The sequence below is a fragment of the Columba livia genome, chromosome Z (genome assembly GCF_036013475.1).
Source record: "Columba livia isolate bColLiv1 breed racing homer chromosome Z, bColLiv1.pat.W.v2, whole genome shotgun sequence".
Classification (NCBI taxonomy): Eukaryota; Metazoa; Chordata; class Aves; order Columbiformes; family Columbidae; genus Columba; species Columba livia.
Window position 1 is genome coordinate 78,361,143 of NC_088642.1, and position 144,179 is coordinate 78,505,321.

The 144,179-nt window shown below is 40.7% G+C and overlaps 1 protein-coding gene across 7 annotated transcripts; it reads left to right on the forward strand.

Annotated features, from left to right (window-relative positions):
- The first annotated feature begins 570 nt into the window (after window positions 1-570).
- On the forward strand, window positions 571-115,697 carry VCAN (versican). Of its 7 annotated transcripts, XM_065046468.1 has the most exons (16): window positions 571-993; window positions 8,405-8,480; window positions 18,958-19,329; window positions 31,253-31,427; window positions 31,542-31,669; window positions 43,370-43,663; window positions 55,556-58,708; window positions 77,896-83,409; window positions 85,550-85,663; window positions 88,042-88,155; window positions 94,913-95,071; window positions 95,834-95,916; window positions 110,502-110,646; window positions 111,784-111,966; window positions 112,440-112,580; window positions 115,557-115,697. In XM_065046468.1, exons 2-15 carry the CDS (start codon window positions 8,411-8,413, stop codon window positions 112,568-112,570), a joined length of 10,635 nt encoding a protein of 3,544 aa, XP_064902540.1. In that variant the 5' UTR covers window positions 571-993; window positions 8,405-8,410; the 3' UTR covers window positions 112,571-112,580; window positions 115,557-115,697. The 7 variants fall into 7 exon arrangements, with proteins under 7 accessions (XP_064902540.1, XP_064902543.1, XP_021135988.2 ...); XM_065046471.1 differs by lacking the exon at window positions 77,896-83,409; XM_021280313.2 differs by lacking the exon at window positions 115,557-115,697 and having other exon boundaries at window positions 112,440-114,132.
- The last annotated feature ends 28,482 nt before the right edge of the window (window positions 115,698-144,179 follow it).

A 144,179-nucleotide genomic window follows, 5' to 3' on the forward strand; every position in this document is an offset into this window, starting at 1 on the left:
AAAGGGTAGTTTAGAGTGCTGCTTATGACTTCCTCTCTGAGAGGTTTGCACAGCAAATGCACAGTCTAATCTTAAAAAAAAAGAGAGGGAGAAAAAGAAAAGTGGCTGGAGATGTGTAAAACTAGGGTGGAGGAGCTTGGCTTGGGAGGCTGCTGATGCGAAGCTGCCTGTGAATTGGCACCAGCAGGGGAAGTTTGGAACAAGCACCGATATGTTCTTTCATTGCAGCCTCCGCTGAGACTGGGGAGGCAGAAGGGAAAAAGGGATTTCGGTCCCAGTCACTTTCCCCGTTTCAACCGACTTCGGGAGCCAGAGTGGAGGAGGTCTCTTCATTCTCTTCCCGGTTAATTGTTTAATTGGGAAACAATGCGCCGTTAGCACCCGCGTGCCCCTCTCCGGAGGGCCGATGCCGGGCGAGCGGAGAGACCCGTCCCGCCGCCCGGACTGGGGCTCCCTGGTACTTCCAGAGCCGCTGCTGGGCTGGGGTCTGGGGGCCCCCAGGCTTCCCTGAGGGCTCTTCGAGGGGGCGGGCGGGTGGCCGGGGCGGTGGGAGGGGGACCCGGGGCGCGCCCCTCCGCAGAGGCAGGCGCTGGGGGCTCTCCTGCGCCCTAGCAGCTGCGGGAGCTTTGCAAATTGCAAAGGAGGCTCTTGCAGAGCTTTGTGAACCCTCCTCTCCCCGAGCCAGCGCCCCTCCTCTGCAGCGCTGACGGTACAACGATATAATAATGATGGGTGGTTGAGCCTCGCATTTGAACTTGCAGGCGAGCTCCCTTTGCCCACAACTCGGTTCAGGCTCCGCAGCTCGGAGTCAGGTGCTCGCCGGTGGGGTGGGAGGGGAGACCGAGCTCTTGGAGAAGGGGAGACCCCGGAACCACCGTCTCCTTCCAGCATTAACGAGGGATTTACTCTTTCATGCGGCCGCTGGTATCTCTGGACTAGCTTAGCCACCACGTTGAGATTTTTTGCAATCTCTGCAACACGCTACTTTTTAAGGTAACTATAACTCTTTTAATGCGGGTTGGTTTTTTGTGTGGCTTTTTTGTTTTTTCCCTAAATTTACATATGATTGCCAGAAAACACCCAGTGCAATATTTAAAACTATTGTTTCACTGCTGGTACCTGTAAGGACAAAGAGTTGAACTGCAAACCTTAAAGCGGGAGAGAATAGCGGTGATTGGTGAATTTAAACAACCTGGGGTAAGTTCAACGACACGCAGGGAGCGAGGAGAAGGGATGCTCGGGTACTCGCAAAAATCTCCTGGTGAAAAGAGGAGAACAAAGAAAACTTGGAAATAAACGGCCTCGGGGTGGGAGCTCTGACAGAAGTCTTCGGTACTGGTTGCTTGAATGGCCGGGAAGGTACAGATGCACCTTGGCGTGCGATGGGGCTCAGAAGGGAGAAAGGAGGAAGCTATTTCCTACGGGTGTTAAATACACAAAGCGCCCGTGTGGCAGGCGTGACAAGAATGGACCTTTCCTCCGGCCACCAGGTTTTCTTGCTCTGAGGAAACCGTGTGTGCTCCGTCTCCTCCGCTCTTGTGTGTTCCCCTCTCCCCTCCATCGCCTTCTTTTTTTTTCTTCCCCCTTCCCTTGATGTTCCTGGAAAGCTGCTCACAGGGCAGAGAGGGGCTGAGGTGCTCAGACAGCATCTCTCCCAGAGGAGACGGAGAGTAAGGCGTCTTCTGAGCCACATTTTCCTTGCTTAAAGGGGGGCGCTGGGTGAGGACGAGGATCACAAGGTCAGTGGAGCAAAACGCCCCCTTTTACACCCAGGGCCAGCTTCTCGGGCACGGGCACTGCCTTCCCCCGCCGTTCCTCGGGATTTCTCCTTTGTTTTACAAAGCAAAGCGAGAGCATCGTGGAAGGATAAGGGAGTTTCGACGGCGGGAAAAAGCCGATGTGTGTGTTGGGGGGGTGGCATCGCCAGAGGGTCGGGATCTCAGCGGCAGGGATGGGGGCCCGCGGGCAGCGCCCGTCCTGTCCCCGCCCGGGCGGCCCCCACGCACCGTCCCCACACAAAGGGGCGGCGGAGAGCGGGCGAGGGCCGGGACCAGCACTCATTGTCCCCCTTGTCACGTCCTCCTCGGCCACCCCCTCTCCCTCTCGGTACACGCTTTCGGGATTAAGCCCCGATCGATTTTCCTTTCTTTTATTTTTTTTTCTTTAAAAAATAATGGGTGTTGAAAAGTGTTGCAGAAGCCTATCCCAAGACGGAAGAGTGTAAATGTTGGGTGGGTTTAGGGTTTTTTTTTGTGGCTTTTTTTTTTCCCTTTCGCTTAAGAAAGCCGAGCGAAAGGGGAAGTTTCCTTCCCAAAAGGAGTGAGTAAGACTTGGCGGAGCGAGAGGGGCGCAGCGCCGGCCGGGGAGCCCTGGCTGAGGCGACGATGCGCTGTGGCAGGGCGGACCCGGACACCCCCGGGACGCGCAGCCGGGCGGGGGCGGGAGGCTCTGCCGGGGCTCGGCTGCGGGAGCCGCCGGCGGCCGCTGCTCGAACGCGTCCTGTGTCCGTCGGGGAGGTCCCGGGGGGGGCCGGGCTGGCGGGGAGCGGGGCCGGGGCGGGGGGTCCCGCCGCTCTCGAGGAACGGGACGGGCCCGCGCTCGTTGGCGGCGGCACCGCCGCTCCCCCTGGCGGCGAGCGCTGGGCTCGTCGTTTCCGTAGCCGGTGGTTTCCCGCCAGAGGGCTCGTGTTCCCCCCCCACTTCCCCCTCAGCTTGCAAGTGGAGGGAAAACTTCGTCATAATAATAATTAAATGTAAATATATATTTATATGTAAAAAAAAAATTGTCACCGAGGCGTTTCAGGCTGTACCGTCTCGGAGCCGACATCGCCGATGTTTGACAGTGGGGCGGGACCGGCAGGTTTCCCGCTGCGGGGCCCGGCTGAGGGAGCACACGCAGCCCCATGGGTGCCCAGTGTGGATACTGGACGAGCCTCTAAGGCTCTCAGAAGAAACCCTCGCCCAGACAGCGCTTTGGTCCTCATGCTGAGCCTCGCAAAGGTCGCCCCCGTGGGTGCTGTAGGCTGCATCTTTGTATCTTTTTCCCATTGCTGCTCTTCACGTGTGCCCCTTGCTCCCTTTGCCGTGCCGGTGGTGTGGGTGCTGGCGAGGCTGGAAAGGTCCGCAGGTGTCCTGGAGGCGGGCAGGCAAGGGGGCAGAGCTGGTGTTTGGGGTGCAAGTAGAAGGAGAATGAGGATGCACATGGATCTTCAGGCACGGGAGCTGTGGGACCTCGCTCTGCCCCCCATAATTTCCACTGTGTCTCTGTGGGGCCGTCTGAGAGCTCAGAGCCGCTTCTGGTATAAATTAGCGCAGGCCTGGGAGGGATGTCCTCAGGCAGCAGCTTCTCCGCAGCTGCCAGGGCGAGGAGCGCCAGAACACGCTGTGCTCTGGTCACTTTTCCCCTCTGCCTGCACTCGGAGATGGAGACGGAGCCTCCCTCTTGTTGGGGCTCCTGCATGGGAATGGTTCCTCCTGCAGCTCCTGGTGCTGGAGGTGGTGAGGAAGGGACGATGCAAGTGCCCCTGGGACCTTCTTGGAGGCCTTAGGAGGACCTTTGCAAGTGATAATGGGCTAAGAAGCGCCTGCTGGTGAATCAGATGCTGGCCGAGTCTGCCATGTGGCAGCACAGTGGACTAATTAATCACATGACATGGTGAAACTGGCAAAGTTAATTAGGCAGCACTTAGGGTGAGGTTGGTACTTGTCAGCAATTAACACTCAGATGGCATAAAAGGATCAAAGGACTGCAAAAGCAGAAGAAAGTGCAGACTGCGTGCATTGGAAAAAGGATGGCAGCTGTGCAGGTTTCAGGCTGAGCTTGGAAGGTAGCAAGAGGTGTCCTAAATCTGGGATTGGTCATTTCCAGCTTGCTGGAGTTTCACTGGAAACGTGTGTAATTTACTGTTTTATCCATTAGTAGGAGCAGCAACCTCAATTCACTTCTCTAGTGCCAGGTCCTGTTAGGGTTTTTCCTTCCTTTTTGATTTTTTTTTTTTTTTTTTTATTTTATGTGAACGTGCATTTCACTATAGAAAAAAGGACAGTCAATGGGCAGAAGCTGCTTTTTACGTGTTTAAGGAACGTGGCCGGCTTTCATTATACAGCTGTGGAGCACGTACTGAATCAATATCAGTGTGACCCGAGAAGTTGCAGCCTTCAAGGACAGCGTCACCTCTATGAAAATAGCTAATTTTTCATTGTCTTAACCTTAGAGAAATTGAGAGTAGTTTTTGGATGGTAGATTTTAGTCTGTTCCACACCAGGACAGTTCACTGTCTTTCTTAACCTGGGGTTTAAAACAGAAAGAGGGACATGATGTTCTCCCATCTGGTTAAATTAAAATAGCATTGGTGTGAGATCAAGGTTACATTGCAAACTAAACATGAGCTGGAATTTGATCAGAACTTATTGCTCCTATGAGTTTCTGCTGTGGTAAGGGAAGGTAGCACTGCCTGCAAAAATAGGAGCCCTGCCTTCTCCCCACAAAAAGAACCTCTGCTGCTAGTTTTTAAAGATGGGAAGTTTGCCAAGGACTTGGAATCTTTTGGTTAAAAGACAGTATGTTCAGGGTTGCACCCTGTTTAAAAATGTAGTGTAAATTACTACTATAGGTCAGTCTGTCTGTAGTAGCTCCTAATGAGTGGATCAGTCCAGTTGGAAACTAGTCAGTAGGCAACTCCAGTTTGGTCGCATTAAGTGAGATGCTTTTAACAGAAGGTGGAAATTAAACACTTACTCAAGTCTTGCAGTCTTGAGTTGGCAGGATGTTCTTACTGTGTTCATAGTATTATGGCTTTCTCTTACTCTAAGGGTAGTGACACCAAGGGGGGAAAAAAAAAGTAAGCTTGCGGAAAAAGGTATGGTTAGAATGATTTTGGCTAGTTACAGTGGGCTTAGGGGGTCAGTATGGCAGCCAGCCAACAGAGGCCTTTGTGGACTGTAGGGTGTGGGAATGGGACATATAAACCAGTTGTAGAGCAAGGGTTTTGCTGGGGAGGTGTGCTGTTCCTGCCGCCTCCTGCAGTCTGCGCCAATGAAAGGGGAGGAGGCAAGAACAGTTGCACCTGAAGATGAGACCCTTTCCCCAACATTTTTCATTGCTCGAGTAAGCACCTCAGGGTAGAGGAGATTTAGAAAAATAAAAGGTTGAGAGATGATTTTCTGAGAGCTGGATGTGTGGATTATTGATGGGTGTCTCATATTAAGCTCCATACTCAAGCAGTGCAATTTTGTTGAGCTCTTAGTGCAGCAGGTGTAATTCCTGCACTACTCAGTAAAAGGCTAAGTAGCCATCACAGCTGTGAATGCTTTTTCCTGTGCCCATGGTTGGGTTCAGCAATATCTTCAAAATTATCCTTCCACAGTTATCTGTCTGTTTCCATATCTCATTGGGGCTGTATGTATTGTGTTTAGTGACTAGAAGGTCACTTGGTCACTTGTGGGTTTTTTAAATAAGATTCCTCAAATTGCGTTGGTAACGCAGTCGCCAACATGATGTCTGAGAATCAGTGCTCTGTGCTTGTGTGCAAACTGGAGAAGTATGGCAAGAGGAGGTCCCGCCTGTACTCTGGACTCTGAGCCTAGGGCAGAACCTCAGGAGCAGAGGTCTCAGCTTGCTCTGAGCATGGCAGCAGGATTCGTCCTCTTGCCCAATGTGGAAGTCGTTACACCACCTCTTTTCATGGCAGTGTTGGCAACGAGCTTCTGAGGGCAATGGGCCTCCCATTGGTATGTGCCACGTGGTCAGTTACTCTTGGTCAGGGCTGGTGCCGTGGAGCAGGTGGTGGTTGCAACATGCAACCAGCCTTGTTTAGGTGTTGCACTCACATCTTTCAGGAAAAAGAAAATCCTTTGTTCTTTTTCTCCACTAATTTCTTTGAGTCCCTTGTTTCTGGGCCCAAAAGCCAAGGTTTGCCTTCTGCAGAGGGAGGGAGACTAAAGCGTATGGGTAAACATGGAAAGTTAAACCTGTAAACAGTTTGTTCTAGACTTTTGTTTAGCTGTTGGTGTAGCCAGTGTGTGACGCATGGGAAACACATGTGGACAGAACATCTCCAAAGAAGGTCTGGAGCTACTCCGCTTTCACAGGGGCCAGAGCTTTCAACATCGTCTTGCAGGCGGGTCCAGTGTTCACCACCTTTGAAGGTGGCGAAGTGTGTTGTTCTTGTTATTCTCTCTTCAGAGTGCTTGTGCTACTGGGGGAACGAGTCTGCAGTGCGTTTGGTGCTTGACGCTTCCAGGAGTTTCAGCATACAAGGGTTGCTTGAAGGGCCTTCTAGTCTGTGCACATCTGTAGGCTCAGTGTGACCTCTCCTTTTTTTAAAAATGTTGTGTAATAATGAGGATTATTTAAGTGTTTATCTAAGCAAGCACGTGACTGTCTGTATTTCAGGGCTGGTCCGTTGCATTAAAAGGACTTAAATATCTGCAGCTCTTGTGCAACCTCCTCACTTGTAACAGCCTTCTGCAGGGAATTACTAGGGTGTCCATAGTATACCAAGGCAAAGTATAGATTTTTAAAGTCAGTTGTTAAATAGCCACTTTTCTCCATGTACAGCTTGGCTTGTGTAAGCACAGGGAGAGAGAAAGCAGGCTGGATGGTGTTGAGGGTATCTATTAGTCTTCAGAAAAAACGCTTTATGGCAGGTAGGGCTCAAACTGAATGGAGTCAAAGAAGCCTCTGTTCTTGTTTGGGACTCAATCATAGAAACTGCAAATTCCATGGAGTTAATATTGCAAAATAAGTGATATCACGTTGTACACTCAGCTGTATTGAATGAGTGAAGCAGAGATGGGGCGTCTTTGGCAGCGTGCACTCTGTTCTACGGAAAGCAGCTGTATTCTTTCCCCCACGCCCTGGGAATAGGTTGCAGCATACATTTTTCACTGCGACTGGCCGGCTCTGGCCTTCCACGTGTAGGGAATGAAAAGCTCTCAGGTTTTCAGCCTTTTTGAGGGTGAATTCTTTAACATGATGTTGTTATGCTAGAGATTGCCTCATTGGGAAGGCTTGGTTTGAGATGTTTTGCATCTTTCCTGAACTGTTCAGCCGTTACAGGATAGGTGCCAATTCACACAGGTTCATATGAAGTTTGGGCTGCAGCTGTAAGATGTGGAGAGAACTTTCCTGAGACTGAACACATCACTGGTAGTTTTGTGAAGATGTTTCTCTGTGTGTCTTGCTGTCATGTTCAGTGTAGCCTGTGGAGGTTTTTAAATGCATTAGTTAATGTTTTAGCCCTAAACCATTACATGTAAGTATTAAAGAACTAAAATACTAATGTATACTAATGTATAAAATGTTAAAATATATGTGTGCAATACAAGTTCCATAGTTGCAACACAGATGTACATCTATTCAATCTCTGTTTCAGTGTTCCTTAAAACAGTTCAACTGTAATATCTCTTGGGCAGGAAAAAACTATCGCTTCAAGTTACTTGTCTAAGTAAAGAACCCCAAGTAGCATATTTTGACAGCAATATCATGAAACTCAGGATTTTGTGATAAACATTTCTCAACAGCAGTGTTTGACAAACCACTGCTGAAAAGATTTTCTTTTGCTGGCTAGATACTACATATGTGTAACTATATGGAAGTGGAACTATTTATCAACTCTTTCTGGTAGTTGATGTTTATGGGGCTTGTAATGCTTTTGTTAGTGTACTTTTGAAATTTTTGGGATATTTACAGGTTCAATGTGTATAACTAAGAACTGGTATAAAATGAAGATACACTATTATGAACAGGCAATGTATTTTTATGTACATGCGATATAAGTGGAGATCTTTACCGCTGTTAGAAGGTGGAGACTGTAAAGGAAGTGGCAAACAAAAGCAAAGGGAACTGACATGTCTTGGTATCACTCTGCACTCAGTAACCTGAAACTCATTAGGAATCTGTATTCAACAGGGACACGTTGTCATAATAAGAAATTTCCCCCATAAATATTATATGGAGAAATCTTGAAAGCAAGAAGCCATCTGGCAACCAACTTGCAGATGGAAAGGATCATAGTGTGGATATTGACTCACCATCAAAGTTCATGAGAAGCTTGTCATGGGAGACCCTTCTGACATGAACTGGGTTGTCAATTGTTGCTAAATGACAGGGTAGTTTGTGCTATGGACACAAAACTACTCAGAGGTTGAATTTGGACTGGCAACACCACACCAGGAAAAAGTAATCAGATTGTACTTGTATACTGCCACCACTGTACGGGAATAAATTTAAACCAGTAAATAGAAGATCAATATATTGAGAATTATTCACTGTGCTGCTGAACACCTTTTTAAGTAGATGACTGCTTCTAATATCCATAACAAATATTGATGTTCTGAGTTACAACACTTGATAAGGACAGAATTCAATACTAACCACTTATTCCTTTGTTCTTTATTTGTAGGTCAAGATGTTGTTAAGTATAAAGAGTATCTTATGGATGTGCTCTACATTAGTTATAACATGTATGCTACCTAAAGGTAAGTGTTATACACAGAAGAATCATTTATTAAAATTCACTTCAGTTTTCCGTTTGGTAGGGTACTTCCAAAGACTCAGGAAACAACCCAGACTTGGGAGATTCAGTTTCTGGTCTTGCCTCTGCCACTCTTTTTACTGCAGTATGTAATTAACTTTGTTTCCTTCTTCTCATTGCTTTACTGATTTATAAAGAAAACACTTGGTAGGTGTGCATATTTTTGACAAGGTTTCTACATGCGTGTCTGCTGAGGTTTATAAGTGCCATTACTACAATTCAAGTAACAATAAAGGAAGTGTCATAGGATTGCATTGTGTAAAGCAAAATAAATTGCCTTCTCCAAATGTTCAAGAATGCATTTTAATTCTCTAACCCGGGCCTCTGAAATGCTGGACCTCTGACCCAGGTATGTCTTGCACATTAATTTTCCGTGATCTGCTATGGACCTCCTTGCAGAAGATGAGGTGAGGATTGATGAGGGTGCTAATTTTCATGAGGGGCAGACCTCTTCCATGAGAACTTCATGGAGGGAGCAGAGCAGTGCCAAAAGCATCAGAGCAGGTTCTGGGGAAGGACTCAGCCAGGCTGCAGAAGTGGTAGATGAAATGGAAGAATTTTTGGGCTACAGGAGCAGTGGTTTGGCAAACCCCACAGTTAGACCCCAATGCACATGCTCATGTATGCCATGCCACAGCAGCCTTTTGGGTCCACAGGTCACAGCTCACACTCTCTCTGTATCTGGGGTGAAAAGTGCCACGTGCAAGTGGGGTAAAAGGGAAACCAGCAGTCCCAGTTTCTGCATCTGGAGTGGACAGTCTGTCTGTCAGCCCCTGTTGTGGAGGACCGCACGAGCTAACCTGGTAGCAGGTCCCTAGGCTGCTGGCTTCTGGAGCAGTGACCCGTCAGGACAGCTGCCGGTCTTTGGTTTGGGTGGAAAGGAGACGCCTTTATGACTTCTCTTAGTGATTACATACTAATGCTGAAGTATGTGTTCCTGTGTGGTTGCCATGGTTATTTGAAAGTTTGAGTCAAGCCTTTTGTGAAGAAAGGCCCCTACAGCTGCTGCAGACTCACAAAATCGGTATAACAGCTTTCACAAACCTCAAAGCAAGATTTTTTTGTTGTTGTTGTTGTTCTTGTGTTTGTTTAATAATTTTTTTTAATTTTTATTTTTAAAATTTTCTTTCCAGGAACAACTCAAACTGATTTTAGCCTTTGGGAAGATCAAATGTACCCTTTTTTTTTTCCCAGCTTGCACACCGTTGCTATCAAAGTCTTTAGGTAGTGCTGTAAGATAAAGGAAAAGACTACTATGCTTAGTGTAGCCAATTAAAAGTTTATTTTTTTTTCCTCAAGCAGGTTGGGAGCACCATCCTTTACTATTTCCTACCATCAATTCTCCCTTAAAGCTGGCTTTGTTTTTCCATTCTTTATTAGACATACAACAGGCCAGAATGATTAGACTTTTCAGGGACAACAGATTCGAAGCTTCAGGCAGGGGGCAAGCCACTAAAACTGAACTTCCATTTTCTTATTCATGGAAAGCTTAGACTGATTTGGTTATTAAATGTCAAGCTTTTTTTCTGCCTCCAGTTTTTGTTTTTTTTTTGTTAATTAGTAAAATGTCTGTAAGCTGACATTTAATAATTTGTTCATATGAAACCCTTGGAGAGGCAAAGCAAGCAATCATCAGAAGAGGTCATGGACTGCAAAGTCAGTCTACATGGTGAACTTGTGAGTTTTTATTTGATAATCTACTTATGCTTAAAGGGGGCTTATAAGAAAAATTGCAAGAGGTTTTTACCAGAGCAGGTCAAGGGACAACAGTTTTAAACTGAAATAGAGTAGATTTTGATCAAACATACAGAAGAAATTTTTCACGGTAAGGGTAGTGAGACACTTCTCCCAGAGAAGATGTGGATGCTCCCTCATTGGAAGTGTCCATAGTCAGATCGGATGAGGCTTTCAGCAATCTGATAGGGTGGAAGATTTCCCAGCCCATGGCAGGGGGTTTGGACTAGATAATTTTTTGAAAGGCCCTTCCAAACCAAACCATTCTATGATTTTAAGTTAAAGCTTTCTTTAAGGCAGAAATGTCTGTTTTAAGATAGAGGAAGAGCTGCTACTGTTATTTAGTTAGCTTCAAAGTGGGGTAAACAATAATTCATCACTCACACAAGGAGAGGTCTAAAGATAAAATTTTAGTTGAAAATCAGCCTTGGGATGGAGAACATGTAAGGTGACAGAATAAGAAAGGCAAAAGAATCTGTCAAGAAGTTCAAACCTAATATTTCAGTTGTGATCTGTTGAAAGTCTATTCATGTTTGCTTGGGGCATAGTTCATGATCAGTCTAATCACACATACATTTTAGCACTAGCTGGAACTGTTCTGCACCTTTTCTGTCCTCTGATGCTAGTTCTTGTGCTTTTCTTTGTGCTGACACATTCAAAACCCGCCTGGACACCTTCCTGTGTAACCTCATCTAAGTGTTCCTGCTCCAGCAGGGGGATTGGACTGGATGATCTTTTGAGGTCCCTTCCAATCCCTGACATTTTGTGATTCTATGATTTATGTGGGTATGAGGCCAGCTGAATCAAGTAAATTGTTTGAAAGAGCATATGGCATTTCTTGTAGGTTATTTTTCCACTGGATTAGACCATTGATCTGACTTGCTGCCTTCTGCAAATGCTGGTGCTGGCAGAACTGGGAGACTGGGATTGCATCACTGGAAGTGGGGAGGGGTGGGATGGGTCCTTGAAGTGGTAAAACATGGGATAGCACCTTTAGATGTCCTCTGACTTACTCCACCTTTTATCAATGGTTTGTTTTTTCTCCAGAGTAGTATTTTTAGTACTTAAGCAAGTTTTGTGTGGGTGTTCTAGTAAGGGCTTCTCAGGAATATAGACCAGGTTCTGACTGGTCCTTCTTTGCCTAAATCTTTCGGAAGGAATTAAAAAAAAAACCCTTATGTCTTTAGAATGCACTGTGAAATTTGGGGGTTTTATTTTTGAAGTTGTGGGCCCTTCTTTTCCCATAGAGGCTCTTAAACATGTTCAAAGTATGGCCACGGTGAAGAAGACAAAGATGCAAAATTTTTCTGTTTCATGAACTGATCCAATAGAGTCTATGAGATCAACTCATATCTTTCTGTTTTGTAGAAATGCCAGTCAGTTGGTATAACAACACATTTGAGGATTATTATTACAAGACAGTGTCTACAAGTAGAGCTGTTTCTTTTGTTTAAAAAATACTCTTCAAAATGCAGAGATACATTTCATTTTTAGAGTTAGGAATCTTAAGTTTTCACTTCTTCTTTTTAAATACTGAATTTGAATATGAAATTGAAGCCTTGAAATCTTTCATGAAACACTAATTCCTGTCCTTCCATTCCCACAATGGATTGGATCACTCCACGTGACTTAATTAAATTTAGGTAAATATCCACTTCAATATGATGCATTGCAATATTTCCTTTAAAAAGCTTTCAGGCAAAATTTTACAAGTTTACATTTTTTCTTTCAAGAGTTAGATGGGAAATTTGTGAAAATCAGCAGTTATTTTTAAAGTGTAAATCCTGGAATCTGTGAGTCTTAAGTCATAACAAAACTGAAGCTTAATACAGAACACAGCAAGTTATAAGCATCCAGAGTTTTATGCATTCACCACTAATGATTATTCCCGTCTTTGTTTTCTCTTCTGTTCTCATCTTTGTGAATGGTCACATTCATAAATACCTAGCGTGTTTGCCTGGCACTCTCATTAGATTTCATTTAGCAACAAAAGTATTTTTCCTTTGAGGGCAAATTGAGAATCGTCTTGCATGGGTTCTTTAAGACTTTACATTCTCGGAAGATGTGTGTCAGCAGGAAAGGCAGCAGGAAATATGGTGTGAGGTTCTGGGGTCACGAGAGTGCCCCTCTGCGAGACCTTTGCTGTTTGCTCTGGTTCTTGTGAAGGATTAATGACAGAAGTTCACGAGCAAGGTTTACGCCTACTGCTAGTGTGGCATTTACTCACTTTGAGCTAGCTGGTGTTGGAATATTTTAGTTTATAAGCTGGATTCTGATTATGAGCAATGTTGGAGTTTATATTATCTGTTTTAAGCTTCTATTTGTCATGCCATGAGTGTCTATGATTTCTTGAAAGCCCTGTAATCCAGAAGACAGTAGAAAAACTGTAGGTTACCATATGTGATATGTTCTTTCGAAGGTATACAAGTAATACGCCAGTTTAAAACATAGAATCACAGAATTTCTTGAGTTGGAAAGGGCCCACAAGGATCACTGGGTCCAGCTCCTGACCTTTCACAGGACACCCCACAGTTCACTCTGTGTGTCTGAGGGTGTTCTCCAGTCTCTTCTTGAACACTGTCAGGCTTGGGGCTGTGACACCTCTCTGGGGAGCCTGTTCCAGTGTCCGGCACCCTCTGGGTGAAGAACCTTTTCCGAATGTCCAGCCTGAACCTTCCCTGGCACATTTTCCTGCCATTCCCTTGTGTTTATGTTCTGTCAAGGTTTAATGTAAGGTGACAATAAACCATGGCAGATGCTCTCTGTTAATCTCTCCTCCACCTTCTCCTGATTGGGAAGGAGGATAAGGAGGAAAGGAGGATAAGGAGGAAAAAGGAAGAGAGACTTCAAGTTAGAAAGGTTTTAAAGGCTTTACTAATGCTACTAATGAATACAGAAAATATACAAAATATACAGAACCAATCTTGGTTGTCCCGGGTAGCAACTTTGTCCCTCCTGGCATGCCTCCAGCAGCTGCAGGGCAGGCACCCAGAAGTCCTGGGCAGGACTTCACAGCAAACCAGAAACTGGATTCAGGGATGCAGGGCCTCAGGTCACAGGCAGACAGACAGGCAGGGTCCTCCCTAGATACTGGCCATGGTTGAAGAGAGCAAGACCCTCATGGTCTCCCACTTTTATATGAAGTATCACGTGGATGGGATGGAATACTCAGCTGGTCAGTTTTAGTCACCTGTCCTGTCCACCCCTCCTTGAAAATGGGTGTCATTATCAGTTAACCTTGGTTATCATAGTAATAAATTTAAACATGAGCTGCTTCTGCATTCCACCAGTCATCCGCTTTCATACCACAGTGTCTGAAAAATACGCAGGCAAAAATTCAGAAAAGTGCAGTTACTTGGAAGGCACTTAGAAGAATTTAGCTGAAAGGAAAATTTACTAAAAGAGAATTAGTCTTGTTTTTAACAAAACCAGGACCATTACATGTGCTATACCATAGATTTGTGCATGCCTGTGAAGTCTTCATATGTTATGTTGAGTTCTGCAGATGAGATTTACATTTGTCTGGCTTCCTGTGAGTTTCTTCCACAATATGAAAGTAGTTGGTTCTTCTTCATTCTGTGCCTTCTTCTCTGTTTCACTTGCTTAGACCATAAATCACTGGATAAAGAGCTCAGTGAGGGGTTTTGTTGAGTCTCAGTGTGTTACCTCTGCCGTCAAACTTTCAGACAAGTTTGTGTAAGCGGTGCATTCATTTTAGTTTATAATTATCTTCATTAAAGGATTTATGGTTAATGAGAAGACTACTCTTAAACTTGGTGTTAGTAGTCACATCAATAGAATACATAATTTCATTGATCCTTTCTATTGTTGCTGGTAGACAGGGCAGTATACCATGTATCTAGGCAGATGGCTGGTGAATTAAACAATAACATTCTTTTTTTTTTTTTTTTAATCTCATAAATTTGGCTTAAAATAAATAGAATCTTTTACTCTTTAAGCATGCGGTTTTTGTCTACATACTCAGTAGCAACATTCTGTTCAGTTAAGCTTAATTACATAGCAAAATTACGCCTCTAAGCAGTGTCACTTAATATAGGGAATTCTTAGCTTCAGACTTCTTGTCCATTACAGACCTATGGGTCTGGCTAATGTAATACAAAAAGTCAGAATTCCATGTGGTTTTTTAAAATTTTCTCTCTAGATTTCTATTTTAAGAGCTTTGTAATATTTGCAACACAAAAAAATGTAAAAATTATAGGGAAAGAGACATTCTTCTCAAGCAAGAAGTTCTTCTGAAGTTTGTTTCCCACTTTGAAAGGAAGATACCAGGCTATGTGTTGTTGGCAGGATAAGCTGACTTTGCTGCTGAAATGGCAGACTGGGGGGACCCAAGGGAGTTTTGCTGGTGGAGAAAAGCACAGAAAGGGAAGGTGGATTTTTTTTTTTCTTTTTTTTTTTTTTAAGAAAGAGTGCTACATGCCATCATTCCCATGATAAACTGACACAAATGCATAGACATAGCTTTAGTTCTGAAGAAAATTAGGCAATTATAAAATGTGGCAAAATCCTATCCAGTAAGTTAAACCTGACAGGGTTGTCTCCTGCCTGGACATCACATGGCAGAAGTTTTCATTTTGCATTCTCTTCCTGCTGCTTACTGTGATGATGGATATATTTAGTATTTAAACAGAGGAAGACAACAAAAATACCCAGCTGCTAAGGCACACTGCCTACTGAGTCTGCCCATAGTCTGACTGCATTGTGCTGTTCTTGGCCTTTCTCTGGTTTATCTTCTCATACAAATCTTCCATTGACATTACTGGGAGTTTTGTCAAGATACAAGTTTGTGGCTAGGTGATTTGGACTTAGCTGTGTACTTTATTTATTTATTTTCGATGCATTTTTCCAATAGATAGTTTATGGTTGAGTGATCATAGAATCATAGAATAGTTTGGGTTGGAAGGGACCTTCAAGGGTCATCTAGTCAAACCCGAAATACGTATTAGTTAGCGACAGAAAAAAATACTTATGTTAGTCAACAACTAGCTTAGTAATTTCAAAACTGTCTTGTTTAAGACTACACCATGCTACAAGTATTCTAGGTCCTAAATGGTGAGGTTGAGATACAGAATAAAGCAATGTTGGGAAATACTTGCTTTTCTTAGCTTGTTCCAGTTTACAAACAGTTACAAAATGTTTTGTTCATATTTTTGCCCGTCATGTCCCTTCTCAGCAACAGGGACATGGATTAAAGGTGGACTTGACAGTGTTAGGTTGATGGTTGGACTCGATGACCTTAAAGGTCTGTTTCAACCAAAATAATTCTATGATTCTTTCTCATACCATTGACAGTGTCTGAAAAGGAGACACAATGTGCAGTATAAGCTTCGAAATATGGCTAAAGGAACAAAAAGGCTGTATGGATTAATAGGAGATATTGATGCTTTGACCAGTAAATTATGCTGCAAGAAATCAAACTTTTTGGAACAGTGTAGGAACTTGACTTCATATTATGTTTCAGTGCTAAATATATATATAATTGTTTTTCAGTAGGGAAAAGCTTCTCCCCTCTTTTTCTTCTCCCCTCTTCTCATGATAACAAAGAGTGCTTTTATATAGTATTTTTTAATGCTTTCTACAGTTACACAGGTGTGTTTGTAACTACATGGTCTAGTATTTTGGGATGTAGCCCAATTTAGGATAGATCTAGTTTGTATATCATGATAATATGTGTTGTTTCCCAAGGGTTTCAGTCTGCTAATGTGAAGACACAAATTTTAAGGAGAGGAAATTTCCTCAGGGTTCAGTGCTGATATTCCAGATCACTCATAACCAGAAACAAAGTTCTCAGAAGTTTATTAAAATTCTGTCAGTCAGGATAATTATGACTAGGTAATTTTTCTTTTAAGAAGTTCCTGTAATCTATAGAGATGACAAGAGATCATAATAAACACTAAATATTTTGAGACTGATTTTAATCTCCCACCTGTGCAATTTGGCAATAATTCCATCAGAGCTGATAGGACTGAGCATTCTGTTTCTTCATCCTTGGCCCACTGTAGCTCAGTCAATTTTCAAGAAACTAAAGGTGATATAAAAGGCAGTGATGTTTCTATACTTTACATTTTCAGGATAAAATCAGTCCTTTCTAGTTTTCAGCAATCAAATTGATTCTAGGTGAGGTGAATTTTTATTTCCTTATGGAAGTAAAGAAATAAAATATCCTCAATGGATTTTTTTTCCCCCCCCTAAAGAAATGTGTGTGCAATCAAAGCTTTTGAGCTAGTCTTTAGTCTTCAGTAACTTGTACAGGCTTCTCTTCAAGCCTTGCGAATTCTTTAGTCTTTAGACCTGTTTTGAAAGGCTGAGGGAGCTGGGCCTCTTTAGCTTGGAGAAGAGGATTTGAGGGGTGACCTTATAAATGTTTATAAATATATCAAGGGTGAGTGTCAGGAGGATGGAGCCAGGCTCTTCTTGGTGACAGCCAATGGTAGGACAAGGGGTAATGGGCTCAAACTGGAACACAAGAGGTTCCACTGAAATTTGAGAAGAAACTTCTCAGTGAGGGTGGAAGAGCCTGGCCCAGGCTGCCCAGGGAGGTTGTGGAGTCTCCTTCTCTGCAGACATTCCAACCCGCCTGGACACCTTCCTGTGTAACCTCATCTGGGTGTTCCTGCTCCATGGGGGGATTGCACTGGATGAGCTTTTGAGGTCCCTTCCAACCCCTGACATTCTATGATTCTGTGATTTTTGTTTTTCCCTGTTTCACAAATAGATTCTTACTAGGTTTGGACCCAAAGTTTGTGAAGCGATTATTTTATTTGACTGTTAAACGTGAATTGTGTCATCACCAGTCTCTGTTAATGGAAGAATGAAAATCTCACCACATGCCTGAAACGCATAGTGAGCATCTTACTGGTAAATGTGTTCAGACAGTGCCATTCCATGTTAATTTTTCAGCTGAGCTTGGGTGCAACACACCAGCAACAGCTGGTCTAATCAGGTTTGATACAGTCCTACTGGGGGTACCTGCATTGTGTTTCCAAGAATTACTAGTTAGGTAGGCATGGATGGAAAGGACCAGAAGATTGCTTTTCAAACTTCTGGGTCTTCCTTGGTCAGTCCTTTGTTTTGTTTTGTTATTTTTTCTTGTTAGTCCTTTATTATTAAAATATTCACAATGAGGGTGGTGAGGCCCTGGCACGGGCTGCCCAGAGCAGCTGTGGATGCCCCATCCCTGGCAGTGATCAAGCCCAGGCTGGATGGGGCTCTGAGCAACCTGGTCTAGTGGAAGGTGTCCCGGCCCATGGCAGGGGGTTGGAACTAGGTGGTCTTTAAGGTTCCTCCCAACCCAAACTTTTCAACAATTCTGTGAAAATGCTTGGCTACCAAGCTGAAGATTCTTGTGTTGTACCTGTTTAGATAATACTATTAATACTTTATGCCGTATAAAGCCATCTATCTCTGTTAAAAATAATCAACTTAATGAGCAATTTCCCCCCCCCCCTTTTTTTTCTTTTCCCCCAAATCTTCTCCTCCTTACGGAGACATGATATTTTTGATGATAGATAAATAGCTAAATAATTTTCATGTGCTGGTGTTTCATATTTCATGTATAATTCTTTTGCTGGCTACTGTTTGAAGTTTTTATATTTCCAAACTTGATGAATCCTAGCTCATTTCAAATTAATGATCAGCATGTTCCACATTTCAAAAATGTTAGAGTGCGGGACAGTGAAAGAGGTAAGATAGATACTGTTGTGCATTCAGCTTTTAATCTTCATTAATCCATTATTTATGGTGAAATAACATCACATGAAAAATAAATCTAACAGAAATCCTCTCTTCAGACAGTTGCTGTGTGTAGGTTGAATGAACAGTAGTCAACTTTCCCCTCAGGATATTGTCAGATGGAAGCATTGCACTGTAAAGTGTTTGCAGCTGGAGATGTCATAAAAAATGATAAAGGCCCTATCATGTCAAGTCTGAGCCAAGTAGGGACTTTCTGCGTGCTTTACTTCCTTCTCTGCTTTAACATCCTGCAATACTTTATTTCTGCAATGTGTTAAAGTCCCTGAGGCAGCAAGGAAATAATTTTAAAAGAAGGACTCTTTAGGGGAGTCTCACCAGAAAGGCTTTTGTTTCAGCAGGTATGCAATAAAAACAGTTAACCCTTGAAAGAATAATGAAGTAAGGGATGTCATGTATGCAAAGTCACGCACTATGTTTTGCTCTTAGGACAGGAGCAATGAACAAGCTACTGTGAGGTATGGCTAGGTGTAAACATTGGTAGCTCACCTGTGTGCATGCTTTTGGCCACATCAGTAGGTATGAGGTGACTTGCCATCTTTTGCTTACAGTGATCTTCCTCCTCTGAAGTGAAAAAAAAACATAGCTCTTACAGTTCATCTATCATTTAAAATTTCATAACAGTTTCTGAAGAAGGTCAAGGAATTGGTGACTATAACAAACAGAGAAAACAAGTCAGGGAGCAGTGAATTAAAGCTGCCCAAATGGAAAGGGGCTCCATCAGCAGTCGAGCATACTGGTGCCAACTTTTTAAAGCTTATGCTAATCAGTCCTGTTACAAATCAGTTAAGGTTCATGGATTTCAGGTCTTGCATGTCTGTGAATCATTAAATAACAATGAAGTGTATCTGTTTTCAATTTTGCTGTTCCACTAATGTGATTTCTCCTTTCTCTCCCCATCTCTCCCCTTTTTCTAGTTAAAGCAGAAAAAAAAACCCTGGTAAAGGGTTCCCTCTCTGGAACTTCAGTCCTGCCATGCTTCTTTTCAACCACACCCACTATAGCCTCCAGCTATGCAGCTGAGTATCTTCGAATCAAATGGTCAAAGGTTGAACTGGACAAAAGTGGAAAAGATGCGAAAGAAACCACAGTGCTGGTGGCCCAAAACGGCAACATCAAAATAGGTCAAAGCTACAAAGACAGAGTGTCTGTTCCGACCCATTCAGAGGAGACTGGAGACGCTTCGCTGACGTTCTCCAAGCTGCGTGCCAGTGACGCTGGGGTGTATCGCTGCGATGTCATGTACGGAGTTGAGGACACACAAGGCATTGTATCGCTGGCTGTTCAGGGTAAGGATTTATCCATTTCATTTGTGGTCAACAGTGATTCCGGTTAAAACAGTTAAATTTAGTAACGAACATATAACTAAAGATAATTTAAAGATAACTAAAGATAATTTAGCATTTTACCCTTCCTTAACTGTTCACTCTTTCCAGCCTCTTTGTTTTATTTATTCTCATGAACCTTTTCCAACCTGTAGCCCTCTGACATCTCACACCGTTGGGGAGGATATTTTTGATTCCTGGAACAAATGCTGTTTGCTTATTCCCAAACTAGTCTGATACTTCAGTTTAGTTCATGTGTTTTTCAAGACATGCTCTTTCTTTTATTATTTTTTTTTTAAGTTTTCTCAAACCAGGCCTTTTGAAACATGATACATATTGTATTAATACATCTGTCTGAAAATGTCAATGTCCTTACAAGAAGGCAGACTTGGCAGGCAGAAGAAGTCTCTTTTTAATTGTTTGTGTAGGAGGAGAGGAAACAACTGCCTTGCTACTGGAGCTGTGGTTGGCCTGTCTTGCCATTTGATGCACAAAAACCCTAGTGCCAACAAAACTGGGAGCCATACTTTCTGTGATCAAGTGCAGTGGAGGCGTTTCTTTGTCCCAATAATAGAGGTTGGGTAGGTAGGAGGAAACCCACATGGCATAAGCTGCAGGGAAACAAGTAGGGAAATGGCTGCTTAATGTTCTTCCATGTGGAGGATCCAGGGTGAAGAGTTTGCTTGCCATCACTATAAGGAAATTATCTCCAAAACTTCCAGGAGGGAGAAGTGTACATGTAAAGAGATGGAAGAGACAGGACTTTCAAAAGCATATATGTGGTAAACGAAGCATCTGATTTATAGGTGTTATTCTCCTGCTTATACAGCATGGTGAGGACAGCATAGAGACGGCTCCAGAGCCTGGTGTTGTGTAGCCCCGTCAGTTTGGCACGGAGCCTGAGCTAACAAGCTGTGCTGAAAGGCAGGAGGCACCAGCCCAGGCTCTGTGCCACGTGAATGCAAATTCTGGACCCAAAGTACTCTGCATGCTTAGAACAACACTGTGCTGTGGGGATGTACTGGCTTGCACAAGCCTTAGTTTGGACTCTGCCTTACACTCCTTTGCACTTAGGTGGTTTTTGAAAGTTCAGTATTTACTCAGATGACTGAATCCCAAAACAAACATTAATATCTGCTGCTGGAAATTATGGATTTGGCTAAGATTTAATTTTTTTTTTTTTTTTTTGTGAGCTTAATACTTCATTGTTCTTCCAATATGTTTAACCCAACTTGAACAGTCTTTTGGCATTGATTCAGTAAAAGGTTTTGAAGATGTGGTCCTCATTTGGAAATACAATAAATCAGTGTAACCATTAATGTCTGTATAACTTCATGAACTGCTCAGTCCTAATGGCAAAAGCAAAAGAAATCTTGGTTTGAACATTACTTTTCAGTAACTAGTGTACCTGACATTCTTTATTTCTTTTCAAGTGCTCCCTTGACTACATATCTATATCTAGGAGCAGCAGATGTTTACGACAATAAAATATCTAATGATTTATGGCAATGTTTCAGCTTCTGTAGTTAGTGCTCCTGCAAAACTCTACAATGAGATGAACTGATTGGGTTATTTTTTTAAGTTGAATTAAAGTCTCACACACTCCATTTTATTTCTGCAACTGTTCTTTTCCATGATTGCTTTAGTGTCAAAATTTCAGGAGTGGAAAAAGCCAGGTCTTGACCCAAATGGAAAACAGCATTTTTAGATTGTCCTTTGTGCACTCCATTCTCTACATTAAGTAAACAAATAACATTTATCAGACTCATAAGGCTCTCATGCAAATGTCGCCGCTGAAATCTGCCATCATTTCAGTAATGCACTTTTGTTATTTCAGCTTTATTTAAAAAAAAAATTATTAGTCCCAAATGTAATTTATTGCTTTATGTTGTCTTTTTGAATCTGTACCCCAAAGCGATAACAATTGGAGAGACATAATCTTCTATATACCCTCTTTGTGCGTTCTTCTCCGCCTGTCGTTAGCGTGGTGTGGGGGCATCTTTCCTCGTTAATTGCTGTGATTCCAGAGCTGAGGGCTGTGGTGGTTCAGCACTGTGCCCCGGTCAGCTCTCCCAGCCGGGAGCAGGGCTCTTGCAGGGCATCCTGTGAAGTCCTGGTAAAATTTTCACAAGTTTGGCTATTCTGTACATTTTATGCTCATCACAAACGAAACCTAACGTGGATTTGTGTAGCACTTTTTTTGCGAGGCCTGAGCAGGCATGTGTTGCTTTAGCATTTCAGTGGATTAAAAGCATGCATGAAAAGCAATAACTCTGTCTTGGGTAGTATTTGATTGATCATATACCTTAACTCTAGATTGAAACAGGATAACTTTATTAAAGACAGGAAACTTCTGCAGAATTCCCTGTGTGTGGCACTTTAGGTATGGGAAGAAATGTTACTAATGCTTCAGAAAGCAACACTCATGTGTTTCTTGAAGTGCCAACACTGTTATGTGCCTTAAGTCCAATTTAATGAATGCCTCAGAAGTGACCAAATGAAGTGGGCCAAAGCTTATCTGCATCATTCTGCTGAAGTAGGTGACATTGCTTTTTTGTTATGATGTTACCTTTATGAGGTTTGTTTGTGTATTTTTAAACCGATAGAGGGCTTGAGTTCTAGCTGTTTCCAGGATTTCCACTTGAAAATGAGGGACACTCCCCATTTTGAAACTTTAAAACAAAAAGCACATTACAGCACCAAAGAAGCCAAGTAGATAAGCTTAGACAGCTGTGCTATTTGTTTTTCAAATGAGCCATTACAAGTAAGATAATAGATAACTGGGGGAGCTAACTAGAATAAGGAAAAAATGGCTATAATTGCTATTCCTCTTGTTTCATTTAGGTATGTTAAGAATACAAAATCTGCTGTTGAACCCGTTGTGCATCGAATGGATGTATTTTACCAGTGATAGAATGTATTGTGAATGGAAAACTGGATTTCTAAGAAAGAATAATTTTCTCTGTAGCATGTAATTTTTCCCAGATTAAACTGTACAAGCTGAACAGTTGATATTAGTCACCAAAATAAACAGTAAAACTTGTAATGCCATTTTTTTTTGTCTGCGTCATAGGACCAAGGCTGTCTACAGAATTGTACATCTATTTTTTTTTTGTGTGTGTGGCTATCACAACAGACAAATTCAATAATTTGTATGTAAATATGCAGTTCATTTGCTATTTTTAGTTGCCAAATGAACTTACGAAGTTCAGAAAAGTCAGATTTATATGCTATTAACAGTACAAATATTACCTTTACCAAGAAGATCGGAAGTAAATACAAAACTGCCTTCTTGACCGCGACAAACCTGTATTTCAATGCTTTGGCTCGAAATACTTCAGCATCAAATCCTACCTTGCCATAGGGTTATTTATATAGTGTCTGAGTAGATTTTGTTTTTAATATAATCAACTGTTGTGTAATTTAAATTCCTCGCAAATTAAGCCAAACAAGTTCTGTACCATTTCAGACAGAAGTCTGTGTGCCCCAGTGCCCCGTTCCAATGAAAGCAGCAATAGCTGATACCAAAGGGCAAACGTAACTGTTTTCCCTGTGTTCTCTGTGGCTGTCAGACACTTGTCACCCATGGATTTCTTGAGGCAGATGCGATAGCTTTATGTTAGGCAATCCTGCACAACTGTTGTTTTTTTTTTTTTTTAAATGTATGTAAATTTTTAATATCCACAGCTGGAATCCCAGTTCAGCCACCAGTTAACCACAGCTGGTTAAGTTAGTCATTAGTCACAAGGGAGATATGCATGTTTGATCACCCATGTTGACTTTTTCTCTACTGCATCCTATTTTGGCAGGTAAAAATCTTTCCAAAGAACGGCAGGGCCTTGGAGACTGCCATGATTCTGTGCTTTTCCTTTGCTTTGGTTATAGGCACAACCTATGCCCAATACTTGGGTATCAATAGCTGCTTATGTTCTGTTTGTGGGAAGCTCAGAGGCATCACCAAGACACTGTGACTTAACATGGTACTTTGTATCTGCTGAGCAGTTCTTAACTGTGTGTGCATCATTAGCTTGTGATAGAGGTGAAATAATTTGATCCATACTCTGTTTTAACTGCTCAGATTAAAGCTAAGTCTGACCTGCCTTATTTTTACCAGGGGTATAAGGGTGGTCGTATTCATGTTTCTAAATGGTGTGACTATGTGTGCAGTCCTGGGGATCTGATGTGGGAAAGTCATAGCACTGTAAGGACTAGAAGGACACACCGGGTCACTTGGTCTATTTCCTTTGGTATTGCAATTAACCACATTACGTGCTGTGCTACATGCCCTTATTAATCCCAAAATCAATTGGGAGCACCCATTCACATAGGTTATCATATATGTCATCTCTAAGATCAGAGAGGTTAGGTTGAACTGTATGGTATATGTTACTATTTTAATTTTACTGCTGGTGAAAGTGTAAAAAGAGAGGACTGAAACACTTAATTTTAGCCCACACAGGAAGTTTTGGGGCAGCCAGATGCCTGTTCAGCTCGTTAATCACAACCACAGAGCTGTCCTTGGGGTGGAGGACAGCACCAGCACCGGCAGGTCTGCAGGCTGGTGCGCAGTTCTGTCACACTAGATACCTTCTTTCCTGTTACTAATTGTGGGAAATGCTTTCCTTACACACTGGCTGCTGCTCTAATTACATCGACCTCTCAGACAGTGATATTTTGTGTTCAAAATTGATCTAACACTATTACAGTGTTACATGCTTCAATTTCTTTTACAAGAGAAATACATAGAGCACATCACTAATATTCATTACTCTTCCTTTTCTGGCTCTTGTAATTTCATCTTACCACAGTGTTTTGAGCTTTTCTTCTGACCCTTGTGATGTTATTAAACCCGTAAGTCAAACCGTCTCATGTTAGGAGTCCTTGGCCTCACAGTTTTTGAATGCTTAATGTTATTTTGTCTTCATTTTCAGTTGTTCCCTTGCCACTGTTGTTTGAAAATGTCAGGTCTCAGGAGCTTTCAAATACTTAGAGATATTTTTCCTTTCTCAGCAGCTAACACTGAGCTGCCACTTCCTTCCCACTTTAAGTTGATTTGAGATGCCGGTGGGTTTTTGCTGTATCCCAGTAGAGACATTTGGGAACAAGGTGGAGGTTGATGACCAGCAGGTAACGCCTTCTGAAGATCATCCCCAAGTGTTCTCTCGCCTGCTAATAGTTCACTGAATGAAATTTCACAACCTTGGCTTGGATGCCAGGTCTGAAATCAGGAAGCCTGGAGTCATGGTGAGATTTATTTCACCATTGATGATTTAAGCTTGTGTTCTTAGTCTAAGCTAAACAGGCAGGCTTGTGCTATCTTCAGGTCCTCTCTGATGAGACGTTTGGGCAAGGTGAGGTCTCTGGCAGTCCATATCGCTGATCAGCAAATACAGAGATTTAGATGACTGGTTTAGAGTAGACTTCTAACCTTTAGGCAAAGCAAACTTTGACTTGAATTGCAGAAAGGATTATACAAAAGTATTGCTGTACCTCTCTATGTCCATATTTATGTTTTCTCTATAGTTATAACAAAGTCCATTGTATGAAAGAGCTTTGAGAAAGCTGACCATAGAATGCAATGTAACAGTACTCTTCACTCTGGAACAAAACTGAATAACAAAATTCTTATTTTGTGTGGTGCTATCATATTGGGCCGTAAAAAATAACATGTATGACCATGTGCAATCAAGAAGAAAAAATCTGAACCAACCACTAATTTGAACTTTTTTTTTTAATCCTCCTTCTTAAAAGGATCAAAGTGGCAAATGGGATGCTTCTAGTATTGTTGCTCTTTTTAAATATCTTGTTGGAGAATGTTTTTTACCAACAGTGACAGCACTTTATCCTTGTCTTACTGATGTTTTGGGAGACCACTGTTTTCATGGGTCTCATTTTGGTAGCTTTGGTTTAAATCTGCTGCAAGTCTTGGAGACTTTTTTAGTCTTTTTAGTTTTACTTTGTTTTGTTTTTAAAAAGCCAGCGAAGAAAATCCTGGGCTTAAAGAAGTAGCAATTAGAGAGGCAGAGAGGATGGTAATTCACATTTTCATTTTTATGCAAAATCTTTCTTGCAGGCATTATAATGATAACAAATGGGAGTCGTTTCCAATGTGGGAATGCTGCCACTCAATTGTGCTGTTAGCCCTGGGAGATTGTGTGTTGACAACGTAATTGATTTATTCTCTCTACAGCCAGAACTCCCCTTCATTATCTCTTAAGGATAGCATTTGATGAGATGCTTTTATTTAATCTTTTAGACTTATCTGTCTCAAAACCCTACCGCCTCTTGATGTTGAACTTCCGTGCTTCCTTTCTAACTAAATTAACATGGGCTGCTGCATTTTTAAGCTTGTATTTTACTCTCCCGCATCATGGATCCCAAGGAATCTCTGACTTCTGTAGCTGGGAACGCAAGAGCACAATGGGTAGCAGCCATCAAAGGATGAGAGGGAAATCTTTTCCTCGGTGAGAAGGACCCAGGGTCTACACGCAATGCATGACAGGAACAGGGGAGCAAATGTTCTGATCAAGCTGCCATGTCCATTACGTAGGGACTACAAACATGGCCCCTGATGGGCAGGATGATGGGGTTCCTGTATCAGGCTGGTTGTAGGACATTCGGTGGGAGAGCTTTGATCCCAGACACACCTTCACATGCTGGAGGGTGGACTTCACAGTGTTAGGCTGATGGTTGGACTCAATTATCTTAAAGGTCTTTTCTAACCAAAATGATTCTATGGAAAAGCAGAGGCCAGTACTAATGGCTAGACTGGTGTTAGGATGTTGGTCACTCCCCAGTATGAGGACATTTCTGAGAGGCTGTGTTGTTTTTTTGTTTTTTATTTATTTTAATTTAAATAGCAGTGCCTTGACCTCCACGAACTCTTGTGCGACCTAGTAAGTGCAGAATAAATGGAGTGGGGCAATTGATACCTCTGTGTACTCAGAAATTAATAGAGACGTAAAGAAATCCTGCCCCTGTGGAAAATACAGGTAAAGCTCAGCATCAATCACTTTCCTTATCTGAACCAATTTGGTCAGAGGAGCTTGTGTACACCTGCACACAACTGCGTTGCTTTGTGGAGACAGATGCAAAGATTTTGCAGGGAGAAGCAACGTGTGAGTTAGTGAAGAAGTCCCTGTCCGGCTAGAGCAGGAGGCAGCGGGGCTGATAGAGCAGAGGGGCTGAAATGCACTTTCTCTCCCCATGGTGAGAAGTTGCCTGAGCAAAGGAGGTCCTGCTCATACAAGGTGAGCCTGTTCTTCCCATGTTACCAAAGCCTAACTTGGAATCGGGAGATGGGTGCAAAACCTCGAATGGGGAACGCAAATGGATTATTCATGCAGGAAACTGAAAATGCTGCCCTATTCCTTCCTTTCATACAGTGCTCGGTCCTGTAACCTCTGTTTTGTCGTGTGTTTGTGATGTAAACGGTCTTCTGCACTAAAAGCTAGGAGGATCACCAAACTGTTTGGTAGCTTTGACAGTGGATTGCGGGTTATTTCAGGAGTCTACACCACAGTGGCTAAGGTTTGAACATAAAAATTAACAGAATAACCACCACCACCATCATAGTCTTTTCTCTTTAGATATTCTTTGCTGTGCAAGACAACTTCTGAAACTTGGGCTTCCAAAACTGCATGTTGCAGCAGTGTGAGCTCACTAGTGAAAGTGAACTGCTATTTATTATCTGTATTAGGAGCCCTTCCCTTGCAGTTCCACAAGGTTTTGCTGCACTATACCTGGCAAATAATAAGGCAAAGTTGCAACCCAAAAGTGTGAAACAGCAGAACCAGGCTCTCACCTGTGCAAATCTTAGTTTGTTAAACGTGAAATGCCTAATGTTTTTGTTTTCTGGTCTAAGACAGAGATAAATGATTAGAAGACATTCTTTCTTGCTCAGACAGAAGTGAATTTTGGATGCTACAAATTACTTTCCTGTGAGTGCTCTTTCTTGCAGACACCGCTGCTCCTTCCTGTAATTACACTGACTTTGTTTGCCAGATGTTCAGTGACAACATTATACTGCTGTAGTCTGTTTTCTAGTTGCTTTTTTTGTTCCTAGGACAACTCCTTTCTTGCTTTTTCTTTTAGAGAGGAAATAGACAAAGGGGAAAAAAAAATCCTTTACAAATGTTTTAAAGTGCAAAAACTCGGACAATGGGCTTTGCCCCTCTCTCTCTGTCTAACTGAAACAATGAAAGTCCTGCACTTTAATCTTCTTAGCCCCAGGGGGTCTTCTAATTATTGCAGCTGTTGCACAGGCTTATACATACCGATGTCCTGCTCCCCATTCATCTTGGAGGCTCTTTTATGTCCATTAGCTCCTCACTGGAAATGGAAGAGCCTTCAACTCTAAGAATAGGTGAAGTTTACCTTTTGGATCAGGGTGAGAAGAACAAAGCATTCTCCAAGTTCCTTTCCAGGATTTACAAATGACCAAAGGCTCTTCTCAGCAAAAGCTACTTTAAATTGGTGTTAATATTAACTCTTTAGTCCTGCCTTATTCAGGTATCACAGGGATCCTGAACATGTGCCAGCTGGGAAGGGCAGTGATTGCTTCCAACATAGAAGGGATGAGAAGCAAGATAGCTGATTGGGGAAGATGCACTCATGTATTTAAGCAGTAGGAAGCTTTAAAAAAATACAAGTTCAGAGAAATATGTTGCCGTGTCCTGCTAAGTTAATGAATCTTTTTGTGGTTGTACTGAGAAGCAGTGCGTTTGTGCCCAGATGAAGTGATATAGCATCAGTTAAGCAATCTTTGCAGGGGGTGGGGAAGAGACAATTACCCTAATTCCACAGAAAATAGCTTTTAATTAAGACTAAAACAACAAATCAAATGAACAAACTGTTTTGCACACTTGGGCATTTCTGATTTGACCCTGAGTTATGGAGTCATTGTCAAATATTGTATAGTACAGAAACACCAAAGCTACCAAAAAAAAAGGTTTAAAATGTTTGTATACGTTCAACAATAGCATGCAGTAAAGTCAGATGCCTAGCTTGTGCATAGTTCATACTTATGACTCAGGGTAAATGTTTTATCTGCTTCTGTTATGAGTTCTGTAAAACTTGTCAGTTTCTTATTTTTAAACCCAGAATACAGGCAGGTCACTTGAACTCACATTTTTACTTACTACAGTACCACTGAATATAATGAGGTTTATTTTTACTTAGCTAGGTATATTTATACCTAGGTAACTAGCTCACAGTATCAACCAACATTACTAAATTCTGAATATATTAAATATTTTGATGCATTCCTCAGCTACATAAAAAGATCTTAAATCATATTTTTATTATTTTAAGCTTTTAAATTCCAGGTGTGATTAGTCGCTGTTGCCTAGCTCCTTTATGTTGTGAGATAGTGCTCTGTGTTCGACATGTGGTAAAGGACTGTGGTGGTTAGGGTACACAAAGCCAAAATATGCACGCACACACACACACACATATTTATACATGTTGATATAGATATATTATATATACATATACAACTTTTTGCACATTGTGAGACAGTATAAATGCTATGTAAATTTGCCCAAACCAGGCAATGGAAGGTGCCCTATAACAGAGAAAGTGGAGGGATACAGGAGTTTGTCAAGCTATTTCTCTGACATTCCCTGTCAATCTCTGCTGGTGCAGATAGTCCACATTAATAAAAAAGCATTCTTAAGGCTGTGCTTTAGCACTGGAGTGGTCTGGAGTAATGTGGCCCCCATCTGTGCTGTTATGTCCTCTGGTCCCCAGCACAGGATGAAGGTGCCCATTGGAAGTTGTCTCTGGTCTCTGCTTGCTCCTGAAGTCTGCCCAGAAATTGTTTGGAAGGATGTTATGGTGCCTGGTCTAAACAATGCAGAGAACTAATCTAAGAATTTAACAGTCTTGAATTGCAGGCACCTGGAGTATTTGATTTAGCAATAGAAACATAATTATAATTTTTCAGGGTGTATTCTTCACTTGTCACTGTTGCCAAACAGTTGGGTCAATTTGAAGCTGAAATTACTTTTTTGCTTGGAAGAAGCACTGTTCGTGATGGGTTCCATCAGCAGTTCTGAAATGGCATTTACAGACCACTCTAGTGGTCCATAAGCTTCCAGTTAGTGGCTGCAGCTGGTGTGACTTCACATTAAGTGATGAACCACGGGGATTCCCAGCATTGCCTCTTCTGTTTCCTGTTTCTCTGACAGTAGCTTTGATTAAAGTTGGTGTCTGATAATTGAGGTTTAACCTACATGTGAGTAGTTTTCAGATAATCTATTCTATTTTAATTTTAGAAATCCTAGTAAATCACAACAAGAAGAAAAATTCCTATTTTCTATTTTTTTGCCATATCCAGACTTTTGATAAGTGGCAAAATTTTACGGAATTTGTCTGCATGAACAAAAGTATTTCTAAATATGTTGGAACCTCTTGAATCAATGTTTTATTAAGTTACTCATATTTCTATTTACTTGTAAATTAGCGGACTTCATCCATCTTTCAGCAATGCTCTAATAACAAACACTTGTTGTTAAATTCATTATTGCTGCAATGCCACTGTTTTCTCAAACTGTGTGTTATTTCCTCATCATGAAGTACTCCAATAAAATCATCAGAAAAAAGGAACATTTTATGGTTTATTTTTCTTCCTTTGTAGCTATTCTGTGTAGCGGATGTTTTATGGTGTTGCAATGCTTCTGAAGATTTTAGAGTGCAATAAGTGAGGTTGAATGTTATTTTTCAGAGATCATCAGGAGACGTCCTTTTGATGCTAAGCTGTAAAAGACACTGGCAACAAGGGGGAAGTGATTTTGCAAGTTTGAATACCTGTTTTCTGCCACTTTGGAGTTGATGCTCTTTATGGTTTGTTTTAGGTGTGCATGTGCAGCTGTTACCAAATTCAGTGGGGACTATGTGTATATAGAAAACAGAATGTGGCTTCTAGACAGATCCTGTCCTAACTAAAACCATCTTAACTCTAGGCCTCCCTCTGCAAACATCTGATGTGCTGAAGTAACCTTTGAAATTGTCAAGATTCTTTCCAGAACCAGAAAGGCTCCAAACAAAAGCAGGCTTTGTTTTGTCTGTGTCATTTGTAGTGTGTGCAAGAAAACATGGTTATAAAAACCTGACCAACAGACATATATTTATGAATTTTATATTTGTAGTGAGCTTTGGCACATAGGAACAGACATCAGAACCATCGTCAATTAACAAATTTGCATCAAAAGCATAATTTTTTTGGTGTCCCCATTGGTCATGTGTCTCACTGCACCTAGCAGGCCTCAAGCACTCAGGGGATCCCCCATTCACTGTTGACACTTCTGTGTGGGGTAACTGCAGCTGTCTGCTTCAAAAAGCTTATTTTTAAGCTCACTTTTTCTGAAGACTAGATGTGCTTAGCATTGTCTGGTCATGCAGTTTGACTCACAGTTGGACGCATCATGTAGGCCAAGGAGACAACATGTTCGTTAGCACCGCTGGCATCAGCAACCTAGCCTGGTGTGGCATTAGTTGACCAGTACTTGGAACTGGACTAGTCTGGGTAACTATGTGGTATCATTGATGTATTTTAGCATTCTTTTTTTTCCTTTAAATCATGATTTTCTGTAATACAACAGTAAAAATGCATATATGCTTAATTAATATTTCCTGTGTATACAGTGAATTTAATTTTACCAACTATTGATAACATAATGTGTTATAATTACTCGTAGCAGCCACTAGAGGGGGGGACATCATTTATATAATAGCACATCTATTAGCCTTTTACAGTTTTTATTGTACCCCTCTGTTCTCAGCATTGTAACAATACCTAGGTAAAGTCAGAGCGTGATGATGGCTGCAGAAACGATGCAAAATGTGTCACTAATGTGAGGGTTTTTTTTTGTTTGTTTTTTTTCAGGTGTTGTATTTCACTATCGTGCAGCAACCAGCAGGTACACTCTGAATTTTACACAAGCTCAGCAGACTTGTCTGGACAATGGTGCTGTCATAGCAAGCCCAGAACAACTGAAAGCAGCTTATGAAGATGGATTTGAGCAATGTGATGCTGGCTGGTTGTCTGACCAGACTGTTAGGTGAGACATTTAAAAGGCCCCTTGACACAGCTTCACAAAATTTATATGCTTAGCTTGTACAGACTTAAAATGCTAACTTGCTGTAATAATAAATATGAGCATGCTGCATTTCAGGTATCCAATTAGGCATCCAAGAGTTGGCTGTTTTGGAGATAAAATGGGAAAGAAAGGAGTCAGAACATACGGGCGCCGTTTTCCTAATGAAACTTATGATGTGTATTGCTATGTGGAACACATGGAAGGTAAGATAGGTCCATATTTATTCTGCACTGCAAGATTTAAAAACTGACTGGAGACTCTAATGTGGAAAGTCAAAGAAATAAGAAATTCTGTGTAAAATAAGTCTTGACTCTTTTGAACCTGAAGAGAATTGCTGAATGAAGTGAACCTATAGTTTGTGGTCTAGCAGACCTTAATTAAAGGCAAATGTAGAGTCTACAAAGAGATAGTCAGATTTAAAGCTTCTATAGTTAGTGCAGTAGATCTGACAAAAGCTGCTGCTGAAGCATCATATTTTTGAATGTTATAAAAGGATTTTTGAAGAAACGCTTAATGTTTGAGGAGCTAAATATTATATATATATATATATATATATATATATATATAAAGATAGATATAATACATGTGCTAACTGTATTATAGTTCATAAAGTACACAATTAAGGTTTTTTTTACATGGCCATGGCATAAAATTAGACAGATATTTAATTGCAATCTATGTTTAGTAATACCTTTTTTTAAAAAAGGGCTTCTCAGCAATAAAAAGAAACAAACAAGAAAAATCTTTCCAGTAAGGAATCGGCATCATCTTTAGTAAAATCCTTTGTAATTCTGTAGTACAAGTATAATTTTTGCAAAAGCTGCCAATTAAATGGCTGTAATACAGCAGAGTTATTATAATTCTGCCACATAGTGACTTTAAAAAGTGGATCATATTGTGAACCCCATGGTACCTTGTGATCCATGGCCAGGCTCTATGACCAGTCTTAATTCAACAAAGAGTTTGATGGCAAAAAGAAAAATATGGTAATTTTTTTCTGTGATTGGGCAGTTCTAACATGCACAAATCTCCATATTACTCACGTGATGTTGTAATAATTTCTTATATTCACTTCCAGAAAAGAAATTATAAGTATATCCTTTCAGTGGTCCTATAGATATATTCCAGACACCAGATATTCTTATGCTTGCATGTTACTGTGACTAGTTAAATAAGTATGCTTAAAATATAAATGCAGAAATGTATTTTCCTGTTGCCTATTTTTTTTTTTTGGCTTTGTGCTGGTTATACACATGGGAACTTCATTCTGATACAGAAATACATTGCAACCAGGACCAAAGTACATTTTCCATTTACTGCAGTGGTCTGAGTGTGTCACACTTCTTCTGTGTTGACAGATTTTTATTCCATGCCAGTTTTGCTGTTACTTTCTAAAAATATGCTAATAGTTTCTAATTAAATATCTTTTGTGCTGAAGCCTGACTAATATGCATTGAGTTTAGTGCTCATGAAGTTAGCAGAGCAATAAATCAGCCATGGCTCTGAGCAAGCCTGGCTTTGTGTATGTACATATATTTGTAACAAGCAATTGCAAAATTAAGGTGCCCAGTGTTTGTGTTCTCTGTCAGAGCAAAAAACATATCAGACCATGCAGAGTTTTCTACTGCTGATGACTTAGGGAGGCTTTAGTCATTGAAAGCAGAAAGCACTTTTTTCTTGCCTTTAGTAGCTGAGGATCTGCCACAGGTTGTTGTCATCTTGGAGATTTATATAATACAAGTGATACAAGTCTTGCAAAGACTAAGAAAAACATATCAACTTTGAAACTTTGAAAATTAAGTGACTGAATTTTGTTAGTGCTCAGCATTGTGTTGATTTTACCTGTGTTCCTCCTGTATCTGTCAGTGACCAGCACAACTGAACACCTGGAGTTCATGACTGGTGCTCCATCAGTACTTGATGGGATTGAATTCTGAATCATCTCTGAACCAAGGCTTACAAATTCAATTTGGGTCTTTCCTAGTTTACAAAAAGAAATTTCAACTAGTCTGTATCATTCCTGGATGAAGAGCAATACCTTGTTCTTTTCCCTGTTAAGAACAGAAAAGTGTAAATAATATGGAGAAGCTTATCCTGGATGCATGTGAGCCAGCAATTTCTCAGGGTCAAATATTCTCACTGAGCTTTTAAAAAAAATTTTTAAAAAGTCAAGACTGAAGCGTATTTCACTAAGGCTATTATTCTGTAGCTAGAATGACCTGGAACCAGGCCATGAGGTTCAAAGATGTTGCAGCAACTGTGCAGTCTTCTTTGGTGCAGATGCACATGTACAGGCTTTCGGTTTCTCATAAACACTAGCTGATTCTTCTTTGTTCCAAAATTTAATTGACCAAGATTTATGAGCTGTGTGTCCTCTCTGGATAACTATACGTTTATGTCCACTTATTGTGAGTGATGATCTGTTTAAAATATGCATGTCCTTGTGGCCTATCAGCTGGACTTCTGTAATGTGATCTGCTTGGGTATGAAACCTTCAACGTTTAAGAAATACAAGCTAGCACTGAGTATTGGGGACATTTGGTCTATCAACCCAGGTAGCAATAAGCATAATCATTTTACCTTCTTCCTTGCACAGTAGTCTCCTGTGGGAATGTACAGTTTCAGCCTTTATCTTAGAAAGCTCTATAGCACGAGACAAACATTAAAGACCTTACGAGGGCTTGTAGGTCTCACTTGAAGACTGTGACCGACCACTTCTCCTCTGGGATTCATTGAAGCTCTCCAAGATCATTACAAAGCCTGTTGTGTGATAACAGCATGTTCATAGAGATGGGTACAGGTTCAGAATGAAACTCTGCAGGAGACAAGGATGCCTGCCAGTTCCATCACTGTCTTTCCCAAATGCGAAGTGCATTTGACCTGGACTTTATCTAAATTATTATCAAAATATGCATTTATAAAAATGTTCTAGCATCTTTCCTTATAAATTAGGGAAAGATTACTTCCTCTTAGATTGGTACATATTGTACAGGTTTTTTTTTGCACTGAAATAGACAAAACAGTATGATGAATGAGAGCTGCATGTTTTGTTATGTTAATAGATAACGTCATTGGTACTAGAAACACTATACTGTGGTAGTAAGCTGAATTTGAGAAGAGAGGAGAATTTCCTCCTCAGTTTTGACCTTGACTTCAAGAAAGCAGAGTCAACACTGAGCACACAGGAAAACTGATCCTGAAGCTGTTTATGTAGCAGGAGAATCCTGTATGTGCTGTGTGGAGGTGGCTGCGGTGGAAGTGAGGATTGCCAATTAGCTGTACAACTTCAACTTGCTACATAAGAATCTTTTTTTTTTTCTGATTACATTGATCAATTTTAGTGGCAGATTATTATAATAGATAACCACAGATACTTCCCCCCCCACTCTTTATGTATGTATTTAGTTATTTTCCCTATTTTTTTCAGAAATTTTCAAAAGAACTAGAGTCAGAAAATAACTTCCAGTAGTCAGAAAGAGTGATGGTTTTATGGATATAAGGTACAGGCATGTTATACTAACGTGCAGAGGAGTTCATTTGTTCTGCTTGTATAAAGACAAACAGATGCATTCTGGAAAGACACAGTAGCACATCATGGTATAGTGCAGGATAAATTATTCTTTGGTGCCTTCACAGACACCTGAGCCTCTGAGCCAGACTTCCTTTTTAAGATGGGGCTAAGGAGCCAAGTTGGCTCTTCCTATATAACACAAGCAGTTTCTGTAAGAACAAAGGTTTGTGTCAAATGTACATCTTGTTTCAAGTTACACCAATGAGATTACACTTTGGAATCACTCATCCACAGAAGACAATTAGATAAAATGTCAACCGAAGTAAGCGGAAAGTGAACATCGCAGTAAACTAGATCCTGTGTTTTGTTTGCTGTGTTTTAACACATTGATAGAAGATGTACAGTTCAGGATTTAAGGTTATGACAAATTTCTGATTGCTCTATTCACCCAAGGTGGATTCTGCAAGGTGCAACCTTTGTCTTGTAATGAGTGCTCTCAATACTTCATTGATAATGAAGGGCATTCGTGGTCTTAGTATATTGTAGAACTCTGCTTAAACAAGATTTTTTGTGAATTTGAAAGTTCATATCTGCATAGCCTATTCTGATTCAATGCCAAATCTGTTAGACTTACGTGCCCTAAATAGGTCCTTATTTGGAGAGCCTGTGTCAGTGGGATGACTATTCATGGAATGAGATGATGCTTGATTAATTATATCAAAATCTGGCCATAATGAGAATGTAATCATGGAAATAATTGAACAGTTATTAGTCTGTTTGCCGCTATTAATGTGTTATCCACCCCAGAAGGCCATAAATGGTGATGGGAATTCTTGCAGTACATTTTCACATAAATGTGTATTGAATTTACAGTACTAATTTGGGTACTTGTACTGAGAATTTGTGGGAGCAACACCATTTCAATTTTCTTCCTTTCTGGCCATATGAAATAACAAAGTTAACCAGAGACATGAATTTCTTCTTGAAACACAAACTATAATCTTAAATTAAAACCAGTTGTCTAGGCTAACTCTTACGATTTCCTTGTTCTGTGGAAAGCCAAAGAGATTACAGACTGCACAAATATAAGTTAAATATTTTGAGTTTTGCTAAAAAGCACAGAAGAATAACCATGGGAAGTATTTAAAATTTCTGAGGCTCTTAGTGATGAAAATAAGAATCTGGAGTCAAAATATTATTAAATATGTACTGAGCATAGTCTGTTATTACAAACTCATTTGCATTCCTCATATTTCATCATGTATTTCAGTGTACTAAGCACTAACAAAAACATTTAGAAGACCTTGAACTGCAGCAGATGATTTACTAATAAAGAGTTTAATCTAAAGTGATTGAGCTGCAAAGGTTTGAATGTAACTCTGAGGTTCCTCAACACCTTCAACTGAAGTGCTATCTGCACCAGTGCCTTCTGTGGAGTAATTCCTTGAATAGACATAGGTGGTGGGGAGGGATATGTCTTGAGAGAAGTGTGTATGTGATTGATTTGACAGTGCTGTGCTGTCAGAAATGGAGACAAAGAGAGTTCTGCTCTACAAACCCCACTGATGAAGTGAGGGGCTGCGAGTCTGTGGTGTGCAGCCAAAGCACAAAATACTCCATGCAGCATTGTCTTCTGGCCAAAGCCTGCGAGAAGCCATATATGTCTAACGAGCCTATGTAATATGCAGATGGGGACTCATGCTAAGAAAGTTATTTTGGGGTGGCTGTGGGGAAGATTATATAGTCTTCCTCCTATGCACCATTTCCCTCCCTACAGTGGGTGCAGGGAAGCAAAAGAAAAACCAAAACCAGATGTCCTTTAAATACTTTCCACTTAGTCGTGTGCAATTTTGTTATCATCATGGAAATTCCTGTGAGGCGAATAATAATTAAAGAAGTCATAGTCTAAAATATGGCTTCAGGTGAGAAGTTTCTTCTATGTTTTTCGCTGCTAAAGGTATTCTCCACAGTCCATTCTTATTCTGGAGCAACAATTTGATTAGATTTTAAAACAGGGACATGGAGTAAAGGGTGTTTTCTTCTGATATCAGGGCCTGGGATAGGATCACAGCCTTTGCATTGGCTTATACTGGACATTTCTCTAGTCTTGAATTGCGTGAGCTAATGCACTGTCACAGATCCAAGTGTTCTTAAGAGGGTTACAGAGCCCAAATAGAGTAAATCAACAAGGAGATGATACCTGGGTTGGTTTTATGCATGGCATTGTATCACAGTTGCTGTGCTACTCTTCATGCTGGAGGGCAAGCCTATGAGAAAAGTGTACTCTTCCAGCCCTGTCAAAGGCAATGGATTCCTGCACAGTCCATGGTTTTGCATAGAATAGACCTAAAACATTCAGGAGGGTTTAATTAACTCATTACTGATGTGTATCAAAAGGAATCTACTAACTTGTTCTAACGTGTAAGAGAAAAAGAGTTCTTCAGCTTGTCTAGCTACCTTCTTTAAAGTTGAACCTATCTCCTTTGGTCTTTATGTTTTTTCCAATCCTAGAGAGTGTTTTGCATAATTTGTGGCTTTGTTAAGCATACATCTTTACTAGTCTGGCATGTCAGAGGACCAGCCCTTAACAGCAGCAGAATGAGGAAGAAACCTGCAGTTGCGATAAGGCATCTTACCTATGGAGTTTGGGAAAGATGACTGCCTTGTCTCATGCTTGTGCACTGAACTGCCAACCACATGGCTATGGCCAAATGTTCATGAGAAGCAGTAACATCATGTTACAGCTGCAGGTGGGGAAATGTCCTTAGAATTTTCCATATAATATCAGAAAGTGTGACATTTTGTCACTTTTAGGTGTCTTTTGTGCTTGGGGTACCCTGATCTACAACTGTAGTCACAGAACCCTGGAGCTCTAACATCCCCATAAGGATATCTTTGCTTTCCACCATCCCTCAGTAACAACTGATGAACAGGTCTGGATTTCACCAGAGACTCATTACACTCAAAAAAGGAGAACTGTCAAATTCTTAGCGGGGGATAGTGTTTGTTCTCCTCAAATTAGAACACTACCAGGAAGCTGAGATAGAAACATACTGGAACATTTTGGTCTTGTGTATTTAAAATTGTTACAGTTAAGTGTTTCCATCTATGGGAATAATTAGTGTTTTGTGTATCAATATCACTTTGGATATTCTTATGTCTTTCTTTTGTTCATGTGAGGCCAATGGAGGTTGTACAGTCTGAGCACCCCACCACAAGGTAAAGCTTGTGAGCACCACAAGCTTTAGAGGCACTAATTAGAGGCACTAATAATGAAGTCTCCTGTTGCTCTGGGAGAGCAAAATGGGGAAAAACACTAAAAATATTATAACCAAATAAATATGCATCTCCTGAGTATTTGTCATTCCCTCACATGGGCTGGATAATAGCAAGAATATTTCATAGGTGGTTGACCAGCCACCATTCACAGTAGTTGGTGTGTTACCAGATGTGTCAAAAGCATTCAGTGGGAGACTTTTTTTCAGTTAGGAAGAATCCTTTAGACATCTGTAAAACTTTTGTTATGGATTTGCATGTGGTGCCTTTGTCTGCCTGGCACAAGTGACTTGTAGCTCATTTTATTGTGCCTGGTATGGTAGGTGATGGTGTGTGGAGATGATGATGCTTTGCTCTGGGAATAGAGTGCCACATAGTCAGGTTCAAAGATTACCTGTAGGAAGGTGCAGCCCACCAATCTCTTAATTGTGGTTTCATCTTTGGAAAAAGAAATTACTGGTGAGGTCTATGCTGGAGGGCTCACACACAGATTCATTACTTCTACCCTAGTCAATATGTGTTGTGTATTGACCCCCAGCTATGGTTCTAGCCTGCCCTGATTTCTGTGCTTGCTTTTAAGATGTGTGATTCATGAAATTCACATTTACAAACATGCCCAGCTCAGCGAGAAAGAAAATAATTGAAATAACCTTCAAAGGAATGAAGCTTGCTATAAAGCTAGCTGATAAATCTGTAGATTTTAAGCTGTTTCCTTGGGGGTTGTAGTGAATTAGCTTCAAGAGACAAAACCTGGCCTCTTTATCTAGTTTGATATATTTGAAAGAGAGCAAATAAGCATAACTTTCACCAGGTGTCTGTTTCACCCAAGCAAAACAAACAAATTCAGCAGGAAAATCCTGGGGAATCTTCAGGTGCTCTGACCACTGAGGCTGGATGATCGACCTGAAGCTTCGTTTTAAACAGGAGCCAGCAATAATATACATTACATTATTGTCTGCAGGCTAAACATTGTCACAGGCTCCATTTCACCTCCTGGTGCTGTAGGAACACTTTCTGTTCATATGCTGGTCTAAGCCCTGGGGTTTGCATGCATAATATTGCTAAGTTACCCAGAGTGTACTCCAGCTATAAAAACATTGCGCATGGCTTTTAACACACACACACACACACACACACACACACACACACACACACACACACACAAAAACTGAACCTGCCCTGCTGGTGTTGGTGACTATGTCACGTGTTTATGGACCAGATGAGTTTTCTCTTAATTTCCTTGTTTCAAGCGTTTTGGCTGGGAAATTGAGGTGCTTTCAGACATCATAATAAAGGTACTGTAAGATTGTGACAGGGTGAATCCTCCCGGTAAATATGGAACCCGTTGTGCTTCCAAAAGTAGGAGTTAATTTTAGAGAGAACATGAATTAAATATGTAGTGCTAACACCACTATTAGCCTTTTTGCTCTTTAGAGGAAGTTTCTGTGCAAGGGTCAAACCCTTCTCTCCTTGCTACTTTGAAATAGTCAAGATGTTTCAACTACATTGACTGACATGCTGGAAGTCAGGATTGGAGCACAAGTCATTTTTCCACGGCCTCTTGAAAACCTCTGTCACTTCTGAGGTTGAGTCTATGGAAGAACTCAGCAGAACCTGAGCTCACCTGCAGGATTTTTCTCCCAGAGCTTGGTGGTGCCAGAGGAAATTCCTGGAGCTTCTCACTGTTGTTCTTACAGCCACAAGCACCTTTCTTCACATGCCACCTTCTGTGTTTTCAGCTCTATTGCCCTGCTTTTGTGAAGGCTGACTGGGGAACAATGTGGTTTCCAACCCAAGTTCTCACTATCAAAGGAAAAGTGATGTTGATAGTGAAGTAGGACATACGATAAACTGAATTTCCACATTCCTATGAGGATAAAGAGGTGGGGGATTATCAAGTGATGCTTCCAAAACATACACCCAAAATATCAATAATTTGGCAGCCATCACTTTCTCACCAAGGATATTGGCGGTGAGCAAGTGTCTCAGCCCTAATCATGTCAGAGAGGTGACATGGGTAGTAAAATGTTATCCCTGCACATTCCAAGTGGCCACACTTACTGTACACCAGCAGTAGGTCCTGATTAGCTGTCTCTGTGCTTTGTGGGTCACCTTATCCCTGAAGTGCTCAGTCTGCTGTGCATGAAGTACGCGTGCCCACGGGCTAATCCCGGTGAGAAACACAGGAAAGGTTGTGCAAAACTTTTCATTGCATAATTTAGGGCTGTGGTGAATCAAACTGATGCCGTTCATCTTAACAAGTGTTCTGGGCACTGTTTTCTTAAGCACTCAGCAGAAAATGTGAACCTTTTCCTTTTTTTTGGTAGTGTAGTTTTGGGAGGTTGCAGGAGAACTTTTAGCTGCTTTTGGATTTATGTAAGAAGGCCTCTATTAAACTCTGGCTTTGTTTTGTTTACATTTCATCCCAAAAATTATTATGCACATTAAATGCACACTCAGTCATACAGAATTCTATTTTGTTTTCAAACTGGACAGACAAATTGCAGAGTTGTGTCTCTTAGCTTAAATGACCACAATTTAGAATCTGACTTTTGCACTTTACCAGATTTTTTTAAAAAATAGGAAGTTTGGAATCATAGCAAGACACTGTTTAACAAGAGTAATGGCAAGCTACCATGTTTTAACATCTTTGTACCCTTTATCTTATCACTAGTGTTCCTGGAATAAATGACTATTTCCTTGGTGTATGATGGAATGACAATAAGGACATTTTGCTGATTGCTCTGGTGTCTTTTTGCATTCTTCGTGCATTCTTTCATATACCAAAGGGATGGCAAGGAACCTGACTTTGGACTGGTGAACTATTCTGGTTAGGCTCTATTTTTCCTTAAACACATGGGTTTATTTATTGTTTATTTTTTATGGCAAAATATACTTTAACAAAGATGGTATCCATATGATAGTAGCTGACTTTGATAGCTGAACAAAGTAAATACATGCGAAGTCAGTAGGATAGATTAAATACAAAGAAAGATAAGCAACCCATATTTTAAATGTGCAATATTATCAATATTATATATAGGGGCATACTGCAAGAAAAATTTAAGGCATATTTCTGTATAGCAATCCTCCTGTGTAACTTGGATGAATAAGTTCTCTGTCAAGTGACCTTTCTAATAGAAGTGCGGATTGAACCCTGCATTTTGAAGTCTTATAGTCATTCACTAAGTTTCCTTGCTTTAACAGAGTGCAGAAGACAGCTCAGAGGAATAATACCTCTAATGGCGTTATGCACAAATTCCATTTGGAGGTAGTGATCTGGATTAGTTGATGGAAAAACTGCTTCGCCCTTAATCTTGCACTGTTTAGCTGTTTTCCTATGTTTTCAATATGTTTCTCCTAGAAGGAACATTGTGAGATTTTTTTAACGTTATTCACTTTTTGATCCATCATATTTGTCACTAGAAAACCACTAAAACACGTTGTTTTTCTTAGTTGTCTCATTTTCTTGTCTAACTGGGCTGATATTATCTGCTATTTAATTGTAATCATTTTAACTACTAATTTTCATATACATAATGGCTGCTTTGTGAAAGAATAAGTGAACATTTCTGAGAACAAAGGATATTGCCTTGAAGAGGTTTCTCTTTGCTCCATTGTTTCATGATGCTGCCATGGGACGCTATGATGGCACAACTGCATCCATCATTCTGTGTTGGCCATGATACCAGATATGCCCCTTGGTGTGGGAAAAACTGTCTTCTGCAGAAGCGTTTAATAAGAAAGTACATTATCTATGCGGTCTGAAGAGCTGAATGAAACATTTTTGTGTGTCTGAGGGTGAATGATTCTTTGCTTTCCTTATTTTAAAGTGTGTCCAGTAGATATGCTCTGTCCCTTTACCTCTAAGTTAGTAGCTACCTACAACACATACAAAGAACCTTACAATATGGAATTGATATTACAGCTGTAATAACAAATCAGTTTCTACCTAGGAGGAAAAAGAAAATTGGCACTTTGCCTCCTTTCACACTTGTATTCCTTTCAAGCCCAAAACAAGTGTAATATTGATTTGAATGAAACTGCTTGTGTTGATGTAGTTTCTGCCTTTCGCTAGGTTGGCTTGAGACAACTGCAGAGGTAAGACAGATTGCATGTTCAATATGAATTAGCAGTGCCCTCCTGCAAGTCATTGCTATGTTCTGGCCTACTGTAGCTGAGGAAGGGAATTACTGTCTTGTAACAAATATTTTCAGTTTTCACTCTTTTCTGTATCTGAACATGTTGATTTTATGTCTCATCAGTCCTTTCTGAAGTTTTAGCAAAAAATGGAAAGGAGTCATTTTACCATTTCATTCCCAGGATGTGAACCTTAGAGCCTTGATTTTCTTTACAGTGTTTGGGTGACTGAGGCAACCAAGCCAACTGCAATAATGGTGGTTCATCTTGCAAGTGAAATATTAGATGTGCTCTTGGTTTTGTTTTAGTTTCTAACTGGAAGGCTATTATTTACAAATTGTTATTCCATGAAAGCTAAACTATACTAGTGGCATTCTAGACTAATTCAACTTTTTCACACAAAAAGGGCACGCAACATGTCTAGTCCATTCCCTCACCTTTGTTTACCCATGAGATTAGATGACAACTGGTGGAAATATGGCATTAGAAGCTGCTGTGGAGCAGCCAGTGAAGAACATGTACTGTTTTTGTGTCTCAAGCGAGATTATAGTGATGACTATAATAAGAAGATCAGGTAAGAGGTGTGCAGATGTAAAAGAATTGTTTTACTGAGAAAGTAAATTCTGTTGGACTGGATTTAATTAGCGTGGTATGTTGCAAAGTCTACTCCAACAGAGGTCACAGAGCTTCAAGGCTCTGTCTAGAGACTGAGGGAGGGACTCAATCTCCAGCTGTAGTGTATTTCATCACTGCATTGTGGGAGGTTCAATTTCATATTCAAATCTGGGACATATGATTTTCTGACTCTGATTTTTTTAAGTAAAAAGCTATTCAAACAAACTTTGGAAAAAGAAAACAAAAACCAAAACCCAAACAACTCTAACCTTGCAGGACACTGACTGGAAGAAGCACACTAAGTTAACTTGAGGATGGAATGTTATACTCACTCTTTGTTATCTTTGTTTTCTTCCTCTAGATGAAGTGGTTCATGTCTCAGTCCCTGAGAAGCTCACCTTTGAGGAAGCTAAAGAGCTGTGTCGGGAAAGAGATGGCGTTCTTGCCTCTGTTGGGAACATGTATGTTGCCTGGAGGAATGGCTTTGACCAGTGTGACTATGGCTGGCTGGCGGATGGAAGCGTTCGGTACCCAGCCTCGGTGGCAAGGCCCCAGTGTGGTGGAGGTTTACTTGGGGTGAGAACCCTGTATCGCTATGAGAACCAAACAGGCTTTCCTTACCCAGATAGCAAGTTTGATGCCTACTGCTATGAACGTAAGCTTTTTTTTTAAGTTATAATTTTCAGCATGCTCACTGTTCTAACCCTGGAAATTGTTTTATTTAATGTGTTTTGTTTCAGTTCTTGCTGTGTGCATGAGTTTTTAAAAAATTGTTTTAGCACTATGGCTTTACAAAAAAGGGAGAAAAGCCAAGCTAAAACAACTGATTTAAAGTAATGTTTGGAGATAAAGGCAGGCAAAGTTTTAAGGTAAGATTTAAGACTGGGTAGTGTTTTCACATAGAGTGACACACTGTACCCACAGTCACTCTGAGACTGTGGATGCTATGTATTTCAGTGCCTGAATGCACCCTGGTATCTTTGGGCCATGTCAATGAACATGAGAATCAAGGAAATGTCCTACTTGACTGACTGTCATTTAATTTGATATGCTGTTTCCAGTGATAGCAATAAGATTGTTTACAGATTTCATACGTGTATATGAGTTGCTGGTAGTTTTGAAGCTGTGTCTGGATTTTGTCCCGTTGTATTTTTTAGGTTTCTAAAGCAGTTGCGAGTTCTCTTGGCCACTCAGTGTTGCACGTGCCAGTCAGCTGGTACTGTGGATGGTCTAAATTGCCTTTCTTACTGCTGCTTGTTTCCCTCCTGGTATTTCCAAGATGCGTCAAGCATTCACTACATTCACCTGGTAGACTGCATCAATCTAACCCATATCTCCTCCAAACCTGTCAGCTTTCCTTTGGCTTTGGGGTTAAATATTCCTCTGTAAACTTCTTCCATCTTTAATGCCAGCAGTCTGGCTCTGCTATTACTATGATGCTGCCTACACTTGTATAGGTTCTTTTTGTTTCAAAAGGTTCATTCACTTCCAGTGTACCTGAGTTTCTCATCTTTATGACACTAGTGCACCAGTTCCAGATCTATGCCTGTCTCCCAGGCCTTCCTGGGAGTAGCAGTGCTTCATAGACCACCACCAAGGAGGTCCTGCTCTCATCTGTCTAGCCTCTTGAAGAACATCCCTCCTACGTTTCTCTCTGTCATTAGTGACCACTACTTAATCTTTTCCTACACCTCCAGAAACCCATCCATGCACCTCATGGTGTGCAACATGTAAGTTTCAGTGTAGCCCTTTCAAATACCACAGACTGTCTATATGTGCATGTTAAGAGAGGATCCCATCACGTTTCTTCCATCCTTCAAGACTGCTTCTATCACAGGATTATTCTTGATGCAAGAGGACACTGATACTGTTGGAAGGTGCATCACATCTAAGAGATCAGAGTGCTTCTCCCCAGCGGAACATCCTGCTTCCCTGAGACTTGCAGCCTCTTCAGCAGCACAGGGAGCTTGGATGTCTGAACAGTTTCTCTCTGTTCAATGAAGTTCCTGTGATTGTAAATAGTACAGTTACCACTAAGGTGTAAAGGCTACTTGAGTTGAGTTCAGGACTTGGTCTTTAAGTTTGTATATTTAAGGTTTTTGGACTCAGTCCTGTGAATGTAAGTCAGAACTGCCTGAAATGTGCAGCCTCTACTGTCCCCATTTTTGTGGATGATGAACCAACTGCAGCTGCAGATCTTTCCAACTCAGGCACTGAAAGCTCAAACCTCACTGCTTGAGAACACAATCCCAACATCTGGTGTAATGTTACAGTCTGGCAGTTCTCACTTCTTCTTTTTGATGTTCCAAAGCTTTGCATGTGGAAGCAGTCCTAATGAACTTCGAGGGAACTGCATACAGGAATAAGGACCAGTTAAGTTCAGGAGCGTGTGCTCTAATCTGCAAAGCACAGTTTTATCATATCGCTCCTTCCATCCCTTTCCCAAATTGTTTATGATCAGTTTAAGTGCTCTGGGTAAAATTGACTTCAATGGGGATGAAGTTCTTCAGTCCCTCTAAAGGACTAACGTAGGGACTCTATGTTTTACCTGTCTTCAGTTAGGACAAATTCCAACTTCTTGGTTTTGTGAATTTCACCCCTTTCAAACAACATGTGCCTTTTCAATGTTATTTCCAGAAGTTTTAGGTAACAAATTCTAGTGATTTACCATTTGTTCCAAAACCATCCTTGATATGTATTGGGTTAGTGCCTTTTTGTATAACTACTTTTTCTGCAAATTCTTGCCCTTGATACTGGAGAATAAATATTTCATCATCCCAGGAAGTAAACAGTCTATGACTATCAACCCTTTTAATGAAAAAAAAAGAAAAAAGACTAAACAGAACCAACGTAATTTGGCAGACAGAGGACTGCTCTCTAGCAATTTTAATTGCAGTCAACGTTACATCAGAATTAATTAAATGCTGCTAGCTAGATGACTCAATTTTTGCCAAATACATCTGGTTTTGAGTGGGAAAATGCATAAGTGTAAAGCTGAACCATGTACCCTCCTTCAGGGGGGGTGCCTGTCTGCCATACACTTCAGAAGTTTCTGAAAGCTCTCTCTCCCTCTCAGAAGGTGCTCTGGATCTCACAGGAACCAGCTGTAACTCTTCATTGCTTTTGCTAAAAGATTTATGCAAGTGGTGAGTAATGGGACTCGCTGCCTTGCATCTTGGTCTTTCACATCTCAAGCAGCTGCCTGAAGCAGCGGCTGTGGAGTGAGTCACTCTCTCCTGTTGGAGCCAGTCCCTTTTTGGGGGCAGAGAAAGAGAAAGGGAGAAAAAGAGAAACGTGTCTACAGTATAGCAGGAGGCTTGAATTTTACTCCTGGTTTCAAATCTTCTTTTGTCGGGAAGTTTCTTCTGAAACTTCTCATCAGCTGTGTTTGAAAGTTGTAGGGTAATAGCACGTCCACTGTCCCCAAGCTCTGACTGCTTTTAGCTCTGTATGATGGTTTTACAACAGCATTTCCCACCATCCCAGACAACAAAACAGTCCACCCCAAGATCCTGACTCTTTCCACATAACTCCAGTCCGGTGCTTACAGCTCTTGCTGTGCTCATTATGTGTCTCACATTACATCATTATGTTTCCGGCCTTGCCTGAATACCCAGTCACACCAGGGAAAAACTTCTGTTGCTGAAAAGAAAAGGAAAAAAGGGAGGTTGTTACATGCATTTATGAGATCTTGGTCAGCTTAAGGGAAAAAAACCACTGAGTTCCTCTGTGAACAGGGCAGGATCAAGCCAGCTGTCCAGGTAGCACCAGCTCCGAAGGTCTGCAGCACAGATGTTCATGCGGTGACCTCAGGGTTTTTTACAGCATCCCTGTAAAGTTTCCTCTGCCTCCTGTGTGAAAGCCGGCGAAGTTCCCATCAACTCAGCTCCGGGGGTTGTGGCCACATGTTGCACATTTAGTCTGAAGTGAAGCGGCAGTGATGAAGGACCCATGTCTGCCACTTTTGCTTGTACTGAGTAATACTGTATTCCCTGAGTAAGCCCACCAAAACAAACGCTACATAAAGGATGAGCCCTACGGTTGAATTTACACAAAGTAATCTGAAGTAATAGATTTGTGGCAAAGCAGTCATCTGTTTCAGTCATTTCAAAGACAAATTGTACATTTAGGGAAGGGGATATCTCTTTCTTCAGCCCCGCTTCGAGTCTTCACTCCTGTCCTGTGATTAAAAGTCTCTTTGATGGAAAGTCTCAAAATATTAATTTTAAATTGCAGTTAAAAGAAACTGTAATCTGTGTTTTGAACATTTCACTCACTTTAAAAAAGGAATCTAATTTATTAGAATACATGAAAAACAGTAACCCAAGCAGTAAATCCAACTTAAAAATGATATGCACTAGCTTCAATAAAACAGCCAACCTGGACAACATTTAATGGTACAGTTAAGTTCAGGATTTTAACTTCAGAAGTGTTCTGGTTATAAAATTACATTGTAGAAAGTGTCTTGACTTTATGAAAATTAAAGTGGCCCAGACTAATAATACATGATCTAAAATCTAAAAATCTTGTTAAAAAAATAAAAAACCTTCCTCACTTTGATCACAAGTAGTTTTCACTCTACAGAAACCACATGGCTCTGAGTTTCTGAAACATTATCCGCGTGTTTCATCTCATCCCTCCAAGACTTTTTATTTCTCTTTTCTTTTTGAGAGGTACATAGTCATGTATGTGATGGGACTTGAAAAAGTTTGAGGTTAGACACGTGATTAAGTACTTGAAGCTCCTTGGAGGCCATCATCAGAGGAAAAGTTTTTCAAGTGTTAGCATATAGAATTTCTATTTACAATGAAAAAAAAAAGATAGAACAACTGTTACTGAACACTTATGTTTATTTTCAAGAGAATTAAACATTGTATCAGGAAAAAGGATCATTTTTAATGGTCAAGTATTTAAAGTCTCTTGCATAGAGCTACAGGTTATTTATTTACATAATTCCATCCTTCAGCCCCTCCACTCTTGCCAGGTCTAATTCACTGGAGTTTGTGGGAATCTTGCTGCAGATTTCAACTGACTTTGGAAGGGGCATTTTATACTTGCAGCATCTGTAGAATAAACTGTGATCCAGAAATGTACTAATCAAAATGTATACAGTTTTTGTCTTACATACCTGCAACAAAACTGAACTTGATGAACTTCAGAGGTAGTTGAATTTTTGAAACATAAATCTGAGTTTTGCGGAGAAACACTGATTTATTAAAGCTGAATTCTTTCATGAACCTGTATTGGTTTTGGCAAATCTTTCAGCAAAACATTTTTTGCTTGACTCAAAACACGTGTTGACCGTTTCGCTCTGGTTTTGACCATTTTCTTTCAGGTTTGCTCTTCCATTTTGGCTTTGTTTCACACACCTTTGTTGTTTCTCTTTGGCTGTGCCACTTTGGTTTGGCATTATGACTTCATTTTAGCTGGAGATTGGAAAATTCCTGTTCTGAGACAGCACTGCTGTATATGTTCATCATTACTGCAGTCCACGTTGTTTTGATTGTTTCAATACAGCCCGATCGAGAGCGTATGCAAGTCAAGCACTGTTTGTGACTGAGGGACTCTTTCTTCGATGCTTCATCTGGCTAAAGGTCAAAATCAGAGCACACTTTTATAGAAGAAATATAGGAAGCTGCAACGTTCGTACTACATAGCAGGACAGGACTTTTTAAGGTGAAGATGGAGAGTAAAAATGTCTCAAACACCAAACCCATTGTTTCTTGTCAGTTCAAGTAAGAGCATTTCACTAGGACATGGTTATTTGGTAATGGAAGGTGACTTGCAAGCAGTGTTGTCCTAGGGACAACTTCAGAGCAGAGGAAGAGAAAAAAGCCCCTTTTTTGGAACGTCCTATGGCATAAGCCTCCATATGCCGCACTCGTGCAGCAACAGAAGGAATAAGATTTTCAGGCATAGCTCAAAAGCTGGCAGAAGAAATGTTGTCTTCCCTTTTCCTGCATGTGACTTAGTTTGGAAAACTTTGAATAACGAGGCAGTTCTGCCCTTCTCCACAGCAACTGTCAGTAGCTACATGTCCCAGCTATTTCCTGCATGAGGGAATGATTTCCAGCCTGATGTCAGGGGCTGTATTATGGGAGATTTGTGGATTTTTGATCAGTTTGGAAATGACCACAGAATACTGAAGACATCGGGCGTGGTAATACTCAGGGAACAACATTGTCAATCTGAAGAAAAAGAACAATAAGAAGTTTATCTTAAATGAAACACCAGAGAGTGCTGAACATAAAGCTAATGTCCTCTACTGTTTCACAGTCCAGTATTAGAATGGATAAAATCTGTTTGAGCAGGTGAGCATCTCAAGGTCATGGCATTCACCACAAGGCTGTTGGCTCTACTTCTGCTTCCTTTTCGCTGTGAAGGAGAAGCTATGCAAAGGGCTTAAGCTGCCTTACTGAGGAAGCTACCACCAGATATCAATTCTCTAGCTTTTATTATTTTACTAAGAAGGTAGATCTCTGTGCTTTTCTCAGATATGCAGTTTAGCAAGACCTATATAACTGCAGAGATCTCTGGTAATATCTTGGACCAGGTGCAGGAGGAATAAATCCCTGAAGCTCTCTGCTGGGTTTATAGTAACAGGCAAACATCCCAGAGACTGTGCACACGAAGAGCTCGCAGCACGTTTCTTACCCTACTTTGCTTCAGTTGCATGTTGAAGGAATTTTGAGAAGTTAGTGAGACCACCCTGAAAAGAACTAGAAGACCTCAACCCACTTCAGACAATCCTGTGCCATAGACCTCACTAGTATCTCACCCTGAGAAGGAGGAGGAGGTGGTGATTGGGTGCAGATTAACTTTTTAAATGCGGCACAATGTATGAACAGAGAGAACCTGTTTTATCAATCTAGCTGATGTATGTGGAACAACTGTTAAGAGCCACGGGATATGGAGCTTCAGGAGGAGGCTCTTCTTTTGCCAGAGGAAGTGAACTTGCGTTTATCTGAGTGTTTCAAAACTGGGTTCCATAAAAATGGTCCCTAAATGCAAACATTGTGGACAGAGGGAAAAAGTAAAGAGAACACAGTCAAGGCATTTTCCTTTCATTGCCTCAGATCACTGAACTGGTCACGTAACAATGATGGGACTAGGAGCAACAAAGTGAAGAAGTAGAAGATCCATCCCTTTAGGTGTTCAAGTTCCAGAAGGATAAACTGGTTTTGCTCTTTATTGCCTTTGCTCAGTGCTGTAGGAAGTGGGTACAGCTTGTGGGAGATGTGGGTAATTTGTTTCCTTTCACATTAGGTGGGGAGAGCAAAACAAGCCTTTTGCTCTTGGTTCCTGAGCTGAGTGACAATCCTATCTCTTTCTATTCTTTAGAAAACAAAGACTGTTGTTTTTATTTGGTGCTGGGATACAGATTTCATTAGGAAGAGCTGATTAAAGTGGTTCACTGATTTCTTGTCCTCTTTAGCAGTTTTATAAATAATGTGGAAGTAAAAGCACTTTTTGCTGTTGTTCCTTTGTATATAGATTGATGGGTTATAATTTCTTCACAGAACTACACTGGCATGTGGAGAAACCAGGAGATAACTTATCCTTCCCCCTTTAACCACCTGAATTCAGAAATTATGAAATAGGAAGTGGTTTTACCAACGAGTATTTGTGTTCAGAGAACTAATAGAGCTGCTGCCCCTGCTGTTTTGTTCACTGGAAGAGAGGAACCTTGGGCAATGGTGTGAAGAGGCCGCATGATCTTTCATTATGTTTTTAAGCTTTTCTTACAAATAAGATAGACGAATAGCCTTTAATTTTCCTTTTTCCTTTTTTTTTTTTTTTTTTAAGACTAATTCATTTTCTCTGATACTGCACATTTTGTAAGTGGGAATGGACACTGCATTTAGATTTTTGCATTATTTTTCTCACTGCATTTGGCTCGTATTTTGGTGTCCAAACACAGTATAGATAAGTGGGAGTGTACACCTGGAGTTATAGGGAAATGCTCATAGCTGCAGTATCAGATTTTGAACCTCCTTTATGCTACCTTGTGTCTTATAAGTAATGAACAAAACTCCACATACCCTGTCCACCTTTCTGCTTCCTGAAATGAGTGAATGAGTGGTACCAAGCCAGTGTAACAATGAGAGGTTTCTGGCTCAGTCTGTAACCCCAGAGCACCATCTTTTTTTTTTTTTTTTAATTTTACTTCGTATTTTTTGTAGTCTGTTCTTACTCTTAGACTCGTCCAGTTTGGGAGGTGTTTTAAACTCCAGCTGGCACAACTCTTGCAGTCAGGGGAACATTCAACAATGTCCTGTCTGCCATAGTGGATATCAGGCAAGGGACAGACACACAGAACAAACTTAACAAAGCCGCAAACAGAAATTAACCTACAAAAATACATAAAAATCAAGCAAAGCAATATCTCTGCATAGACATCACGCTCTAAATGGGCTGGAAGGTGTCAAACCGTTAATTTTGACTGTCCCAATGTTACTTATATTTTGGAATAATTTATTTTGGCTGTCATTCACATAAAGAATTCACCATTTCCAAGTTTTGTTGTGACTTAATCCATTTTTTTGGTTGTTTTGGCTGCTGGAAATAACTCAAAATAATTTATTTTTCTGTCGGTAGGGTCTATGTTCTTCCAGGTTCATAAGTAAGCACAACCCAGTATTTCTGAGCACAGACAAACTGATAAAGTAGTTCAAGTTAGATACATGGTTAAAAGTTTTGTGGAACTGGTTATGCTGAAAATACATATGTGTTAAGTATATATAACGCATATATAATCTTTAAAATAGGCATTTTCTCCTCCTGAAATGATTACTAAACAGCATAGAACATTCCAAAATCCTTATTTGGTAATCACAAAGTTAAACCAAGTCTGAAATTGTGTAGTGTAATTTCCTTCAAAAAACATCATGTTTTAATATTGCTACATTATTTTGAATCCTTATTTAAACAATAGTGGAAGAGAAGAGGAAGAAACTGTTGTACAGTAAAAGCATAAAATAAATAAACAGAGAGTGAAAAAATATAGTATCTCCAGAAAGCCATATACTCCATCCAAAATCAACTTCATGCAGGTTGTTCAGTATAAAAAGGAATTGATTAAAAATGGCAAGATAGTCTTTTATATGAGCAGAAGTTGGTGAGATAATTTGCTTTCTTGCTGCTAATATGTTCGTGAATTTTATTAGGAAAATCTGCCTCATGTCTTGAATCAGAAGAAGGACAAAGGAGATAGCATATTGCAAGCATGATGCAAGGAGTACAGTAATGCAAAACATCTGGGTGGAGAGGATGACATTTCAAAATTATGTTCAGTCTATTAAAAAGCAACCTTCTATTTAGTTTTTTCTTTTCCTGCAGAAAAAAGAAAAAATAGCAGTGATAGATTTCTCCTTGAAGGAGCATCTTTTTTTGATCCACTCAAATAAGTTTGCAAATCCAAATGATCTGTATGAAAAGTCTTATGTATTACATATATGACAAAGTAGTTTTGGAGGCTCTGTAATTGATTTTGAGCAGAACTACTCTTTGCACACTGGTAACCCTGTGTCAGTTTCCACAGGATAAAATTTTGCTCTTTATTGATACACTGGTAAAAATGTGCTTTTCTAACACCAGTGTATGAATTTAAGATTTATTGATTCACTGATTAATATAGGCAAAACAAATACACTTAGTGTTTTTTCAGGTTTTCTTCATAAATATGTATGTATGCTATCAAGTAATTAGCAGATAATGAGTCATGAGCAACAAATAACTGCATAAATATGTGAACTTTGGGACTTCCAAACGTTTCTTGGAAATTGGAAGGCTACATAAATGGTTGTGATTACATGTGCACAATTTCCCAGCAGTGGTGAAATAGTTACCTTTTTTTTTCTGCAAATTTTAAAATCTATTCTCATGCCCTCATTTTTGTCTGTCTTTGCTACAGGGTATTATGTTTTCATGTTCTTTCAATCAGTCATCTTGGTAGTCACTAAAAATATAACTGGGGTCTCAATGAGCAGTAAGGAAACTTATGCTGTGGTTAGAAGGGAGAACATGAAACTATGGTATCTCCTTTCCATTTTTACATTAAAAAAAGGAGCTGTTAAGGCAACTAGGTGGATTATTTGATAGAAATTTAACAATTATCAACTACCACTCAGGACAGTGCTAATTTACTTGTGTGCATTCACCACTCCCTAGTTGTGAAGTGAAACTCCATAGTTTAAACCATCCTCACACAAGCAAAGGGGGAAAAAGAATTAAGGATTTGTTGATTCTTGGTTGTTGGAACACGATTTCACACTTGAATCACATAGGCTCTGAAAAGAGCAATAATCATCCACTTTAGACTGCAGAACGCCAAAACACAAAAATCACTTGTGTTAAGGCTGTGCTTTGCTAGTGGGATTTCAATAACTCTGCTCCTTCTTGCTGAGCTGATCTTTTTAACTTACAAAAAAAAAGAGTATATAAGTAGTAAAGTCTTCTTTGTAAAACCACAAAAAGATTTAGCATATGGTAGGGAAAAGAACCCATTCCTTTTTTTCTGTTGGCAAAGAACACCACCACTTCTAAACATAGCTGTGTCATATTTTTTACCCTTACAATTTCCTTTTCACTTTCACTTCTCATTCCAGAAAGCTGAAATATCAGCTCTTTTTCCCCATTTCCCTGCTCTGTAAATCTGCCCATTCTTCTAGAAATCCTAAGCAGCTATCATCTGGCAAGCCCATCCACTTTAGGGTAAATCACATAGCTGTCTTTCAAAGATGACTTTTCAAACCTTGGTGTGTGAAACTAAACAAATATTTTTGTGACCCTGACTTAAACATGTGGAATTCATATCTACAAATATCAAAGGAGCACCTAATTAGACATGGGTGTGTGAAAAGAACTGATTCGTGCATACATATTGCGTATGCTTGAGTATAAACTGTCATTTCACAAATATGTGACTAAGTTGAGTCTTTCTAAATTTTTTGTTTACTTTCTTGCTCTCTTTGCTCACACTATTAGCTCATGCAAATCCTGAGTCAGTCAGAGGATGCACCATCATCTAGAAAATCTTCATCCCTATGTGCTATGCAGTAAAAATGCTGTCTCAGAACTCACTTTTTTCCCTGATAACTCGTATTCATGCACTACATTGAGTAAAGTTCCCTGGTCTCTTTCATTAAGTCATAATTATTATAATAAACCTTTTCTTGTAAAACACCGTAACTGTTTTGATTTCTGCATATTAGGGGAAAAGACTTCTTCAATCTATTAGAAGTTGAGCGATATTTTCTTTTGCAAGAAGCTATACGTGTAGTTCTGTTTGGTAAGCAGTTAGTCCTTATATACACAGCCTATTTAATGCATTCTTCATATGCTTAGTCTGATTTGAAGGACCATTTTGCTCTTAACTTGCATCCATTTAAGTCTTTTGACTCCCGATCACTTAGCAATTAACAGAGCTGATTGAAGACATTCCCTTCTTCCACTTGTCTGCTGCCATTGCCTTTCCAAAGACTACCGACCTGGAAGAACTGGCCCAAGGGAAGAAGTTCCCACCCATGGCTTTTCCCAAGTAAATCCTGTTTACTTAGCACAAACGCACCTTTTTCAGGAATTTAAAATCTGATACTTGACTTTGCAGTGTCATGGTTGTCAGCACACATTTCCTGATCAGATAGGATGAAAATCTGTGGCAGAAGGAGTGGACAAGGGCTAGGGCAGCAAGATTCTTTTAAACATCACAATTTGGTTCACTGGAAAGACCTTTCTTTGTGTCTTTTTGGAATCTGGGATAGCTACCCTCCTACTATTCCCATCATTCAGAGGCTTCAACACTCTGCCTTTTCATGTTCAACACTCACATAGAAGCACTTTTGCATGAAAACAAGTTTCAGATGTGTATCTTTGAAGTGTTTTCCAAAGATCAACATCATTATAAATATTAAGTTTATGATCTTATAATTTACTGTTCTCACCTTAACCCATAAAAACTTCTCTCGGTGTAATTTAAATGCAGGGCAGCGTCTCTTGCAGCTTTGTAAAATAGTGCTTTCTGATGGCACATTTGTTCCTGTTGCTTAAGCATGTTCTCAGTCCAGGGAGGGCTCCTTTTTGCAACTTGCAGTTACTTGCTGAAAATAAACTAACGTGTTATTTCACTCCCTTTATACATTTCAGTTGTATGTTACAGTAAACTTTGAGGAATACCTACAGGTTTACAGTCCTACTCATTCATGACAGCATGTATTAAATTTTTATATTCCCTGATCGGTACTTAACTGATGGGTATTCATGTAATATGAGGACTTTTATGGGTAGTTACATAAGGAATATGAAGAATACTGCTAATTTTCTCATTTCATCTGGCTTTAAGTTAGATATTCTGTAGCTTTCTAATGTGTTATTTTGTTTTTCAAAACTCTGTTGTATGCTAAACAATGATCTAAAATCTTTGACCTTTATACTTATTTTTCAGTGTAGCGTTTAGTTTTTGTTGGGATCATTCAAAGTGAATTAAAGTAACATTTGTTTGCATTCTGACTGCTTCCTTAACAATTTTTTTTTTAATTTATTTTTTAAGGTAAAAAAATTGTAACAGAGCCTACAACTATTAAACTGATTACATCTCTGAAAACTGACAGTGTGAAATCAGCATCTGCTAAAGTTACTCTTGAACCTCCTCTATTTGAGACTTCGATTATTGAAGTGGCCGCCACCAAAACAGAGGTCCCTGCATTGGAGAAAACAACCCTACAGACTGAAGAAGATACAGAAATGACTCCTGATGTGGCTGAGGAAAAAAGGGAAATGGAGGTGCTTATGGAGAACATTAACTTAACCACCCTTCTACCTCAGACGGTCACAGATGGAGAAATAAGCACTTATGATACACTGGGAAGGACTGAATATGATGTTTCACCCAGGTTAACAGAGAGCACATCTGCAGCTTTGGAACTGGAGCCCACTTACTCTGAAGCAGAATTGCCCGAGGAACAAGGTAGGTCTGAAAGCATTGAGGACGCTTTCTTGACCTCTATAATTTTTCAGGATAGCACAGCTGTAGCTAAGAGTTCCACTGGTTCGTGGGAAGCTGCTGAAACAGGAGATACTCAAAAACACGATGCCGACAATCAGACTGAACAAATAGAAGTGGGTCCTATGAAGACAGCTACAGATAGCTTGTTACCAGTTTCTCGGAGAGAGTTTCCCAGGACAGGGACTTCAATTTCACTAACAAAAGAGAATATATATCTTGGTGCCCACCCAACAAAAGAACCCACAAAAAATTCAATGGAGGTGAAATCTGACAAGAAACTCACGACTGTTGTAGTCCCTAAAGCTTTGTTCACTGAGCAGTATGATCTTACTACAGAGGGGGAGGGCAGAGAGAGCATGTACACCATTATGCCTGATAGAGTTTCTGGCATGGCTACTGGTAATGTCCCAGAATCAGATGTGCCTGCTGCATCAGAGACACTCATAGAGAAGTATGCAGTAACCACTGGACAGTTTTCTACAGCAGATGAGTCAAGTCCATTGGTTAAATTTAGTTCTGCAATGGTGTTTGATAATGAAGCATCAGCTGAAGGAAGCAGAGAGGACCTGAGAGATGTTCAACCTACTGTGTCATCTGTAATACCTGTATCCTTTTATGTATCAACTGTTAATGAAACCGGACCTGAGGCCGTCACTCTCCCAGGAAGTACTGTTTCCCCACAAAAATTTGGAGAAGGCAGCACATCTGTTATCCACTTGTCTCAGCAAATGGAAGGATCAGCCACTTTAGAGGAGCAGGGAAAAACAAAAGAGCCAGAAGTGAGAACAATGGATGTTAAGATCCCCCATGCCACAACTGTAATTCCTACTCGTGTTACAGAAGAACCTGAGGGACATCCAGCAAGCGAGAAGTTCACACAGGCTCCTCCAGCTTCTGACATGTGGCTTCCAACAGATAAAGATCAGGGATATATGACAGAAGAGTCATCTCATACTAAGAGAATATATGAATTAGATACAGAAGATGGTATCTCTGGAATGGAGCCTACATCATCTCCAGGGCAAATTACAGAATATATAAAGCATCCAGGAGCTCCAATTTCAGCAGTTACAGAGGAAGCTGAGACAGCTGATTTTGATCAAAGTAAAGATAGTACGAGTGTCTCACACACAAGCATCTCTTTGGATTTGGAAATGATCACAGTACCCAAAATATCAGTGGATAGAAGTAGTACAACAATGAAGTCCTTTAGCTCCTCAAGTGTTACTGCATTACCAACTGCCATGCCCACAGTCATGGAGGTAACTGAACATGAAGGAGATGAAACATCAGGGTATGTTTTGAAAACATCCATTCCTACCCCAGAAGTTGAACAAAGAGAGGCTACTGAGACATCAGTAGCAACGCCTGGTGAAGAAGTCTCTACTGAAATGGAGGTCTCAAAATACACATTGACAGGGAAAGGCCAGATAAGCATTGCAACATCAACTGGGGAGCAGTCAGTGGCAACACTTCAAGACAGAAAGGAAACACCACTAACTGGCTTTGGAGGGACAAAGGAATCTATTACATTTACAGATGTAACAAAGGTAGATACTACAGTTCCACAGAAAGAACATGATGCTTTCCTAGTTCCAGTTACTGTAGAGAGTGAGGTCACTAGAGATGTGCCAATTACTGATCACACTCCTTTTGATGGTATCTTTCACACAGAAGCAACAGAAACAACTGCAAAAGATAGTGAGATATTCCCAGAGGAACTCTCCACGAAAGATCAAGATAAGGAACCAGGTACTGTGACAGAGTCTATCTTATCTGTGACATCTGTCAAAATACATGAACAAAAGACAGCACCAGGATCTGAATCACCTCAGACAGCTGTTCAGGAAAAACAGGATGAGATAGGTTCAGCTTATGATGAGATATATCCAATAACAGAAGCATCAGTGCCTTTAGTGAAGCTCACAGATTATGGAAGAGTTCTGGGATCTAATGAAACTAGCACTGGGACCTTGCATCTCACTGTGACTCTGAAAGCTGAAACTGCTACTGATCAAGAAAAGAAGGTCACTGAAGTGATGCCTATAACAGTGGGTACCCAAGCAAAAACATACGAAAGCAGAGGAACCCCCACCAGGGAAGAAGACAGTGATGTAGTGACCTCAAAATCTGAGTTGACCCCTCACATGATGCCAACAGGTCGTTCTACTGTGGAAAGCATCACTCATCTGACTTTGGGAGCTTCTCCAAGCCAAACTCTGGAAGGTTCAGGAGTATCAGAAGAACCTGAAGAAATCAAACCAGCTATATTTTCAGCTAATGCAACAGATAAGGCAACAATTCTCAGTGATGTAACACCAACTTCCATTAGTGCTGTAGACAAAATTCAGCCTACATCAGCATCCAAACCTTTTGTCACTCAAAAGTCACCACGTCTCATTCCTGAGGAAGAGGAGGAAGTAACAAGCAATGACATCATGATAATTGATGAATCGATTTCTCCCAGTAAAACCACTGCTGATGACGATCTGACAGGAAAGTTGTTAGAACCAGAAATTGATAAGGAGTATTTCACAGCATCAACTGCCACTGCAGTTGTGCGACCAACTGCACCACCCAAAGTGAAGGAGGCCACAGAGGCTTTACAACCTCAAGAGGTGTCTCCTTCTACTTCACACCCTGATAGTGGAAATGACATAAGATTGTATGTTATTCAAATCACAGGCAATGACACAGGTAAGATTTTGCCTTTTAGACCTGCAGTCCATCAGAGTGGACAGTTCATGATAACAAGCTGCTGTACTTTAGAATATACGGGAGATGTTGCTTGGATCAGTGAAGGATGCAAAGTGCAAGTTTTATCTAGACAGCAACTTACTAAATATTGGTAGGTCTATTTTTCTATCAATTTCAAAAACCCTCAGAAATGTGTTATGTGTATGTTTCAGGGTAAGATTAATTTCTATATAAGAATGAATATTCCCTTTTAAAAGTCATGATGGCTATAGTCCAGTTTTCTTATTTAATGTTGTCAAGTCACTGATTTAACTTCGGCTATCTTGAAACAAGCATTTTAATTTCATAGCTTCCATCCCATGCATTACTAGTCCTAAACCAAGCACTAGATTATTTTAACATTCCATTAGTCTGTAGCAATTAACAATGCCATGTACAGTGTAGTCAGTTAAAAAATGTTAAGGCACTCCATTGCGTCCATAAGTGGACCTCCTGTGATTTGGGGGGTAGGGGGTTTTGCGTGCTTTCATAGCATGTAATAATATTTTAAAATCCATTTTATGGGATCTGTGATGCAAATTGACATAATTCTTAGTTTCTTAACATTTTTTTAGCTGATGGCGCTGTACATGTGTATATAGCTTCAATTCCATGGGTATCCAGAACAGAAACTCCTGAAGTAGCAAAGAACTGTTGAGTTTTATGATGAATATGCCTTCATAATGCAATAGCTGAAGGCTATGCAATTCTACATCAAAGGAGCCTGTCAGCTGACTGTTATTTAAGATGTCTTGGTAAAATCTAATTTTTTAAAATGACATGTAAAAGAACTGATGAAAAGGATAAAGCTCAAAACATCTATTAGGTTCAATGTTGCATTCTGTTTTTTTCTTTTATATTTATTTTATAATTATTTTATGTATTGAAGGAACACAGTAAAAATTCATTTTGTATCTTATATACCTTAACTATATGCAATGCTTTCGAATGGTTTTATAAGAAACTTTTCTTATTGGTTCTTGGACATAACATCTGTGTCTTTGAAGGTCTTATCCAGCAGAATTCATAATTTATGGAAGTTTTTTGTTTGGTTTTGTCAGGTTTGTGTTTGGTAGAATGTCAATCAAAAATCAAAAGGCAGAAGTAGTTTCCTTGACGTGTGCCATATCATTATTGTTCTTTTCATACAGTGAATTTTGTATATTTCTTCATTTTAAGCTTATTATCCCACTTTATCAGATGTAAAACTGCACAAGTCATATCAACAATAGCTTAACCTTCTATTTCAGAAAATGATAGTTCTGTTATTTTAACATTTAAACACTACTTTTCTTTCTGTGGTATGCTATCGTTGTTTTGTCTGAAGCTTTAGATGTTGCCAGTGTATTGGAAGTCTCAATTAAATGAGACAAGTCCGGTAAGTCAGAACGGAAGGGTGGTTTTTGAAGACTAGAGTTAAGCCACAAATTAGATACTTTCGTACCTGTGGAAATTTGGTTAATTCGAATTCGATTTAATCCTTAATAGCTGGACTGTGTAGTGATGAACCAGTTTTCCTTGTTAGATTGTTGAGTTTTACTACAGTCTGTTGCATACAGGAGAGTGGGTTGTGCTGGGCGGCTCTGTGTTCCAGATGGACAGAAAGAAGTAGGATAATTTGGGAGGGTGTGGGAACTTGGGGTTTTCTCCAGATAATGCACAAGGTATATGATTCAGGATTTCTCTGAATATACATCAAGGAGAGTCTTATTTTTACTCCTTTTTTTTTTTCAGAATAGTGTGGGTACTGCACTTTGTTAAATTAGGAATTATTTCAAACTGGATTATCTAGAGGACAGTGCCCTTCAGAGCTACTTTTGCTTTCACTTGGGTGATCAGGTCCTTAGGACAGACCTTCTGTATCTTCACAAACTTTCTAAAGCTGTGCATGCATTTTCCAGGTTTATATGTGCATGTGTCTGGAGGTGTTTGTAAGCAGAGTTAAATCTATACATCCTTAAAATTCTACATTTAAGAATTATTTAGTCTGTCAGCATTAAAAAACCTTATTTTTCTTGAAATATGAAATTCCGTACATGGCAGTATGTGTATTGTCTCTAAACATAAAGGGATTTATCATGTATCTAGTGCAAGGTCAAAAAGGAGTTGTCTTTTTTTTCTGTTTTGAGAATCTGACAGTGGAAATTTCCCCATTTAGCTGTCCACAGAGACAAGTCACCCTATACCTCCTTACTTCAAGTTAAGTTAGAACTGCCAAAGATTTGTTTTGCATAAGGATTCAGATTAGTGTTTTCTTTCTCCAGAAATGAAAGACTGCATCTGAAAAATCCTGCTAAGCCTGGTTTTTCTTCATTGTTCCTCAGTCCATAAAATTTTATTTGTGCTGAAGAAAATGTACATAGGAGGTGCTGAAGAGGAATGAATATGGCAAATATTGCTAACATATGCCTTTCACTAGGACGTAGCTCAGCTTCTTATTCTATTACTCTTTGTTAGAAAATTGATCCGCAGTCGTACAGGAACTACATAAACTGTACCTTTGGCTTTTTGTTCTCAGTAAATGGGAATAATAAATACAGTTTTCATCACTACATTTCTCTGACAAAAAAAAAGCTTTTTCCTACTTTGCTTTGACCTGTGTTCAAGGTAATACTGCTTGGTATTCTTAAATAAAATAATCAGGTTTAGAAGCAAAGATCATCATGATTTTCAAGTCAAGACTTCAAAAATGCCTCCTAACAAATGACAACTTGCTTACTGAAGCCCTTCAAATGACAGCTGCTTCAAATAGGAATAATAGAGGTTTGCTGTGTAAACAGTATTATGTATAAATGAATATAACACTTTCCTTTTCTGTGTATACACCAGTGTTGGAAATATTTATGAGATTTTTTATTTTTTTAATCTTTCTTCACCTCCTTAGTATTCAGCTTTTGCCAGAAGCAACACTTTAATAGTGAAGCAAAGCCCAGCGGAAATATGGTGCCATGTTTTGTTTCCTATCAGCTGTATCACTTAATTACAGTAAAAACTTGCTGTTATACTAACACAGCTGAATATTACTCTCTGCAGCTCTATTTACCATCTGTAGCATAGGCATAATAATATTTAAATGCTCCACGGAGGTGCTATTAGGCTTTGTTAGTTATGAGCAATACTTTATACTCCATGTGGAAGAGAAGGGTCATGCCAAATGAATGGAGTTTTGGGAGACACTGACGTTTTTAGCAGTTCCCAGCTAGTGTGTCCCTTGCAGCACAAGGGTTCCTTTGCCATCGGTGGGTGTCCGACCTCTTGATGAAGTGTGGTGAGACCTTCACTGTCACTGCTCTGGGTCCGCTGAGCTTGCCCGTGGTCATGTCCTGGTAGAGAGAGAAACGGGAAGCATTTCTTGCGCCTTTCTTCTCAGTCTCAAACCCTTGCTAAGCTGGCACCAGCTTTGCTGAGATGCTTTGAAGCCTTTGGCTGGAATGTGCTGTCGATGTATGGAATGTGTTATGGATGTACGGAATGTGGGGGATATTATTCTTCATTATTATTGTAGACTCAAGCTGCACTTAAAAGACGTTGGATGTTGACTGGGTTAAATTCAGTTAAATATAGTGTCAAGGATCTTAGGCTGTCTTAGATACACACACCCCCTTAACATGAAGTACTACAATTTATAACTGAAAGTTGGTATTAAATATTCTCAGTTTTTTAATACAGCAAGTCCTTAAATTTATTAGACTAGAAGAACTTCCTCCTAGAGGACTTATTTTTTTATGCTGTCCAAAAGGTAGATAATTATACTCTTAGCTTTTAAAATGCATGCTTGCAATCAATTAAAGCATTCATAAAGGAAGTTTCAGTTACTTTCAGATAAAAAAAAAATACCAATGGACACAGAAGTAATTTGAGGGCTGGGTGGAAGGTCAAGCCCATTAGCTTAAATTCTGGAAAATGCACTCTAGAGCTGATAAGAAAGAGCACTGCTGAATGGATTAAGCTGCTTATTTGTATAAGAATAGAGCAATTTTCATTGAGAAAATGTATTGTACAAACGATCCATGTACTTCCATGTGAACAAATGTGAGGCAGGTGCACAAATTAATGAGGGATATAAGGCATGTTTTTCCTGACAGCCTATGGCACACAGGCCGATCTAGGGCAGGTGTTCCAATTAATGAGGGAAATATATTTGTGCATGGGGAACCATGCCTTTTTGTGCTACAAAAAGGACCACGCACATGTTTCACAATGGAGGGAGCTTGGGACTTCATTCACTTGCGTGGAACAACAGACCGATTCCCTTGGGATCATGACCATATTGTGGAAGTGAGGAAGCAGAACAGTCCTACACTGTGATGTGTCATCACGTTAGCAGCTTTCCATTGCCTCAGATAGGACAGGGGAGTTTGTCTCACTGCGAAGATGCAAAACTTGGCACTTCATGCCTCTTGTGGTCTTATGGCTCCTATACATTGTAGTGATGAGGGCTGATGCTGTTGCTGGAAGGTAATGGATTAGCTGCTGAAAAAAAATAAAAGAAAACACCCAAACCTGAAGGAACTTTTCAGCTCATAAAGCTTTTATGAGATGAAAAATGCTTGTGGGGGTGTTGTTTAACAGTGGTTGGAGAAATGCTGGAAACATAACTCCTGTCTGTATCAGGAGTAATTTGCACACCTGCATTTTTTGGAGGAGTTTAAAAGTCTTTAAATAGTGAAGATGTTTCAAAGTGTTTGTTGGACCCTGGGACTCACACCAGCTCTGTCTGGTTTCTTGTCCCCTCCAGCTTTGAACAGAATGAAATTGCAGGAACTTGTGCTTTGTAGAGGTGCAATTTTATAGAAAGAGGTTAAAAACCTTTGTGTTTCAACATGTAATTCTCTGACATGCATATTTCTGCCTTAGCAGTGTAAGAGGGCATGTGGGATTTGAATGAAATGCAGAATGGTAATGAGTCATAGTCATAAACCTCAACAAAGAAGCCAGAAAAAGAGTCTTTTCAGGTCCGTTTTAGGCCTTGTCTTTAATTTAATCCTGTTGTCTTCACAGCTCCTTCTGGAGGGCTGTCACAGATGATCATGGCTCTCTAAGTCTGATTCTAATATCTAGCCTGAATTGCTTCTTGGCCAGTTTATACCCATGTTTATTCTTGCCAGCATTGTCTTTAGCTTGAATAGGTCTTTCTTCTTCCTGACATTTATCCCTTGATAATTTTATTTCTCTGTTCAGTCACAGAGAATAACCATGTCCCCTTTCAACCTTCGTTTTGCAAACTTCTGAGAGGAATGTGTGCTTGGGAGAGTGGAAATGTGCTGGGAGCATGCTGGGAGGAAAGATGCTGGCTCTGTTCTGGAGGCTGTGGGTGTCGGGATGGTGCTGTGACCAGACGATGGTGTGGAGGGACAGGAGCAGCGTGACTCACAGCACCATTTCCAGACAGCACCTCACTTGAAACAGAGCCAGCTTAAAAGCATGCAGCATGTAGACTTTTATCTGTCTGCACCTGTACCCACATTGTTCTCTTTTAAGTTACTTTATTTATGCCCACTGGCAAATATGTATCTGGACACTGTTTTTTGTAGTACACACATGTGCTACGTGCAGTTTTTGGTGTTCCTTTGAAAAATTATCTCTATTAGTTATTGTGTTAGAAAGACTTCTGCTGAAGGTGAGATGACCCTTTTTTGTGCTGAAATCACCATTTGTTTTTCCTCAAGGGGAAAGTATATGGTGCTGAAACCTGGTGTTTATTCACAGAACCTATTTCAAATCAAAGTTTATCATAAAGGATAGAAGCTGTCTTGTAGTCATTGCATTCTGCTGCTGTATGTAGTGACTGATTGCCAAGAAAGGCTAGACCAGATGATCCTTGCAGTCTCTTCCAACCTGATATTCTATGATACTACAATAAAGTGGATGTGAATGAATAGGACTTCCCTGCCTGTGCAAGCTGTTCAGCTTTTTTAACAAATGCTTAATTCTTGACATCACTGGGATGCATCTAAGAGAAGAAAAGTTCCAAATTTACCTAAACATTGTGGTAAACAAAGTACCATTTAATTTCCAAGTACATTTCGACTTGTATGCATTTGGATGTGGTGTTCTGTGGCCACAATTTACTGGTATTGTGCAACTAGACTGATGTGAATTAATTTCTGGTGGGATGTTGAAGCAATAGTAAAAGTGGCATCATGTGGGCTGAACCAACTTCCCATCTTATTAACTGCAAAATCTCTTATTTATTTAATGGAGGGCTGGGCTTGTCTGCTTGTTCCAGCTGACATTAAAACTATGACAGCTGCAGCTCCTCATCAGCACTGGGGAAAAACCACATTTCCTGCTGCCTTGAGCGCGCTGCAGTCAATGGACATGGTCTTATTTCACTGTTTGAATTAGTAATCTGGTCCTTCCTGGTAGTGTTTTGCTTTGAGCCCTGGGCTTGTGTGTTCAGCTAACAAAGAAAACCACCCAATGGTTTTGAGACACATTTCCAGATGAAACAGGTTTCTCAAAGTCCAATAGCTACTCAAGTCATTTTCATGCCCTGAATGACAGAACGCTCTGTGTTATTCATAAAACCTGGCATAGAGACAGCCAAGTTCTCGTTTTGTCTGGAGTCACTGAAGTGTTAAATGCTAAGCAACATGGCTAGATTCTGATATCATCTTCCCCCGTGTAATTACACCACAGTAATTCCAATGAGGTGATCGAGAGTAGAATTGTTATGCTGGTGTAGGGATGGCAGGTATCAGAATGTCTTTATAACATATACAGCTTCTGGTTCATTCTATAGTTTGGTGATTTTTTCTACAGAACAAATTTGTGTTGCATATTTAATCTAAATTGATAGACCTGTTGCTTAATTAAACCAGTTGTAATTTCTCTGTATTAGAATACTCATGTTGTACTGATGCTGTGAAGGGCTTTTTAAAATATGTTGAACACCATCACGTACAAATCACAGTTAAAATGCAACAGCAATGATGCCCTTTACGAAAGCAAGCCCTAATAAGCAAGCAATTGTAATAAAATCAAGCTTTTGGTACACTGCTCTGTTTTCCAAAACAAAGGGAAATAAAAAAGCCAACCCCATATCCAACAGAGCTGAAACTTGAAACTTAAAAAGTTTCACAAGAAGTTAAGACTGAATTAATAAATAGTCTTTAGGCCACCATTACTGGTCTTCCTGAAGACTTATTATAGAACAATAATTTCTTTTTTTTTTTTTTTTTTCCACATTCCTTTATAGACTTCCATAGATACGAGGAACAGTGCCCTCACATTAAATACTGTTCAGAGGATGCCTACACATTCCCTGCTGTTTTTGCGTTGTTTCCAAGGAAACATCTCAGTTCTAGCCATAAGGATCACACATTTCTAGCTTTCTTGTAGCTCTTTGTTTATTCATGACAGAAATGAAGGAATTTTATTCATAGGTACAATGTAGTTTTTCATGCTTCTGTCGTGAAGGAGAGGAATCCTTCTAGAAGCTTTGTTTACATGTGGAGAAAGTCTTAAGAAATCTTGTTATAGGAAAGATGAGCTGTCTTTTACATGGAAACAATATGACTTCACTTTTTTTAAGAAAGTGGTTTTCTCTACCACAGTTTTGTGAATGTATCCAGATTGTAACAAATCTTAGTACTTATGTTGAGGATATAATCTTTTTTGCCTCTTTCAGAAACTATTATCTGTACCATTTTTCTTTACATGAAATGAATCATTGATACCCGGAAACTCTGAATGAATACAGGACATGATTCTAGAAATATAAATGAACATATTTTTATAAGTGGCTCAAAGGCTAAAGGTCTTAATAGAAATTAATTCCCTTAGGATGGGTCACTTGATAATTAGTCTGATAATAGCACTTTAAAAATATTTGTTGGCTGTTCTTTCTTTTTGAGCATGTAGTTTTCAGTGTTTTTTGGGTTTTGTTTGTTCATTTTTAGTTGTTCTCTGCACGATTTAGATTTAGTGATTGACTTAATCCTTGCTAATCCAGCTAGTCTTTTCCTTTCTTCCTCTTCTTGGAAGTGTTTAGCTGATAAATAAGATCAATAATACACATAATACCCTCTGGTGTCTTTCAAGATACTTGTGAATTATTTCCTGGCACAAGTCAGGATGTGTTCAGAGAGTCTGCTGCATATTTTGTGTTGCCTTTGGGAACATAGAGCTGAAGTTGCCTATTTTTTTCTTTAGAGTAATTATCTTTTCTTTCTTTTTTATTTTTTTTTTCCTAAGGCTCAGTGAATTGTCTTAGGACTTCTCTGACAGCCTCAAATTACTATATTTGCTTAAACAAGGAGAACTTAGTGTAAAAAATGGTCTAGACATTTCTGTTCATTAATGATTAGAACTGAAATCCATTAGGAAGGGAAATGCAATTGGAATTGTGTACCTGAGCAGGAACAATCTTGTCTCCCAGCAGTCCATGCCTGCTTTGATACTACCTTTTATTACCTTTGGTATTAACTTCATTACCTTTTTATTACCCTCCATTAGCTTAAAGAGTGCATAAGAAACATTAATTTTAAACTTTTTTAATCATAGTCTTAGATTTTTCATATAAGACCTCATCAAGTGAGAATTCCATATTTTCAGTGGGAGGTTTTTGGCATCAGGAAAATAATCTCCATGTGTCTGATGTAATATTTTTTTGCCAAAGTAACGGTAAAGAATATGCCTTTATGTACACAGAGTAGTATCATGATTTTTATAAGATTTTATTGTGGGATTTTGTCTAAATTGTGTTTTCTTTTCTTGGAAATGGTGAATGAAATGATTCTTAGGTTAGTCACATATACACAGATCAGGCTTGTAGTGAGTTTCCAGGGTCATGCTTAGTTAAATATTAATTATAACAAGCAAAATTTTTGAGTCATTTGGAAGTGCTTTGTACACTTAGTCCAACTGACAGGCAAGGATCAAGACCACAGGATATATCTTCTGGTGATAATGGTATTGTAATGGCAAGTGGACCTGGAAAATCTTTTCCGTGGTCACCATGTCTTTTGCCTTAGTGCAGTTACTCCTTTCCCTGCTTGAAGAAATCCGAGTTAGTATAAGTTCCCACATAATTTCTTGGACGAATAATCTGAACAAGAACTAAATTTGCTTGATTTCATGCCATAAGGGAGAAAGGCACCAATGCCAAACTCATCACCATCTGGAAGTTACTAAATTGCAATAGGTAACAAAGACACTGGTGTTTGTTTTTACTGTTCGTGGGTGTTGGATGTAGGAATCCAGCATTGCCAAGGGAGAAACACCACTGAGCATTGGAAAGCACATCACAGATGGCAGTTTAGCACAGTAATGAGTTACCAGGATTACCAGATGACCTAAGAGGGTGTAAACTAGTTGTATACTCTACTCCACGTGAAGTAGGAATACTATAAAAATCAATGGAATGGAAGTATTTAAACCTCTTCAAAATGTTACTCAAATGTTTATTTCTTCTCACTTTAACCCAATTATTTGGCTTCTTCGCCTATATGCTTTCTTTCAGTTTATTCTGCCCACATTCAGAGCCTGTCAGGTGTGAACTAATTCTGAGTCAGTAGCCATATAACCATGTTAGCATAGGATGGAGTTTGTGCTAATAGGTTTATAGTCAAAAGGCTGACCCCCTCTGACATTTTTTAGTGCTGTACCAAGCTTAACACAGCTATGCATCTTCTTTTAGTTATAGTGGGTTGAAAATATTGTTCTCGAGTATTGTTGGACAAAAATATGTTTTTCAAAAAACAAATGTTTCTAAAAACAAATTATTATTTTTTTAAAGTAAAAGTTCTCCATTTAAAAGAAAAATGAAGTAATTTCTCCATTTTATATATGTGTGTGATTACATGGTTAAAAAGAAGCTCAGCTCTTTGTGCGCTATGTTTTATTTTCCCAGCTCCAGCCAAAGAAATGGTTAAGTATTTACAGGTGCACAGCTTGCTCTCAGATAAGTCTTCTCCAGTTATAAGCTTATTCAAAAGCATTTGCTGCATCGGGCTTCCCTTTCTCTCTGCTCTTCTTTCTATTTCACATGCTGTTCATATGTCTCTGAAGAGCTGAGAAAAGTGTCAGGATCAAAGGCACCCTAAAAGTTGATTCAGGTAGAAATTATATATCAAAATACTGTTTAGTAAGTTAATTTTTGAAAGGCTTTCAAGTACATGGCACTGCACTCCTATTCCTAAAACTGTCTCTGAAAGAGTCATATTTCTGTCATTCTGTCTGCAGCAGTGGGGTTTTTACAGCCTCATGTTAGATTAACTGAGGAACTGGATGTACCCAGAGCAATCAAGTTTATTAATCTCTATTATTATTAATCTCTATAGCTAAATTTCAATTTCTTTCACTTTCGTTTTTTTTTTTTTTCCTACAAGTCAAGAGATGATGCAAGAAGATTCCACTAAAATTACAATCACAGAATCCACTTTGTGTCTTCTGAATAATATTTTCAAAGCGCACGACTCAGATCTGTGGGCAAAAATCTGTGTACCACGTGTGTCCATATTTATGTGCGTAATCACTCTAATGATATATTCAAAAACATATATATTTGGATTTAAGATACTATCAAGATACCATAATGACTTGACTTACCGCTGCCACTGTAGTAAATCAAGTTATTTTTCACAAGTAGATGAGTCTAGGACAAGGGTGATTTGCCCCACAACAGTCTATTTCAGCAAAACTTTTCTTTCATATTTGAATGAAGAAAACTGAAGCTTAAAAAATGTTTTGCCATGGAAGACTGATTTTATGTTGTCACCTGATTAATAGCTCTAAATATCTCCCCAAAAGGAGCAGGGACTGCAGCCAAATAGCGTAGCTAATCAGCTGTGGGCTTGTGCAGACACAAAATTGAAAGTGTGCTTATCAGGTACTTGAAAGATGCTTGAAAAATCATAGGTGATAAAATGTCAGAAAACTATCATGATAAGTGGAAGTACAGATGCATAAACTTCTCCAGATATCTGTAAAAAGAGCATTGTGGAGTAAATCAGGTAGGGTAATCATTGTCATAGCTTTAGTTATTTGAAGAAAGTTATTCAGAATGAAGCCATTTTGCATAGGGAGGATACTCCTGAAAATGTATTTCCTTTCCCTTTCCCTTTCCCTTTCCTTTTCCCTTTCCTTTTCCCTTTCCTTTTCCCTTTCCTTTTCCCTTTTCCCTTTTCCCTTTTCCCTTTTCCCTTTTCCCTTTTCCCTTTTCCCTTTTCCCTTTTCCCTTTTCCCTTTTCCCTTTCCCTTTTCTTTCCCCTTTCCCTTTTCCCTTTTCCCTTCTCCCTTCTCCCTTCTCCCTTCTCCCTTTCCTTTTCCCTTTCCCATTTCCATTTCATTTCCACTTTCCACTTTCTCCTTTCCCCTTTCCCCTTTCCCCTTTCCCCTTTCCCCTTTCCCCTTTCCCCTTTCCCCTTTCCCCTTTCCCCTTTCCCCTTTCCACTTTCCCCTTTCCCCTTTCCACTTTCCCCTTCCCTGCCATATTGTTAATAAAGTATTGGAGTAGAAAGGAAGTGGAAATAGTTGTCCTAAGAATATTGTATAACAAATACTCAGTCGTTATCCAGGGAACCGTATCCTGCACTTGCTGGGGCTTAAATTTGACACTGCAAGGCTGCCATTTTTAACAACTTGACATTTTACTTATTCTGTCTTTTCTTAACAATTTTACCACTGCGTCACGGTGGGGGAACACAGGAAGCAATGAGGCTGAAGGAAACACTAGAGATTGCCAGGAGGCTTCATGATATGCTCTTATAATAAATTAGTTCCTTTATTTCTGACATGGTTTTTGCATCTTCATGTCTATTACTTTACAATTTGGCAGGGGTGTTTCAGCACAGCCACGCAGGCCAGAGCCCTGTGCAAAACAGATGTCTGTGTAAGCGACATCCACTTTCCACAGGTGTTTTCTGGTCTCAGCCAACAAGCTTGGGGAAATGGTATAGCTGTAAAAAGGCTGCACTTTAGGAACATGCCAGCAATTGATACTCAGGTTTTCAACAGGGTTGTATCTTGCATGGGAACAGAGAAACCCAAATACGGTAAAGCAGACTGGATAAGTGAATTTGAGCAGGCAACACTGACCACCCACCTTGAATTACTTTCAACTCCTACCCAGCCAGCTGTGTAAAAATTAGTTTTTTCAAATACTTTCTTCCAGAAATTTACTTGAGTAGTTGAGATTTTTATGCAAGGTCAATTTATATATATGATTTTTATATATGATTTTTTTTTTCCTGCTGATGAGACTTAAGAAACACAGACTTCTCTTTTGACTGTCAAAGGGAGAACAAAACATAAATTTTGATAAAATTTAGAAGGTAAAAAAAAAAAATAAACCTGTTGAGCCAAAGTTAACAAAAATTTTAGGAATATATATCCAGCTGGGGAACATTTCAAGTGAACTAAATAAAACCTTTTGTTTACTTAGACTGAACAGTAATCAAGAACTGGATTTTACTAGACCTCATCATACATACTAGTCTTGTTAATGTGAGGTAGCAGGATTAAAATAATAAAAAAAATTAATTATTTCTGGACCTTTCTTTATTGTCTTTTACTTAGGTGTGTATAATAGTAGCGATGTTTCTTTAACACCTTAGACCAGCTCCTTGGCAGTATTCCCACCTCTTCCTGATGTGGGAGATAGGTATGCCTGGAGCACTGTTGCACTTTGACCGCGCTTAGGTAGGTTAATGATATTACAAGATGGCACAAGTTAGAGGAATTGCATGTACTGAAGGCTGACACTTGGAATTTTCCTTCAGCAGGAAACATTTGGATTTCAAAATCTTATTTCTTTTGAAATGAGATGAAAAGAACAATTAAAAAAAATCCCTTTTCTGTGAAACTAAATGCCCCAAAAGATGTTATCAAAAGGTTTTATTTCTGTAAAATTCAATCTTTCTGTTCCAATTTGAACGTAATATTTTAAGGGGGTGGGGGGACCCCCTAAATACAAAGGTTTTGAAACAAAAGGGAAAAAAAAATAATTTTTTTGTTTGAGGGTCATCTTGTCAAATTGCTTCTTTACTTCTTGAGTATGTTTTTAAAACAACATATATACCTGAGACTGACATGTTCCTGGTCGAGTTTTGTTTCACCTGAAGAGTTTCAGCAAGCCATAGGCATAAAACTGCTTGAATCCACCCAGACCCAAAGGTGCTCCTTGGCAGAGCGGAGGTTCAGGGGAGTCAGTATGAGACAAAAAGCTGTTTAAGTCTTTCCTCCTGCTAGATCCTCTCCCAAGCCCAGATACAAGGCTTCAGTGGACTTTCAAAGGGTTTGAATCAAACAATTTGAACCCCTTACGCTTCATGGACTCTTAGATATAGTCTCCAGGTGAACTGTAGACACCTGTTGGCTGAATTTAAGTCTGCCGACTGTAGGCTTGCCCTTGGTGGGTCACCTTTGCAAGCCCATTCAGGAGTGTCCCACAAACGTGCAGAGATTTTGAGATAAAGCATTAAAGCCACTCCTTTAGGTTACTCAGAGAATCTTAATCAAAACCAGTCTGCATGTTTACTGAATTATTCTGTGGGTTGTCTGGTTTTCGCGGCAGCTTCAATCTGCAGCAAATTCCATGAATGTACTAAAATGAGGAAGATAATGATTCATGCGTCTGCATTTGCTGTTAGTGTGCTTTTCATAGTACATTTTTACAAACTGTTCCAGAAGCGACCTTCTCAGAATAACATTTTTTGAATGAGTAAGGGTCTGATCAATAGCTGTTGTGAAGCTTGAGACAGCTGACTTACCATTTAACAGCCTACATAAGCTGTTCTACGATGAACCATTGTGTTAACTGCTAGTCATTAGGTGTCGTGCTTGTCCCCTTGTCCTGGTCCCAGACACCTCTGTTATGAACCTCAAAGCATCCAATCTGTTGGAGATGACATTTAAGGCTGTTGCCAATGAGTGCAAGTTTATCATCATGTATATGATGGGAATCTTCTGCAGGAGGTAATGACCGTGGTACTGTGCAGACCACCTGTAGCAAAGACATAAAAATAAACCTATAGCACTTGTGGGATAGAAACAAGGTGACTTGCACACGGAAAACAGAATACTTAGCAAGTACGCACAGGGGGAAAAATCTAGATTTTCCCAATTTTTATCTTAAATTAAATTGTTTATTGTTTTTCTCTCTGTTTTTTATTGCAAGTTACTTCATTACCTTTTTCATGGTCAACAAATGTTACGTTCACAGAACTTTGATACAAAACAACAACTATCCAATATTTCAATCACATTTATGTTCTAAATTCACCCTTATATAGTTCTGTTTAAGCCAAACCCAAAATTTTATGGTTTTCAAATGCAGTAAGAAATTTGACTAACACAAAGTATTTTGTTTTTTCATGCTAACCTACCTTGTGGTTGTGGGTTCTTGATAGTCAATGTTAAGTAGTTCATGGTAATGTCACATTATGCGATGATATGCATGCTTTGGAAATGAGCAGTCCAAAATATTTTTGGTCTTCTTTTCAAATTCTTTTTGTTGTTGTTGTTGGGGTTTTTATTGTTTGTTTGGTTGGTTGGTTTTTCTCTTTCTTTTTCTTTTTAACTATTCTAATCAAAATAGAGGGTCTGATTCAAAGCCCACAGAACATTTTGTGATTCCTTCTGTGGATTTCATGGGTTTATTAGACCTCTAGTCCTTCTACCAAAGTTTGAACTATTGCTTCTCATAAACTGAGCATGTTGCTCTGAAGCAATAAACAGACAAATTGCAGGAATCTACAGGTAAAATCATGTTATCTGCAGGATGCCAGATTATATGTTAATAGTCTCATTTTGAATGAGACTTCACAAAACCATGCTGAATCCATAAGTTTTGTAAATTAATTTTTTTTGAAAGTTTGGGGAACATTAGAATTTGTTTCATATTTACTTCTCTATTGATTCTTCTTCAGCGACTGATCTGAAGGTTTTTGAGAGGAAAAAATGGTTTTTGTTGCCTGCTCCCTCAAAAAAGATCTTGGAAAAACCCATTAGGGTTATTTGTAGAATGTTAGAAGTCTTCTCAAGAAAAAATGTTGCTACTCATTATACCTTTCTTTGGATGTGCAGAAGGTAGCTTGTCCATAGAGGCAACTTTCACATCTGATCCAGTGAGGAATTAATGTAGGTTTAGAACCATTTTTTTAGAAGGGTGGCAGTGGAAATTAAAGCCACCTCAATCAGTCTCTCTGTGGTTACGTGTAGTAGCAGCCGCCAAGTCCTGCTGTGGCTAAAAACCACCCTGTAGCCAGGGGGATTTCTATTTCTTTAACATAGTTGACTGTTACTGAGATAGATGCCTATTCCATGCAGGTAATTTAAAAAACATCTAGGCATATTAAAGGGATTAAGAAACACTCTAGGCTGCATATACTCTCATCCATCTATCTATGCCATCTGTATTTCAGCGCATACCTCATCACTTTCTTTAATAAGAGGCTTTACTGATAAATCTACTTTAAGAATTGTTTGGATTGGCAGTCTTAACTGACAGCTCTTGGCTTTACTATTTTTCAGCTACTTGTTTTTACTTACTTGTTCTTGGAGTCACAGCAACAAAGCACTTCTTTGAACAAGTGCCCCTTTTGGCTTATTTGCCATTATAATGTGTGAACTATTGATAAACATATTTAGGAGCAAAACTATTTCTCTTTAAAGTCCTCATTCCATCTCTTATTAATGGTCTCTCTGTATATCTTTACCTGCAGCTGGAATGGACATGAAAATAAATAGGGGCAAAATGTGTCAGCTGCATCTACCAGATTAAAACTATTGCAAGTGTTTATGTGTCCATCCTAAGGGTCTAGCAGACCAATTCAACAGATAAGACTTTTTCCTCCTTTATTCATATTTTAACATAGCACTTAGGTTTTCATTTTAATGTCTTGCTTATTCTTAGAGAACAGAGTTATATGTTATATGAGCTATATTGTTATGGAGATTATTTGCCATCTCTGGGGTCTGAGAGAATTTTCCATAGCTGTTATTCCTGAGCATTGGCAACCTGCTTGCTAGCACTGAATAATTAAACCACTAGAAAGAAGAAATTCTAATTTAAAAAAGAAAAGGAAAAAAAAGATTCTTCACTCTTTTCTTAAAGGCTGGTTATTTCTTTTTATTTGAAAAACAAACCCAAACCACTCCATATTTAATGAAGGAGCCTCCTGGAAGTTTATTATTGGAATATCATACCTTTAGCTAAGGTTCTTTTATGTGGATCTTTGTGGCATGTGAGATCTTGAAAAAGCTAACAAAGTAAAAGTAGGTTCTGATAGAGATCTTTGCGTATGTAAGAATTTGTATATGTCTTCTAGGTGAATTTGGAACAGATGTTGTTCATTAAATTTATTACCTACCATAAATGATTTAGCATGAGCTAATAATTTGAGGGACTCCCAGGTGTGCACTGCTACAAAAATAATACACTGGTCAGAACTTGTTAGTCATGGTACTCTCCTACAAATCCTATCCAGTCCCATCCAGGTTTTATACATATTTTTTTAGTATATATGTCTGTGCAAAAACATGCTACATGCTTTGTGCACGCAATCGTAACAGCTGTGTATGGAATAATAATTAATCCTTATGGCACATTATTCTATATACCAGATTATTTATACACACTCCTTTTTAAGCTGCGCACATAGTACAAAACATCTTTCTTGCTGATACATGTCTGTATGTAGTTCTCTGGTTCTGTATGTTGGTGCAGCTATTTTTTAGTGATTTTACTGCAAATCAGAAACTCCCAAAGCTCCCTAGCTGCTTTGACTGTCAATTCCCCTTTCAGTTATCGCATTCCTATGTATTTTTGTGTTTGTAGTTTTGAAAAGAAGGTGTGCAGTTCTCTGTAGATTAGAGCTTCTGCTTTTATGAAAATATGACTCCCCTGTATGACTATGGCTACTCTTTGCTAAAACTTGTGGAGTCTGAAAGTGATGTTATTAGACACGCTTCTCCACGTCATATTGCAAATCTTGGAAAAATAACCGAATTCTTGCTTTTCTGCTTGAGCAAAATTTGAAAGCGAGACGTGGGAGGACTCAAATAAATGGCTGAAGAAGCTCTATTTTTCTGTGACATTGAGCAACTTCTTTAAATATTTGTAACCTACTGGAGGAAGGAGCAGGGAAAAAAATCTCTTTTTACAGGCATTGCATAAAACAACTCCCAACGAGCACACGTGATGGAGAGAGAAGGAGTTTCAATTCTGTAGTCGTTGAATAGACCTGTCATAGCACAAAGTAAACAGCTTCACTGGGGCAACATAGAATAGCCAGGTAGAAATGAGGTTAAAAACAATTTGTTTGTTGTTGTTGGCTTTGTTTTTTGCTTGTTTGTTTGTTTTTGTTGCTCGGGGAATGCTGAGCTTAGTGCTGTGCAAACTAAATATTTTGGTGAAAATACCTAATTGTGAAGGTTATTTATTCTCTGTAAGGCTGGTGTGGATCTTAATTTTTCCCAAGTTGTTTAATAGTTACATCAAAGCCTTGGATTCAGGTCATCATAATACGTGTTTTATTGTAAAACAGACATGAATTTGCCATTTACACTTTAGCTGGAGGTTTAGCAAAATGAAGTTTCAGTAATATTCTGCAAGTTTAGCTATAAAACCAGCATAAGACATTAGAATATTAATTCTCAATAGAGTTGCAATGACCTTTAGAAGACCCCCATTGCAGTCAATGTGCACACACAAAATACCCAAGCCAAAGAACCACAAGCCTTTCACAGTGCTCTGTGTCAGTTTAATGTGATTTAATACATTCTTTTCCAGAATGATCACCTAATTTCCGAGACCTCAATAATCATAGAGGTTAAATGATGTTCATATGTACGGGAATTATTTCAAACTAATGAAATACTTTACTTGTCAGGTTCTCATTTTTCTTATATCGTGTGAACAGTTTTAATAAGGAAATTTACTTGAAATTTGGGTTCTGTCATAGACTGGGTATGCCAGAATACCTACAAATATTCTTTGGGGAGCAATCACTGCTAACATTGCTGTAAGACAGGAGTCCTGTGTGTTGGTTCAGATCCTCTTCAGACAGATCTAGACAAAGCTCCACTGGCTGCACCAGTTTATACCAGCAAACTGTAATTTTGCTTTGGAGAAAACAGCTATAAGCATTAGATTCAGAAGAAAGATACATTCATGGAATAAAGTTTCACCACAGATTTTCCAGCTTGAAGTCTGTTGGCCAAGCCTGAATATTGGCTTTTTTTCTGGGTCTGTTGTATCCTCTTTTGTAAAAAGAGTATTATCTATTGTCTGGAACAGCAGGTTTGAAGTCATGTTTGTGCTGAGAGGACATGTTTAAGAAGTGTCTATGGAATCTGGGATTATAAATCTTGGAGGAATTCACAAGGCCTCTTCAGCTAAAGCCTTGTCTACTTAGAACTTCCTCCTCTGCTTGGCTACCTAGAAAAAAGCTTGAGAGGTTTGCGATCTGTGAGAACGTGTAAAAAATTGAAAGCGAGTGGTACTCAGAGTAGAATAGTTGGACCTTACGCATGTTACTGTCTGAATGGTGGTTGATTTTTGAATCTGCGGTATTTTTTCTTATTTGTTTCATAATGCCTTAGAGTGCCAAATAGCAACACCTTTATAAAATAAGACTTTATTTACTGATCATCCGAGTGTGAAGAATAGGGCAATTAATGTAGCTTTTATGGTGTTCCTAGTAATTTGAATTGCTCTATACTGAGAATAAATGGAGTTGCAGAGGCATATTCTTTATGTCCTATTTTGCTTTAGACTTTGCCCAAGTTTTGTCTAAGTTCAGTATTTGATAAAGGTTAGGTAGTGTCTTAAATCCATGGAAGCCATTGCTGCAGGTTGAGACCAGAGCCTTTTGGTCTAAAAATGATTTTCTTCTTGTCTGTTTCTTATCTCTGTTGAACAGTTCAAGATAAGTCAGCTCAGGTGTGGGTTTGGGACTAAATATGCATGGCAGTTGACAATATTACACAACGTAAGTGTTCAACATACACAAAGGCTTCAACCAGAAATGCAAACACTGTGGCAGCGTTTAACTTTGTGTCAATAGAAGAGTACCATGAATTTGCTACCTTTCTTTTAGATTTTGTTTTCTCCAATGGACTGCTTGTACTTCATATGTCTACTATAATGAGCAACCATCACTGTCACTTAGGGATTATGAAAAGCTCTCTTTTTTTTGCAGATCATCCGGTGAATGAATTTTTGGATCTGTTCAATCGCCACATGCTTCCTCACGCAATAGATGAACCCCACATTGATGCAGAATCAGCTCAGACTGAACCCTGTACTTCAGACTCTGTGCAGGATTCATCTGAATATATAATATTGGATCCTTTCTTTCCAAACTTTATAGAGTTTGAGGAAGAGGAAGACTGTGAAAATACTACTGATGTTACAACTCCTCCAGCTTTGCAGTTCATCAATGGAAAGCAACAAGTTACCAGTGCACCTAAAAGCACAAAAGCTGAGGAAGCGAGAAGTGACCAAATTGAAAGTGTTGCGCATTCCAAAAATGTAACCTTTTCTCAAATCAATGAAACAAACACATTTATTATACCTGAAACTGAAGCTTCTGGTACTATGCAACCAAGCAAAGCTGGAGAAGTAGTAGGGGCGTTTGAAGTTACACAACCGACAGCAGATGTTGCAATGTTAGAACCAGTTTATAGTGGTGAGTCAGAAGTTGCCACAACAGATAAATCAATAGCCATTACTTCTTCATATGAGAAGTCTCTGCAAAAAAATATAGAGACCGTAACATGGCATGGAACTGAGGAGAGCTCAACAAAAGATACTAAAAACTTCCTTTTGATTACTGGCGAGTCTTCTGGAGATGGCTCCACCGAATCTGGTTTATCCAGTTCTGTCTCCTCAGAAATTGTGACTATGTCAAGAAAGGAAGATGATGAAAAAAATTCTGGTATAACTTCTGCTCCTGATGCATTCACTGTGGAAAATTCTGCTGTAACTGCTTCTCTGGATGCAGTTTTAAATACTGCTGTGATAGGCATAGGTGTGAAAGACCTTATTCCAGAAGAGGCAACCCCTGCTCCAGGAGATCATTATAAATCAACAGTTAAACTTAATGCAAATTCCCCTGTTGAAAATCTTCTGCAAACAAGCAGTAATACAGCAAAGCCTGTGGTGAGTGCTGCTTCCTTTATAGTTCTAGAAGGCTCTGGAGATGTAGGAGAGGATATCACTGTAACTTCAGCCACGACAACAGAAACAGCAGTAACAGAAACACTTTCAGTGCAGGATATTTCTTTGGGCTCTGGCACAGTACTGCCAACAGAAGTTTCTGTAACCATTTCAGAAATCAGCTCTGCTTTGCCGAGAGGAATAAGCACTCATTATTCTGCTTTTGATCAAAATTCTGAAGTAACTCTTGCCACCAATTCTGTGTCTGGGTTTATTACGGAAGAAGTAGTTGCCAGCTCTCTTGTAACTGAAAAGAATACTGAAGATGAAAAAGAAATACAGACGACTGTTTATTCAAATCAGGAAGAATCAGCTACTACTGCAGAAGGCAATTTGAAGTTGAAAGAACATGAGAGTACTGCTAGTGAAGTCAGAACTGTAAGTCAAGAGCCCACACTGCTCAGAATAACAGTACCCATAGCAAGTACCATAAGTTCTGAAATCAGAAAGGTCACCACCGTTCCTCTCTTGAGAGAAAAGGAGCTTTTTATAAATGAAGGATCAGCAGATGAACCAGCACACATATTTTCAGGGAGTCCGACAAGAACAGTGGTAAGTACTGACTCCCCATTTATTGAGCCAGGTTCTGGAGACACAGATGTTATCATTGAGTCTGCTACTTTGACTTCAGTTCCATCAAGGTCTGTCACTGAAACACAAACAGAAAAGCGTGAAGGAAAAGTTTACAACATAGATGATGCTTTGCTGAAGAATGCAACAACAGAATATGAAAAACATGCAACAACAGATGAATCAGCAATATCAGGTTCGAGTACTGGGTCAGATGGCTTGACAAAGGAGTCTGGCATAACAAGTCAGATGACCCAGGAGTTGTTTAGTACAGGAAACCCTGAAGAACAAAACCAGGAAACAGAGCAAACTTACACAGCTCCTTCTGAAGTCAAATTTAGTCCTAGTTCTATAAAAGAGATAATATCTCATGTTGCACCAGGAGATAAACCTGAAGATTTAGAAAATGGTGAGGTCACATCATCTCCAGCATCAGTGGTTAGTAACAACCCTCATGACATGGTGACACACGGTACCGGCAGTATAAAAGCAGTAGCTGAATCTACAGAAAGCAAAAATGCAAAAGTTAGTCCTCCAACTGTCTCATTAGGCAAGATTCTCCTGATTGAGCATGGCTCTGGAGAAGAATTCAAAGGTGACAGCAGCACCACAAAATTCATGTCTAATGTACCTACGGAAGAAATACTTGGAACTCATTTCTCATTTACTGATCAGGGATCTGGAGAAGCAGACACAGTAATTGAATCATTTTTAAAAACGGCAGTTTCACCCACTGGGAGACTAGAAACACAAGAGCAGTACACCAAAGGAGTTGTCAGCACACCATCTATGGATCATGCCCTCACTACCAAACCTGATGATCTGGTCACAAGTACTGAACATGAAGTAACCACAATGGGAACTGTAACTGACAAAAGAACGAAAGAGAAAACTATGGATGAACTCACAGTGAGAGCTTTTACTGTGAAGATTCCTTCAGTGGAAGATACTCCTTCTGGAGAAGACGGGCCAAGGGAAATTTCACCTGAAGTTATAGAATCTTCTGAAGAGACAACAACAGACCGATTCTTTAAAAGTACGCAGGCTAACCATGAACAACTGGGATTTTTAAATGTTCCAACTCTCGGTCCGTATTCAGAAGAAAAGGAATTAGAAACTGAATCTGTTAAAAACATACTTTTGCCATTTAATGATGACAGAGTAACTGAGCCTGTAAATATTGAAAGGAAATACATAAGCTCTCCAGTTACAGATACAGAGCAAGAGGAGGACTTGTTACAAAATATCTTCCCAACAAAAGATATTCCCATGTCACTCCTGACACCTAAAGAAGAAAAGCTAACAAATAATGAGCTCATCGGTGATCCATTATTTTCAGGACAAGGATCGGGAGATGACCTTGTTGTTATTCCTTCTGTAGTACCATTGATTGTCGAAGAAATCGTGAGTCCTTCAAGTCCTCAGACTTCTCATCCTACAAATATGGGGCCCAAACTTTCAACTGACAAGACACAAGACTTTGAAAGGAGCAGTACTGAATCAAATGCTGAAGTTAATGAAGAAGTTACAAGTGCTGTAACTGAGCAGCTGTCAGAAACAGAAGACCAGTTCCCCAGCTCGGTAATTACCAGTTCCCCATCTTTAGCAGAAGAGAGTTCTAAGGGCTTCAGCTCTGAAGAGGTTAAAGAGATGACACCTTATTTTGTTGCAACAGAAGAACCTCACGATGAGGGAACTCACTATAGGAGAGAAGAAAATGAAACAGATAGGACAACAGCTACTTCTAAAGTTGTTTCTCCAGAGCAGACTTCATATTTGCTTGTTAAAGATGGCGTAACTCCTGTTTCTGCAATACTGAGTGTAACTCCTAATCTTGAAATAGAAGAATCACTTATAACATCAACAACAAAAATGCCAGGCAGAATATTACCTGAAAGCTCTGGAGAAGGATCTGGCTGGGTTGGTGTTTTGGATTCGTCTTCTCCTGAAATGTTTACTCATTTGTCAATACCCCTTGTGTCAAAGGCAGAGCTAAATGCTTCATCTGCTGTTCCTGGGGAGCTTTATTCTGAAGTTATGACAACAGAGGCACCGATAAGTGGATCACAGACTCTGATCACACGACAACCATCCCTTTTTACAGAAGAAAAAGAGATCGTGGCAAATCCGTCTGCTGTTCAGCCAAACACAGCTACATCTGAAGAACTAACAAGTGATACTGGATTATATGAGAAAATTATTCCCATGATTGATGATAAAAGGAGTGTTTTACTGAACGTTTCTGTTTATGGTGATATTACACTAATTGAAGAACGACTTCAAATCCCATCAGAAGAAACAACTATTATAGACATGGATCACTCAAAATCAATACCTGAAGATATAATAAGTGTGCAGACAATGCCAAGTTCTGTCATACAATCAACATATGGCAGTGATGACAGCATTGCAGCTGAAGGGGAGAAATATGATTCAACACCTAAATTTTCCATAACCAAAGAGAAGACACTTGAATCTGGTGAGACTCTTTCTTTGGCTACTTCCAGTCAGCCACGTAGTGAATCAGTAACAGCTGGGCACAGACCAAAAGCAGATGACAAGGATTTGGGTTCAGGGAATGCCTTGAAGTTCACATCTGAAACTCCCATCACTACCCAACTCTCTGAACTGGGCATTTTCCTTCCTACAGTACCATCACTGGCAAGCCCTCATGTGCCTCCTGAGTCTAAACATGATGTAACAAGCACAACAGAAAACACCTATGAGCTGAATACTTCATCAAACCACCAAGTAATAGCAGATCAAAGTGATACAAACTCTGTTTCTGGCTTCTCTGGAATGGGCCAAGAAGAACTGGATGATAAGCAGCCTGTGGTTCCTTCTCTGACACCAGTTTTAACTGAGACAGAAAAGTCTTTGACAACTGACATGCTTGATGTAAGTATTGTCACCACTCAGCATACATCTCAACAGACAACTGTATCATCTAGCAAGAATGAAGAAAGGCATCCTACAGTGTACACAAACATAAAATCAGCATCCACAGAGTATGAAGTAACAGATTCAGTGAGCCTTTATTCTGTACCTCAAACTCCTAAATCCTCAGTAACTGTTCAGCTAGTTAATGGAGTGTCTGAGTATCCTGAGGTAATCATTCCAAGCACATCATCGTCAAAGGATTCAGATCAGTCTGATCATTCATCAGAAGGAACCTTCAAAGAGGCTAGTTCTGATATTGCGGCAACATACAAACCACCCACTATAGACCTTCTTGGCACAACAGAGTCTTCTCTGCTGGAGTTTTCTCCCAAACCTGTTTCAGAAATCACAACTACTGAAAGTACTGCTCACTTTAATGGACTTGTGACAGACAGGACAGAGGAGACTGAGACCTCTGTAACTGATTCAGCTTTTGAGGAAGGAGCTACTGTTTCTGGAGATTCTCCATCAATACATGTCTTGCCTACTGCTTTTCTCAGTTTCAGAGAAAAAGCAAGCACAGATGTTCCAAAAGTTAGCACAATAGAAGTTGAAATGCCCTCAAGTAGAGTGAACAACCCCCACCAAGAAGATGACAGGAGCACTGAGGGAGAGATCCCGTGGCTTTTTTCCACACCTGTTTCAGATTTACCCAGTAGTATTGAAAGTGATGTATTTAAACCTGACCAGGAAGCAGTTACAGTGCTATCCTCATCTTCCCAACCTTTGGATATAAGCACGGAAACACCATCAGGTTTGTTTGGTCAAGAGGAGATCACGACAGTTCCTTCTAACATTGCAACAAACATCACTGCCCCTGGAAACAGGCTGTATCAAAACGAGCAGTCAACGATGAGCTCTGAGGAACCGTATACTATTGAACTTGTAACTTCATCTTTTTCCCTTCCGGAAGTCACTAATGGATCAGATTTCCTGATTGGCACCAGTGTGGGTTCAGTTGAAGGCACAGCAGTGCAAATTCCAGGTAACTTCCAAATGTGATCACTGTCGTATATATACATTTTTTTTTTTTTTTGTAGTTGTAAATGTGTGTTTTAGCTCTGATAAGAGGTATGGCAATCTGAGCACCTTGTGAAATAACAACAGAACTTGTGAGACTCAGGCTTTGAAATCAAGCACTATTGTAACCCCTACAAAGTGAAGGAGGATGCGGGTACCAAAACTCAAGCTCAGTGACTTTTCCTGAGTGTTTGCAACAAGGACCTCTGGATCATACTTGAGGTAACCAGACAGTTCTAAACGACAGGAAGGTAACACTGACTGCAATAGAGAATTCAGCTGTAATTATTTAATTTTCCAATTTCTAACAGACAATTTTGTCTGACAGATTTTGTGTGTTGTCATGATGATAATAGTTACACAATTGGTTTATAGGTAGAGTTGTTTGAAAGCATCTTGCATTTGACTTAGAAAGCACATGTAGTGCACATTTCAGGATCAGAATTTTCTATAAAAAATTAACTTCTCTTAACCTACAAGGTAACTTTCTAGACAAGAGAAAATTGAGACCTAATTTTAAAGCCTGTCTGTAGCTTTAACTGGTTGATACAGTTTCTGTCTCTTATAAATTACAGATCCTTTTGTTAGATGTCATTTGCCACATTATTTTGTTTTACATAGCCGTTATTAGGCACCATTTCACCAAATACACAGATAATGCAGGTAGGGTCAATATGAATAGCATTGCTTCTATTCACATTTTATCTAGTTATAGCTGAGGAAAAAACTCAATTTTATAGGGTTTTCTTTTATTTTTCGTCAAACAATCCAGGTAGCTGTCAATTTAAAAATGTTTACTGGGAAAATATGCAGTCTGTAGGAGACGAACAGACAGTAGATGCACAATGAACATTGTTAGGTGTTTAACATAGCCCTACATTTGGGATTTTCAGTGAAGCAGTCCTAAAACAAGCACCCTATTCTGTGGATTGGATCAGATCCTTTTCAAAACCTCCAAAGCGAAATCCTGCCCACTTAATTACAATTCCAAATTCACGTAGACAGGTTTTTCTTCTGGAGGTTTTCAACTAAATCTTCTGCTTTCCCATAACTAGACAGGGAATCTGGTGCTTAATGAAGACTTCTTTGAATGGATAACTTGCAAGGGTAAAATAGATATTGCTCATCTTGTCTTCCATAAAACATAGTCAGGTTGCTTTGGAAAAATGTAATCAAAAATCTAAATTTTTCTCATATCTCTGAACTAACTTAGGTTACAGAACTCTTTTAACCATTTTGTAAGTTTTCAAAGCCAGGGCTTGCTTCTTGTATCCCAGAAGGACTGTCTTCATGATTTTCCTATAACACTGAGAAGATAATACTTAGAAATGGTTATCCAGTGTGTACTTGTTTGTATGAGTGATTGCTCCTAGGAATTAAGTCAGATGCAGATACCTAGGTATCTAAACTCACTTGAAATAAACATCACTACAAGGCATAGAGGTCTGCAAGGAAAAGCCATTTAAATGATAACTCCCATAACAACTGTGGATTTCACAGCAGGTAAGCTTTTATCTTAATGTTTAGTTCAGTTATGGATGTATTTGGTACCTTTATTTGTGTTCTTGAAATGTGTTTTTAAGAAAGCCAGGTGGGAAATATGCATGTGTGAAAACATCCTTTAAAAGAAATTAGACTTTGTGGGCATTGATTGATTAAATATAACAAAATGAAACAGCAGCAGCCAGCCAGTATGTTCTGTGTACCCAATCATTCTTCATAAACTAACCCTGTCAAAAAAAGCATTTTCCATTCATTTTGCATATGTTTAACTGTGTTCAGCTATAATTAATTGTCATGTCATGCAAACTAAATCCTCAGCAGAATATCATGACTGCCAAATATAGTACAAATTGCTATGAAAAATATTATTCTGAAAATAAGTTATACTGGTTCATAGTAAATGCCCTGTCATTGAAAATAATGATGCCTGAAAACAAGCTTTACTATTTTAGAGAGCTATCATATTTTCAGTAGTCTATTATGTTAATAGAGTTTCTGTAACTACAATAAACCCCACAACATCAGTGCAGAAATGCAGAAAGATTTCTTGTGGCGAAAAATGAAGCTACGGAGTCAATTTTCTTTTTCTACTTGTTTAACAGGCCAAGATCCGTGCAAAAGCAATCCCTGCCTGAATGGTGGTACCTGCTATCCACGTGGTTCTTTTTACATCTGTACATGTTTGCCAGGTTTCAACGGTGAGCAGTGTGAATTAGGTAAGCTGATGCCATCAGATAATGATTAAGTCAAATATAAGCTTTTCATAGATGGAATCTGCAGAAGTGGAGTGGTTTTGAATTTGAAGAATATGTAGACATTTGAAAAATTCTACAGTGAGGCCTTAAGAACAGAGCAATAACATGAAGGAGGTCCACGTAGTCCTTTTCTCTCTCCCCATAAAGTGCACAGATATGTATGCACACAAATGTAAGAGAATCGTAGATTAACTACATGACCTAGAATTCACAATTTGTATTCATAAATACATCAAATAAAACCAAGTAAACATTAATATTTCAGGACAGTTCTTAAAAGTTTTGTGTAATTATTTGAAAGGCTGATAAAATAAACTAATCCCAAATGTGAATGCCAGCTTGATATTATTTCAAGGAAATTTGAAATATTATCATAATCATATACATTTTTGGTATAAATTAGTATTTTGGTAACCCTTCTAGCTGCGGACGTCCTCAAGCTTCATCTGTGTTTACCTGTTGTGATTGTGGGTTTCAAGAGACTTACCAGTACCGTTCAGAATAACCAGCTTTCCTTCCAACTAGCAAGCAAAAGTATGGTAACAGTGGTAGTTTGGCTGTTTAGTGTACAGCTAATGTAGGCTTTTGAAAAACTGCAGGTTTAATTCCCTAATACATACTATGGTTTTACCTGTTACACAGTTTCCTGCCAAATTTGAAAGAAACAAAACAAAACAAAACAAACTCATGCAATGTTGCTAAAATTAGTTTAACTCATTATATATAACTTGGGAGAAAAAAACAACAACTACAAACAACCCCACCCAAAGGCTGATACCAGTGCAGTATAAATGTGAGGATTACTTTTTTTTCATTTGTGTTGTGCAAGACATTATGTGATTAAAAAAATTAACAAGTGTTTTTCTCAGCTTTCCTAGCTCATGTTGATGAGTTTTTTAGTTCACTAATGGGCTATTGTTGGTAGATTTCAAGTTTTAGCCATTGTATGTTAAATCTTCTTTGTCAAAGAATATGGCATCCCCTGATCACAAACCAGAGTTCAGAGATTATAAATATATATATATATGTATCTATATATATATAGTGGGTTTTTTTCTTTTTCAGATTATAAATTACTATTCTGGCCATGTCTTGTCCCCTTTAACTGGAGTGGGACGCTTCATGTCCAGTCACCATATAGAAATATGGTCTGTGGTGCTCAAGAAAGTAAACCTCAGCATTTTTATCCATAAAATGTTGACCTGAGATTCAGGGATATTCTGTATATAAGGCATAAAATGTTGACTTGAGAGCTTTCCAAATGACTGGAACAAATAAGACCTAGCATAAAATTTGAACAAAAGTTTATTTTAAAAAGAAAAATATTAAAAAAGAAGCCTTTCATATGATGCAATAATTATTCCTAGCATTGAATACATGCTTTTTTGTTTGTAGATAAGTTCACCTTCACTCTTATATATAGTCAGTCAGTTATATAATAGTCAGTCACTATCAGCTGTTCACTTGCAATTAATATTTTTGCAAAATCTGCATTAAAGATTAAGCTGTGATTGTTTCAGAAGAGCAGCCCTCATTAGAAAACACCATATGATCTTTATAAAGAGATCTGCTAGCTTATAACCTCTGCAAATACATGCACAAAGTAATTATATTGAATGAACTACTGCTTGAATTCAAAATTTGAAGACAAAGCATTCTAGCAGCCATAGAATGCTATTTGTCTACTCTAGAATGATAGGCTCAGCAGTAAACCTGTGCATGACTACGAATGTTGCTATCTGAGTGGTCACTTAGTGAGATTGTCTTTATTGTGCTTTGTCCATATCCTGATAAGATTAGACAGGGAAGAAACGAGAAATGCAAACCAATAAGATCCCAGGGCATGCTGTTTTGCAGGCTGAAATGAACAGTCTCCTTCCTGGTATATGATAAGATACCCAGTATTTAATATTTGTTAAGATGTTTGAGTTTTCTAGTACTTATGAGAATTTTTTGTGCCATGGTCACACACACAGGTCAAATTTTCCACTACTATGAGAAAATACTACACACTGCACAGTATCACTTCTTAGCTACACAGGGACAAATGGAAGGTCTAAATTTCAGAAATTAGGAGTCAGAGCGCAGGATATAAAATTTTGGATCAGTAATGTCATATTTCCTGAGGAAACCACTTCTTAGCTTGTGGATTAAGAGAAAAGAAGGTTGTGCATAGTGAATTCAGTTATCGTGCAAATAAAGTGGTTACTTGGATCTTTTGCAATACTTCATTCATCTGGATTGAACTGGTCTTAGTAATAAGTATGACTGAGGCTGAGGAACATTTCCCTTCAAGGCAGTGAGTGGGTTACAAAAACTCTTTTATCTTTATGTTGTAGATATCGATGAATGCCAGTCTAACCCATGCCGGAATGGAGCCACATGTATAGATGGCCTCAATACGTTTACTTGCTTGTGTCTGCCAAGCTATGTAGGTGCCCTCTGTGAACAAGGTAAATTGCATTCTTTAATCTGTGGTGATCGAGTTCGTCTCTTTCCATTTCTACACCCTTGTGGGGTAAATAGACAAAGCCTTCTAAAAGTGAGAGCGTGGAAGAAACTGTCAAAATCTGTAGGAAGTCATCGGTGGTCAGGAGAGATTTTAATATTTGAGTTCCAGTGATTTGTGGCTCTTTAGCAGATGGGTGAGAGCAAACTCTATCCACTTGCTAACCTGACTGATATATTGGGCAGTTTCTGTGTCAAAATAACAACAGCAGTACAGTTTTCAGGTGGTTCCAAGGCAAGCATAGTCTGCTCATATTGGCTACCAAACTATGGGGAATACACATAACAAGGTTCTGTCCTTACTGTATTGTTGCTTATGGGATAATGAGTGCAACCAGACTTACTTTTTAACTAAGCTTCTGTCTTAAAAAAATTATACATATTATGAAAGACATATCAGAACCTGTCACTTCCAACAAGCATCACTAGAAAGTAGGAATAGTCTACTGAATATGCCACATTATATATCCATCCACTGGGGACAATAGCCTTGACAACTTCATCGCAGAATTTTCAAAATGATTTGTTCCGTGATGATTTTAGGAGAAATAGGTGCAGGATCACAATAACAAGGAGGTTGTAAAATACTCTCTCAGCTGGACAACTGAAATGAGTTAAATATCCAAATTTCTCTAACTGTTAGAACATTGTCTGCAAGAAATCCTGCTGTATTTACAAGAAATATTTACAGTGCAAGATGCTTACTTAGTATGTCTATGGAAGAGGAAAAAAAGGGTAGCAAAATCTGTTCTGTCAGCAAAACTAATGAAGGCGTTTCAATGGGAAAAATTCATGGTGTTTTAAAGTGTACTTTCTAAAGTTTATGAATACATTTTCCTCTTTTTCTTCGGCTGAATGGTTTTGGTCACAGGTAAATGAACCAGTTCTTTGGATTTGTTTGTTTAATATTGTGTATTATGTTTGTTTCTCATTTTCAGTGAAAGGCAGTTTGCAAATCCTTCCAGCTCAACCTATAGAGATTTGTTTGTTAGAGCTGAAAACTCTCAAAGCTGACTGACCTCAGCACTTTTCACTCTTTAAGTTTTTCAGTATTCTGGCTAATTTTGTAATTTGAAAGGACTTTTTGAATCTGTTCTCCAAAGCTGTAAGTGGACAGTGTTTTCGGAACAAAAGAAATAAATGTGCTCACTCCCTTCCTCCTCCCCCTCATTCCAGCAACCCAGAGTAGCGAGTGGCTCTGAGTACCGTGGTAGTTTTAAACTGCTTTTTATGACCAACCTGAGAGCACATTTTAGGTGGTTAATGGGAACATTTCCTAGTTTGTCAATCAGAACCAGAGCCCTGCTCTCTTAGCTTTGGAATTTAAATTTCCTCCACTTAAAGTCCTGCAGTGGTTTGGGACTTGAGAAAAGCATTTAGTGCCAAATTTCCACTCCACCAGACAAAATAAAACTGTGTTGGCAATTCAGACACAGTTGTCTGGCAAGCAGGCTTTATTTCAAGGCACCAGTCCTGACCTCACTAGATTTAAAGACCAGCCAAAACGACAGAATGCGTACCTCGGTGCCACAGGAAAGGTGGAGTTGAGCACACCGTGATTATATTTCATACTCTTTTTTCTTTTTTTTTTTCCCTCCAATGTATACTATTCATTTTAGAAAGCTTAAAAAAAAGTCGAGCTGAAGATCTCTCTTAGGCACACTGCTGAGTATTCAAAACGCCACCAAAGGGAATGGAAGCAGTGAGCACGCATTTCTTCTGGAAATGAAGCTCAAAGTAGAATACAATTCCACCGTGTCCTGGTACCATGGCACTGGTATAGAAAAAACGTAGAGTTCAGGATTTCACCCAAGTGCCCCAGCAAGACTTTTCTAGACTAAAGGATCTTTATCTGATATATTAGTCTGTGTTAGGGGGGGATGTGACCCCCCCTCAGCAAATCAGTGTTAGGGGGGGATGTGACCAGAGGACAGTGCAGCTGCACATCAGGGAGCTCCTGCAGGTGGTAGAAACTAAAGGAGCCTTCAGGGTGATCTAACCTAGGGTGAGGGTAATCAATCCTGAGACTCAATGAGCTATAATTGGCTCCCTGACAGCTGTTGTTCTTGCCAGGTGGCAAGAGTTCAGCAGACAATCTGAGCCCAGGAACTTCTTCCTGAAGAGATCTAAAGTTGTCTGATGTTAGAAATAGAGCAGCTGAGGGTGTTTCCTTCTCAAACTAGGTTGGTAGCTCAGTGAGCCAGCATTGCTTCTTCATCAGACTAGACTAAAAGCGAGTGGAGTACCTCTGTTAGATAATACCCTTTCAGGCACTGCATGCACCTTTTCAAAGTATGCAGATGCATATGTGCATGCGACCTGGTGACATTTGAATATCACTTCTTAAAATGCAGAAATATCGCAAAACCACTTTTCCAAAGGGTGACCGCAGTAGATCTTGATGCAAGTCTCATCATGGGGGAGCTGTCAGTCTTTCTTTCCATTGTCATCCCTTTGTGAAAAGCCCTTCTGAGACCTCTCAGTGTCCAGATAAATCAGCCCAGAGCTCAGATCCTCACAGTTTTGCTGCCTGAAGCATTGCTTTGCAAGCCCTGTGTTTGGGGAAAGAGGAGAGGAGGGTTGTTTGATACCCCGTCTCACACCGGGCTGTGTAGACAACAGTCCTCAGGGATCAGCAGAGCCGTGGAAGTTTTCGGCTGTTGTTGTATTACCTAGCCATCTATATTTGTAGTGAGGAATACCTTGCTTCATGAATAGTTACATGGGAAACAACAAAATGGTAAAGATTTTCAATTTAACCCTCAATTTTAAGAATAAGTGTTTTTAATGATAATTGGATGAGCGTCTGTTTAGATTTTCCTCTTCCTTCCTTGGCTGGCTAGACTGTCCTTTTCTTTTTCTCCTTTTGCTGTTCTAACTGGTGTCTACCCGCTTTCAAGGAATGGTATTTGTGTTTTAAACTTAAGGTCTGGCTTTCTCGTCGATGGGGTCTCTGCAGGCACAACTGGGGTAGCCTGTTTACCAAATGCAGCTGCATGTATGGACTTGTGTGCCAAAATGGCGCATACATGTTTGTTACAGGACATGCCTCCTTGGGATAATACAACCAGCTGTTCTCTTCCAGGTTACGAAAACAAAACAACTGGGGTTTTTTGGGGGAGTGGGGTTTGTTGTTTGTTTATTTGTTTTTTCAATTATCATATCAGGAACAGGTTTTTTTTATAACCCAGGTTCATTGTTGAAATGTCTGTGATAACTCTGTTCTCATTTGATTCACTTTGTTCCCAGGGCTTGATAGCTTGGGATGAAAGTATTAAAGAATGGCTCAGTGCAAAGATACTTTCTGTAAACAGATGGTCTCTAACTGGTGTCTTTCAGCTGAGAAGGGATTATTTTGAACATTTGAAATGTTTTCTCCTCAAGATGTGTGGGCTAATGGGCCTCAGACATTTGTTCATTAGATGAAGGCAGACAGTCATAGATAAAATTCACAGCTGAGCAAGACTCTCATTATGTTCTAGTACCCGCATTTCACTCTTTATTTTCTTTAAGCCTCTTACGGAATTTCTTTAAAGACAAGGGACCTATTGTCAACAGCTTATTGCAGCTGTTGAAAAAGTGGTACCTACCTATGTATTAAACCTACAGAGAACTTTTTTTTCTTTTAATGAAACTACAGAGAACAAAGGTGTGTAAGTAACTCTTTGCACACATCGCTGAAAAAGCCTGTAAATTGTCAGAAATCAAGACTACTCAGACAACTTTTAAAACACCATAAATATGGCAAGCTGTGTTTCAGTCTTTCCATCACATTCTGGAGTAAGGTTAAGGAAAGCTATGGTTACCACCCTGAATAAGTATACAATGAACATAAAGTTTTGTATTCAGTAAATGCTTGCACCTACTCTGCTTACAGATGATCGGATCAGAACATTTACAGCCACCTGCAATTAGCCTTTATGGGTTCAGTAAAATCATTAAAACCTATACCCATATGGAACCCTTTTCTTTGTGTCACCCTTTCAGTTTTCTTAGTGTAGTAAGGTACACACGCTCAGGACAAAGCACTGCAGAAATGAAGCAGTGCCCACATTTTTACTTGCCTGGTGTGCATTTTTCATTCTCTAGCCTCCTGACTATCCTTTTCCCTGTCCCTTTTTCCCCTCTTCTCATCAACACCCTGTCGCAAAAAAAAAAAATAATAAAAAAAAATCAGATCCACTCTTCCTATTCTAAAAATCCTCTGAATTTTGTAGCTATCAGCCCTGGCTTTTTCTGTCTTTGTAGATAAGGTTTACAAACAGGTGCAGAAGAAGTTATTCAGCTTTTCCCTTTTGGAAGGCAACATGGCCTTTTGGATAACAGGGAGGAGTTGTATAATACATGTGCTGTGGTGCATGTGTTTCAACTAAGAGTACCTGTGTTATCATTTGGCACCATCTACCTTAAGGAGTTTTATTATTTATGATTCATGCTCTGACCATTACATCTCATTCTTTGAACCTAGACTTCTAGGTTTTGTCTTTTCAACCCTCTTTGCCTCCCTCAGCAGAGGCCAAGGAAGGCTTGATTAGAATAGCCTGGAAATGCTCTCTGGCCACGGTTTTCTCAGCATGCAATTCTGCTTGTTATTATGTGACTTCTTTCCTGTGGGACAAGGGAGTCCCTGAACAAGATGAATAATAAAATCTTAAGTGCCTTCACAAAGGACATAGCACTGTTAGTCAGCATCGTGTGGTTAAAAAAATGTTCTAGGAAGCCAAAGGCAGACTAAACTTTAAGATGGCCTAGATGCCAGAGATCAAAGCTGTATCTGAAGCCTGCACCTCATACAGAATACAAAGAGGGACCAGATAAAAAACCCCAAAGATATAGATTACATTCCTTTTTCATAGCTCAGATTACTCGAGTCACAAGCAGTTTTCTACAGCTTAACTTGTTGAAAATAGAAGATAACCAGTGTAAGCACTATTATGCCTTTGTATTTGCTACATTTATGTACTGATGACTTTTAGAAAATGATTTTGATACCAAACTCATAAGACAATGACTGCTGTATTATTAGTGTTGCCAGAAATTGTCAGAGAAATTTTGGTAAGCCTCTGAAGTTATACGTTTGCATTTTTAAATCCATTTAGGCTTGGAAAATTTAAAAACTTTTTAAAAATAGACACTATGGTGATTCAGGATGCGAATGTCCTCTTCTGGTTATGAATTAGGAACCAGTTTTGTGTTACGAAAAAAATTATTTCACAATTGTCTTTCAGGTGGTAGCTGCTCAAGCCTAAGAAATACCATAGTTACAGAATTTGCAGGCATATGTTGTTGGCATATTCTGTCATATTTTGCTTTTTCTGTACCACTGCAAAAACAGACCCTTTGGCCAAAGTATGTTATTGACTACTGATTACACTGACTTACTGAAAATAGGAAATGCAGTTTCATACCCAGAACAAATCTATTCCTCTGGAAAGGCCAGAGAGTTGCTTTCAGGCACAGTTTTGTTTGGGAACTGATAAACCTTGGTGGGAAGTGGCAAATTCCTGTTTGGTGGGTGGGGAAAGCCAAACTTTGGGTTTCTGTTCTTCAACATCCTGCAACTGAGGCCCCTCAGAGTAAACCATCGTGTACTCAGATAGCTGGAACCAGCTGTGGTCAGAACAAGCTGTAATCTTGTGCTGAAGTGTCCTTTATGGTGCCATTTCTTCCGCAGTAACTCAAAGCAGTCTGAGTTTTCCCTTTTGTTTCTCGCATTTATCCCTAAAACTGTCTTGCAAGTTCTTCTTCAAGCACAGCTCAGACACATTCAGGCAATGTATTTGCTATGCCTGTCCTATTAATACTGATTTTTGTCTGTGATTCATTCCTACAGTGTTGGTGCAGAAGCAAACTTGGAACTGGAACTTTGTTGTTTCTTGCTATTTATTGTGTTTACAGCTGCCTAACCTTGACAAGATAATTAACGTCAAATCCATGGATTGTTACTGTTCCAAGACTTGTGTTTATTTCTCTTTAGATGAAAGGATATACTGGCTGATGTGAACTTCTCTATGTAACGCATTCGTATCAGTACCATCTGTCATACGAGCACAGACAATGTGTATTTCATTACTTTATATTTCAGCTTCACTTCCTTCCTTAGAAAGTGATGCCTAAAGTTTATTAAGTTAGACTTTGTCAAGGAAGATGGGTTTTGGAGCAGGATTTGGAGGGGCAAATACAGAAAGAAAATACTGCAGCTTTGCATCTGTGGACTGAACAATCACAATGGTTTTCCTTCATATTACTTTCAGTTGTCTGTTTCTTCCAAACCAAGATCATTCAGTACAATCACTCAAAGAAATATTTGCCCTTGCAAGTAAAAATTCCCATATATACAGACCCAGAAAACTCAAATGAAATGTAGACTAACTGCAATCCAATAACCAGGCATTTAATTCATCCGTAGTTATGGACTGAAGATGTCCTCCTAAGTCTGTCCAGGTGCAGCACAACTTCATCAGTGGAAGCTCACAAAGTTGCCAGTTGCAATTACACTCCTTACATAAGTAATATTATTGCACCTTGTGCTGAAACTGAGTAAACAGAACTACGTGAAAATGTAATGAGTTATCAAGCGTGAGTGTTTATTGTTTGCATTTGTACTTCTTGAACCTTTGCCCAAGAAATCCATTGGCTTCCATGAAACGTGCCAGTGTTTCACGCCCATTGAGAGACATGTGATTTATCTCTTTGTTGCAGACACGGAGACCTGTGATTACGGCTGGCACAAGTTCCAAGGACAGTGCTACAAATACTTTGCCCACCGGCGTACGTGGGACACAGCCGAAAGGGAATGCCGTCTCCAGGGAGCGCACCTGACCAGCATCTTGTCTCATGAGGAGCAGATCTTTGTGAACCGTACGTACTGTTGGGATTTCTCTAAACAAGAACAGGCACTGAGGGTTCAGAGATTGTGAAATATCATCCTGATCACTCAGCTGCTACATCTCCATCTTAAAATATACTTTTAGAATGTTTAAAAGGCACGCTTTGTGTTCTTCATGTTTACTTGTGCGGTCAGTGCAAGTTCCCTATCTCTATTAAGTTATTCTTTGTTACATAGAAAATACATTTGTTTTGAGGAAGAGAACAGGAAGTATTGTTTCAGCATTGGAAAGCTGTAAACCAATTTTTTCTGGAGGCTTTAGAATTTTCTTTTGCACCTGGCATCAATAACCACATCACCATATATTGTGTTAGGTAGGCATAAATAAATAGTTCCTGTATGTTCTGTTGCATAATCTAGACAACACTGGCTACAGCCTAACCAAAACTTGAAAAATGTAGATTAAAATATATGCTTTTATTTTTTTTGCCTTTTTTCTTTCCCCCTCGTATGTGTTCAGGTAGGAAATCAATTTGTTTTCATTGGGAGATGCCATCAGGAGGGAAGAGCCAGGATTGTTTAAAACTGTCAAATGACAATCTACATTTTTATAGAAATCCCAAATTAAAATTGAAAAGCTGAAAACCAGCTTGCAAGTAGTTGTTTGCATAATGAGTAGAAGAATCTCAAGAACAGGATGTCTGATTCATTTTGTGCAAATTATTTTTATTTTCTTTGCTGAAACTGCTTCCATTTATGGGAAGGTTAATAAAAATATCATTCTGGTTCCTTAGGTATTGGGCATGACTACCAGTGGATTGGCCTCAATGACAAGATGTTTGAGCGTGATTTCCGCTGGACTGACGGTAGCCCACTGGTAAGATGCTTTTGAAATACAATCACTCATTCATTTATTTTTGTGGTGGTTTACGAAATTCCCACCAGCGACGAGGGAAGCTGCATAACTAAATAGGCACCCAAGCAAACAGCCAGCAAACTTTTATTTGGAATAAGTACTGTTTTGCGGTGTCATTCTAAAACCTTATTCTTAGTTCTTATTATTGTATACGTGGGAGCCCTCAAAGCTTCCAAACAGAAAAAGTCAGAAAGTCTGAGACTGCTGTTTAAACGTCTGTGCTGGAGCTGGTTTGTTCTCCTCTGTTCTCACACAAGGACACATATCATAATTCTCCTCTCCCTTCTATATATGCAACAGAATTAATTTTTCGATGAGGATATGGCATTCAAGCTCTTGCATTCACTAGGTCTGTGAGAGTGCACAAAGGAGCCTCTCAAATACTGTTAGAGGTTATTCTAGTCTGTATGGTAGCTCTACATCTAGGATGGGTAAGCAGCCATCCTTGGGTGGTTCAGGAGGCCTGTAACCAATAATCTGTCCATAAAATTTCAAGATGCTGTTGATAGCTCCTATTACCTTGAAACAGGAAGGAAAATCAGCAGAAGGAGAGGCAGAACACTCTCTACTCACCTTTAACTAACCTAAATCAAAGAGCTGATGAATACAGGAAATGATTGAGCTCTTTCCAATTCACAACAGTTTCTTTTATAGAAGAGAGGGGTGATTTATTCCCATTTAACACCCAATGGAGAACATTACATTAAAAAAACAAAACAAAACCAAACCAAAACAACAACAACCAGAACTGGTTATGCTTATAATTTTGATTTCTAGTTGTGAATTCTTCTTAAAGCAGAAAGCATCTGGACACACATATGCACACGCTCACACATGCACGCAATGATCATTGCTGCATACCATGTGGCTACAACTTATGTAGAAAGACACCTGGGGCAAAGAAGGCTTCATTTATCATCATTTCATGTAGATAACCAGAAGTTTAAAGCCCTCTAAAATGTCTTGTAAATAAGCCATTTCTTCAGGAAATTATTGTGTGTGGCAGGTGAAGAAAAAGATGATAAGACTTTTTGTTGCCCGATTGTTTGCCCAGTGCCCTGTGGTGGTACTAATGCACCCATTTGTACTTGGAGCCACAAAGACTTGCAGGATGTGAGCAGAAGAGTTTCATTTCATGGTTTTCTCTTGCCTATCATGTATTTTTTGGAGCACAGGATGGGTCATGGCCTTGAACACTACTCATTGGGGATGAGTTAATTCTCTGTCTCCTGATGTGGCTTCTTACACCTGATGGGCAGTGACAGGGACCCACTGAGGGTGATTTAAGTTTGGTTGGAGCTCAGGGGTGGTCCGGGCTTTCTGCAGCGGTTGGTCGTGGAACCTGCACTTCACTAAGGAATCTAAAGTTAGGTGAGATGAATTTGGGCATAAATGTAGCGCCTGAAGAGGCAGCCCATCTTACACTGCGTTGTATAAAACAAGATAACATGCTCATACATTCCAAAGCCAAATTTGGTATGCCACTGAATGATGAATTCAAGGAAATTAAAATTAAGGCTGAGATTCCATTTTTAAATTCAGGCTACTGGGAAAATGTGGTATGAAATTTTTACTTTAATTTTCAATTTTAAGAAATGAAGATATTCTAAGAACAGAATAAGGCCATCTGTCTGACAGATTTATCTTTTGATTGATCTTCTTTTCCACTTTATTTCTCTTTTCTTTTTAACAACTTCCCTCTGTCTCTTCCTTCAGAAACAATTTAGGTGTCTCTTGAAATAATTTATGTTCATTGCTTCAATAGCTTTCCCTCATAACCTGTTCCATATGGTTTCTGGATACCATGGTTCTGAGCAGACTCCTCATTTGCTCCTTTTCTTTAGTTTTTAACTTATTCTTCATACTTTCTAACCACTCCTCTGGTTATAGTGATTTACTACTTCTCTAGTGATTAATAGGAACAACCACATAGTTAAATTTATGCATCAAATACTTCTCTGATGATGTCTTAAAATTCCAGTGAATTTGAGTACCGTGTAGGTCAAAAAATTACATTGTTTATGTATTTGCGAGTCAACAGTAGTCATGACAGTGTTAAATGCATAAATATAATTTGTAGTCATAAAAATCAGCATTATTGAATCAACACTCGTGTTCTAACTTGAATTTCTGAAACTAGATCTTTCATATAGCCAAAACCTAAATAACCTTCTTGTGTTTTACATATCAGGGTGCATCTGTAATTCATCTGTTTCTAACATTGTTGCCCAGCTTCACTCTTTTTCCAAGACAATATTATCTATCTACAATTCCATTCAACACTTCTGGCATAGAGGAAAATTTGTCAAGTCTGCTGAGGATTCTCCTGTTATAAGAGTTGGAGATACTATCAGAAGTCACTCCTGCTCTTAGGCAGACTGCATCTACAAGTGATATATTTTCATCTTTATCTTGATACTTGTTGGAATTTTCTGCCAATAAAAGCTTGGTTTAGTCTTAAAATCATGCTTATATGATTTCAGTAGGTTTTAGATTGTGAAAAAAAGTTGTAAAGTACGGTAGACTTAGAAGAAAAAGTAAATGGACAACAATAGCAAGATGTGTCATGGGTGGAATTGTCTGCCCAGTGCTTCAGTTGACCCAGCACTGCCCAGAAGAAATAGCAGCGATACATTTTAGTGATTTCTCCTTCACATGAGTTTACTCTCTAAACAAAAAGACAAAAACACAACACTAAAAGCAAACAAATTGAACATCAAAAAACCTCAACTCACTACAACCAAAAAAACTGACTAGAATTGGGAATCACTGAGCCGCAGCCTCTACTATTGGAGATTATGGAACAAGGTGGGTTTACCTGCGTACTAGTTTTCCATGAACATAAGGAAACCCACAACTTAAATATTCAGTATGTTGGAAAGGAACTCCTTTGCCAGGTGTTGGCATATATTTTGTTAGCAGTTTCTGGAAAAGGGATCAAATACTTTTTTTTCTCTTTGCACCTAGAAGGTATTTCAACCAATGAGTTCAAGTGGAAGGAAATCAGTAATTTTTGACATTTTCAGCTCATGCTCAGTTGTGTTTTTTCCAGATTTTTTAAAGTGAAGTGCCAGCCACCATTAAATATGGTGCTGGACAAAGAACATACAGGAGTTCCTCAGTGAAAACCAACAAAGGTACTTCCAAGTGCACTGCACATTGTTTCTAATTACAGTGAGCTATTGAATACACATGCCCACCTTAGCTATTTTTCGTAGACTTCATAGTCATACGCAGCACTGTCATATAGATCTTGTGCTGTCTCACTTCCATTGGCTTCCAAAATACGAGGGGCAGCTCTTTTTCAGTACACTTCTTACCAGTTCCTGTGAGATGAGGGTGGTAAACTCGCCTTTGCCATTGGCCTAGTAATGCGAGAAAACTTAAATTCGCTGGTAAAGTTGCAGATATTTCCCTTACCTCATGAATCAGTAGGTGACAGTTTCACCAATCAAATCAGCAACAGCCGTTCAGTTTTCTGTGCAGTGTCCAGATGAGATCAGTTCATGCCCCTTCAGTCGGATTGGAGGTCGGTTTATTTTTTTAAGGCATGTGGAAGAACATGACCAAGATTTTTAAGAAGTGAGCATATAGAATTAGGGTTCTTATTGGAAAACCTGCATTGAACCTAGAACAGCCTTAACAGGCTCACAGACCTACTGAAAACAGGACCAATTATTTAGGTGACTAGTAGTGGACCAGCTATAATCAGCTGCCTATAGAAAATACTGTCTGATACCAATCCGTCAAAAACAGCAGCAGTCAAAAAAAGCGTTCATTTCCTGTGCATGTCTTTCATGTATCAACTGGAATTTATGTTTAACTTGCAAAAATGATGCCAGTAAGCAAGTCTTGGAATGAATGAAGAGTGATCTTGTAAATACATGCTCTGATTCTCAGAGTTCCTTAAGGAAAATTTTGGTTTTTTTTGAATAACGAAGCAGGTACAACCAGATTCAGTGAAAAAGTGAAGAAGAGTATTTAAAACTTTAGGTCCACATCATATTTCTCCACATCTGTAATGATTCTGCCTGTTTTCCATTACAAGAACTTTTAAGACAAGGAAAATTTTTCTAACAAAATAGAAATGGGCTTACTCTTAAATTGTAGATGCTGCTTCTGCAAAGAGAGCTTGGGGAGGCTTTTTGATTTACCTCACTGAAGTGTTTGATGCATAGTTATTGTGTGTTTTTAGGAGATTTTGGCAAGTTTATTTCTCAGTTGCAAAGTGTTTTTTTAATTTAAAACTGCCTAGCATTTCCCTGCCTTTCAGGCAAAATGGCATAATTTTATGTAATGGTTGGGGTTGTGTAGATAAAGTCTCACCATCTCCTGGTAAAAAACACCTTTTCAAGATGCTATACCCACTACATCCCAAACAAAGGCTGGTCTTGAGAAGCACAAAATAACATGAGTAAAGTAGTAAGGTCATACTTCTTGTGCCCTAAAGTTTAATCATTAGTTCAGGTGCTGCTTTTCCAGAAACAAATTACATTCCAGCTGATAGTCAGTTATACAAGATTTTATTGCCCAGACCAATTTGCATATATTATTTGCAAAACAAATTGGGAGCTTCTTGGCTAAGGTCAGAGTATGAAGATGTATGAATCCATTGCTTGCCACCCGTATGAATCTAATTTGTTCTGATTTGCTGTACTGCATCCGTATGGCAGGAAGCAATCTTTTCTTATCTATGATGTGTTCCTGCTCTATTTTATTTTTCCTTTTCATGTTTTTGAAAGAAAGAATTTTTCAGTGTTTCCGGTGGTTGGGAGAGGTGGAGTCATGTTCTTGAGCTGATGGGCCACATGAAAAACACTTTGGCAGCAGCAGCCGTTGCCTTTTTATATCAAGGGAAAAGAGTTGATTGCAGCTGTGCTAATACAACATAAAAAAGGGAATGTTCTTTCAGGAAACCCAGATCCTCATTTGTGGTGCAAATTCAGTGAGAGATGGAGATTAGAGGCCGCGGCCACAAGCATGGGCTTGGAGTACCAGCAACCTCTGAGCGTGGACCAGTAGGGAGGGCGTTTGTAAGCTGCAAATTTTGGCGTATCTGCCTAGTCCCTAACTTCAAATAATTTGTCTCAAAGGTGAAGGTAGTGAGAGCAGGTACTGAAGTGTGTACAGAGAACTCACAGCTCCCCAATATTTTCAGAGCTTCCTTGTTCTTTACTTCCTGAAAATCAAGCCAATTTCTACTCAAGACTTTTCAGGTATGATTACATTGACAGATGCAAGAGGCAGAAGAAAATAGTATAATTTTTTAAAGAGCATGTTCTGTTAGCTTTGCCTTTCTTCTATTGCAGTATAGTTATAGGGCTGTTCTGTTGGCTTTTGCTGTGGGAGAGTATTGGTTTTCCTCTGATTTTCATACTACATGAGTGAAAATGGCCATATGTAAGACTTTATATTTTTAAAATTACAGAAACAAAATTATTCTTGCACTTTTCTGTAGATATTTCTACCAGCATTTCTGTGATAGTGAACAACTCTTTTTGGATGAATCACTGACAGTCTTCATTGCACTGTTGTCATAAAAAGCTCTAAGCAATAAAAACAAATACCTATTTGGATCTTTGTATACTTGAAATTTGATGTAAAATAAACTAGCAAATAACAAAAGTTACATTATCAGTGGAAATGTCTAACAATTGGCTTGATCAAAGGACGAATGAACACAATGTGACGTTTGAAAATATCTTAGGGTAATTGAATTTAAATAATTCTCTTAGTTCTGTGAATAGTAACTTTTACAGCTGTAAAGCACACCCATCCAAACAGCAAAAATCTGCTGTTGCTTTTGGCAGCTCCTCCATTGTATTTGGATTGCTGGCGTTTCACTGTTAAGGACCCTTGTGAGCGGGCACAGCGGTATAGTTATGGATTAAGTGCATATAGCTACTTGGGGTTGTGCCTTGGGCCTCCGTCTCACAAGGGGAGTTATTCATATCCTTTGGAAAATGCTGTTGATAATTAGTGCTTTGTATGGCGGTGAGCTCACTCCCATTACATAAGATTAGTGCTGTAATAAGGAGCTGGCTAGTGTCTGTGGCCAGATTGTCTGTCACTTAGAGAATGCTGCCAGCTAGGAAAGTAATGGGGCATATTGCCACTTTTAAAACTGTCCAGAGACTCTACGTTAGTTTTTCTTCAGCATAGGATTGTTTATGCTTTGTGTTTTGCAATGCTAGACCTCAGGTTGCCAGTGTTAGGTAGAGACATTAAAAAGAAAAAACAACACCCCCCCCAAAAAAAAAAATAAAAACAAACTAGAAGTTTAATTTTGGCAAAGACAAAGCCCTCTCTTTTCCTTCCTTTATTGGTCAGTGAATCAGAATGCTTTAACTTGAACAAATCTGTAACTGCACCCCTCTCAGAAAGAGTAACTCTATTGAACACGAAATCCTTCAAAAGGCCTGGAGTATTGTAGGGAAGGAGCCTGCCTCTGAGGGTTAAATAAAGCAAACAAACTAAAAAGTACTGTAGTCAGCTGCAAACAAAAAGCTCATTGTGCCCATGTCCCACAGGATCCTTGGAGAAGGAGATTTTAAATCTACCAAATGTTTTGGTTTTGTGCTGCAGTCAGTCATTACAGCCTCTTTTTAAGATGCTCATTTGACCTGCATTTAAATGGAGGAGAACTATATAATGTTATTAATGACAGGTATATTTTTAGTTCAGTATGTCGTAGGCAGTCAGGAGGGCGTCTTGGACAAAGCACTTTTTTGTCTCCTTTTTAGCACGGGGGTCAGCAGTTACTTCAGAGCCTTGTTATAGTTGGCTCCAGGCTCAAAATCTTGGGCAGCTTCAAACCTGCAGTAATTGTTGACATAAATGACAAAGTGCAGGATTTTCCTTTTTTATTTTTTTTTCAGTGGCTCTCCTGGTAGTTATGAACAAAAAGAATAAGTCACACCCCATGCGATTTGCATCACGTTGACAATATATAATTATGTTAGCGTAACTCCCAAAGAGCATGCATTATACCAACCAACACTTAACACTCCACCATACTTTTCTTCCATGGTAAAACACCCACCCATTAGCTAGAGAATTTCAACAGCTCTTTGCCATATTTTTCAGTCTCTGTACTAAGGTGAGTTCTGAAAGCCCAACACACACAATATACCCACAAAATTGAAATATACCCACAAAATTGAAATATACCCACAGTGTGCAAAAGTTACTATTTTAAGAAGAATTAGTACAGAGCAAATGAAATTCAATGGAAGTGTGTTCACTGGCTTCAGTTAGCTTTTGAAGAGTTAATAAACGAGACCTCTTTTCTGAACAATTATTATTTTGGAATTAGTCAGTGTCAGTATCTGGACTCAGTAGTTAGTAGACATTGCCATCTAGTGGGAGCTTCCTGCCACACTTAGTGATTTCTGCTCCTCATGGAAAAGTTGTCTTACTGTGGTATTGTTTAGAAAAATATCAAAGAGCTAGTCATCTGCTGCACCACACAATCAGCTCCTCCCATAGGATAGGGCTGATAGGGCTTCTATTTTTCAGCTTCATCAGCTATCCTTTTTTACTTGTTTCATTTATATTCCTTAGATTTCTTTCCAAAATTATTTATTTTTGCATAGATCTTACCGCTTATTCAATCTACAATCAGTGCTTGCGGATATTCATGGATATACATGAGTGTATGTTATTCAGAGTCCTTTTTTTGCAAGCTGTTGCACAGGAAAACAAAGAGTTTTTCAATACATCCCACTGCTCTGTTACCAAAAAACCCTTTCAAGTGAAATCTGTTGCGAAGGTCCTTAGCAAAGCTCCTTCTGGGAGTTTGTCTTGCTCACAGTGTGGCTCCGTAATGGGGAGTGCTGGGTGCCTGCCTGATACAAATCCCACACAAATAAAGCCCAGATTAAGGGCTTGACGGAAGCCATTCAACTATGATCTAAAAAAATACCAGGTTCATGACACGTGATTTTTGTGTGTACTTGTAGATGTAGCAGTTGTCTTAAAATTGACCAGAACTCTCCCAGCGCAGCATTATCAACACACTTAGTTTGGTCCCTCCTTCAGCAAGTTATTTTAGCACATGTCTGAATTGTGCATGTGATCTACCCTATAGGGTTTAGGGCATGACCTATGTCTTTAAAGCAAGGTATATGCTTAAGCACTTGCTGAATGGAGTTTTTAAGCTCATTAATGGTTTTGGTAAGTTCTGTCAGACTGCTTCCATTCATAAAATTAAGCAGAAAAATCCTCTACAGGACTGGGGTGAAATTAAGTGAAACAGAGCCTGAGCCATAAGGTAGTTTCTTGTCTTTCTCAGTGTATAAAGGCATTTAAATACTAGATGAACTTAATGGAAGTATTTCAGGCCTTGCCAGATCTTCACAGTAATCGGCTTGATTTTTTTTTTCCTATGGAAAGGAAATGCAGTCTCTTTCAAACTTCCCATGAGTGTCTCATGCAGCACAATCAGTGCTGTACAACAGCACAAGCCACAAACAAGGGTTTTCTGAACTGATCCATATACATGTTGCAACCTTGTGCTGATCTTGTTGTAGTTCAGCCAGCCTATAAAACTGAGTAATTGCCGGGACTCACTGAAAGTGAAACGTAATTTTTCTTTAATCTATCCAATTATAAAAGAACCACCACAGCGAGGGACTTGTTCAGGGGCTTTCCTGATAAAGATTTCTAAGGAATTTGTTGCTATTGTAAGAAAAGCGTATTCCTGTTCTTAGCAGACTTACGGGTGGGTGAAAGGACAACAGGCAGTAAGTTTCGCAGTGGTGGTTTCGGACTGTTTGGTGATAAATACCAGGCAGGAAATGTTACTTCACTTTAAGATGAAATGGCACAGAGAGTATCCAGTCAGCCAGTCCCTACTTCTTACCTTGTTTTTTTTTTATTTACCTCATTTGTCTTACATTAAGAAGCAATCAGATAGAGAAGCAGCCAGAACGAAAGAAAATAAAAAATCACATTGGAAATTAAAAGTGCTAAAAAGTGCCAAAACAGATTTGTACTTTAATCTTATTTAAACATGCTGAAAACTTGCTTCCTTTTCCCAGAAGGAAAAGCATTAACCCTGTAAATCTAAATAGATGTACTTCAAGTAAATTATTTCCTGTCTTTAGTTATGTACAAAAGATTATTGGCCTTTGCACAATAAGGAGGTCAAGCAGTAAAGTCTTGTTTGCATCAGTACTTTATCTTGTTGTCCTTCATTAAACACAGTGCTTGTTGACTATTTTGGAATGCCAAATCCAAGCGATTGATCTCAGACACCTGGTGTGCCTTTTGGAGATAAAAGAATGGCTGAAATTTCCAAATGAGTGTCACAAAGCTGAGATAGTGCTTATTTGTAGATTCACCTCAGCAGTGCAAACATCTGGAAGAACCGAGTGGATTACTCATTAACAAGGAAATGAGTCCTCCAGATAGGGCTGGTTATCTGAAAATTTAAATAACAAATCTCCCACAAGGTAGTGTTCATGATGGGAAGGCTATGCTCATTCAGTTTATTTAGCAACCGTCTGAATGAGAAAAAGTAGTGACTAGCTAATAAAGTTAGCTGCTTTACAGCTCTTGCTATAATCCTCGTTTTCTTAGATTTGATTTATGTGAAAAGTCAGCCTGTCACTCAACTGCCAGATTATGGCTGTGAGTTAATTCAATGCCATATAAGGAAATCTTCCCCAAAAATGTGGAACTTAATAAAATATCTTCATGGGCTTTTGTAACCATCATGCCCAAGCTCCTCCTGTGAGGCAAGAGAATACATTGTCAGTGTTTCACAGACTGGGAATCATGCAGCCAAGTGCATTGTTTCATGCCACGTAGGAAGCTTGAGGAACTGAGCCCCCTCTCAGCTCCAGCTCCAACCCGTGCACCATCCACCCTCTTTCTGCAGGAAAATCTTCAGTGCTCTTTAGCAAAGAAAGCTAGAAAAGTAAATCCGGTGCGGGCTTTCATGTCAATAGAAAAAAGAAAATAAATACAAGAAAGATTAGTTAATAATCACAGAGTAATTAAAGGGAAGAGCATAACAGGAACCCCAGTTTTCAGCCCGAAATGATGGCAGGACAGGCTAGTGCTGTGGCTCCCGAGCACCAAAGTAATGCACAGGGACCAAAATTCTGCCCCAAAGGCTAGGTCCTGCTGTTACCTGATAACACAGAAACCTCACTTTTTTTTTTTAATTAAAACAAAACACAATAAAGCAAGAACAAAGCAAACAAACGAAAAAGGGTCCTGCCATCATCGATGTTGAGATCTTTGCAGGGCGGCTGGTGCAGTGGTGATTTCAGCCTTCGCTCCCCGCATTAGTTTGAACTTCCCTCTCCACAGCCACCTCAGCAAAGCTTCATAACTGGAGGAGAAAAATGTGCTGGGCCAAACCTTCTTTGCAGTGCATTTAGAGTCATGCACACAATTAATACTGTATGTCCTAAAATGTACAGTCTGGAGGTGCTTTGCATTTTAATCCAGGGGAATAGTTCACATGTTATGCTAACATTGCTTAAAAACCAAGGGACTAATAGTTTTTAGATCCCTCTGTGTGATCGCCCAGTCTAAGTGCTTCTGCTGAAAAGGATCATAGCAGCTTTTCTTCCATGTATTAACTTAGCATGTGAATCTATTTAGGTTTTCAGAACCATAAGTCACATCTTATGAATGGTACAGCTAAGAGCATGGCTAAAGGTGTCAACTGAAGCTTGGTTGTTGGCAAAAGGATGTCCTGAGCTTTATCAATTCAAACACCGTGCTCCTTAGTGCAGTTTCATTGGTCTGCTGAGACAATAAGAGTTTACATGAAGATATAACCTAGCAGCAGGGTGGCTGGAGCAATGCCAGCAGTTTTTGGCTCATCTGTGAATATGGCTAATCTTTTTTGGATGCAAACTTAAAACCCAAACAAACCTGAATGGTACATGTGGCCAAGGAATGAAGTTGATTTTTGTTTTCTTTTTGTACAATATACTTTTCTAAAAGACAGTAGTGGATTGAAATGCAAGGATCTTAGATGACACAGCCACTTCAAAAGGGGCATCTTATTCAGAATATTTTAAGCAGTGTTTCCCAACAGCATAATTATGACCTGAGTATCTTACATGCTTACTGCACTTATGACAAGGCTACAGAAGTCTTCACACTTAGCACACTTGATAGGAGAGTTTGTAAGGAATACCTTTGAAAACAAACAGTACAAATCAGTATGTGACTAATGGCATTTGCTTCTTTACCGTTATTCTTCTTTGCTGTTGTGAGTTTACCAGAGATAGTGCAGTCACCTCTGATTTACACCAGTGTAAGTGAAAAGTACAATCATGCTCATGGCCATGCAAAAATGTAATCTGTAAGAGGAAAGAAAAATATTAGTTTATTTGTCTAGCAACTTATTCCACTCAAACTGTGAGAATCTTTTTGTATTATTATCCCATTATCAGTGGCTAAATAAGGAATTGAAAAACTACAGAAGACCTGGGTGGAGACCTAAGAAAGCAATTCAGCAGTCTGGAACTTCCTCTGCTAAGCAATTCTGGCACTAAAACCAAGCAAACTCAAAGTTATTCAGCCAAAATAAATCCATGCAATGACGATATCAGATGTGAGGTAACAGCAAGTCATGCTGGAGGATATCAGACATTCTTGAATAAACCACAGGGCCTAGATATAATCCTTTGCCATGGCACTACAGTCCTGCCAACAAAGCAAACACAAATTTTGGAGTCATTATGGCAAGTAAGAGCATATGGGGTCTATGTGTTTAGGGTGGGAGCTGGCAAGCTGCTGAGCACCTTCAGCTCACACGCCCCTAATAGCCATTAAATCTCCTTCATTCCCACACTCTGATCCCTATGGAAACAACAGCTCTCTAGTATCATTTCCACAAGAAACAGCTGCAAGGCTTGTACAAGTCTTTGCTGTCAGAACATTACTGATCAAACTTTTCTATCGCTAACCTATCTGTTTTCTTTAATTTTTCTATGTGTCCTTATGTCTGGATAAATTCTTGAAAGTGATTGGATTGCCTCAGCTTAAGATGTTGCTGCCAATCATCTCAGCAGTGAAACCATCCATGCTTACACTTGAGACTTCGCCCAGAACAGCTTATTTTTCAGTTGGGCTGGGTAGCAAGACATTCAGCGGTGAAATTAAGAGGTGACCACTTCTTTCCAGCTAGCCCACAGTTTGGGTTGGAAGGGACCTTCACAGCTCCCCCAGTTCCCCCCCTGCCATGAGCAGGGACATCTTCACCAGCTCAGGTTGCTCAGAGCCCCGTCCAGCCTGGCCTGGGATGTCTCCAGGGATGGTTCATCCACCACCTCTCTGGCCAACCTGGGACAGGCTCTCACCACCCTCATCATAAAAAATTTCTTCCTCACATCCAACCTGAATCTCCCTCCTTTAGTTTAAAACCATAACCCCTTGTCCTGCCATATCATGCCCTGCTAAAAAGTCTGTCCCTTTGTTGTGGTAGTGTGACCTTTTTTGCTCAGATTCTTGCATCCTTAACCAGCTTTGCTGTAAAAAGGTGCTAAACCTTTGGCTCAGTGCACATTCCAAAATACCTTTTTTGACATTAATACACACCTTGCACAGGCATATTCCTCCCCACTTTCCTTCTCACTGGGTCAGGAGATACACACAGAACTTTTCTTTTTTGCACTAGATCTTGCTGGAAGCCCCTCAAATCGCAGGCCCCGTTTGACTCATACGGATGGTATTTGGCTACCGTGCTTGCAAAACTCCTACTCTGATTTATAAGCTAATGTGAAATGCTGAATTCCGGACTTGAGTAAATTACTTAGTGTGTATTGTAGTTTAGGACTATTAAACATGGAAGTGTAGAGATGGAATTAAGTTAGTTCCACATAAAATGGGAGATGTTTTATTACAGGTAATAAATACAGTGCAGAACAAATTTATTTAGACCATGGTTGTTAAATTGCCTGGATAATTAAAACCTGTGATGGGTAAGATGACAAGTGGTAGGAAAAAGTTAAGTATTTAGCTCATGTTTTTCACAGCTCGATTCATTGTAAGGTAAATACTACTTGTGTGTGGTATGTTAACTTTATTTCTAAAATGTGTTCGCCCAGGCAGTTAATAGTGGTTATTTCATAAAGTTAAGAAAATAGAAAGCTAAACTTTAATGACATTTACATGGGTCAGCTCTGGACAGAAAGATGTAGGCACTGAGGAAAATATAAGTGCTGTAGAAACTATGTCATTTTGACCATACAAGGGGCTAGCTGCCTGGTTAATGTCTGGCGTTTATGTGAATTCCAGTTCTTTCAGATCTCTATTTTTATCCTTCATTAAATTCTTCTTGGACTGTCACAACAGAAATCCTAAAGCAAACCACTGAGAGCAGTTCCCTAAATCTTCTCTTGCCTTTCTTTACATGACCTTGTGCCAGTCTCAAACTACTATGCTTCATTTGGGATAAAAATTAAACAAGAGGCTGGATAAAGATGACTGCAAGGACAGCAGGCTGTGTGTCCCCTACCAAGGACTACGGCATAGATTTTCAGTCCATGTGACACTCCCTTTGTTTCTATTTTTCTGAAAAAAACAGACTGAATCCTCCCTGATTTTCACCCCAAACTGGCATTGTGCAACGATGAGCTTAGCCATGCCTGAAAGAGAACATTCTACAGTGAAATAAATATGGGTTTAGCGCATGCATGGGCTGTGCACAGTCTGTCAGCAGCCAGCATCACACAGCTCTTGGTAGGGACATATCTCTAGGTAAATGCAGAGCTGAAAGCTGCAGAACTGTGTAGATAAATAAGTGCAGACTCACAGTAGTCAGCCTGGATCCCAACATACAAAGCCTGCCCAAACTGTTTTGCTTTGTTTTGTTCTGTTTTGTTTTAATCACATACTAACAATGGGATGACTACTTCTAAAGCTAGTGTGCCAGTTTCTCATTTTATTCTTATATATCCATAGATGTCTGGAGTTAGTTTGTCTACAGACGGCAAAATTTGCATCATCATTTCTAATGCTGAAAGGCTGCTGTATGTGCTCAGTCTGCCACCTAGGTCTTTTTAATGGAAATGTCAATCTGCAGTGGTCTGAGGGCACATTCTGACACCTTTACTTATTTTACACCTAATTCTGCACGTCATCCCAGAGAATAAACAACTTTGAGTCTGAGAAGCTAGCCTGTAATTTGCCACTTAGCAGATGTGGACTAACAGGGGTTATAAAAAATTTACTGCATTTCCTGACATTCTACTTCTTGCCTGTCTGTGTAGGAAAGAGTGTTTTTCAACATACTTAGGATCAGATTTTGGTTGTGGTGAATTGTGTCACTTGTTTCACCTCACATCAGTTTAGACTAAATTAGAAGTTAGATTGGAATATTTTTTTAGTATTGAGATAATCTATTAATAGAGTGGGATGATATTATAAATATAGCTTTGTTTAGTTTGTGCTTAACAGCCTGAATTAAACAATTGAGATTGCTCTTCACTAAAGGTAATATTGTGTGTTCTTCTGTAAAATGGAACGTAAATACACTCCAGCACAGGGAATAAAGGTTTTGCTCCTCTTTTCTGCAGCAATACGAGAACTGGCGACCAAACCAGCCAGACAGCTTCTTTTCTGCTGGAGAAGACTGTGTTGTTATAATATGGCACGAGAATGGGCAGTGGAATGATGTACCATGTAATTACCACCTCACCTACACCTGCAAGAAAGGAACAGGTACAAACTTACTAGTAACAATAGCGTAATTCTCTAAATTCCAGTTTCATAAAGTTAAAATGACAAATTCTGGCTGATTTTTGTGACTAGTATGGTGAGCCTTCAACTGACTTACCCTCACAAAGTCATCCTGTATCCACATAATTATGTCTCTGCCTAAGCTGTTCTTGAGCAGGGCACAAAAGTGTATGCTGTTGAAATGTTTGGTTAAAACCAAGCAAACTGCTGCTTATCCCATCAAAAGAGGTGTTCAGGTACCTGGCAGGCCTGCCTTACTTGTATACCATGAGAACATTACCAACTCTTCTTTCCTGCGGTGGCATCGCTGTGAAGTACACAGGCAGCAGGATGTTGGTGGGTAGCCAGAGCAGACAGCTGATGGCTGGTATGGGGTTAGATTTTTGTCTTCAGTTGGGCATACTTGTCACCCATCACGTAGCGACGATCTTTGTCTTCCTCTTTTCCAAAACCATCCAGTTTCCACATCACTGCTGGAATCTGAAAAGCACATTCGGTTAATACACTGTTAGAGCTGATACTTATCTGAAACCTGACTGTTACCAGGAGCTGCACAGCAATCCTTTAGGAATTGCCTCTGCCTCTTCAGACTGGGAAAGCAAAGAAGCAGCCAAAATCTTATGTGCACTCCATTGTTCCCAATTACCATTTACAAGTTTTTGTTAACATGTTCTCTGTGCCTTGACAGATCCATCAGTTTTAAGTGCTTTTAAACAGTCTATTGTTGAAGAAGACATGAAAAGTATTGAAAATGAGGCTTTTTTCTCAAATGCCTGTAATAACATAACTGGTTTTCAGGTTTTGCAGCTTTCCAGTGAAAATCACTTCTTTGTGTGAGTATGCCAACCTTTTTGGTTCAAATTTGCATCATGAATTAAAACCAAAAACGCAGTTCTAACAACATTATCTGATGCTTTCAAATTTTCATCATTACTGTATTTGGTCTGCAAGACTGGATAACTACAGAAAAGACTGATCTCCCTGGCCTTGTTTGGATGTTTCCTTTAGGAGTCTGAGGTCCCTTGACATCCTCCCTTAGCCAGAGTTTAGAGGTCAGTACCACATTCAGAAGTGCACTTACGAAACGAAGTTTTTGGTTATGTTCCCTCTTGCTTTCAGTGGCTTGTGGTCAGCCTCCTGTCGTGGAAAATGCAAAGACCTTTGGGAAGATGAAACCTCGTTACGAGATCAACTCCCTTATCAGATATCACTGCAAAGACGGTTTCATCCAGCGTCATATTCCAACCATCCGGTGTCAAGGGAATGGAAGATGGGATATGCCTAAAATTACTTGCATGAATCGTGAGTTCTTTCAAAGCAAACCAGTGCTGGATCAGAAACAACAGACTAACCTAAGATTACTAAGTAATGAACACATATTTTAAGAGAAGCGTAAATCTGATATGACAGATTATGACATCAATACTGCTCACTCTGTTTGTAGAAAAAAAGGCAGGCCTCCAACACTAATGACAATGTTCCTCTTCTGTTTTTACAGAAGTCACTAAGATTACTTTAAAGTAAAACCACAGTTTTACAAAGCCCCTGGAATCAACGGGTTCATAATAACACTCACAATCCTTTCTGCAAATGTGGTCTAGCTGTTTGCAGGAGGTGCCTCTCCTGTCGATAACATGGTCGTAGTACCAGTTAATAATTTCTTAACCTTTTAATTAATCAAGAATAAAAGGGACTGTAATATGAAGGGTAGCAAGCTCATTCATAGTTAAATAATTTTAAATTAATTTTCCTTTTTTCCCTTTTTCTCATTGCAGCATCCACATACCAAAGGACTTACTCTAAGAAATACTACTATAAACATTCTTCATTGGGAAAGGGAACATCATTAAATTCGTCAAAACACTATCATCGCTGGATCAGGACATGGCAGGACTCAAGGCGCTGAGAGCTAAATGGTGAATGGGGATTTCCACCATTTCAGCCAAAGTCATAACTTTCTGTGCCTTTCTATCACTTATAGGTGTATTATCAAATTGTTTTGAAACTATGGACTGCGGTATTCACAATGCATTTTGCAAAAATACGGTGTTTATCAGAAAATTTAAAAATAAAAAAAAAAGGAGAAGTGCTTATGGGGATAAAAGGAAACCATTTCCAGCCTATAAAGATTATTAGTTTTCTATATGCCATCGGTGTGGACCATTTTATGATATATACCAGCCTTCTGCAATATTTAAACAGCTCAATTTTAGCACCAATGAAAATGTAAATAAGATGATTTTAATGTTGTTTAATTGTGTGTTGTTTTTAAAATCCTGTATATAAAATGAAAAGTCACACTAATTTCAGGCATATTTATGGTTAGAACGGCCTCAGAGGTCTTCAGTCATTTATGACATTGGTTTTATGTTGTTTACTTAGGCTGGAAATGGTTGAAATAACTTCACTGACTGAAATTTGCTATTATCAGGTGAAGATAAACACACAAGTTACATGACTTTCTTTTATTTTTTAATGGGAACTGTACCAATTCCCATCCAAGGTACAGTTTGTGTCCATGTGATGCAGAGTTCAGACAGAGCACATAAAAGTGGCATGAAGCATGAACTAGGGACTCCAATGTGGAACTTTTTTTTCTGCTCTCCATTCCAGCTTCACCATTCATGAGAAAGGACTGCATGGAGGAGTTGTGTATGACAAGGAGGGCCTGTAAAAATCCAAGTGCTAATACATTAACTTTATCAACCAGGGCCACATTTTTTTGAAAAGAAAAAAATTGAGAAAAAAAAATTTACTTTCACTACATTAACCACAAGGTCTATATTACAGGTCTCTGCATTCTAAAATGGAGATAGACCTGGTGTTTGGGGGATTTTTTTTTTGTAAAAAACAAACAAAAATCAAAAAAGTAAATAATTTTGTATATATAACCATTTTTTAATCTTTTTATAAAGTAATGAATGTTTGTGTATGAATGCTGCAGCTGTGAAGCGTACATAAATAAATGAAGTAAGCCATACTGATTTAATTTATTGGATGTTATTTTACCCATGCAAAGAAGATTAAAAGAGCTCGCCAGTGCAGTATTAGCCCCTGAGCTCCACTTTTGGAACCATCTTTCATTTCAACTGCTATTTCCCTGGAGAACAAAATTCCTGCTAAACAGGATCATTTGTTTGCGGTTAGATGGGTGAGAACTGCGTGACTTACAGAAGAATCAGAATCTTGGCTTTCTAGAAAGAAGTGTGTGCACAAAGAGATTGTAGGTTGTAGTTGGTGCAGTGTGTACGTAGGAGTTTTTCTATTACGATTTCTTACTCTGGTCAGCTTGATGACTGACCTGGATGTGTACAGTAAGCGTAGAAGGTAACGTTTGAAACGACCTCTCCACAGAAAGGACTGTTATTTCTGCAAAGTGCCTTGCACACCTTTGGGCACAGGATTGAAAAAAAAGGAAAAAAAAAAAAAAAGAAAAAAAAAGAAAAAAAAAAAAAAAAAAAAAAACAAGTGAAAATAAAGAACAGTAATCTTCCTTTGATATACTTTTTAAAATAACATTACGAATACAAACACAGACGGGAGGTTAACGCCTTTGTGTTAGTGTGGGGATATGATGCAAAAAGTTGAAAGGGAAAGGAGAAAGAATTGAAACCCGGCCAATGCGTTAGGAGTTTGTACCAGGCAGAGCTGCCCATCGAGTGACATTGCCATAACTCGTTAGGAGCAGTAATTGCAGTTCCAGACAACATCTCCTAAGAAATTGTGATGACTGCTCCATCAACTGTACCCAGTCTTTGCGTGTTCAGCATGGCAGCGTGTCGCTGTGTTGGCCGGTTCATTCCCCATCCCTCACCCCCAAACAATGCACATAATACTTTTCTCTATTTATATTATTATCTTGTATAGTGTATAATGTGAATGTCTGGTTTTTTTTTGTGAATGAAAGTCTAAAATCTTTGTAACTTTTATATCTGCTTCTGTTTCACCAAAGAAACAAGGTTTTGCTATACTGTGACTTGTCTTGTTATTGCATGTCTTCCTGTTTAAATCTATGCAATGTGATTTTTTTTCATATGAATACAATTAGACTGTCAGGTACTTCACAATTATCACGGGCTTAGCCAAGTGCCCACTGGAGTCAAAGAGAGTCAGCTGGCTGAACTTTAGTAGGTGCTGGATTTGACTTTATATGAGCAGCTCTAGGGGATATTTTAAGATATACATTGTATGTTTTGAAGTCGATTATTGCTTGTATAAGTCAAGGTTCTGTTCATAAATATGCAGTATTCTACACATCACTTCCTTGTACAAGAAACATACAGAACAGAAAATATATTTTAACACTTTGCGAACTTTCTCACCATATGTATAAAAAACCCTGCATAGATTTGTTGTTTTTTTGTCTGCTTGTTGGATTTAAACAATGTTGTAAGGCATCCAGATAACATTGTGATTGTAGTTTTAAATAGGTTAGATGCAGTGCTTATGTTGATTTATTTTATTCACGTTCTTCTATTACACATAACAAAATAGGACTGACAACAACTTGTTTAAAAAAAGCGGGGGGAAAAAAGCCACCAACAAAACACCTCTTACCCAGCTTGTTTATTTAGAAAGAGAATGGAACTTTTTTCAGCTCTGGAGACTTTTCCTAATACTGATCTAAACCCCAAATGCTCCAATACCAATCCCCTGCAAAATGCACCCACTCACATCATGAAGCCAGGTCTGCTGTGAAGCCCAGGTGTTGTCACAGCAAGTGCCACGATTCCATTCTGTGGAGCATCTCTGGACTCCAGTATGCAAGAACATGTTGGGATTAGAGGGATAGAAGGCAAAACTAGGCATTTAAATACAGATTTTGAGTGTTTCTTAGCTCTGCTTTCTTGCCTTTCAAGTTAACCCAGAATTCTGTTTGATTTGTTTTTCAGTTACCCTGTATCTGCTGCAGAGTCAGAAGAATCTGATTTAAACTGTGTTTTGCAAGTGCGAGCAAGACAAATACCAGAGTAGTATTCCTGTAGTAATCTGCCCCTGTTGCATAAGTATTAATAAATTTTTGTCTCTGCTAACACACTGTCTGCCGTTTAAAAGGACACAGGAACATCTGTAGGCTAGGAGGTGGAAACATTAGGGGAGGATTGGGCATTGATGATTAATTAGTTTAAAGGAGTGCGGATGTGCATGGCACGTCTTGGGTGGCCAGAAGCACTTGGGGTATCTGGTCCAACCAAATCTCAGGCTGTAGGTCTGTGCACAGAGCTCAAAGTGCCTCATGGGAGCAATTGCATTTCATGTGCCCGCAAAAATCTACGCAGAGTAGCTATTGTTATTCCAAACATCTTCCCATCCCTTCAGATACTGATAGTATTTGACTTCTTGGCCTGAACCTCACAGGGGTTAACACCACAGAAGGTAGAAATGAGCCAGGCTACCTATTTCAGTAGGGCTTCTCAAATACCAAGAGAAGGTGCTGGTTAGTGGAAACGTTCCTGTGTTACAGCTTCCTCCTGAGAGATGAACAACTTCTTGAAGCTAGGGAGGAAGAGACAGCTGTTGGCAGATGTCATCGTGGGACATTGACTTCTACACGGTCTCTCACATGATATGTTGCTGCAAGTAGCAACTCATCAGAGACTGGGACTGGATGAACCTCGTAAGAGAAAACACGATCAGCAGGACACAACAGTCTGGCAAGGGGCTGCTGATGGAAAGGACAGTCTGCCAGTAGGGTCTTTGCAGTCAGAAATTTCTTTGCCAGGGCAATGGCTCAAGGACCATTGTCTGAGGCTCACTCTATGGGTACGGTTAGGGTCCGCATCTGCAACAGTATTTTAAGTGAAAGCTCTTCATTTCTGTGGGCAGCATCTTTGCACTGAGCATACACAAAATCAGGACACACAAGCAGAGACATTCCCCTGACAAGGGGAGGCTGAGGCTGCAACACCTGGTGTATGTTTGAGCTGTAAAAAGCTCAGCAGCACAGCAGCCTGCAGTGGTTGAGGAGGAAGTAAAGCAAGAGGAGGAGCGGCTACAGTTTAAATGTTTTCATACAACTTCTGAAAACCTGGACCCTACTAAGAGCTCCAGGAGCATGTCTTGTGGATATAATTAAATCCCTGGGGAATCTCTGTACCTCTAGTAAGTTTTTTTGGTTGGTTGGTTGGGTTTTTGGGGGGTGTTTTTTTGTTTTCATTTATGCCTTTCCCTTCCCCCCCCCAATTGCAGATACTGACCTTTTTTATCTAGAACAGCTCTGTTTATGTTCGCTAAGAAGTCTTGCTGCTGTTGCATCTCCAAAAAGCCTCCAGATGGTTCCTCCTCAGACTGAGTAGGGCAGTGGTGATATCTCCTAGGGCTTCTAGGCAGCTCTGTGAGCTTCAGCAGCTTGTAGGAAGAGGGGTATGAATTGCTCCTGTTGTGAACCAGAGCCATTTCCTAGTCCAGATGGTGGGGAAAAAGAGTGGTCATGCTCTTTGCCCAATTAAAAGGCTTGCAACCTGCTGTCCTCTCCCCCAGAGGTAGAAGATGATTCAAGCTGTGTGTAGGCTTCATCTCTCCAGGTAGAAAATCGCACCTTCACCAGGAAGTGTTTAAGGTGTCGCCTGCCACAAATTACTGGAGAAATCTCTGGTTTCAGTGCACATGTACAAGGGCACGTGCATTGTTTTTCAGAGAACATACAACTTGTATTTTTTATTGTAAGCAGTCGTGCATAGGTCTTGATGAGCGCATTGATTTTCCTAACAAATTATGAAAGGGATATGTTGTCTGGATGAAGCACTAACAAAAGCTTAGAAGTCATGTAAATGTAAAGCTGTTAGCCTGGTGAGGGCAAGAAGTGTGGTGATTTTAAGGATGAAAATATCGTTCAGAAAAAGGTGTATCATTTAAACACTGCAGCAGCACACACAGAAGTAAAAACCTGAGAGCCTGCAAAGTGTGATTTGGCTGCAAATCTTGGTTTTCATGCCAAATAAATATTTTCAAGTGGGGCAGCCATCACCTCTCACTATATAACTGCAGATAAAAAAAATAAAAATGGAACCTTGAGATGTATTAGTGAGGAATTTATTGCAAGGATGGGAAGGGATTAATTATGCTATGAAAGAGCCTCCAGATCTTCAGCAGCCAATAGCAAGAAGAAATGAACTGGAGCTGGATATGGTCCAGTGTCCTGCTTTTGGGATGGTCAGGAGAACGGAGAAGATTAAAGGAAGGCAAATACTGGTCGTGGTCCTGCACAGATGCAGCAGTCTTAATGAGCAATTATGTGACTTCTAGTTCTAAGCTCAAGAAGTTGCATTGTGTAGTGATGAGAAGTCCGATGTCAGTCCCTATCACTTTAAGACAGGAGGTAATCAGTCTAGGAAAGAGAATAAATTACGTGTTTGTCTTTGGTAGCAGGAGCATGACAGGAATTTTAGTCCTGTGTATCTCACACGGCAGTGGTCAGAGTAAAAATTACACTTAATTAATGTTCCCATGTTGTATGGGAAAGAAGTAATGCAGAGGTCATACTTGAAGATCTGCAGCAGACCCTGGCAAGAAATCTGTATTTACTAAAGGCCCTGTTAAAAAGAAAAAGAAAAAAGGTTAGTTTCCTAAGCAGGTAATGGAAGTTTTCATTCCAAAGGCAGTAGGATCCCATGCTGCTCACTTCACTGTTTAAAGAAATCTTGGGCTCACCCATGTGCCACATATTTTCAATATATATTTTTAATAAGTTCAGAAAATGGGGAAAAAAACAGCAGATGTTGCGGAGGATGCTGTTTGCTTGCCAAATGAAGGATCGCTTTGCTTGTGAAAGCCACACGTGTTCTCATTCCGCTGCAGCTTGTTCATCCTAAACCATGGCAGCTCCTGGATGTGCTCAAATCCTGCTTGAGGACGGTATGTGGCAGGGTGACAGGACCAGCGACCGCTCACAGGACACTTTCCACACCGACCCCTCAGTGAGAGAGGAGGCAGCCCCAGACCACATGGCTGCAAGGACAATGCTGAACCTGCATCACCTGCAGTGTGAGGTGGACAAGAGATGTGATTGCCCAGCTGGAGCTAATGCCCTGTCTCTCCCAAAAGTGTGTTTGAATGCAAACGTGTGCTCTGTTAACAAAACCAGTGGATTTCGGTGGATTTCAAACTTAATCAGTGGATTTCAAACTGTGCTGTGGCGCTGAGCTGGTATTTGCAGTTTGAAAATGGCTGAATGTACAGGGTTGAAATATCAGCTATTTCCCTTTCTTTTGGGGAAAATAAAGATGTTTTCCTTTCAGTAGGCTGAATAGGTCATGCTGGTTTTCTCATGCTTTCAGGTTACAGAGAGAATCCTAAACCAAGCACAGCACCATTGACAATGATATCAAATCAATTGCATCTCGTTGAGTCCTGCAGAAACCCTCTCCATCAGGTAGCTCTGCAAGAGGATCAGAAGCATGTCAGAGCAAAGGTCTGTCTGCTTGCCCTGTGTCACTACTGGCAGAGACCAGTGGAGGATGCTTTCAGGAAAAAGGCATGATTGCATGAAGTGACATTTTGATCCATTCTCTCCTGTGTCCTCCTGGCAGCAGCTTGGCTCCCTCCCTATGAGTGTCCTTTCCAGACTGGCATTTTCTAAAGCACAGTCAGAGGGATGAAAATTGTCAGAAAATAATACTATTATGAAAGTGAATTGTTCTGTCAGAGAGAAAAATTCAGGAGGAATGATGGGAGGAAAAGTACGTAGGTATTGACTTGAAAATGGAAAAATCAATCCATGTTAACTTTGTATTAGAGAGGAATTTGAATTCATATCGATGAATTTATACCAACTAGACAGTGATTTTCCAGTATGTGCATATCAGTATAATAGCTACATATAATATAAAACCTATGCTACTGTAGTTTTTAATAAATTGGCCTAAATGTGTGTGCTCTTTGGTAGTAGTTTTTGTGTGCACTCTATGTTTATAAGAGGTTTTTTTAAAAAGCTACTTCAGTCCTTTGGGACTTTAAGACAGACCATTGAGCCTGCGTTTGTACAAGTGGGCTGCACTTTCAGTCACTCTTCAGTCCTTGAAAACTGCTTGGAGCAGCTGCTTGTACTTGTAAAGCCAAACATTTGAGTTCAAAATGACAGGCATTGGGGACACACAAAGATTTTTTCAAGGTGCCTGAATTGATGTTAACATACTGCTGAAATGGAACAACTTCTAAAGATAAGGGGAGAGCTTAGACCATCCAGCATCACACACTGTTGCTCTTGGGTGGAAGATTCCTCCTGAAGAAGAGATGTCAAATGTGAAAATTAAGCAAAAGTTTAGGGTTTAGTCTACAAAAGCCTTTTGAACTTTGCTGGGTACTAGTTAACATGTAATTATACAGAAAAGTGTGTTTAACTTTTGGGACATAGTTGTATATAGTAAAAACTTCATTTTGCAGGTGTAGAAAATCAGTTTCATGTATTTTGATCGACTCAGAATAGTGAGTTCAAGGCATCGTTAACAGCATCAGGGCTAACTTCAGAAAAAAGAAACAGTTGCCAAAGGAGAAGTGAATAAAATTACAGAAACCCAGCCTTTTTCCTCTTGCCCTGCTCCAGCTGATTCCAGGCACAGCTTTGCTCTTAGGAAGGCCACGGGGCTGGGGATTTCTCCAGGCTACTGAGGATGGTTCTGGGGCTGCTGTGTGGGCAAAAAAGATGATGGAGTGGAGCATCTCCCGTGTGAGGAAAGGCTGAGGGAGCTGGGGCTCTTGAGCTTTGAGAAGAGGAGACTGAGGGGTGACCTCATTAATGTTTATAAATATATAAAGGGTGAGTGTCAGGAGGATGGAGCCAGGCTCTTCTCAGTGACAACCAATGATGGGACAAGGGGTAATGGGTTTAAACAGGAAGACAAGAGGTTCTACTTAAATTTGAGAAGAAATTTCTTCACAGTGAGGGTGCCAGAGCCTGGCCCAGGCTGCCCAGGGGCGTTGTGGAGTCTCCTTCTCTGCAGACATTCCAACCCGCCTGGACGCCTTCCTGTGTAACCTCATCTGGGTGTTCCTGCTCCATGGGGGGATTGCACTGGGTGAGCTTTTGAGGTCCCTTCCAATCCCTGACATTCTGTGATTCTGCTCCAAGGCTCTGGAGCACCAAGAGAGGGCAGTGCCATCAGAGGCAGAAAGCTGGATACCTGAGGCTGGTGTCACTGAGCCACTGAAGGAGCAAATCCCTGTCCCAGGCCAGCCCCATCCCATGGAGAAGCAGCTGGGAAGACCATGGGACCTGTCACCTTGTTGAAGGCACCAGACCTCAAACCTTCCCTGATGTGATTTGACTGGTGGTTTTGGCTGTATGAACGTTGCTACTAGAGCTACCCTGTTCTAAAACAGCTGAGATAACACAATTGTACCACTGTTTAATTTGCGGCAAATGATAATACACACCATCTAACAAATTGTAAGGCTACTAGGACACTTTCAGTTCAATTTTTTGGGAGCATGTCTCCTTTTTTGTTAAATCATTGTGGCTTTTCAAAAGCTACGTTCACAGCTTGGTGTAGCCGCCCTTCCTAAAGGTTGTACCTCCTCCAAACTACCCTCTGCTGCTGCAAAGCTTCATTTTACTTCCATGAAGTTCACAGGTCTTGCTCTTCCTGTGCAAATAAATAATATTCTATAATCAAACCAGGCCTGTCAACTTCTCTGATCATAAGTCACACACATTATTTTCCTCTGTTTTTCTTACCTTTTTACAAGAGTCCAGTGTTGTTTGTATTTTGAAATCCAGGACTGCCTCTTGATGTTTTCTGTGATCTCCTCATGGGAGTGATACCCCTTTGAATCTTGATCCATATATATTCTGTGTAACAGCCAGAGTATGAATGCCTCTAGTTGGTCTCACATGGAAATAACTGGTTTTGTCTGTAAATTTTCCACTCATGCTCCACTGATAGTGACCAAAGAGCTCAAAAGACTTCTGTGTAATCCAAAACTTTTCCTTTCTCATCTCGCCCGTGTCACTACTTACATAACCTATAGGCTTAACATTTAACCACTCCTATCTTTTTTTTTTTTTTTTTTTGGTTACAATAGGTGTTTTTGAGATCTGTGTGTCTTGGATACAATTGTTAATATCCTTCCATGGTCAAGTGTCTTAAAAACCCCCAGCTTTCAACATATGTCAACAGCTACCCCTCCACCTCACCCGAGAAGTGTGATTCCTTAGTTAATGCCCTCCATCTTTCCAAGGTTAATAAATGCTGACAGATTTTTTTCAAATTATGTATTATGTATCATAATGAGAATTGTCTCTCCCAGAGTAAGAAGAAACTACAAATATGTAATAGCCTTAATCTCACTTTATTAGTGTGAATCTTTATAAAATAGTTATCTCACATGTTTTAAGAACAGACTAAATCAAGAGTAAATGGGATTTCACATTCTGAAAACTGGAGAAACCAAGTTCTCCTTTCATCAGTTGTATTGCCTTACCCCAAGCACAGACTCTTCAAGTGTAAATCATGCAATGACCACTTTTGTGACATAGGGTGTAGGTAATAGTCAAGTTACAAATTGAGGACCTTTCTGCAGCTGTTTCCCAGTATTTCATAAGTTCACCCAAACATTTGTGTGTTTCTGTGCAAGCTGAATGCAGGAGAAATTCAGCAAGGATTCTCAGGAAGAAGTGTGAACATACTGTTGTGCATATCAGATCATTAGCACTCCAGTATTTGTTCTCGGGTGCTTTAAATCACCCATGATAGGAGATTCCAGGATAATGTAAAGGCGCAGAGGTGTGCTGAATGCCTGATGCAAGATCATTACTTCAAGTATCACAGAAAGCAGGACAGGGGAGGAATCCTATGCTGTGACTTATTTTAATCTTGTTTCGAGAAGCTGAATAAACCCGTTTGAAACTTGGGCCAGAATATGTTTGAATAAGCTGAGACTTAACTGTACAGCTGGAGGGAAGAAGGGATCTTCCTAGATCAAAGGACCAGTACCAACCTTAGTTTGGATCTTAAACATCCAGTTTCTTAACGACTCTTTTCTGGTTTATGGCAAGTACAGTTTCAGTTTTACAGCTTGCTGGGTGAATGCTTTTAATCAGCGCAAGTTTTGGGTTCATCTTTGGGAGCTATTCTTATGCTCATTAGCCTTGGAGCACAATGTAACCAGGATCTAATGCAAACCTGTACGTCTCTTTCCCCTGACTAGAGGTAGCAAGAAGTGTATTTCCCTTCATGGAGGGTGGCAATGACAAGTCACATCTGCCAGGCAGCGAGGCAGGTTGTGCCCTTCCACAAGTATCGATGTGAACAAAACCACCTCTGCCTGAAGTGAGAAGTTCTACTTGCTTTGAATTGCTCACTCTGAAATCAAGAGGGATAGGAAGTTGCATCTGCTGCTAAAAATGCCATCTGGGATCTCTCACTTGCAGTCAGGAGGGTATGGGGAAAAATATTTGCCCCACCATGTAAATTCAGCAAGGAATGATTATACAAACTCATGTGGTACATGGAAATGCAAACAGAAGGAGACATTTCAACCAGCCTTCCTTTAACAATGGGGGAAAGCATCAGTTTTAGCACAAACATTACAAATATATAAATATTGCATGAGTGGATAAGGAAGAAGAGCCAGAGACTAGAGAAATACTATGAAAAAAAATCACTGCCTGGGGATAAGTTTTGGTGGATATTAGTTAAGTCTCCCTCCAAGATCAGCCTCTCCACATCTGAGAGTGAGAAATAGCGAACTACATGGATTTTATTGAAGCTTATGACTTCTTCAACTTCACACACACACAGAAATTAAACCCATATAGTTATACCTCAGGGCAAAACATCTCTGGATGAACTATCCAGCAGGATGACAATAGCAGAATGGAAATCTTTGCATTATAAGGAATGGTATTGCTCTCTCTTACAACCTTCCTGCAGCAGACACATAGCTGCCTGATTTATGAGCTACAGTTTGTCAGGCAGATAGAGGTGACAAACTTTATTCGCTTCACTGTATATTTGTTTAAAAGTAAAATTGCTTACTTAAATTTCCAAAGGGTGGGGGACGAAAAGCTTGAAAAGTCAGGAAAAATAAAAGGGAAAAAGAATCAGGTATTTTTTTCTCAAAATCTTACAAGGGGAAAAATGGCCTGAACAGAGGAGGTCTTTGATATCTTTAGAGATAATTCATCACCTTAAAAATTATTCTTGTTGATGTTGGATTCCCTAGGGGCTCCGAGACTCCTTCTTTTTACTGGAAACTAGTCAAGGAGGTGTCAAATATTAAGATGTCTTGTGAATATACACCATACTTTTTGGGTCAGTGAGAACTGATAATTCTTTTCAGCTACTCAAAGGATTTCTTCGGGTGGCTACAATGTCAGTTTTATATCATCATCAGTTTGATACTGTCTGTGCTGACATGGACCAGAGGCAGGAAGAAAACCATGGGATAGCTTAAAAAATTAGTGTACGAATTGCTAATCATATCTACAGAGTAAAAGCAAGCCATATTTTTTACAGCAGCATACTGCTTCAAGACACTGCGTGCAAATATGTTGTGTCCAAGCATCATGAAGAAATTCTGTAGCATGAATAGCTTTGTCTTACAAGAGTTTAGTACCTCCTCATACTTGTTCTTCAAGTGGTTTTGGGCTTGTGCAAAATATTTCTCAATACCAAATGGTTCAATACATCTGGGATTTAAGGCTTTTCTCCAATATTTATGAACGTAATAAGTATCTTATTACATAACATGTTTAACATCATATCCAGAGTCAGTCTTTACCAGTATAAAGCCAAAGACAACTAAATAAATACATGATAAAAAGTTCATGTTTTGCTTCATTGTGTGTTCAGGACCAGGTTCAAAATGGCTGGATTAACAGAGAGAACTGTAAGATGTGACTATTTGCAATATCAAACATTCAGACAGAAAATTATTAATGAGGAAGCTCTGTTCACCATGAGCACAGTTCCATTTCAGTTTTCACGGTCTGCATTTTGTGGAAGCCACAAATGTACCTCTGAAATAAGAACTGGAAGCTTAGCCAAGCCAGGTACTGTCTCAAATATTACAGAAGGATGTAAAATTTTCTGTTACTGTTGATAAACCTTTTTCTTCCCAAAGTCTCTCCAGGCTGACTGTGGGATGCTGGCATATGTGTTTGCTTGGGGAACGATGCATCCTCTGGCTTTACAAACCTCTGTCTGCTATTTGCTCTAGACTATAGTTTGGTGTATTATAAGCTGACCATAGTGATCTCCCTTTTGTTTATAAGAGTCTCTGTCCATTCACTTTGGCACTTGTCTTACTTAGAGGCTCCTGGTACCCATCCTCAGCTTTCAGCCAACACCTGCACCAGGTGCATCTCAAAATCCCTTCCTCATCTGGTTACTGCAGGTCAGTATTTCCCCAGTTCTCCCCTTAAATTGCTAATCATTCCTTTAATCTATAGTGCAAGGAACCTCCCCAGCTCCTTGACCCCACTTTATGAAGGGCTTTGGGAAAGGGAGAGAGATACTGCATCTCCTCTACATCTGCAAATCCTTTCTGAATCTCCAGCCCTTGGGTCTCCCAAGACACCTCGGTGGCCAAAATGCCAGTGTAAACTTTAATTTTCTACCTACTGTGACAATATCCTTCTCTTAGGTCTCAGTATTGCATCATGTTTTGCTGATGTGTTCATTGGTCCCTGGTGTTGCGACTATTTTCTCAGCCTTGTTTTGCAACCTTGTAGTGTTTTCTAAAACCCTTTTCTCGCCCCGTTGATGCTCTTACCCTAATCAGATGTGTCCTGACTCCTGAAGCTCTCTGACCTCGCATGACCTGACCTCCACAACACCAAAATATTGGTTTCTACCACCACACACCCCATGGCACCAACAGTTACACATTGCCCACATGTCATGGCTGAGCAACAGAAAAATAGGACGGTATATTTTTTTACATTCATTCTGAGATTTTTAGACTTACAGTGCATGCAGCTACCTCAGCTTCTCCTTGATCTGCAGCCATTGTAATTCAGTCCCTTCATCTTTTATGACAGGCTCTTTTCTCCTATTTGAAAACAAGTGACAATAATGGTGACAATGTTTCTCTACCTACCACCAGTACAAAACTGTGAGGTAAGACAGGTCTTCTTATTATTTTTAATTCAGTTCAGGCTTAATATTTTTAGCAAAGAAAATTATTGTTAATTGCAGACACTCAAGAAAACTCCTTAGGTCCTCAGACATTGTAAATTTCTTAAGAAAATTAATTTTTAACTTTGGAAACTGGAATGTTATTGGTTCAAACCTTTTTTTCAGGTTTTTCTTGGAAACTACTAAACTGAACATTTTAACTTTGTAATAAAGTCTGCATGGTTGCATGATAGAGGGCTTCAGTAAAAACACTGAACATTGCATGGCCTGCAGTATAAGAGTTGAATTTGATGCCTGTGTGGGAAAAATGAAAAGAAAAAAGCCTCTCAGGTTATAGACAGACACTAACACATTCAAAAGTCCCCTTTGAGGCATAAAGGTTTTCACTAATAACTATGATGTATATTTTATTGATACTGTTATGATGAACTGACTTAGGAAATTCCAGTGCTTATTATAATAATATATTTTTCATTATGGCCGCTGTTAAAGTTGCTCAAAATTGAAGAGGAAAAAATATAGTCTTTCCCCCACCATTTGAGTCTTTTTGGCTGGGTCGTGCATCCTTTATAAAAGCCAAAAACACTAATGAGAGTGCAAAAATGTGTGTTTTCAGTGAAAATGCTTCTTTGTGTTTTCCTCTTTGGTGGACTGGCTATTTCAAGAGAAATCTGGCATTTGTTACCCTATTAGGATCAATTTTCGGATTTAACCTCAAAGTAAGAGTGTGCAATTTTTTCCTCCTCTTCACTGAGAAGATGAACAGCAACAAAGGTTCTGCAGCAAATAAAGCTCTCAGCTATCAGTCTGTCCTTGTAAAACAACAATCTTGAAACATCAGGTCGTTTTTCTTTCCTGCCTGTGCATTTCACTGAAGCAGCACCAGGCCCATTTATGGAGCATTTGGTCAAGCTTGACTAAAGGGAGAGCACACACAAAGCCTTTTTGCTTCAGGCATAAAAAGGCAGAGGCAGTTAGAGATTTCTGCAAGTGAGCTGGGGGGAAAGGAGGAGAAAGAAGTTTTTGCAATGTGTCAACTGAGGGAGATTTACAGGAGCACTGTCCTGTTGAAGCTTGAAACTTCAGGGTGTTTTACCTGGGGAGAAAAACTTAGGTGAGCTGTGCATTTCTGAAAATCATGGTTATTTTCTGTAAGAAACGCACATGGCTGTCTGGGAGAGATGAATCTCTGGTGAAGGTTTTGCAGGTTCTGGGGCAGTGGATGAAAAACCTGGCAAGAATAGCGAAGGGTGTAGGAGAACTGCAAAGGAGAGCATGGTTAAGTCCAAAGGATAAACCACCGGCATGCTTTGTTGGAGGGGCCTTGGCTGGTTGACGCGTGACAAAATTATTGCCTAAAATATAAATGTGCGTATGTATAGAGAAACTTGGGAAGAAGAGGGTTCAAGTGTTCTTCCAGTGAACTGGCTGCACTCAGATTATACTTTCTTCATGTGTGCTGAGGCATGGCACATTCTTCTAATTTATTTCACTGTTCAAGAAACAATAAAGCTAAAGTAAATAAATAAAACTTTGAGAAGTATGTGGCCTGCTGATTATCATTTACTTGTCAAAGTTAGCTGACATGAGTCAGAGATGTACCTTTTCTAGGTAACATATGATAGCCTTTGTCATTTATCAGATCCTACTTCAGGATTAGTGTCTACCGATTTGGTGGGTATTGCGTTATCTTTTTTTTAATCATACGTAAGCAACAAAGGTAAATAAAAACTAAACTAAAAACACCCGCCCTATTGCTAAAATATACAAATAGCAGTGTCTAGAACAGAGGAAATACATTCACATCGACAACAATTAATTATGTTGTCTCCCAATACTTGTATTTTCTAAACTCACGTTTCAGATACCATTATCAGGCAAAGCAGCAAAACCTCTGCACAATGTCTGTTCGATCTTTATTTTCTCCTTTGGCAGGGATTTCATATTTCCTTTCCCTTTCCCTTCCCTTTCCCTTTTCCCTTTCCCTTTTCCCTTTCCTTTCCCTTCCCTTTCCCTTCCCTTTCCTTCCCTTCCGTTTCCCTTCCCTTCCCTTCCCTTTCCCTTCCCTTTCCTTCCCTTCCCTTCCCTCGAAAAGATTTTTCTGATGGTGAAATTTCCATGGCATTTTCTGTGTTGTGCCTGAATAGTAGCCTGTAGAAGGTCTGTTTCCATCCTAGTCTGTTCTTGCTTATCCCAGATTCAGATAAAATTCAGATAAGGAGGTGGTTAGATGATGGCAGAGCCGTGGATGTGGTCTAGCTTGACTTCAGTAAAGCATTTGACACAGTCTCCCACCGCATCCTTGCTGCTCAAGTGAGGAAGTGTGGTTTGGATGCTGGGGTAGGGAGGTGGAGTGCGAACTGGCTGAAGGAAAGAAGCCAGAGAGTCGTGGTCAATGGGGCGGAGTCCAGTTGGAGGCCTGTGTCTAGTGCAGTGCCTCAAGGGTCGGTACTGGGGCCAGTACTACTCAATACTACACCAATGATTTGGATGAGGGAATAGAGTGTTCTATCAGCAGCTTTGCTGATGACACCCAGCTGGGAGGAATGGCTGACCCGCCAGAAGGCTGTGCTGCCATCCAGAGACCTGGACAGGCTGGAGAGTTGGGTGGGGAAAAATGTAATGAAATAGAACAAGGGCAAGTGCAGAGTCCTGCATCTGGGCAGGAACAACCCCAGGTTCCAGTATAGACTGGGGAACGACCTGTTGTAGAGCAGTGTAGGGGAAAGGGACCTGGGGGTCCCGAGGGACTGCAGGATGACCATGAGCCAGCACTGTGCCCTTGTGGCCAGGAAGGCCAATGGTACCTGGGGTGGATTAGAAGGGGGGTGGTCAGTAGGTCAGAGAGGTTCTCCTGCCGCTCTACTCTGCCCTGGCGGGACCACATCTGGAATATTGTGTCCAGCTGTGGCCCCTCAGTTCCAGCAGGACAGGGAACTGCTGCAGGGAGTCCAGCACAGCCACCAAGATGCTGAAGGGAGTGGAGCATCTCCCGTGTGAGGAAAGGCTGAGGGAGCGGGGGCTCTGGAGCTTGGAGAAGAGGAGATTGAGGGCTGACCTCATTAATGTTCCCGTCGAGTCCCTATCCCTGCAGCCCCGGCAGCCAGTGCGAGAGAGCGGCTGACGTGACCGTTCCCACGGTGACGGCGGGAGGTTTAAAAGCGGCTGAAACTCGATACTAGCATCCAGTCAGCTGATCGGAGCCAGCCCACCGAGAGCCGAGCCGGCGGGGTTCAGCCGACCACGAGGTTCAGCCGAGATTAGGAAGCTCAGAGGGAAACGTACAGGGACAGCGTGATTCCCGTCGAGTCCCAATCCCTGCAGCCCCGGCAGCCATTGCGATAGAGCGGCTGACGTGGCGGGGGGCGTTCCCACGGTGACGGTGACCACACCCCCTCCCCTTGCCTTGAAACATCCTTTGGGATGCTTCAACCAGGTGTAGGGAGGAGCAACCAGCTTGTGTAGCGGGTGAGTCCCACCCACGCTGTGCTGCTGCAGCAGGTGTGGTACCTTGTGTAGCAGGGTGCAGAGAGCAGTTGTCGCTTGTCAGCCCCTCTAACTTATTGCCAGCATCCCAGAGTGCTGACGACCATGGTCGCCTCCAGGAGGAGAGCTTGTCTGAAACAGACTGTGGCTACGCAGACTGAGGAGGTTCTGTCCCGAACGGTGGCTGTTCAGGTCTCCGGCTGCAGGGAGTGCCAGAGCCTGCTGCTGCCGGGGGAGGGAGGCCAGCACTCCACCTGTGTGAGGTGTGAGCAGGTGCAAGACCTGCTCGACATGGTTGTGAAACTTAAGGAGGAGGTTGAGATGTTGAGGACCATCAGGGAGTGCGAAAGGGAGATCGACTGGTGGAGTAACACCCTGACGGGCCAGTCAGAAAGGTCCCAGGGAGGTACCCCCCAAAAGGAGATGGACCTCCTGCCCTCTCGGACAGAGGCGGAAGTCCGGAGACGGCCCTGCCCTTGTTGCTGTCGGGCAGAGGTAGGGAACCTAAAAGACAACGAGGGTTGGAAGTGTATTCTGGTTCGGTGTCACGGGCAGCCCCCCTCCCTGCCTGCTTTGTCTCCCCAGGTGCCCCTCCGTAATAGGTTTGAGGCCCTGGATCTTGAAGAAGAGGTAGGTGAGGAGGTGGTGCCAAGACTGCCTACAAGATCACATAGGAAGAGGCGGTTGACTTCACAACTTAAGACTGCCTCTGATAAGAAAGAGAGAAGGGTGATTGTAATAGGAAATTCCCTTCTGAAAGGAACAGAGGGCCCAATATGCAGGGCTGACCCTCATCTTAGGGAAGTTTGTAGTCTACCTGGAGCACGGATCAAGGATATTGCTAGAGAGCTCCCCAAACTGGTGCACCCGACAGACTACTACCCGCTGCTGGTCTTCCAGACAGATGGGGAGGAAGCTGCTTCCCGTGGTCTGAGGGGAATGAAGAACGATTTCAAGGTCTTGGGAAGGATGGTGAAAGACTCAGGGGCTCAAGTGATCTTCTCTTCACTCCTTCCATCTTCAAGTAACGATGTGGGATGCAATAGGAAAGTTCAGTGTCTAAATGATTGGCTCCAAGACTGGTGCTACAGGCAGGGCTTTGGATTTTTTGATAATGGTTGGGTTTATAAGTCACCAGTCCGGACAGTGTCAAGCGGGAAAGGTTTATCTCGCAGGGGCAAAAGGATGCTGGGGCAGGAATTAGCTGGGCTCATTTGGAGAGCTTTAAACTAGGCTCGAAGGGGGATGGGGTTGTAGCTGGGTTTGTCCCAGTGGGGCAGCGTTCTAAAACTGATGAGGACCGGGTGGCATCCTGTGCCCCTAGGGAGAAATTGGTGTGCTCTGCTCGCTCCCTGAAATGCCTGTACACCAATGCGCGCAGCATGGGGAATAAGCAGGAGGAGTTAGAATCCTATGTTCGGTCGGGAGATTATGATCTGGTGGCAATTACGGAAACATGGTGGGACAGTTCACATGACTGGAATGTGGTCATGGATGGCCATGCCCTTTTCAGGAAAGACAGGCCAGCCAGGCGTGGTGGTGGAGTTGCTCTCTATGTGAGAGAGCAACTACAATGTACTAAATTCTGCCCAGGAGTGGATGACGAGCGAGTTGAGAGTGTATGGGTCAGGATCAAGGGGCAGGCTGGCAGGGGTGACACTGTTGTGGGCGTCTGTTACAGGCCACCAGATCAGGCTGAGGAAGTTGATGAGGCCTTCTATGGGCAGCTGAGAGTGGCCTCACAGTCACAGGCCCTGGTTGTTGTGGGGGATTTTAACTTCCCTGATGTTTGCTGGAAGGACCATTCAGCCAGCCAGCCACAGTCCAGGAGGTTCCTCCAGTGCATTGATGATAACTTCCTCATGCAGACGGTGGAGGAGCCGACTAGGAGAGGTGCACTGCTGGATCTCATCCTCACTAACAAGGAGGGTCTGGTCGAAGCAGTAAAGGTTGAGGGCTGCCTGGGTTGCAGTGACCACGAGATGGTGGAGTTCAGCATCTTGGGTGGCAGGAACAGAATAGCAAGTAGAATTGCAACCCTGGACTTTAGCAGGACTAACTTTGGCCTTTTCAAGCAATTGCTGGGGGAAATCCCATGGGCAAGACTGCTTGAAGGAAAAGGGGCCCAAGATAGCTGGATTGCATTCAGAGATTGCTTCTTCCACGCTCAGGATCAGAGCATCCCCACACGAAGGAAGTCAAGGAAGGGAGCCAGGAGGCCTGCATGGTTGAATAGGGATCTGTTGGGTATGCTCAGGCAGAAAAGGAGTGTTTACAGGTCGTGGAAGCAGGGGCTGGCCACTTGGGAAGAATATAAGGCTGCTGTTAGAGGATGTAGGAAGGCAGCTAGGATAGCCAAGGCCTCCTTAGAATTACAGCTGGCGAGAGGGGTCAAGGACAGCAAAAAGAACTTTTACAAATACATAGCTGATAAAACTAATACCAGAGGCAATGTAGGCCCACTAATGAATGGGGTGGGTGCCCTGGTGGCAGAAGATACAGAGAAGGCAGAATTACTGAATGCGTTCTTTGTCTCTGTCTACTCTGCCGGAGGCTGTCCTGGGGAGCCCCGTACCCCTGAGACCCCTGATGAAGCCAGGTCAATGGAGGAGTTTGCTTTAGTTGATGAGGACTGGGTTAGGGAGCAATTAAATAGTCTGGACATCCATAAATCCATGGGTCCAGATGGGATGCATCCACGGGTGCTGAGGGAGCTGGCTGAAGTCATTGCTGGACCGCTCTCCATCATCTTTGCCAAGTCTTGGGAAACGGGGGAGGTGCCCGAGGATTGGAGGAAAGCAAATGTCACTCTGGTCTTCAAAAAGGGCAAGAAGGAGGATCCGGGTAATTATAGACCAGTCAGCCTCACCTCTGTCCCTGGGAAAGTAATGGAACAGCTAATCCTTGGTGCCATCTCAAGGCATACCAAGGATAAGAGGGTTATTAGGGGCAGTCAGCATGGCTTTACCAAGGGTAAGTCATGCTTGACCAACCTCATAGCCTTTTATGAGAAGGTAACAAGGTGGATGGATGATGGCAGAGCGGTGGATGTGGTCTACCTTGACTTCAGTAAAGCCTTTGACACAGTCTCCCACAGCATCCTCACAGCTAAGTTGAGGAGGTGTGGTCTAGACAATAGACTAGTGAGGTGGGTTGCAAACTGGCTTAAGGAGAGAAGCCAGAGAGTGGTAGTCAATGGTGCGGAGTCTAGTTGGAGGCCAGTATCTAGTGGAGTGCCTCAGGGGTCAGTACTGGGGCCAATATTATTCAGTATATTCATTAACGATTTAGACGAGGGAATAGAGTGTACTATCAGCAAGTTTGCTGATGACACTAAGCTGGGAGGTGTGGCTGACACACCAGAAGGCTGTGCTGCCATCCAGAGACCTGGACAGGCTGGAGAGTTGGGCGGGGAATAACCTGATGAAATTTAACAAGGGAAAGTGTAGAGTCCTGCATCTGGGCAGGAACAACCCCAGGTTCCAGTATAGGTTGGGAAATTACATATTAGAGAGCAGTGTAGGGGAAAGGGACCTGGGGGTCCTGGTGGACAACAGGATGACCATGAGCCAGCACTGTGCCCTTGTGGCCAGGAAGGCCAATGGTACCTGGGGTGTATTAGAAGGGGGGTGGCTAGCAGATTGAGAGAGGTCCTCCTTCCCCTCTACTCCGCCCTAGTGAGATCACATCTGGAATATTGTGTCCAGTTCTGGGCCCCTCAGTTCAAGAAGGACAGGGGACTGCTGGAGACGGTCCAGCGTAGGGCAACCAAGATGATTAAGGGAGTGGAGCACCTCCCTTATGGGGAAGGGCTGAGGGAGCTGGGGGTCTTTAGTTTGGAGAAGAGGAGACTAAGGGGGGACCTCATTAATGTTTATAAATATATAAAGGGTGAGTGCCATGAGGATGGAGCCAGGCTCTTCTCGGTGGCAAACAATGATAGGACAAGGGGTAATGGGATCAAGCTGGAACACAAGAGGTTCCGCTTAAATTTGAGAAAAAACTTCTTCTCAGTGAGGGTGACAGACACTGGAACAGGCTGCCCAGGGAGGTTGTGGAGTCTCCTTCTCTGGAGACATTCAAAACCCGCCTGGACATGTTCCTGTGCGACCTCACCTAGGCGTTCCTGCTCCAGCAGGGGAATTGGCCTAGATGATCTTTTGAGGTCCCTTCCAATCCCAAACATACTGTGATACTGTGATGTTTACAAATATATAAAGGGTGAGTGTCAGGAGGATGGAGCCAGGCTCTTCTCGGCGACAGCCAATGGTAAGACGAGGAGTAATGGGAGCAAACTGGAACACAAGAGGTTCCACTTAAATTTGAGAAGAAACTTCTCAGTGAGGGTGGCAGAGCCTGGCCCAGGCTGCCCAGGGAGGTTGTGGAGTCTCCTTCTCTGCAGACATTCAAACCCGCCTGGACACCTTCCTGTGTAACCTCATCTGGGTGTTCCTGCTCCATGGGGGGATTGCACTGGGTGAGCTTTTGAGGTCCCTTCCAACCCCTGACATTCTGTGATTCTGTGATCTTAGGCATTTCCTAATTTTACTGACTTACTAACCTGTACAAAGAAGACAAAGAAAGGACAAGACAGAAAAACAAGGGCTATACTAGATATCATTCTTCCTGAAAATCAGGAGGAGTTAAGTGGTTACTGGTCTTTTGAGTTCTTCATATTTTAGAGGAAAAGAAAGCTTCCTAGTGGGGTGCTGGGGGTTCTATATATTTTTTAATTTTTTTATTTTCTTTTAATGTCGCATATGAAATAGGAAATGGATCATTTGGTCTTACAAATGAAAAGAGGTTTAAAGGCATGGATAGATACACAGATAAATAGAAGCCAGAGGCAGGTCAGAAGATGCTGGTCTTCCTCTAAGATTTCTCCTGAGCCGGGCTCTGATGTCGCGTCGTGATGGACTATGACGTTGCCGAGCAGTCCATTGTGACCAGGCGTCCCTCTCAGCTCATAGCCGGGCGCCGAGCGTCACCCAGCTGTCTTGTGACTGCACTCCAGCCGAGTGAGTTGGCGCGGTTTGGAGTGTTGAGAGAGGCTGTTGTCGGTGCTGGTGTTGTGTTCGGGGAGTTGTTCCTTGCAACTCTCAGTGGGCAACCCCAGAGCCATCGGAGGATTTTGCTGGGCCCTGCCAGGATCAGGCAAGCGGGGCAGGCAGGAGGCGGCTCGCTCGCGGCAGCAGAGGTGAGCTGGGCAGGGACAGCTCACCCTGGGGAGCCGGGAGGCTTTCCTTCTGGAGGCACCTGGGCTTTTCTTCCAGCCCTCCCTGCGCCAGCCAACAACTGTGGCCTCTCTTGGTTTTCTAGTGTGACAGCGGCTGCTGCAGCGCCGGTGAGAGGGAGCAGCTCGACACCCACAGCTCCCGCCAACCCACCGGAGGACACGGAGACCATGGCCTCGGGGCTGGACACGCGCTGCGCCATCTGCCTGGAGAGCTGGGAGGAGGCCAGCTACGTGATGCCGTGCCTCCACCAATTCTGCTACCCATGCATCGTGCGGTGGACTGAGAGCAAGCCTGAGTGCCCCCTGTGCAAGAGGAGGGTGACATCAATCTTGCGCTCCGTGCGGGGGGATGACGACTTCCAGGAGCACGTCATCCCAGCACCTGGGGCACGAGCAGCTGTTGGCCGGCAGGCAGGACGAGCTCCTGCAAATGCAGCTGCCCGCAGAGCTGCAGCAAGACAAGCATGGTCTGTGGGGATGGTGACCGGGGCTGCTCTGCGTGGGCTCCGGCCCAGGGTGCGGGCCTCTTTTTTCCAGGACCACCCAGCTCTCCTGCAGCCCGTCCTGAGCTGGGTGCGTCAGGAGCTGCGCCGGCTCTTTGGGACACGGTCTTCCCGGGCAGGCACAGTGGAGGCGCTCATCACCCCCATGCTGCTCCTCTTTGGGCTGGATGAAGAGCAGCTGGTGCCGCTGCTGGAGGCCACCCTCCAAAACCGAGCGGCGACGTTTGTGCACCGGCTGATGGACGTCGCTGCGCGACTCTGCAGCAGGGAGGCTGAGCGTCGGCTGGGCCTGGAGGACGGCCATGCTGCCGCGGAGCGGGAAGGCAGCCCCGTGGCTGCCCCTGGCCCCGGTGTCTCCCCAGGAGGATCTCCCACGCCTGGCCCAGCTTCCTCCAACAGCTCGGAAGGCGCCAATGTGGACCTCCTCCCCAGCACCTCCGCAGCTGCCCTTCAGCAGGGGCCCGGCAGCCCTCCCTCTGCCCCGATTCCTACCCCTGGGCTGCAGGCAGAGCCCCAGGAGGAGCCTGACGAGGCTGGACCACGTCCATCTTCTCCCAGCCGGGGTAGAGAAGGCAGCTCTGCCGGGCCACGGCGAGCCCTGAAGAGGAAGGCTGGCAGCCCCGAGGACTCTTCTCCAGCCCCGAAGAGGCCCCCCAGCCGGCAGCACTAGAAGATCGGTTCAGGAGCTGCCAAAACCAGGGCTGGGCCAGCAGCTGGGGCATGAGCTGGCCCTCTAGGGCTCCCAGCCCTCTGGGAGTCTTTATCAGTCAGTAAAAGAAAATAAAGACCTGACAACCGCAGAGCAAGTCTCGGTGTTACTACCAGTGCAGGTGGGGTTGCTGTCCCCAGCCACGCTGCTTCCTCCCCCTTTTCTGGGGCCTGTGCTCACCCTTTGCTCTCATTCCCCTTAGCAGAGCGGCTTGGGGCTTCTTCCTCTGCTCCTGCACACACTTGTTGCCCTGCTTGGACTGTCCTGATGCTGGAGCTGCGCTCTGCGAGGGCAGCTCTCCCCTGAGCAAGCGCCGTAGGTCTGAGGAATTTTACAGAGACGGCTCAGCAGTATCATTAGTTCCCGTTCACAGCTGGAAGGCTTAAGGTTTCCCAGACAAAACTGGCAGCTCCCAAAACTCCAGCAAGGCTGAAGGAGTATTGTCTGTTATTCTTGATGCTGTTCTGCACCCACTACTGAAGCAGGACGTGAAGGTTCTGGAATGTGTCCAGAGGAGGGCAACAAAGCTGGTGGAAGGGCTAGAAGGCTTGTCCTGTGCGGAGCGGTTGAGGGCTCTGGTTTGGTGTAATTTGGAGAGAAGGAGTCTCAGGGGCGACCTCATTGCTTTCTGCACCTTCCTGAGGAGGGGACATGGAGAGGGAGGTGGTGAGCTCTTCTCCCTGCAATCCAGCCGCAGGATGTGTGGGAACGGCTCAAAGCTGCATCAGGGGATGTTCAGACTTTGCATTAGGAAAGTTTCTTTACCGTGATGTTGGTCAGAGAGTGGAACTGGCTCCTCAGAGAAGAAAAGAGAATGTGGCCTTCCCTTCCCTTCCCTTCCCTTCCCTTCCCTTCCCTTCCCTTCCCTTCCCTTCCCTTCCCTTCCCTTCCCTTCCCTTCCCTTCCCTTCCCTTCCCTTCCCTTCCCTTCCCTTCCCTTCCCTTCCCTTCCCTTCCCTTCCCTTCCCTTCCCTTCCCTTCCCTTCCCTTCCCTTCCCCTCTTTCGCTCCCTCTCCCTTCCCCCCCTCCCTCTCCTCCCCTTTCCTTTCCTCCCCTTTCCCCTTCCCCTTTCTTTTCCTCTCTTCCCTCTCTGTCTCTTCTCTCTCTTTCTCTTTTTTTTTTTTTTTGCCCCCTCCCATGTTTAAGTGAGAGCACTTTTATTTATGATTACTTACGTCAGCGTGAAAGCGCTTTTGGTAGCATCCCAATTATAGAGGTGATTACAGTACACAAACCCAACCCGCATGTGCTGTAAGGCCACAGCTTTTGCTGGCTGGGAACTAACTTTCTTCCTTCACCACAATGGGGAGAAGCAGTTGAAGCTGTTGTCCATGATTTCTTCTTCCCATCTGTTTCCCTTTCTGTCTCCCATAACTACTCTGGACTTAATTGCTTTTGACTGAAGGAACTTCTAAGCTGTTGGCACTAAAGCTTCTGTCCTTCTGCCCTCATGACTCTAAACTGATGGCCTCAATAACCGATAGTGATGGGGCATTTTGAATTTAAATATCAGTGCTTTATAAGCCAAGACTACTTAAATTACTTTCTTGGGCATTTAATTCTCTGTCACTTCACTGGCAGTTCTGTTTCCTGTGAGTAGCTGAGTGTGGGCACCGTTTTTTTTTGTTGTTAGCTTTGTGATTAGTTGCTGTCCTTTGCAATATGAGGTGTCTTTCTCACAATCTGATTTAGTTTCTGGCAGTGCCAGGACGAATCAGCCTCAAATACTCCATCTGTCAATGCTTCCACTTAATAAGAGAAAGTGACCTCATGTGACCTTTGAATTGGTGGCCATTTCTGATTTCTTACAAGGAAAATGTCCCACACACATTCTCCAAGGATATTCTTGCATGGAGCAGGAATATCCTTGAATTTCATGACATCTTTTCAGCTATGTTGGAGTACATGATAGCTTTTTGTGTGTTAATGGACTGTAAGTCTTCATGGGGAGGGGAAAAACAAGGCATTGCACTCCCAGGGGCTCTTTCTCAGCTTTCCTCCTGCAACAGAGGGTTGAAAGGGTTTCCTTTTCCCATTCTCTATAAAAATGTTTTATTTTATTTTGTTTACCTAAACTACTATATCAGTTAGAGGGATTAAAACCCCTGCATCTTTCTGTAGCCTTTGCCTTTCATTACATCCCAAGATGACCTTGGCTAAAATGGCAAATTTAATCTTAAGCCAGAAATACCGTTTCAAACGGAAACTACAAGCCACGTGTTTAAAAGCATATTCCTTCTTCTTATCAGCCAGTCAACAAGACTGTTGCAAATATTGCTTTTTCCTCTGACAATAATTGATAAAGATGGGATACCAAGGAAGGTGAAAATCTGCGTGTAGGTTTACTATATCAAGAGGATTGAGGGACATAAGTACTGTTTGTTTTCTACTTTTTTTTTTTTTTCTTTTTTTTTAATAATACTTTTGGGAACCTCTGAAAAAACTCTTTTCTGTGCTTTATTTATTTGGCCTGTCCACTGACAAGGACTGAAATTATAAACGTCAGTAACTTCACACAGCAGTGGCCATTACATTCATATCCAATTAAGAATCTAAAATACAATTCCAGCATTCCTTGCAATTTGCATGGAAATTAGTACACTAAAACCCACTCAGTGAAGTTTATTTCCTCAGCTGGTTTTTGGTTATGAGATGATCTTGTAATACCAAGAGAATGCCCATGAAACCCTATTTTATTCACTCTTCAGCTGAAATACACTTGACTAATTTATTTCCAGTGCTACTAATAGTCTTGCTAGAATGGGCAAAGCAAATCCACTGCTGTTATCAGATAACTGCAGCATAATGATGCACTTTCTTCCCACTCCCTTTGGCATGGAAAAGTGATTGGGACAACTTGGATGACATTTGTAAGCTCTGGGCTCTTTCCTTTATAGTGTCTGGCAAGACAGTCCTCTCCTGCACCAAGAAACAGCTGTGATGTGAGACAGCAGTGCCAACACCCCCTGAGCCTGGGGTCCCCAGCTGTCCCCTCTGCCCTTTGTGGAGGAGAGGTTCAGGCAGGGTATTGAATTTGTGGCAGTTTATGGCAAAACAGTCAGTTTTGGGTTAGGTGCCAGACATCTGGGAAGCCTTAGTTTTTTTTGATAACACAGGTATATTGTTGCAGCCCTGGCAGATCCCACCGGATCTGGCGGGTGGGTGGCTGCACAGCGTTGTCCATGCTGTGGCCATTCCCTGGTTAGACCCTTGGGAGGGGGCTTCTGCTGACAAAACGTTGCCCACTCAAATACAAAAGAGGTTCCACTTAAATTTGAGAAGAAACTTCTTCTCAGTGAGGGTGGCAGAGCCTGGCCCAGGCTGCCCAGGGAGGTTGTGGAGTCTCCTTCTCTGCAGACATTCCAACCCGCCTGGACACCTACTGTGTAACCTCATCTGGGTGTTCCTGCTCCATGGGGGGATTGCACTGGATGAGCTTTCCAGGTCCCTTCCAATCCCTGACATTCTGTGATTCTGTGATAAGCAGCTGGCTGAGCACAGACTTGCAGAAGAAAGGGTGCCGAGTTGTCTGTGTAAGCGACGTGGAAGTCAGAAATGAGGGAGGGGACCTGCTTGCTGCTGGATTTTTGGGGGTGAGACTGAGGCGGCTCCAGCATCCCCTCTGCAAAGCTGCAGGGCTTCAAGCAAAGGGCTCGTAGGGGCTTGTCCTTCACCCAAGCCAACGCTAGATGTCACACGGAGGAGGGTTATTGCATGGCGTCCTGAGTTTCCTGCTTTGAGGAGCTCCCAGTGCCAGATGTGGCAAGGGGCAGAGACGGGGGCCAGGGGGAGCAGGCTGCGAGAGAGCAATTCATCCAATTTTATTTCCTTTTTACGTCTGTCGACTGCAGCTATGCGTTAACTCATAATAAACCAGCACCTATACAAACGTCTGCTGCTATAGCAAGTAAAACCAATGCATTTCATACATTATCTGAAGGAGAATATAATCCTCCATGTCTGTCACAGGACCCACGGCTGAAATCTGGGTTACCTGTTTCTGTATCTCATCTAGACTTCAGCATGCTTCTGTCTTAATTAAGGCATGCTCAGGGTTGTTTGAAGTGCGTAGATTGGCATTTGCAGGTGAAGATTTCTTGAAATTGTGTTTTCAGGCATTTGGGATCATTGGTCGAAGTTGCTATGGAAGTACAAGCTCCTGCTGCAATTACTGACAACGAAGAAAATTCAGATGAACCCAAAGCTGTGTTAGATGCTTCAGATAAATCACAGACATTTTTCTATCCACAGGAAGCTGTCTGACTCAATTTTAACTGCTCACCTTCTCTTTTCATTAATATCCTCTGTTCTCATGCCACATTAAGTACCGAATAGAATAGTCAAAAGTCTGGATTTGTACATCACTCTTGATAAGTCTTTCTTTTTCCTAGCTGTAAAGATCAGTACCTTTATCAGTTAAAGTATGAGCCTTAAATTTTCCCCATATTACATAGAATTCTATACATCATATTTGCAAACCTTTTATTACTTAACCTTTGAAGACTCTCTGGGGCAGGGATGCAATTGTGTGTGTTTTATTTTTATTAAAATCACTACAACTGCCCAGTGGTGTTGTGTGGGTTGTCCTGAAGTCCATTTGCAGAGTTTGGCTGCTTTTATTACTGATTAATCATTTTAAGTGGTTAATTGATGCCTAGGAGCCAGACCTCAAAACCTTAAGATTGTATACCTCGTTACTCTAATCATCAACAGAGAGAAATAGATAATGTTTTGATAGCTGCCATTGTCTGTTAAACTTTTAAGTTTTTAAGAAAGGAATTTATCAGTGGCATGAAAGAATCTGATCCAAATAACACAGATTTGCTGGTGAAAGTGTAAGAAGAAATACCCCATGGTGTAAACTCAGCAAGTCCTCTCCGTTTGCAGATTTTTAAAATCTTTCAAGTATTTTCCTTTGGCGAGCTAAAGCTTCCTCATTTTCAAGTCTCTGCAGCAGCCTGTGTGCATCTTTCCCTACTACACTCCCCAGTGTGGGTCTGTGAATCAGCACATGAAAAACACAAGTTTACAGAATATGTGGAATCAGTTGAATAACCCCAGCAAAGGAAAAAAAACCTCAGATATTCTAGATTGGTCTCTGTTAGGGGTCTCTAGTGATGTTGTATGCTAGCACAGATACACCATCTGAGATGCTGTGGTACAGACATGCTTGCTGTGGATATAATGCTTGAAGTCTTTGAAGTGCAGTGGAGATACATAGGCAGACTACAATTTTCCTGTTATGTGGATTTGTAAACAGAGCTGCACAGGGCAGAAGTAGGAATCACAGGAACACAGCATCACAGCGAGTGCTTGCTCCTGCTACTGAACACAGGTCTAGTGTTAATTCAATGGTGCAGTGAAAAATTGGATCCACAAACATACTGACAATTGATTGAGGCTGGGCAAATGGCAGGAGGACATTGACAAGCTCAGTGTCACTGTGAGAAGGGGTGGCCAACAACCAATGCTGAAGAAAGATGAAGAATAAAGCAAACACATTTTCATTGTCTGTGCGATTACCACTGAAACAAATGGGAACTTGTGAATTTTTTGTGGCTTGTTATTTTCAAGATAAAGCTGGATGCACTATGTGGAAGTGAAGTATTGAGCAGGATATAGTGGTACCTGGTGAAGCCTGAAGATCCCATGGCAGGAGAAGGTCAGTTTCCACCAGGGCCAGGTTCACACATCTCCCATGCCTGACTGTGGCATGTAGCATGTGGCATCAGCAGGGCTTCCAGGACATCAGCCATCCCTTCTTGTTTGAAAACTTGTTTCAGAGCACCAAAATCAGCACTCAGGAGCTGGCCTTGATGTTACATCTGGCATTGAGTCCTGTCAATGAATTTTGTTTAAGGTTGTCAGTCTCAGAATACTCCTTAACCTCCATCCCAGCTCAACAGTGGTGTTGTTTCTGGAAAGCCAGCCTGCTGGGTCAGATAACGTCACACGGTCATAAATTATGTTAAAAAAAAAAAAAAAAAGTGACTGGAATCTCGACTTTTTACAACTAGTTTGGTGCCTGGGGGAAGAAAGAGGTCTTGCCTTGTAAATAGTATGTTTTAACTACTAAAGCAGACATATGGAATGAAAGAAAGAAAAAGAGAGGAGTTAGTATTCAAATTTCTGTGGATAATTTTTTGAGTTCTGGTTTTATAGAGAAGTGAGACTAGAGACTATGTGCAGAGAGTAGAATCCAGCATTTCTGAAATGTGGCTAAGCTGCCCGATCTTAAGATTTCTACTACATGTGAGTATAACATAACACCATTAGTAAGATCCCATAAAGGGAGGGACCTTCTTCTCACTTTGGATGGATCTGAAAACTTGTATTAATCACCATAATCCTAGGGCATTCAGGGCTGGTAGCTGAGGTTGGTGTGGCATCCCTAGGGACTAACTAGGTCAGTGATCCCAATGTGAGACATGCTCCTGTGGTGGATGCACTCGACCCACCCCAGCAGCAGTTTGGTGCAGACTCCAGAGAAGGTAATGGAACAAAAGCAATGTCTACAACCGAACAAAACAGAGGCCCATGTGGAGTCAGGGAAAAGGGGTCCAATGGGGAGCAATGGACCTAGTGCCAAAATTTTGCTATTGGACTGGATCTTGATTTGTAAAGATACAAAAGTTTGTAGTTTGGGTGGACCTCTGTGTAGGTACCCAGCTTGAGCCAGCCCTTTTGTTATTTTACTCCATTAAATATTTCTACTGAAAGTTTTGCTTCCCAAAAGTCTACTTTGCATGTGTTTACGTGTCTCCCCTGAAAGTTTGCCTTTGGAACCTGAAGTACAGGCTCCGGAGTGAACGGTTATCAGGGAAAGAAGATGCCTGAAAGTTTGCTTCATAATGGATACAGGCACCTGGAGAGAAGGTCAGCATCATTTGGCTTGGTATATCTCTCCCATGCAGTAAATAACAGAGCAAACCCACCACCAAACTCTTTCATGTCATGCTGCTCTTTAAGAAATCTAAACACTGTCCTGCAGCAAGCAGAACCCTAAATTACTCCTCAGCGACAGCTCTGAGAGCCCTTGTCTGGACATTTGATAGATTGACTTGATGGTGGGGCAACTGAAATCTTTGACCGCTACTCAGAAAAGTGGTCAACATCAAAATCAGATTTCAAAACCAAAATATTTCCACTGACTAGAATTTGTGTTTCTGAACTTCATGTGACATTAGTGCAATATCTTATTGAAAGTGTGACTCTGTCATACCTTCGTTTACCTGGAATCACAGGACAGCTGAAGTTTGATGGCACCTCTGGTCATCACCCAGAGCAAACCTTCCTGCTCGAAGACTGGTCAATCAGAGTAAAGTGCCCAGGGATCTTGAGTATGTCCACATATAGAGACTCTATAACCTGTATGGACATTCAATTTCAGTGTTTGACCACCCTCACAACAAAAAAGTATTTTCTTATGTTTAGCTGGGTTTATGCCCATTACTTCTAGTCCAGTCACCAGGCAACACCGAGAGAAGCCTGACTCTGTTTTCTTTACTCCCTCCCACCAGGTGTTTATACTCACGGATAAGGTCTCTAAGCACCTCTTCTTCTCCAGGCTGAGCATTCTCAACTCCCTCAATCCCTGCTTGTATGACAGATGCTCCAGTCCTTTAGTCATCTCTGTGGGCTGTTGCTGGACTCTGGTGTATACCTTGTCTATAGTAATATAAATACACATTTATACGTATATATACATATATAAAGTGTTTGTGTCTGCGTGTGTATCATTAAACAAAAATGTCTATTACAAGTCATATCCTACAGTTGATATCCTCAAGAGGCTTGTTGAGATTATCAGTTTCTTTCCTCTTCACAGGGCATAAATTCTTCACAGAGACCTCAGAGAGTAAATGTTGTGCATACAATACATACCTAACATAAAGTAGATACTTACATAAGAAGAAACAAGTTCAAACAGAAGAGTATCCAGAATTTAAATTTGTTATGGTACAGCTGCAAAGGTCAGATGCAGATTAAATAGGACTGGAAAGAATGTTTGCTCCTACATAAATACTGCCAGATCAGAGAGAAGGCGATTTTATGAAGTTTAATATGGGCATATAATTTTAAATAGATTTAAAGTGTCGCAGGAAGTGACAAGTGCAAGAACCAAAGTATGAAAGAACAACCTGCTGAGCCGTACCACTGGCAGTAGTACCTGAGATGCAGGATTATGTGACCAAACTTTACAAAGGTCATTTGTAAGTTATGATGTCACATGAAAGCTACAGGCACTAATGTCTTTTGCCTGAGTGCTCTGCAAAAGTAAAGTAATGTCAGCCTTTTAATCAAATAAATAATTCATGGCCAGTGTTTCATGATACTAGCATCTGGGAACTAGACACTGCATGGAGTGAAATAAGGCTGTCAGAGTGAAAGGGTAATCTCAGAGTCCAGGACAGATCAATGGAAGCAGAAACACATTTCCATTTGGTTTATAATGAAGTGATCTTTTTTGGAAGCTCTGATTTTGTAAAGCTATACTTTAGTGAT

Coding starts and splice junctions, on each gene's coding strand:
- VCAN (XM_065046468.1), top strand. CDS start 8,411: ATGTTGTTAAGTATAAAGAGTATCTTATGGATGTGCTCTACATTAGTT. Junction 31,428..31,541: donor TTGTCTGACCAGACTGTTAG/GTGAGACATTTA, acceptor GCTGCATTTCAG/GTATCCAATTAGGCATCCAA. Junction 111,967..112,439: donor TAAAATTACTTGCATGAATC/GTGAGTTCTTTC, acceptor TTCTCATTGCAG/CATCCACATACCAAAGGACT.